The sequence below is a fragment of the Pyrus communis genome, chromosome 15, assembly GCF_963583255.1.
Source record: "Pyrus communis chromosome 15, drPyrComm1.1, whole genome shotgun sequence".
Lineage (NCBI taxonomy): Eukaryota > Viridiplantae > Streptophyta > Magnoliopsida > Rosales > Rosaceae > Pyrus > Pyrus communis.
Window position 1 is genome coordinate 16,029,207 of NC_084817.1, and position 144,179 is coordinate 16,173,385.

Genomic DNA, 144,179 nt, shown 5'->3' on the forward strand with positions numbered 1-144,179 from the left:
AGCATTTCATCAAGAGTGATGGTTGATATGTGGCTCAAGTATATGAGAAATCCAGATGTAAAATTTACCAAGTGAAACTTCGTATTATTTGTATTGGTTTAATTATTTTTTAGTAATTTATTTGCAATAATAATACATACAAGGAGTAAAGATTAAGGAAGTGCAAATAGTTATAACTTTGAGAGTGACAGACTGTAACACGTACAAATAGTTAAGTTTGATGCACTTGTAGCAATTATCAGAGAGATGGATCAAATGCTCACTTTCAAGAACACCGATATTGTCCCTAACTTGGTAGTTATCACTTGCACAATCTGTCAGATATGAGGTTTTATTTCAAAAGGTTTCGGTATTAGTTGAAAGGAGGCAAGTAATTTGTGAGGCAAGTTATTTGTCCTTCATTGTGATTGAACACTGAATAGCAAAGATAATGGAACCTTTGTAGCATAAGTTGACTTTTGAAAACCCTAATTCAGTAAGATATAGTGCACTTTCCTTGGTGGGCGTGATTGGAGGAACCGTAAGCACCATATTAAGGGTGTCCTTGCTTTCACAAAACACACGTTCTATTCCGAGCAAACCGTATTATTGCTAGAACAGTTATGCTTGTTGAAAGTAGAAGACTCCTTAGCCATTCGCATGAACCATGTCTTTCGTATTTTACAGATAAATAAACTATAATTGGTTTATTGTAAATTTTAGTTTATCAAATCTGTAATCCTAATGTCTTGTTGTTATTTCTATGTTTTAAGAAATATCACATCCACCACCACAAGCCCACCACTAGGGAAACTTTTGAAAACCTACAATGTGGTCCTAACTCTAAAACAAAGATCAATGGTCCATTGCTTTGAGCAAGCCATAAAATTGGGACGAATTGAACCAACGGAGGAGACAAGTGAAGAAATTTGGCCTAGTCCTTATTGCCAGGTACATCACATGGATGATGACTTGCACATGGGAGGAATAGCTAAGACTCAATAACAACATTTTTAATTCATCATTAAGAACATGTTTATTAAAGCATACTTAATTAGTTTAGTTCCACGACAATTGAAAATATTAGTGATAAATCTTCAATGACTCAAAACTACCAAAAAACAATTAGTCAGATACAATAACAATTCAATCGAGAAGTTTTTCTCTTCAAAAGATATTTCTATTTTTTTTCTCTTTAACTAATTTATCCATCGGTAATGGAGATCACATTGGTTGGAATGTAGGCCAATATGTCTCTAGCTTGTGTTTCAATGACGAGTAAGGCGGTCAAGCTACTTGCACCTGATCGTTTAGCTCAAAGACTCAAAATTCCAACTTGAGTTTCACAATGGCCTTGTAGCTCAAAGACTCTTACGAAAGTTTACTCTTGCAATTCCTGTATACTCTTGGACCCGAAGTCCTGTGATCAATTCCACCTCCATTAATATTGCTTGTACAAAAAAAAACAACTTCCATCTTGAGTTCTTTATTGGAGGGAACAAGATGACACTAAGGCATCAAGACAAGTATTCGACAAGTTCCAGATGCAGAAGAATGGGCCCTCTGCTCCATTGTTTCCCACTTTGTGAACCTAACATGGGTCTTGCTTTACAAAATGTTTGGTAATGGGAGCTGAACTTTTACAAAATTAAATTTCATCTTTTTCTATAACAGTGTGAAACCAAAGCACCAAGATCCCTCCTTTTACAGCCTGTACTCCTTTGAAGAAATGAAAGAAAACCAAAAGAAAAAAGAAGCCCCAAAGAGTTGAAGTCCAGATAACAATAGCACTTTCTTAGGGTTTTTGACTTTATGGATTGGAGCTTCTACCCACAAATGAGCACGGTGGATGAAAAGACTTGTGTCACTTTCTGCACAAACAAACCCCCTTTATTCCATGGCCCCTCTCCTCTTTGTCAGGTTTCTTATCCAACCCTTCCTTACCTTGACTCCCTCCGCCTTGTTGCCGACATGACACACACTGCCCTTGTTCGACCTCTTCCATCTGATGAGCTGGGCCAAGTGACCAATCCTCTTCCGCCAACTGAGCGGGATGTGGGATTTCCCGTGCTCTATCACGCTCTTGCTATCCTTTGCCTCCTTTGTTTCCTTGGCTTCCTTGCTCAGGTTGTGATTCCAGGACATGTTGCAATGATCTAGAGAGACCTTAGACACTTTGTTCTTTTCCCATGAGGCCACTCCATTGTCTTCAAACTTGATTGATATGAATGAGTCTGCAAAAGCAATTGACATTGCGAATAAGTGACCATGGTTGCCAAGAAAATTCACAGACATGCACATTTTTTACAATCCTTTTCAGTGGTGAGAAAACCCCCATTGACCGACTATCTCGTTGAGTTGGGGGCCTTAGGACAAAAACCCCCCATTGACCGACTATCTCGTTGAGTTGGGGGCCTTAGGACAAAAACCCCCCATTGACCGACTATCTCGTTGATTTCGGGGCCTTAGGACAAACCCCAAATACGAGCAATCATACGCAACCACACGGTACTCTCATCATTTTCAGTTAAGGCTCCAAGGGTTGATGACCAAATAAAAGCAAATGTAATTCAATCAAAAGAACGTAATTAACACAAATTTAAGGTTTGGAGTTAATTATATATGGTTTCATTCAAAATGGGCTAATGATCATGATATTAACTTATGAGAATATAAGCAAACAGAATATGTTAGTCAAATGTAGCAACTGTGTTTTCATCCCCTCCAAACTTTACTTTCATTATTATTATTATCATCAGTTGGTTGGGATGGATGGAGAGAGGGTTGAGTGAAAGCAAAGAGAAAGGATTGATCAAGAGAGGAAAACGATTGTTAGTTAGAAACTTAGAACTAAAACATAAGGTGATGTAAAATGATCATCCTACCTTTTGGCTTTTGCCCTTTAATATATTATATATCAATTTAATTAAGTTGCTTATAATAATGGAAGTATGGGGATTGTTTAAAATATTTCTAAAGAGGGATGTTTTCCAATACCAATATAGATTTGGAGGACTAGTGGTGACCCTCACTTATTTTTCAAGTGAATCAAATGTAAATGCACAAAATCTAATAAAGGTGTCACTTAGTATTTCAGTCTAGTGATATTCCTCTTCATTTGTAAGTGAGAGGTCTTAGGTTCAATTCTCACCAATGGTGGATTTGAACCACATTATTGCTAGCCCATTTTGAAGCTAAGTCACCCCTCCTTAGCGTAGATAATATCGTTTGTTAAAAAAAATTCTCATAAATATAACATCCATTTAATTCAAAAAAAAATAAAAAAAATGCAACTTGGTTCAAAAGGATGAAGCTTTTTTAGGTAATTGTCAAACTGATCTGCATGTAGTTTTTTAATAACAGTTTCTTCACAAAATTGGAAACAATTCCTAATTAAATTAAATTGATTAGACAATTCCATGAACCCCAAAAACAGAAAAAGATGCTTCTTCATGAACAAATCCCTAAACCCTAAGTCATTTTTTGCAATCTTTCACCAGGATTTTCTTTTTCATGCTGTCATTGGTCTTGAAAACTTGGAAACCCCATATACTTCAGGTATAGTAAATGAAATCTTGCTTCCTAAATCTGCCATTTTATTTAAACTTTGACCATAATTTTGTCATTATTACCCAAAAAGCAATTAATTACGCAACATATTCAACCAGACCCACGACAAACAAAGAAACAAATACACACATACAACATCAAAGCACAATGCTTGGCCGTCAACATTGTTTATATCACCACAAACCCCTAATTTTTACCACTAAAAGCTGGAAAAAGTGAAAAAGATATAAAATTTAGCACTCACCCACTAGAAAAATAACTTACCTTCTTGGCTGGTGGAAGCCTCTTGATCTAAGCCGTCGTCTGGTTTCCCCTGCCGATTGAGGAGAGAGCTGAAAGCAAAGATCTTGGGGAGGCTAATGGGTACCTTCTTGTGCATACCATTTGGGTTTTTATGGGCACTGCCGCCTCCGACGGAGGAGATATGGTGGCGGTGGTGGTGGTGGCCTTTTTTGGAAGCCAAGATTAGAAGCCTCTCGGTCAGGCAGAGGGAGCAGACCCCCACAACAAGCTCTTTGGGGTGGAAATAGCAAAAGGAGGTGTCTTCTTTGTACCCATTCATGTTAGAATTAGGGTTTGAGGGAGTTAATGAGAAAGGTGGAAAAAGAAGGGGAAAAACCGAAAAAGTGAGAAAAATTTGTGACTTGGAAAGAAAGAAAAGGTTGTGTCTTCTGTGTTGTGTTGTCTTGTGTTTTTCTGTGTTTGTGGGAGAAGTGTGGGAGAAGTGTGAGAGAAGAATAACTGTTTGTGCGTGTAATGTGTGTGTAGGAAGGCATTTATACTCTGGAAAATTTTTAGATTAACGGAGGTGATCACGGGGTTGGCCCACAAATCAATTTTGGCCAATATAATACTTGGAATTGAATGTATGCTGCAGACCATCTCTAACGTTTGAGTTAAAATTTAAAATTTAGATTTTAAACTCCAATGATTGGGCCTAAAATAAGTTTTGCATTAAAACCTAAAGTTTGGACAAATTTAACCCATAATTTAGGTCAGGGTTAAAAGGCTGACCAACCAAAATTTAGGTTTTAAACTAATCCAATCCTTCTTCAATTGTTGGGTCTAAAATAAGTTTTGGGTTAAAACTTAAAATTTTGGCAATTTTAAATTTTAAAATGCATTAAATTCAACGGCTGAGATTGAATATGGTCAAATCTGACATTAAAAGAAAGATCTAACGGCCCAAAATTGAGCTAAAACAATTAAAAATATATTTAAATCAAAATTCACCCCAAAACTCTATAAATATATGTTTCATGGGATCGGTTTAGTGATTTTTTAATTTTTTCGGAATCTAAATATTTTAGGTTAAAATACTCATAAAAATACATTATGATAATCCACATAAATTTTATTTGATAAAGTTACTGAAAAAATAAAAAATAAAAAATAAAAATAAAAATTTAGCCTAAATTTATTTTTTAATAATCTCAGGTAACCCATAGCTATTAGATCAGAGAAAAATAAAAATTATGGTTAAAACCTATTTTGAGTTATAAATTTTAGGTTTTAACATTGGACTGATAAATTGGAGTTTGAATATTATGATTTGGTTATTTAATTGAAACGAGAAAAGTCATGAATTGGGAAAAAAATAAAAATGGAATGAACTAATATGTTTTCTTAAAAAGAGTACGATATTTCATTCGTTGAAAAAAGAACATTCCACAAATATATTATGAAGAACTCGACTCCATAAGAATCCTTGCAAACTAAATATGAAATATTATAATAAAACATCACGAATAATTAGATATGATGAGATTCACTTGATATTTCAATAAATTTTCATAAATAAACCAAATCAAATACAATCTAATAAGCTCTAGTTAGATTGGGTTGGATTTACGCTACTAATTTCACAACCTCAAATTGTGAAATTCACATCTCAAACCCCAAAAGGTCTATTGGATTCCTAACCAACCATGTCTACGTGCAATTTATTGCTTTTAAGTAGATAATCTATTGTCACTTAATATTACAGTTTAGTAGTATTTTTTTTCATTATATGAAGTTTAGCCTACTCCATTCCCTTTAATGTAAATAATATCATTTGTTTAAAAAAAATATATATATATATAATATTCTATGCAGGTGATCCTCTACTATGGTAGTGGAGAGAAATGTTGACATTGAACCACGACGCCTTAATTTAACATCTAATCTAACAAATTTATCGTTTGACCCAAAAAAAAAAAAAAGTAAAGTTGAACAAAGTTTTGGATTGGATGCTTCCTTTTTTTCACAATTCAATTACTAAAGCTAAAATCTCTAGCAAAAGCATTTTGAATTAGTCTTGTTGCAGAGATAGACCCGTTCTCCTCCCAAGAGGAAAAAGAAAAAGTATGGAGGAGTGGTGTCAACTGAACTGAGAGCCCACACGTTGAGTTGATTAGTATGATATATTTATGGCTAATCTTCCTAAACCAAAAGTGGAAGACTAAATGCCTAGAATTTGACAAACCAAACCCCGAAAGCCTATCGAAAACGCTTGGATTGGGGATGCGGTGTTGGTCACTGCCGTGTGACTTTTAAGTCAAAAAGTGCGACTCCCACTTGATTTCTTTCCCAACTTTATAAAGGCATAGATAAGATGTAAGCTAAAGTCGTGAGATTGCAATTGCAAAAGTAGGTTTTTATAGGTAGTTTGTTGGTGCTCAAGGAAAAGTTACAAAATGAAGAAATTTCTGCGTGCGACAATTATATCAGGTATATACTATTCGACTCATTTGTAAAGAAATGAGTTGTTTTGTATTTTAAATAGAGTAACTACTGATTTCTCTCTTGAATTTTCATTTAACTTTTTAATTAGAAACTTAAGGACTTGAACTTTTCTTTTTGTCGATTTCCGACCTAATGTTAGCTTTTCACATATTCCATCCAAATTAACATTAACGCTTATCACGTGGACACCATGTGACTCCTTTGAGGACAAAAACGTCACTTCACTAGACCTTCAAACACAGAAACTATAGAATCACATAGATTTGCCTAGGTCAATATTTTAGAAATCTAAGGTTTTCGATTATTTTAAAGAACAAAGCGACCTAACTATCCTCACATGTTGTGCACATGCTTCCATTTAACAGAAATTTGGATAGAATAAATGAAAACCAAACAGCAGGGGAAATCGGCCAAAAAAATTAGTTTCCTTAATTTTCCAATTGAAAAGTTTATGAGGGAAATTGAAAGCTAAAGTAAAAGTTGAGGGAGAAATCGGCAATTTACTCTTTTAAGTATCACTTGATTCTATACACATATTGTATGAATTTCAATCCAAAATCCCACTCTTTTATGAGTAAGTTGAACAGTTCACTTAATTTGACCACCGGACACAAGAACTTCTCAACAAGATCACCTAGCTGTTTTTTCGTCATATCACATCTTGGAAGAAAGCTACGGTGTGGGTGCATAACCTTTCTCCAAGAAGATTGTTTTCACTACAAATGTGTAGTCAAGGCCTTGATATTCCAAATTTCCTTGGAAAGCTATGAGGATTATGTGAAAAAATGGACTCGTTTTTTCTCTCTGTGAAGATTTTCCGGGACAATTATGCAAATCCCTATCTCCAAAACCTCTCATTCATGCCTCGTTTTCTACAAATTGGTCTACATTTTTCGTGTATCAAGATATAGGTCACTCGACAGTTGCTAACAAGATCGACAAGAGGGTTGGAAGACATAAGAAAAATCAATACCTCCTTAATTTAATATGTCTTGTGACGTTTTATTATCTGAACTTTTTTTTTTTTGAAAAAGATTAGCAAGTGATTTCGTTACGGCAGTCTATTTTTTCGGATAGTGAAAAGACTCATAGAGACATTTCAGCATCTTCCTAACCACCATTATGTGATTCAGGGAGGCTGAAATGCTTCTTTGAATTTTAATTTGTGCCAATATTATCATTTCTAGTCCCTTTTTAATAAAATAAATAAATTATAAAATTATAAAATAAAAAATAAAAAATAAAAAATCTTTTAAGTTTGCTCCCTCAAAACTTTTAATTCGTGCCAATAATATCGCTTCCCCCAACACCTTCCGGTTAGGTTGGTCAATTTTTCTATCAAGTAAAGCGTTATTTGTGGCCATTTGGTACAATGAAAGCTTTTAAATTTGTTGTTGATGTGTAAGTTATCCTCTTTATTTTTCTCAATCTCAAATTATCATAATCTTAAACATTTACTATTCTACCTTGTAAATGTATCATTTTGTTGACAGAATTGACCGTTGGGGGTATGTGTCTATATATATATATATATATATTTTTTTTTTTTTAATGTAGAATTAAAGTGACCAGTAGGTGGCTTCACCACAATAGTCCCCACTTCTAGGGGCCGGAAAGACTCACAGATGCATGCACTGAAAGTTTAAGAGGATTGAAACCCAAATTGAAACTTTTTGCAAACCGAAATAAGATCCAAAGTTGAAGAGCATTGCTAAACTTTTTTTTCTTTTGGTTAAAGATTATTGAAAGGGAAAGTGAATGAAGCATAAAGTTAAAAGGATTGAAAGTTGATGGAAACAAACTAACTAACTAATGGAGCACATGGGGTAAGTGGCCCTTTACCATAATGGTTCGAACCTTGTTGGCTCTCTAATTTAACATCTAATCTACTAAATCTATCGTTTGACCAAAAAAAAAAAAAAAAAAAAGCGAACCTCGTTGGCTCCCTAATTTAACATCTAATCTAATAAATATATCATTTGACCAAAAAAAACAGAGGAGCACATGGGAATGCTTCTAGTTGGGCTGCCTCAACTCTCCAAGTCAGGTTCATAGCATTGCGCGTGGAGAATGGACCAGACCAGATATTTCCCTTCTCCCTTTCTTGACCAGACCAGATAAGTCCCTTTCCAAGCTGAAAATTTCATTTCCAAACCCTACCTTTACTTTTCTTATATACCAATAATGAAATGAAACATTTTAAGGTCCATGAATTGGAAAGTGAATACACTATATCTTCTCAACGCTATCGTGTTATTTCTAACCAAAAGAACGAATTGAGTTCGTATAGGCATTTTAGACGCTGCTATTGAAATAGTCCTTCTAGCTATATTTTTTGCTACTCTGTTCATTTTATAAAGTATTCTACCGGGTTTAACAATAGTAGCCCAATACTCCAGAGATCCTTTCTCCGAACCCATAGGTGTTTATGTAGGTCTTATAGTAACAAGTTTGTCTGGAAATATGCGTACCCATATTTTCCACCGTTGTGTGCATTTCATGTCATTGCTCACCTCCCTGCTTCTATTTTTCTAGCTGTGATCCGAGATGGTTCAAGCGCTTGAAGAGCATATCTACCAAAGCAATTACAATTACTTCAATAAGATATTGCTTTCATTATTCCCCTGTGTTGTTTACAAAATCTAGTACGACGTCACGTGTTTTAAACTTTACATGGCATCACATGTTTCAAATTTGACATTGTTGTTTCAAAAAGTCATCGTACAGGAATTAACCATTGGATTTTATTTAGTGGTTCAATGTATACCCAATTTTTATCTCTGGACACCCTAAAATTGTTGGCAAAAAGCTATGGAGACCCATTGCACTAAGAAATTTGAGAAACAACGACTTTACTTCTTTTATTGTAAGCTAAGGCATCACTCTAGGTGGTTGGAAAATGATTGTCTGCAAACCTGCCGATTTGAAGGTGGGAGAAGCGCCGGTCACCATTAGTACGGTGACGAGTCAAAAAATGATAAGAGAGCGGATAAAGGATATGGGTGGTTGTGCACCGATGAAAGAGAGGGCAGGGCGACTGAGAGAGAGTTGGGTGGTGCTGCAACTGCAACACGATTTAGCTCCAACACTTAACCCATTCATTTTTTTTTTTTTTTTTTTTTTTTTATACCTAACAATTATTCCCTAAAACTTAGTTGCGTGGTTTTGTAACTTAAACAATAGGATACAATGATCATTAAAATAAGAAAAATATGTGGGCTGTCCAAAGAAAAGAAATGAGTATACAAAGAACCAATGATAAAATTACACTAAATGGTGGCCTAAATACCATAATACGTAATAATTGAGTATCAACCATGGGACCAACTGTGGTACTAAGTGATTGTCAAATTCTTCGAAACCTAAATTTTGCCACAAAAAAAAAAGTGTGGACAAGACGAACGAAAAATACAGGTTAAAAAAACAACTTAAATAAAAAAAAATACAGAGAGGATGGTGGTATTCTAAAAAATTGGTATCTTGAATTAGGGGGTTGGGCACGAACCAGGTCGGGCCCAATTTTGAAAGGACCAGACCAGACTTGGGTTTAAAAAAAATAGGCCAGACTGGGACGGGTACAACAAATTTTAATACAGGAATCGGACCTAACCCAACCCATTTGAAACGGATTGAGTCCAAAGTCCTCCTTTTTTTTTTTGGGGGGGGGGGGGGGGGAACTGAATTTTTACAGTAGCACAACTACACAAATTCTCAGAATACAGATTTTACAGTTTGCACAACACATCCAAACATTACAAAGTCCAACATCTAAGTACATAGATTAACATTACATCCAAAATAACAACATTACATTGTCCAACATTGTTCGATACATTAAATCCAAAACATTCAAAATAACATCCGAGACATCTAAAGATCAAATCAACATACAAAATAACATCCGAGAGTCCGAAACATCCAAATTCCGAAGTCCAAAATCAAATAATCCAAAATAACATAAACATGACCTCCACAATAAATTCCAAATTAACATCCGAAATCATATCCAACGTCCAAGTTCCAACAATATTCCTCATTGAATCTATAAGGAAAAATAGAATATAAACATGACATTTTTAACATTCAATATCATATTATCCTAATTGAATCATTGAAATTTAAAGTTTATTCATTTGAGATATTAGCACAATTCCTTTTCTTTTATTCTTTCGAGTTGTTTGAGGAGCTTCAATTTCAAGAACCCATGGTGAGAGGGTTGAACTTGTAGATATAGTATTTGTTTTTCTTCTTTTATATTCTACAACAAAGAACAAAAGAAGCATGTTAATTGTAAATGAATAGAAGACAACCATTAATATAAACCAAACTATACAATACAAAATAATTACCTTCTTCACACTCTTGATAAAATTCAAGCTCGGCCAGATTTGCTTCATACTCAATGTTGCTAATTTTTTCACTTCTTAACCAGTTTTGGAGGCATATCAATGACTCCACTATTTGAGAAAGGAGAGATGATCTAAAGGGATCAATTACTCTCTTTCCTTATGGCCTTCTACTTGGCTTTGAGATAATGCAAATCCAACTTCCGTAAAATCGTCTGCAGGAACAAATAAAATATACCAAGAGATCTAGTTAGGATCACCTGCTAAATTTGAACGATATTTTTATGAAGACTTAAACTTTAATAAGAAAATGCAGAATTCGATCAATCCCAGATTGAGACTTATATGCTACTTAGATCCATCTGACTAAATATTCCTAGACGTGAACCTATGAAACAGATATGATCTAAGCAAACCCTATCAACAACAATATTCTACAACAATGTAAAAAAAAAAAAAAAAAAAAAAAAAAAAAAACTTATAGATAAGAATTAGCTCAAGAACTACAGTCCAATTCAAATCGAAAACCCACATCAGAATTACATACATACCAATAGATCAAACTACAAACACACAAGAAATTATGCAAAATATGGGAAGGACTAGGTTTAGATTTGGCAGGTTTTTAAGCATCAATTAACATTAGAGGTTAAAGAATTCACTTGAACTAGCGACGACGATGAACTGTTGGTGGTCACGACAGTGATGATGTCGTCGGGGAGGAGAGAAAGAGAATCGAGAAGATGGGTGGTGTGGGTGCCTGGGTTCTCTAAGTCTGAGATGTCGTCGAGGAGAACAATTGAGAAAATCAACCGTCGTGGTGGTGGCCACGGCCCAGACTCACGACGGCGGTGATGTCAGGGTGGTGGAGGAGATGGCTGATGGGTAGTGACGGACTGTGGGTGGAACTGTGGAAGGAGGGGATGACACACACGAGAGACGAAGAGTTGAGGACTCGAGTCTGTAATCAAAGAGCAGACTAGGGTAAAAACTAACAGTGAATATTGGATGGTATGTTACTTTTTAATCTAGTCCGTCCATTGCAATTACAAACAGGCCGGTCCAGGGCCCCCTTTTTCTATACATTTGGAATCAGCCCGGCCTGGCTCGCCCTGTTTCCTCTATTAAAAATTTGAAACCGACTCATACCCATCCCGAACCTTGATTACCCATCCCAACACGCGATTCATATACTCGTTTGCCCACCCCTACCTTGAATCGTCTTTGTTTCAATGTTGTAAATCAAAGAAACGAAAAAACCTTGAAATAACAAATCTATCGTTTGACAAAAAAAAAAAAAAACAAAACAACCTCGAAATAACCAATAAAAAAATCTGACCACTTTGCTTCAGTAGCTAACATAATTACACTAATATCCTCATTCCTCTTATTGCTTGGAAAGTAGCTTAATACAAGTAAACTCTACGAATTTTCCCTAACACTAATCCTTTGGCTTGCATTAAACCTCCCAAGGCCACAAATAAAATGGAGAAACGAAATCTGGTGGTTCCATCGATTTATCACGAAGCGTATAACTTGGAGAGGTCTTCTGAGAACGCCTTCCTAATGACATCTCTCTTGAGCTTCAGGGCTGCAGTGACCAGGCCGGTTTCTGGAGTCCATGGTTCCGAAAGCAACTTGATTTTGGCAGGGATCTCAAACTTCTCCAAACGCGCATTCTTTGCTTCCTGTTAATTGGTGAAGCATAAATATTTGAATCAGAACAAAGCAGAACAGATGGCACCAAGCATGTTCAAATAGATTGCACTAAGGGCTGGTTTGGTATTGCTGTGCTTTGAAAAAAAGCTACTTCTGCTGTGCTGTGAGAATAAGCAGCTGTGAAATAAAGCAGCACTGTTTGGTAAACTTTTTTGTAAAAGTGCTTTTGAAAAAAAAAGCAGTATTAGAGTGTTTGGTAAACTTTTATGTAAAACAGATGTGAAAAAAAGCCGGTTTTTCAAAGCTGGGTTTTGCAGCTTCTTGTTTTTGGCTTTTTTTCACCCAAAACTGTGAAAAAAAGCTGAAGCTGAGTGTTTACCAAACACAAAAACAGCTCCCAGCTTTTTTTGGTAGCAGCTTTTTTCAGAATCACCTCAATACCAAACCAGGTCTAAGTTTCAAGTTACAGAAATTTATCCAGAAGATGTACGTACCTTTACAAGTGATGCTTGCACTTCTTTTATGGCTTCTGATTTCGAACACAAGTCTGCAAAATCAGTAAAAGCGATTCCTTGCTTTGAAGCCCAATCTTCCACTGTGACTTGAGAAGCCACCACCAGAGCCACACAGTAACTATGAAAAGGATCAGCGTGCAACATGATGTTGTCGATGTAGGGGCAAACTGAAAGAGCAGCCTCAACCTGTAAAGGAAACATTAGTCTCCGAGGAAAACCTAACAAAAAGTTGCATTCATCTAGCAACACTCGTACCTTTCCTAAGGAGACATACTCCCCATGCTGAAGTTTGACTATATCCTTCTTACGGTCAATTATCTCAAGACAACCATCAGCATGAAATCGCCCTATGTCACCCGTATAGAACCACCTCATTCCCTTCTCATCGACCTTTTCACAATAAGACCCAAAAAAAAAAAAAAAAAACAAAAATTCCCCTAAGTGACTGAAATGAACAATTGTTTTGGTGAGTAGCCGCAATAAAAAAGAATGGTATGAAATATCCGAAAGTCTACCTTGTATGACTCTCTTGTTTTTTCTTCATTTTTGAAATAACCAAGTGTAACATTTGGGCCACCAATGACTATCTCTCCACGAGGCATTGGGGTATCGGTTTTCAGGTATCCTCCTTCAGCCCAATCAATTAACTGGATACAGAAGATAAAATATTGTAAAATGATTCAAGTAAATATCATCTTCATGCCTTGGAAACAGAGTACAATGCTCTTAAGCAATTTGCCCTTAACAGATACAAAAAACAGACAATTCAATCCAGAAATGCACAAATGAACACCTCCATCTATAAGTCATGAATCATGATAAGGATTTCATACAAGTTTCTTTCTTTCATGTTTCTTTTTAAAGAAGAAGTTGATATTATGAATCAGAAAACATGTAAATAAAAACCCACTGTCATCTCTTACCTTTATAAATGAGCAAGGAAGCGGAGCTCCAACTCGACCTACAGAAGTATCATCAAACTCTGAGAATGTCCCACCAGCGCAAGTTTCAGTGAGGCCATACCCTTGGCCAATTGGAGAACTGTCAATAAAGAGATATGATGAGAATAGAGCAAAAGAAAACAGAAACACAAATAAATTTGTTGCTTTACAAGAATGGAATAATGAGTTATCACACAACCCTGAATTTTAACATTCTTAGGAACTTCTTATTAATATACAAGTTGAGTTCTTCCATAAGCATTACTGTCTAAACTTTATTTACTGAGGAGAAAGAAATAGGGTATCATAATCCTTTTAGAACACTGAATTTGTCCTGCTGGTAATCTTTGACTTTGAATTCATAAACTTTATAGGATTGGAAAAACACTCGAGGTGAAATAAGAGTTGGCCAACTTAAAGAAGATGAGCAGTTAAAAGTACTAAGACCATGTAAACCCAAAGCAAACTTTCATGAACTATTAAAATCACTCGAAAAAGTAGCAACATCACAGGATAAGGTCATGATTCACAATATCCTATGCTGTAGCTGTTAAAAGTACTAAAATCATACTAACCCAATGCAAATGTTGATGAATCTTTGAGTATCACCCGAGAGAGGGGCACCACCAGAAAGGATAAAACGAACGTGACCTCCTAGAACTGCACGGACCTTTCTAAACACAAGAAGGTCCCACAGAAACTTTTCCAGGCCCCAAGCTCCAAACCAACTGCCATTCACAGAAGACAACCTACGAGCATATGCCAAGTGAAACAATCTCTTGGCTAGTCCACCCTTTGCATTTACCTGAAGCATCATGAAGATACAGTGTTGATAAAATTGGCATAATGTGCATTTGTATATGCATCTGCTCATGTAATTTTGCATATATATTATATGCACAAGAAGTTTCAAAACCTTATTGAGCACTCCATCTCGAACACGGTCAAGAATTGCAGGGACAGCTGTCAATACGGTTGGTGCAAGCGCAGTTGCATCCCCCCTTGTTCCTCTTTTTATTTTACTTGATGTATCAATAAGGGTCAATGGAGACCCATACCCTATGGAACTTCCAACAGCAACCATGACGTTCTTCAAGATAGATAGTAAAACTTGTTAATCAAGTACCAGAAATATATATAAGAACATAACAACGCAGCTAGTGAACGTTATTAACAAAAAAACTATCAAAGGATCACTGTAGCCATGCAATCTAGCCAGCTAACATATTCTCCATACCTCCGCTGCTAATTCAAGGATATGAGCGAGGGGAAGATATGCCAGATAAACATCCTTGCTTCCAAGGCCAGGAACAATAGTCATGACGGCAGAAACTACAGCTAGCACATTAGCATGTGTCATCATTACACCCTGTAAAAAGTGAAGATGAAGGTTAATTAATGGAGGTTGTTGATTGGATGAATGCCTATACTTGCATTAGATGCCAACTCAAAATAAGCATACAAAAAGTAAAAAAGAACAGCACAGAATAGAGTATAATACAAAATTTTCCATATATCTGAGGAAATTATGTAAGGAAATGTAATGCAACAAGTGCCTATTCTATTTACACATACGACATAAATTGATAATATTTAATTGAACACAACCATCTAGTGTTCACCACCCTGTACCCTAACTCCATAAGGCAATGCTCACATTAGCAAATTGCAATGCTTTTACTAAATAATTCCATCCATATTGATACACATGATATCCTTGTTCTGAAAATGTGAAGGAGATGGATGCTACAAAGCGACTTTCAACCATATCTTAGTATTTAACTCAAGACTATATTAATAAGAAGAAATTTATCAAATGAAAAGAAAAAGAGTATGGTAGTAGTGACATTTATAATGCTGCAGCAGTTTAATACCGATAGAAACTAGAAATGTGCATTATAAAAATGTCACAACCAAGCATCCTTGTCTTCTGAAAACTTTAACAGGGTAACAAAAGCACTTTTCAAGGGTTGTTTCAAAACCAAAACTCAATATATATCAACTGTTGACAATGTGAAGGTAAAAGGAAAAAGAGTAGCAATATTGACCCAAACATCGCACAAACTCCTAAGTCAACAATCAACAATTAAGTAACCAATTAGAAGGACTACCATGTCTGAAAGTGCAAGGAAAAAAAGGCAGAAACCAAAATAACAATATATAATAGAAGCTTTAAACCTTGGGTAATCCAGTGCTTCCACTTGTATACATAATGACGGCAATATCTGCTGGAAGAGGTAAATCAGGATCAACAGGGTTTTCTCGGCCAAGTTTCTCGACATCATCAAATGAAGTGATTTGCCATCGACTTTCAACAGATGAGGCACTAGACGGGATCTCGTCATCCAGACATATGATTCGCTTTACTGTGTCTAGTTGTCCACTTATGTGTAGAAGTTTTTTCAGTTCTTTTTGCCCACAAATCACAGTTGTAACTTCCGTCTGGAGAAAAATAAAATGAAAATTATGTTGGTTATGTAGTAGAACAAAAACTTTGAGGACAAATGACAAACAAACCCTAATGTAGAACTAACATGTCAACACCATCCATGCATTTATTTTCTCTATTTTTTTCTTCTTTCAAACACAGAGAAACCTGACACCAGAAAGCATCTCCAGTCATTGAAAAGCTTCCCAACTAGGTTGCAACATTTTGGATGAGCTATATGTAAGTCACACTATGAAATTAGAAATATATTGCTTGTGCTTAATACGCTGTTTAAAAATTAAAATCACTAAATAAGTAAATAAACATACATGCCTCTAATCAACAAAAAAAAAATGGTACAGAAAGCAGCCTATTCTGCATAGCATACTCTGCCAAACAACAGGAATGTGTGTGCGAGTCTAAGAGAGAGAGAAACAGAGATAGATATATAATTAATAAACATGTATATGTATATATACAGAGAGAGGGAGAGAGGGGGAGAGAGAGAGAGAGAGAGAGAACCTCATTTAGTGAGTGACATAGAGCCTCCTCCCCAAGAGATGCGTATATGGTAACAACAGTGACATTGCGCCTAAAACAACCCTGATATAAGAAAACATAATCAGGAAAAAGAAATTTGTGCATAAATTCAACCGCTTTATCATTGCTTACAAACAAAGCCTTAAAACTCTAATTAAGCTATAGATTATACAAATTAAAATCACATCATATGTGCAAAAAAAATCATGCTATCAGGAAGTTCAAGGTGAAGCAATAAATGAATCTCATGAATGTCAGAAGAATGATTAATTGTATGTAAGAAGAGCATGTCAGACATAATTTTATGTAAGAAGAGCAGGTAAGTCACGCACCTGCAATGCGATAAACCACTCTTCTCTAGTGTCAGCAAAGATTGCCACTCTCTCCTCCCTTTGATGCCCGAGTTGAGCTAAACCGGAAGCAAAGTTGCATACAACTTCAAATGCCTGTCCATATGTTAGCCATTCGTACTCCCCCAAATGAAGCTTCTCGAAGGATCTTCCGTCCTTTGATACTTCAACCTCCCTTGCAATCAATGCTCGGGTTCCAAGAAGGCATTTATCCTGGAACCGCTTGGATGACTGCTCGAAAAGCTCTGCAAGAGTTGTAACAGTTTCCCATAGTGTTTGAACTGGGGCAGTATACCGATGGTTTCGGATTGCATACCCGGGTTCCCCACCAACATCAACGGGCACACCCCGTTGCTTCGCTTTCTTCGATTTCTGAACTATTATAGTTAGTAACAGAGGAATAAACGCACCAACAATGTAAGGACCCATCTTTTCCCAAATGAATATCCAAATTTCAATCCTGAAAATTTAATAAAATTCAGTCACATTTTATTCAATCACAATTACACTAAAAAAACTTAAAAAATAAAGAAATTTAAACCGTTTTGATTATTCCAAATTTTAATAATTTGCTCACATTTATTCTTCATTTTTCAAATTTATAACATTCTTGCTACATTGTAAGCAAAGCATGTCATGAACTGAAGCACAAAAGCAGTGGAACGAAAGAACAAAACTACTACGAATCACACATTGCAACAACACATAACAGAGAAGCATAAACCCCAAAGAAAAAGCATAAAAACAACTTTTGAGGAAAGCAGATTCACCGTGTTAATTGCGCTTTGGAGTACCTTGTTGTTCAAGCCAAAGCCCCAGAAACCGAATTCGACCTTCAACTCATCGGCATTGCAAGAAATGCGAGCAATTAGAGAGCGAAGAGCTGAAGAACTGTGATCGAAACGAGGTCGTTTAGTAGCAGTGAGGGAGGGAAGGCTGAGAGGCGGAGAGATCGAGAGGAAGGGGAGTTGAAGTCTCAGACTTTTCAGACCGACTGAAATAGTCTCTGAAGACTGAACTGGAGTTTTATTTTGTTTTTTTCTGTTAGGTTATCGGTGCGGATCGAGTTAATATGGACCGTACGATGTGGGTATTTGTACGACCAGATATGGTGCTTGCGGCCCATGTGGGTTTGAATGAAGGCGCTCTATGCCCCACTCTTTTGTCTTCTATTTACCCTCTAAATTGGCTCTTTTGTATTTCTAGTTCCGTCAAATCACAATTTGATATAACCACATCAAATGGATCAGTGGTCAGGACGCGGATTGTGGCTCTCCAATAAACAAAAAAATATGGGAAGTTTCAAATTCGATGCTCCAAGTTGGTGAGTCTGTTTGAATGTAGCCACGAGCAGGATGAAATTCTCCATAGCCTCTCCAAATCCGGAAGGAAAAAAATTTAAAATAACAAGAGAAATTGTTACACACAAGTTAAATTATGATTAATAAGAATGTAAGAATGGCTCTTTTCAAGTTGTCTCCCTTTTTATAAGATGACATTTAAACTATCTTAATTAATAGGAAATGAAACTGAATTAGGGCAGAATGAGACAAACATGCTAATTTAATAAACAAATCTAACTCACATCTTCGCCTTCTATTTTACTATTAAAAAAGAAGAACCAGAACATTGCATTGTTTATAAGTAAGAATTCATTCCTCCCAAGCCCTAATTTTGAATTACAGCCTAACTGGTACTAAATTAAAATAGTGTTGAGTTTTACATCGTCTATGAAGAAGAATCAAAGAAGAATGATTCCTTACGGGTAAGATGACAGGCGTTTTCGTCAAAGGAGGAGAAAAAAACATTTTTGGGAGGAAAAAACAAAAAAGTTGTTATTGATTGAATGAGTGTACATTGGTCTACCCACGTGGTGCAACATGAAAGAAGAGGATAAGAAGCAGGATGGTGATGCTAGGCCACCAAATCAGTTAGGTCTAGAATTAGTTATTAATTTTGAAAAGCACTCAACTGATTGGAGAAAAACTTCGGTGTAAGCCATGCATACACCCTTGTCACAAGAGGGATGGGAACGAAGTGCATACAACCCCGATATGGCAGGAGTATGTCATGAAATTATCATGTGATAAGATAGATAAACCAACGAATCAAAATGTATACAATGTGAGTCATGTGAAGAGAATAAGATATGAACAAATGTGCATGCAACGGGGAAGATAAGTTTTGTCCCCAACTTTTTGTACATTTCCCTACCAAAATAATCATTGCCAAATTACCAAACTACGTTTTGAATCATTAATTGAAATGACAAAGGTGTGTTAATACTCCAGTTTGGTCTCATTTCCCAAGGTTTCGATGCCGTCCCTAAACACATGCCGATAGCAATATTGCTTTAAAATTTTCCGTCTAGCATCGTTTAGGTTTCGCTTAGGCGTTAGGAGTTTGGTCACTGTCTCAATTAGTCCTTAGGCAAGAAAATATGCCTAGACCCCCTTAGGTATCTATCTAGCCCGCCTAAATCCGTCTAGACACCCGCTTAAATCGTGACTCTTACTTAGACAGAAAATCAATTAACTTTCATTTTAGATTTTATTTGTTCAATGGAATGTAAGAGACTTGTTAAATACCTCAATGGACACTTATTATACGCTTTCCAATATATTCTAATAATTTATGTTATTTTATTTTGCAATTTATGTAAACAATTATGTGTTTTTTAAGTATCAGTACACTTATTTATACGCCTAAGCTCCGCCTAGCCCGCCACCCAACTAGCGCCCATCATCTTTTAGAACCTTAGCAATGATACAAAAAGAAAAGATGTGAGAATTTATACAGTTCCAACATGTTGTAGGTTTTTAGCTTGGTCTTGGCCTTTCACTCGTAGTATCTTGTGAATTTCCATGGGACGTAGCTCCTCCGGAAAAACATTTCCTTCACTGATCTCAAAACTCCGGATAGATCCTCAGGTATTTGCCCACCAAAATTCAAATTGGCGTTACTCCAATCCGTATTCTCGGTTCATCAGACCCATCGGTGCTGCTATTATCTCCTCGGCTATCTTGAGAATGTTGTCCTCGGTATGCGTTTGTAGCCACGTTCATGAACATATTGGCAAATTCTGCAAGAAGAGCACATGTATGGTCATAGAACCAAATAGAGGTGGTGCAGCCAAGGTTTGAAAAGACATTAGGCACTAGTTGGGCAGCAAGTTAGGGACTAACGCCTAATGCCTAGGCCATAATTGGATTGCCACCAGTTATCTCATTTCAAGTTTTGTCCTCCCTTTTAATAAGATGATATTTTAAACTATCTTGATTAATAGGAAGTGAAATTGAGTGGGGTGAACATGCTACTCACATCTTAAGAGCATTTCCACCTCAAAAAGTGTCTCGGGCAATAGTCAATTCAATTCACTCGTGTGAATGGTAACTGTCTGTAATGAATGTTAACTATCTAAATGCATCTCTACCCTGAATAGCCCAAACAATTTGTATTAAAATATTATTATTTATTATAAAATAATAAAACATAATTTTATTTTAAATTTATGATAATAATAAAATATTGCTTGAAAGTATTTGAAATACTGAAATTTGGTGTAGTGGAAAAACATGATTAGGAATTTATAGTTATATTTTTAATTAATTTAAAAAAAAATAAAACTGAATTAATAGAATTGTCATCTTGCATCACATGGCCTAGAGATTGGGCTAAGCAATTGTTGATTGGGGGATTAACTAGGCTCCCTTGGAGCCCATTGGATGTAATGGGCTGGAGACCAATTTTGGAGGGGGAAGAGGGGATTATGCCACGACCCCTAGGGGATGCACGGTGGTAGAACTGCTTTAATAGCATAGATGTAAGTCCCTTTAGTTATTCCAAAAATACGGTGACATGATTCATATCCACATGAACCAAACTTTTTTTTTTTTTAATTATTATTATTAAGAGAAGAGTTCAAAATTATTAGAATTATTTAAAAGAAGTGAAGTTTTGAACTCTGAACACATAGATAGAAACTTAACATCTTATAAACTAAATCATAAGTTGTCGTATGCAACACCAAACAACAATCGTGTATCTATAATCCTATCCATTGTATTACAAGCACTTGGTATTGGACACTTTAATTGCTATGTCACAAACAATAGTTTTGTTTTTTTTTTTTACAAATTAAGAAATTCACATTCAGCTCTTTTATTTATTTATTTATTTTTAACATATAAAATGAAATAGTTAGTATAAAAAATGGTCATGCATATATAAACGGTAAGGTTAATTATACAAATTATTTCACAACTTAATAAACCAAAACAAGAAAATGAGTTTTCTAATGACTCATGGATTTTAAGTTGGTTTTGGTTTATTGAGTTGTCAAATATTTTAAGTCTTTGGATCTAAATTAATATAATATTGTGGCTAATATGCATTTGATTTATACAAGTCCTCAAAATAAGGACCTTGATTGCCCTTATCTTGGCCATTAATGCAAATTTTGTTTTTTTAATAAACGATATTATCTACACTAAGTGAGAGGAGGTAGGCTTAGCCTCACAATGGGCTAAGAATAATGTGGTCCAAATTTGTCTCTGGCAAAAATTGAACCTAAGACCTCTCACTTACAAGTATAAAAAAATATCACTAGACCGTAGTGCTAAATGGTTGACCGTTAATGCAAATTAAATGTCTCATTCCCACTACAATGAATCAACCTATGCAAAAGATGACTTGTTTATCTGAAAAATAGATGATCATTCTTAGAAGGATCTTCGAGCAATTCACTCCACCATTTATCGGCTTTTTATAATGAAATGATATTTTTGTTTGGTGGAAGTGTCGATTTAGTCATTGAACTATCATCTTAGTGAAAATTGGGTTTTTGAATTATTTTTTCGGTAAAATAAGTCTCTAAATTCATAAAAAATTGCTAATTTTATTCGTACTATTATATTCAAAGCTATTTTATCCAATTTTTTGTCAACTTAAGTTACTTGACATACTTTAGAGTGTAATACCATTCTTTTCTCGCCTATAAGCCTTTAACATTTCATATAGGTTGCAAATCTAACGTTTAATTTACCATCTAAAGTGAACTCTATATACTATTTATATACGTTAAATTACAAATCTACTCTCCCATGTGTGTCATGTGCAAGTATGTGACTTAAATTGATGTAAAATTGAATATAGTATTTTTAAATCTAATATTAGAGATGTAATTGACTGATTTAAAGACCTAATTTTTACTCAGATGATAATTCAGATTAAATAGATAATTTACCCTTTTTGTTTTGAAACAAGTCTCTTACTTCATCTGGAGTTGGAGCAATTTATAAAAAAGGGAAGTTTTGGTTATCCAATTTTGCCATCCACCACATTTTGTCATTCCACCTCCACCATCTTTGTAAGCAAAGTAACAACACCATGTATAATCTACATATTTGCCATCAAATTTAGCTAGGAATGCTTTAATTTTCAGTTAAAAAGATTCTATAAGTGATACTTCTAAGGCCTAGTTTTGTATTGTTTTTTTTTTTAACCAAAAGCTGCTTCATTTTAAAGTTAAGCAGTAAAAAAAATGTTTGGTAAAAAATAAATATCCTTCTTATTTTAATAGTAATAGCCTCCAGACAACAACTTTTAAAAATAGCATGTAGGTTGTTTTAATAAAAAGCGGAGTTGCATCTTTAATGAATATTTTTAATTCATATCTTTCTAAACACATTTTATCCTTGGAAGTGACCACCACCACCTACCACTACAAACCCTAACCTCTTACACCACCATCACCATTACCACCACCACGACCACCACCATAACCATACCTGTCACCACTATCACTACAATCACAATTGTCAACTGCCACCACCATTGTTAACAGCACCGCCACCACCATCATTCTTAAACACAAATGCCACCACTGCCACACAACCACAATTGCCACCATCCCCATTGCCACCGCCCCTGCCACCATTGTTACTTATGCAGCCCAACCATCACACCTCTTTAACACCGCCACCATTTTTGTCACTATATATAGGGTTGGTTCGGGTCAAGATCCCGAATCGAAACCCTAACCCGAATCCCAAACCAAAACATTTCGGGATGGGATTTTATATCCCAAAACCGAACCAAAACTATTCATTTCCCGAAATTCAGGATTCCCGAAAGTGTTTCGGGATTTTCGGGAAACTTCGGGATTGGGCCTTGAAGCCCAAAATGTTGGGCTTTTTAAACTTTTTACAATTTTAAGCTCTTTAACAAGTAAACCCCCCTCCCCCCAATTTTTCAAGAAAAAAAAAAAAGCTAACAATTGCAGGCTTGCAACCCACTGCCCACACTGCCCACCTGTTTCAGTTTCACAATCACATAAATAAATTTAATTCAATCAAAGTTCACCACAATTTCATCTCATAATTTCAATTTTCATACCAAGCAAGCAACAACTAATAAGTTAAGCTTAAGTTCACAATTGTCTACCAAACTCGTTAATTAAAAGTGCATGTAACCAAAATCAAATAAGTTAAGTTTTACAAACCAAACTTCCGAATGAATTTAGAATAAGTTACAAACCAAAAGCAAAACATAGGTTATAAGCAAAAAAGTGCAAGCAACCAAAATGAAGCTTAAGTAAGTTCATTCCTTTTCGCCCGTTCAGCCCCTTCCTCTTGTTGATGAATGACCCGTTTCCGTTGATGGTGGACCCCTTCCTCTTATTGATAATTGAACCCTCCTTTGTGTTGGTGCAGATGCTCTTGAAATGGGTGGTCACAGAGGTAGTGATGGGCGGCATTGAACTTTGAGGTGGTGGAGGAGATGGCATTTCACAATAATATATCACAACCACAGTTCAGCATATATATAATATTCATATATCTCATATACTGATCAAACACACACACACATATATATATATATATATCACAACCATAAACTGACAGAGTGCACATTCCATAAACTGATCCATAAACACATGTATATCAAACAAATGCAATAGGAAACTAACATGCTGCAAAGTTGGCAATAAGAGAATAGGCTAAATAGCTACGGCGTGCTTTGATGAAAATGCTTTGATAAAACATTAACAAATACAGTAGGAACTCACACTTGCTCTTAGATATTAGTTTCATTATATGATTGCCTATTATTATGCATGAAAAACAATAGTTCTTGTATGACACTGAAGATGTATGTTGGTTTTTTCTTTTGAAAAAGAGTTTAAAGTGGTTTTTTGGTTTTTTTTTCTTTTAAAAATAAGATTTCAAAGTGGTTTTCTAGTGTTCAAACTTCAAACGGATTGAGAAATAACTTGTTTGTCATAAGAATAAAACTATTTTAGTTATAGTTTGGAATGAAATAACTCAATAAGCATGCAAAGCATAGTCAAATTTATGAAAAGGATATCCGATAGTTTCACAACCATTTATGCGAAACTGATTTTCCATATGTTGAGATAAATTTGGGTTTAAGGGTACTTAAAAACAGCGAGTACATAAAATAAAACAATATATGATGCAACTTTTATGGCAAAGCCTTGTATTTACCCACCCTAATTCGAAACCCAGTCTTCAAACCCTCACACATTCGACAAAACCCCATTGAAAATCAAGTTAGTCAACATGAAATTTGACCCTAAATGTGACAGCCCATCCCGGACTTTTCATAGTAAGAGTGAAATGACGGTTTTGCCCCTAATGGATAATTGTTGTTTGTGTGGTTGTTTTGGGTTTTGGTTGGTTACATCCCAGCCACACATCCATCATCATCATCACCCCTCTCCCCTATTCCCTCTGCCCTATCCCGAGTCTCTCTCTCTCCCTTTCCTATTCTTTTTGTATGGACGACACCCAAAACCATTGAAACCTTCACAGATCGAGGAAACAAATTACATATTCGTGCTCGTGAGGTCCTTAGGAGTTCAACCATACCCATTCAGGTAAGGATACCTTCGTTTTCACGTCGAACTCGGGATCCTCCGATTTGGTCACTGTTCATACACACGTTAATTCTTGTGTTTTTGGGAATTTCAAGCTTGTAAGAAGCTTGGTGAGGTCCTTATGAGGCTCGGAGTGGTTCGTTTGAAGGTTTTGGACGTTGGGATCGTGAGTTACAAGTTTGGCCGGAGTTGGTGGTGTTTTCCTGACGAGATTCCATGGGTTTTAGTGCTTGAAAGTGGTATGGATTTGTTCCTCTTGTTGTAAGCTTCATTTTGGTACCAATTTTGTGAAATTTGGTTGAAAAACGAAGAAGATACAAAGTTTTAAAAATTTCCCGGTTTTCTGGCGCCGGAGTTTGGCCGGAGAAGGTGACGGAATATTCCTAACGGCGTTAACAGCATCAGTTAGATTTAAACTGATGGAATATTCCTAACGGCGTTAACGGCATCAGTTAGATTTAATGGAATATTCCTGACAGCGTTAACTGACGCCGTCGGTGTGCCAGGCACGTGCCTGCGCGTGAGCAGCGCGTGTGGCCGTGCTTTGGCCGGCTCGTGGGGGCGCATGCGACGTCGGAAAATTTTTCTAAAAATATGGGGATGTTCCTGAGGTTGAGTAAATCACGTTGGTGTATTCATACACCCCATTTGAGCTTTGTATGAGAAGTTATTTCGTATAGTTGGTTATGTACTTTAAAATTAACATTTTTATAGTTGTTTCGCATATAGGTGAGACTTATCCCGAGGACGAGTGTGGTCACTCAAGGCAAGGGGGTTACGACCCTTCTACATATCAGTGAGTGGGCTTTTGGTTTTCCGTATATACCTATATACTTATGTTTTTCCCAGAAAATGAATTGAAACGTTTCTACGTTTATATGCCATGCATTATGTTTGCCGTTTGTTTATGCTTTATTAGTAGTGTGTATATATATATATATATATATATATATATGTATGTATGTTGGTGCTGCGGACGCACAGGTAAGTGCCAGGTAGGTTATGGTTTATGTTTATGTTCAGTAGTGATTTGATATGCATAGAGAGCTCATAACCTGCACCCCGGGTGTTAGTGTTCCCGCCCAGAGTTAGGCACAGTCTTTCACCCGCACCACACGCTCATCTTGGATCCAAGTTAGGTGCACAGTCCTGTCGTACAGACCACTTTAGGTGGTTCCGACTCGTAGGTGACCCGCGATTATTCGCCCAGCCTTCACGTGATCGTAACACTTGAGCGTACTTAGTATACACGCAGTCCTGTCGTACAGACCACTTTAGGTGGTTCCGACTCGTGTGCAGGTATAGTTAGTGAGATGGAGATTTGAGCTCTAGTTTTAGCCGTACAAATCACGTTAGGTGACTCCGGCTGACAGATTTCATGGCATTGTTTGGCATTACCTGAGAACTTGCATTTTATTTAGAGGCATTTGACATGGCATATTTCCGAGCTTGACTTGTATATATGTATATTCTATTTTCAGGGAAGTATACAGGTTTTACAACGAGGGGTTAGAACTTTGTTTATGAAATGGTTTTTGAAAAGCTTTGTTTTTGCCTACTCACGCTTTCTGTTTTGCACCTTTCCAGGTTCTAGTTGGCTAGCACTTGTGGTGGCTCCCCAGAGGATTTTCCCGGCATATCTGACAGATTATCACCAGTGTAGGACCACCTTTGGGTGTGTTTATGTAGCGTTGTTTCTCCCGGACTGCATTAGGTCTTCCGTGCTCTGAACTTTGTTTTTCACACTTATGCTTGCACATGTATGTTATTACCTTGTGTATAGCTGGGTTTTTATTTATTTGTACTTTTATTTTTATTATTTTATTTGCTTCCGCACTGTGCACATGGTTACGTCACTTCCACGTGACGACCAACATGCCCTGATCTCAATCGAGGTGTGTCACTAAACACTAAAGAACAAAACCTCAGTGAAAATCAGAAACCCTTACCTGGGTTTTGGGACTCGATTAGTGTTGGATTCGCGTCTTCCTGCATCTGCATCTCTGTGTGTGTGGCCGGCTGGATAAGCGTCATTGAAGTGGACGTAAAACGGAAGGAGCGGCGTGAGTCGATGGAGGAGCGGAACGGCGGGAGCACAAGCAGCTTCAGGAGATTGAGTGTGAGACTGTGAGAGTGAGCGACTAAGAGACCACAAATGACCTAACTCCATGGACGGTTGGATTAGATCTTAACCAATCCAACAGTCCAAGTAATTTCTAATTATAAATTAAAAATAAATAAATATATATAATATTTGGTTTGGTTCAGGATTACCAAACGCTTTCAAAGCTGTGGCCGAATCCCAAACCGAAACTTTCGGGACGGGTTCGATTTCGGGTACCGAATTTTTCAGGAAATTCGGTTCGAGCATTTTTCGATCAAATTTCGGGACGAGTTCGGGACTGTTTGGGAAAAAATTCCACCCCTAATTATATACAATAAATTATTTTTATTGACATTTACCAAACGCTATAACACTGTTTTTCATAGTCACAACAATTTAAAAATACAATTTTATCAAACGCTTAACTGCTTTATTTTGCAGTTGATTTTTCTTAAAGCACAACAGAAGTCTCTTTTTTTTTTTGTTTTTTTTTTTTTTAAGCATAGCAACTATACATAGTGTCTGTTGTGAAATTGATGACATATGTGCAGTGAAATATAAAATAAATAAGACATAATATTTATGAGGTTCGACAAGTATGCCTACGTCCTTGGAGTTAGTAGCGATAGTGTCATTATCATACTAAAATTACAAAGTAATGGAAACAATACATTATATCTCTTTTATAGCAATTGTGAGATGTGCTTAGAGGGTTTGATAGAAACCCCTAAAATTATGGTGCACCTCCACCCTCTTTTCTTAACTTTGTCTATGCACGATAGTGCCACCCACCTTTACAACTGTACTAATTTCTTCAGGACCAACCTTACTCACTAAGTTGAGAACAGAAAATACGATTCAAAATAGTCACGCTAGCTTATGCTAAACTTCTGAATTCAACTTAATAATTCCAAACCATTCAATTGGTTTTGGATTAATTGTATTGAATACGGTTAGAGATAAGGCTTGAATGATGGTGCTTTGTCTAGGCTCAATGACAAAACCATGCGCAGAACTTAGGCGCATATGTGAGCAATAAATATCTTATCTCGAATATAAAAGATAAATTAAATTGAATGTGACCACTAATACTAACTCAAATGTACCGCATCTTATTTGACCTGGAAAGTTAAATGAGTTTTGGCGAGAGTACTACTAAGACGAGTGACTTGCGTGAGAAGTCCTCGCATGCTTTCCTTTGTTTTGTGTAAACACATGCCCCACTCGCATGAACACATTACATTACTCTTTTTTACAAATAAAAAATTAAATAAATATAAATAATGAATCAACGTACGTAAAAACGAAAAACTTATGCACATTTTTCAAATTGTTATTGCCAAGTGAATAACAATGGATACAAGATTTCCATTAACAAGCCAAGTATTCAACGTTGCAGAAACTTCAATGAAACTCTCTTTGGTTTGAACTTTGAACATTTTTGGCCTTATTGATAAATGACCTACAGAAAAATATCACTAGGTCTTGGTCTTGTAATAAGACAAGTGAAAGCTGAGTCGGATTGTGTGACGAAATTTTGTACCATCATGCAATTAGTCCAACCACCATAATTAATTAAATCCTAATGACAGTAACCCATAATTAACATGGGAGGAATTAGCAATGAAATGAAGCTAACCACAACAAGTGGCTTAATGATAAGGGTGCGGATTGTGGTTGCCCAATAAACAAAAAAATGTTGGAGGTCCTGGTTTTGATGCTCCGAGCTGGTAAATCTGCTTAACTGTAATCACGAGCATAGTGAAATTTCTCAAAAAAGGTGGATAATCCACCAGTTGTCCTCAAAAAAAATTAATAAAAATAAATAAAATAAATAAATAAATAAATAAAGGGGTGAATGAAATGAAGCCCTTATGCAACTATAAATGCAATGGCACCAGTGCCTAGCTAGGATAAGCAGCTCCTTAACAATGGAAGAAATCAATCCATCATACATTCTATCAGAAGGATACAGGCCTAAACACGTAATCACCGAAGGCGAAGGAATCCCGTTGATCGATCTCACTCCGATAACCAACCGAGAAATGTCGGCCGGCTCTAACAATAAGGCAGTGGAAGAGCTTGCCGCTGAGATAGGGGACGCTTGCAGGACATGGGGGTTCTTCACGGTGATCAACCATGGTGTGCCTTCGGATATTCGGAGAAGAATTATGGAGGCGTCGAGGAAGTTCTTTGCGCTGCCGCTGGAGGAGAAGAAGAAGGTGAGCAGAGAGGCTCATAGCACAGCAGGGTTTCATAACGATGAGCATAGCAAAGACTTCAAGGACTGGAAAGAAGTTTATGATTTTTATGTAAATGATGGGATGCTAATGCCGGCCTCCCATGAACCCGATGACCCCGAAATTGTTCCATGGTACACTCCGTGGCCCGAGAACCTATCCGAGTTCAGGTAAATGTCCCTTACAAAATACTAAAGTTATGTAAATTATTGACAATCTGACAACATAACATGCCATGTAGGGAAACATGCGAAGAATATGGTCGAGCATGTGAGAAGTTGTTTTTCAATCTGCTGGAACTGGTAAGCCTCAGCTTAGGCTTACCTCCTAAGAGGTTGCATGGATACTTCGAGAATCAGGCAAGCTTTGCCCGGCTCAACTACTACGCTCCGTGCCCCAAACCGGACCTTGTTCTTGGCACCGGTGGACATAAGGACCCCAGCGCTCTTACCGTCCTTGCTCAAGAAGATATCGAAGGCCTCGATGTGCTGCGAAAATCAGACGGAGCGTGGGTTCGCGTCAAGCCTGTCCCGGATTCCTTTGTCATCAACGTTGGTGACGTTCTTCAGGTACTACATCTCTTGAGCAAATGTTCATCCTGTTAACATTATTCGATTAAAAACTTTGGTTTCTTGGCAGGTATGGAGCAATGATCTTTACGAAAGCGTCGAGCATCGAGCCATGGTGAACGCAGAAACAGAGAGGTATTCGATCCCCATATTTTTTCACCCGTCTCACGACGTAACAATGAAGCCGTTGGATGAATTGGTCGACGAAAGAAGCCCGGCAAAGTATCCAGAATACAAGGCAGGGAAGTGGTTGAATCTGAGGATGTTTAACAATTACAAGAAACATGGCTTCTATATGCGGATGACTGACTACAAGATTGCTGCTTAGCCGACGGATTTCTAATCCAACGGCTTATACTATGCATGATTCTCCAACTTCTAGTACGGATTATATGGTAAAATAAAATAAAAAGTTTGTAAAACTATACTGTTTATTTTACGAGTAACGGGTCACCGAGAAACCGTAGAACGTTGTAGTTTTACGTATTTAGGAACTGAATCGTAGCTATTGAGCTCAGAAAGTTTGATACTGTGACAATGTCGTATGTAAACAAGAGCACACATTGCAAAAGAGATGCAGGCAGCGAACTAGGATGCTATACATCAGAATTAGCCCTTCGATCTGATGGCATTTCCAAGCGTGAATAAAATGACACGGACATTGTCTTAAATTATCATTCTACTTCTGAAAAGTACAAATATGTATGAGAATCTGTTCTTGCCTCTCAATTAGCATTAGAAGAACACATACTCGTTTCTACGTACTAAAGAGTTTCATTAGCAAGATGACTCGTAGATACGTATTTACGCATTCAAACTGTTCCGATGTTGCTTGCTTGTTGAGGAAGAATATATACAACACTGACATCTAGAGTGATTACTTACAACGGCAAGGGGTGCAAACTCTGGGATGACCTGCGGGAACTTTCTGCCGGACTGAAAGCACCAGAGATTCCTTGGAGTGATCTGCCCCCGACCTCCCAACTAGACTGATTTTTAAGTTAGAGATGTTGCTGTTTTCAAGCACTCAAGTGCAGGGGGCTGCAAAGAAACAACGATACTGCAAAGAAATTATTCGACTTGATATGTCAATGTATAAGAGCAAAATGTAATGATAACAACGAAAATACAATGCAAGCCTTGCAGCATCCTCATTTGCATTAGTAACTTCTGATGCCGATGTGTCCACAGAGGCTTTTTTCCCAACCCTTTGTTTCTGCTACATCCAAAACTACAGAGTTAGCATAACATCATTGGAACAGGGCAAAGAATTCAGGGTGCAACTTTCACAATTCACAAGTACACACTGCACGCACAAAAAGATACAATAATTTTCACGCCGTAGTTGAATGTTGTCAAATGGTATTTAGACTCCTGGGTAGCATGCATTGGAAACTCTAATGAATGATGCGTCGGATAAGTATGAAACCAGCTAAAATATACATCCACAATAAATTAGTATATGATGAACGTAGTACACAAATCCATTCCAAGCTTGCGTCTCATAAGAATGCATCCTTTAAAGAAACAACATAGATTGTTACTCACTATCAACGTTGCATCAAAACTGTGGGTGTGGTGATGGTTGAACAAGAGGTAGTTCCAACGTTTATAGAAAACTAAAACATATATCTAGTTTATGACTAAAACTAACTACATGGAGGCGGAAATGATATTTTCATCCAAGTCCACTTAAGATTTCAGCGATACAGCCACTTTTTGAGGGAATGGTATAACCAGTTAAAATTGTAAATGTCAAACAATATAAACTGAAGTTGAAATTAACAAGCTGATAAAGCATTCATAGTATTTCACTCTTACCCTTTCCTCCAGTGAAACGTCACTTGATAGTTTCCCAGCTCTCACTTTCCAAGCATACTAATTGAACGCCCCAGCTACTATCACATGTGATCTGCCAATATGATGGGAAATTAATCACAATAATTCAGATCAAGCAGTACGGAGATGGTTTTGATAAATACACAACGTATCCAGCTTACAATGCATTAAAGATGAAACAAAGGCAACGAAATTTAATCTCTAAAAACTTTCCACATAGTTTACTGTATCATTGAAATAGTTGTTTAAAAATGGAAATAAAAAATATAGTCATATTTAGTCACCTTGTACGTATTGTTTCGAATATTATAACCATCCACTGTACCTGAATAAAAACTGGAAAAGAAAAACAAATATTGTTATAAACAAGGGCTAAAACAATGCCGAAAATCATCTCCCAACTGGGGGAATGCTCACCATTTATCTACTGGAGACAAAAATTTGATCCTTTGCCCAATCAATTCCTCATCCTTCTTACTAATTTCCTACATAATTAATTATAATATAAAAAATGTAATACAATTTCAAGTGTACTCTCAGAAAGAGCTTATTCTTACTTTCAAGCTGCAAGGGCCCTTTAGCTTCGTTCTGGGGTGATTGGAATGTTCCACATTAATGTTTCTTTTCACATTAACATTTTCCATCAATGGAATGGTATTTTTTTTCAAATTCTGGACTGAGACATTTGATCCACCGATTGTAACTACAGAATCACAAGATGAATGTATTTCTGTTTCCAAAGTAATCTCAGATTTTTTGGATACACGATTCTGGTAATCATTATCAGAATCACTTGGCGAGAGATCTCGTTTTCTCCTACGTCCTTCAGTACTGGTGCCTTGTTTCTCAGCCTTCCGGGGTTCAGCTCCCCCATCATTGGACAAATTAACTATCTTGGAAGATGTTAGGATAAGTTTGTCGTCCTTGAAAACACCAGATTGTGTGCTATCCTCTTGACACTTACGCCCACGTCTAGGAAGAGCACTGGCAGGCTGAAACGTGAAGAAAGAGTTTCCAACAAAATGTTTATAGGAAGAAAATATCATTAAGAAAATCATAGGGGCAATATAACTAAAGCTGTAAAGGAAAACTGGAGATACATACCAAAGAGATATTTGATTCAAATATGTCAACTACTCTTTTGAAGTACTCATCAAAACATGATTGATTGAGGCATCTTGAATTGGACTGCACAGAACAGATAATAAAAAGGTGAAATGATGTAGAACATTTAACTAGAAATTTTTCTTCCAGCCAAAAGATAAAGAAAAGAATATCAAATCTTATCGAAAACTGCTCATCACTTTTATTAGAGATACTTACTTTATATAAGGATGATGGTAGAAAAACTTTCCCAGGAGCATGTGATGCGGAGATGCCATTATGATTTGTTAAAGTCACAAAAGAGTTCCCAATTTCTGCCAGAATATGCAGCTTCTGCATAACAAGAAAAACCTCCTTTCCTTAATTATAAAACATAAACATAAAGTGAGAGGAGAAAAGATCTTCTGAAGGAAAACTCTTACACCAGTTAGTTCAACGTCTATAGCATTCTCAGCTCTCTTAATAGCACGGAAAATGCAAATCAAATACAAGACAGAATCCTTGGTAATATCCAGAGCACCAGCGGCATTACTGGCATTGACTAAAGCCTGCAATAAAACTAACAGTGGACTGCAAAGAGAAACATAATCCAAAGTGTGTCAGCATAGCTGCATTCATATTCAGTACTAGGCAATCTTCAATGTGATTATCTGGATATATTTACATACCTGCAAAACTGAGCATATGCGTTTTCATCTTGACAATCGTCAGGTGGGAAACCTGTATCATAAGCAAGAATATGGATTAAGAACACCACTATGTATGCTGGAAAATCAGTGTTTAATCCTTCTTGGACTCCAGAGATTTGACGCATTTGAGCTTCTCTACTGTAATCCTTGACAAATTCTGCAATATATTTTGACGACTAAATTGAATGGTATCAGAATACATTTACTTGCTCAAGCATACAAAAATAACTCATAGATACAGCATATTTAGCATACATCATCCTGCAGATCCTTGAGGCAATCTGAGGTGGCCATTGCGAAAGCACTTGCATATCTGCAAGGTATGGCATGCTCCTTCAGTAATTTGTGTGTTTTTATCAAGAAGTGATCTTCTCACCAATGGTGAGTCATCCTGAAATGTGTAAGAAGGAAAAGAAAAATGTCCGTGAACATATAATTAGTGGCAATTCAAGAGTGACAATGAAATCAAATCTGAAGAAACTGAAGAGTATATAAATAGTATGTGATGCAAGTCAACTAACTGGATTAAGCATTACTGGTGATTGATATCAGATGCATAACACGCTTACTGCAGTGTTCTCATGCCATCTATTTAATAAATTTTATAAAGTGCATTTCTTTTACCATTTGTCAATCAGTCTATAAATGGGACAGCTCACTAGAAAAATCAGTGAATATTATTAAGTTAGCTAAAGACACGTTTATACTTTAGCAATAAACCATCATGAGCTCCAGGGACCAAAACCTCAAATTCCATCAGGATTCAGGAATATGTTTTCATTAGCTTTACCGGAAATGAAGTTCGAACAAGAAGTCCACCGGAATAACAGGTAACCAAGAAAAATGAAGGACTACACTAGGATGCACAAACCAGAACCAAACATAAATATCTTTGCCCTTAAAATTGTAAAGTGAAAGATCTCTGGAGAAATATGGAAATCCCATCTTTGAGCAAGCTGGAGAACAGACTTTGCAGCAGCTATAATCTAATACAAGCCTTATCACTTTCATTGCAATAGAAATAAGGTAAACCAAATGAGTGGTGTTCGTAATTCACTGAACACAGATCTTAAAAGCACAAAAAAAAAAAAAAACAAAAAAAAAAAAAGAAGCAGAAAATTGTAGCCTTTTTATTCAGTTGTGTGTTGCTCAGAATTGCCGTTCACAATAATGAGCATCAGTCACAGACTCACAATAAAAGCCTAAACAAACAGTTGAGAATCTCATTTCTGAATGTGAATTTAAAAACTTACGTCAAAGTTTCAAAGCATCCCTCTTCCCATATTAGCAGAAATCTGGAAGAAAAAGAATTGTAACAATAAACTCAACCACTAATGCAGTCATGCTTATGAAAACAAAACCACATGTTTGACTGGTTCATTCAAGCACCACAGAGATTCTAGTCAAAAGCTGAGACGATATCCAAACACATGTGTTTAAAAAAATTAAAAAAAAACTGAGCGCACGGCAGAGATATGTAATTAAATGAGTTCGTTAATTTGACCTTCAATTCACTTGAGCCAGAACGAAGAATTAAACCCATATAAAAGTTAAGGACAAGCTCATACAGTTTAAAACTTTCTATTTGATGACGGAATCTGAAATCATACCCTGAGGTGATACCCTCTGCAGTTTCTCCCTTTTGCAGCATTGTTGACAAAATGCCACAGAGCTCATTAATTTGCCATTTAGTGTTGTCCTCGAGCTCATTAATTTGCTGTTTGGTGTGAGTTCCCCGGTGTGGAAAGAAACTCTTGACAAGTGTTTTCAGGCCATATATCTGCAAAATAAATGGTTAGAGAAATCAATGGAACTATCTGTAAGAAATGAACAATTTCAATACAAGTTATTCTCTAAGTTACATAATCATCTTCGGTGATTTTGGACCCCTTGGTGGGTTGATCCTTGCATAGACACAGAATCGACCACTTCTTTCACATGAGCCCCTAACAACACTTCTAATTCATTAACCTAAATGATACATACAGGCTACGTATCATAATTCCTGCAAACTATAACAGTGCCAAAAATTCTAAACAGAAAAGGTATCCACTCTGTCAACCAAATCTTTTAGTAACGTAATGACATACTTTCTCCTCCTCCATGGTAAACAGTTCAGCAAAAATTTAAATTGGTTAATTCCATACAGAAATTAAGGAAATTTTTCAAGAAGATCAGCTCAATTTAACACTGAATTGTCAACTATTTCATCAAATCCCACTCACAGCACAACTCAACTCAAGTTTTTTTCATATACAAAAATGTAATATAAAAAAACTTTTTCTAGTGTTCATTGCATATAATTTTGTCTTCTTCTCACACAAATTTTTTTGTTTAAACATATAGCATTGCAAATTAATTCATGTATTTCAACCTGTTTATCAATAATAGAGTACATTAGCAGGAATCAAGAAGGGAAAGTCAAGGCACATACTCCCTGTAAACTAGAGAGAAAATCCAAACTTTGATGGTAAACACCATTAACAGCTGAACAAAATACTAATACTTTAACTGAAAAACTGTTACCATTCAGAACCCACCTTTAATTTGCAAGAATCACTAGACCAAGACACATAATCGAAAGAGTCTACATAATCTGAAGATTTCACCTACACAAAAGAAGTTCACATATTTTACAACCAATTCTCAACGAGGACTTGAAGCAAATAAATATTCAACATAGATCCTCGTTTAGGGAAAATAAAATATCTATATCCAAAACCTACTACATTCTGGCATCAACAAAGTCCAAATAGAGTGAGTTCATATTTATCTCACAGTTGATGTCAATTACTTGGAAAATATTTTGATATATATAAGAGATGATCTCTCCAACTTGGCTTTGGAATGTTGAAATAGAATGCTGTGCAAGACACCCCAAGGACTGTAACAGTGTTGGCATGTTCTGCCCAATTAGTAGAGAATCCACAAGTTCCTAGACATAATGAACAAAGTTGATTCAGTATGGATAACTCAGCATTATTTGAGTATGCATGCAAACTATGACATTCTGAAATTCTCAGATGTACAGCAAACAAAGAGGTAGTTCACTAATATATCCATATATAACCCATTGTCAGACTTGGGTCTCTTGTGAGGGTGAACTTGAACAACAATAAGACTTTAAATAGAATGAAAATGTATACGGCACATAAACACACACACACACAAACAACACAGATGCATGTGGATATAACAAATGGTAACCCAATACAGCTAACAACTTATTAGGAGGCAAATGAACGCCATAAAGTGTATGTGATTTAGAAATATAAATAGATTATCTATAGAACCTAGTTTATGTAAAGCTGAAACAATATTTTAAAGGGCGAAGGTGTAGGCGTGGCGTTTCATGGATAGCCCCGCCTAGGCTAAAGCCTTGAGGAGTGAGGCGAAGCCTTATGGGACCTAAATAATTGGGGGACTGCTGTGGGTTTTAAAAATAAAAGTAAAAATAGACTTGGCCAAAACAGCGTCATTTTGGGCCAAGTCATTTAAAAAAAATTAAAGACTTGGCCGAACTGACGTTGTTTTGGGCCAAGTCTTTAAACAAAATAATAATAATTTCCTCTTCTTCGCGGTCCTCTTTCTCTTGAAGAGGCCGCCGCACAATGCAACCCTAAACCCAGACGACAGAGCCTTCGACTTCAATTTACCCAGACGACAGAGCCATTCGACTTCAATTTCAGGTCACTGATGGATCGCCAGCCACCCACCTTCAGGCTCGCCTCAGCCGCCTAGGAGCGCCTCGACCACACTTGGGCGAGTTTTCGCCTACTCCCATTGAGCAAAGGCATTACCACTCCCGCCCCGCCTCCAAAGCCGCCTAGGTGCGCCTCAGGGAGTGTTTTTTAAAACACTGAGCTGAAAGATACTTAACAATAAATATGGATAAACGAACCTAAAACTCCAAACTCAAGCTAAGCATACCTTACATAGATCTTGGAAAATGAATTGCTTCGAATTATCAATTAAAGCAGCAATTGCTGAAACAGCATATTTTGACTGAACACGAGTCCCCTCCAGACAAACCCTCTCCATAAAGCGGTGGATTTCACTTCAAAGGAAGAAGAAAAAGTTAAAGCCACTCTCTAAACATTTAGAAGAAAAAATAAATAAAAAAATAAAGGTTTAGATTTGAAGGCTTTATATTTAAATTTAACAAAAGGAACGGAGAGGAAAGGAATCTATTTCTCATTTAACTGATGCCAAAGGAATATACAATGTATAAGCAAATAACAAAAGTAAAATGCCCAAATATCATAGCATGTACATTAAAGGTTGGGGTATTTTAACAATTTGACCAGTTACTCCTGTCACGTATAAGGAATAGTTACGCACGCACATTAGAAAAACTGACAAACAATTCTGACAAAGACAATGTACATGGTGCCCATGGATTGTGTGCACCATGTACAAGCTCTTTTTAATATATATTTAACAAAAACAATTCTGACAAAGAAAAAGCATCCAAAATTGAATGACTGACCAAATTAACATCAGAAATAATAAGATAAACGAGGAGACCCTTCACAATACAGTCTCCAATGGAAAATAAAACTCATCCTGCTAAAAAAAATGCATAAGAATCAGAGAGATTGCAGAGATTACCTGAGTTTAACTGATATGTGAGGGCCTGCTTTAGCTAATAGCCTAATACTTCAATCAACTTATCATTAATTGGGTCGCTCTCATTTAATAACTTCTGAAATTGCACTTCTGAACCTCTCAGGAGAGTTGGGAAAAAGCTGGTCATTGCCTGAACCAGAAAACAATTGAAAGACAATTTCAAACAGTGAAGAGACAAATATTCCCTAGATACTTACTAGTTGGTCACACATCCAAACTTATTTACTCCTAGTCTTATCTTATATAAAACATAGATACAAGGTCCCTTCCAAAAAAAAAAACATAGATACAAGGTCCACCTCCATAAAAATAAAAAATAAAAAAGGGTAAACGCTAGTTATATACACAAAAAAACAAAAAAATAATACCTCATCCACTTATGGAAACTAACTTATTCTCTCAAGCTTTATCCCATCGGCAATGCACGAAGCCAATTTGGGCCATTATAAGTTAGATGAAAAGCCAACATACTACCAAATGACAGCATCAGGTGAACTCAAACTCATTCAAAAACCTGGCGCTCGTAAATCATAAAACTTAGTTCAGTCCTTGAGATTCATCGATGCCAGAAATGCTATATGTGCTTGCCAAATTGTTTCTAGACGACCACCACAACAGTAATTCATGGCCATTGCTTAAATTTAGATGCTACATGTTTTTGTGCTCGCCAACCCTTCATGGCCATTCTCTTGGCTGGTTAGCTTTGTCTTTTTTATCACATAAACTCAATCTAACTTAAACATTCACATTCAAAAGTTTTACTCTTCTGCTGAAGAAAGTATTATTCAAATCCTCTAGGCAAAAAAAGCTTCTTACCAGCTGAAGTCTGACAGAAGCAGCCTCCTAGTGCCTCTTTCCGGGACTGTTGCTAGATAGATCATCTAGAATACAGCAAACATGCTCTGCACTGAATATATTGTAAGAGCATTTCGAGGTGAGTGTCCATAGAAACTCAAAATTCTGATGTTTCCCCCCAATCATATTCAGAAATTTGTCCTGATAAGAAGACAATAAGTAAATAACACAAATTTTTAACAAAGGAAAAAATAAAAGTAAACTATTATAATTTTGTTACAATCAAATTTCTTAATCAATAATCATATAAAAGAAAAATCACCAATAAAATGCAAGACCATCTTTTGACACCACCACATTAGTAACCAAGTTGAAATCCAACTTGCCTTCCCACAATACAAAATAACTCCCATCAAAATTACAAGGAGTCAAATCATCGATTCAAGCAAACAAAAAGTTGATCCCACTTGACCTAATTTAATTCCAACCATGACTTCTCTAGTATAGAAAGACTATAAGCGGAAATTGTCTTAAAGAAATGGTCTTCGTGCAATTGTAGTTACACCAGAGAGTTCCATAATGTGTTTCTGGTTTTCCGGAGAAGTTTTGAACGACTCCTCCATATTCCTATATTTGCATTGATTAAACAAAAAGCAAGTTAAAAGTTAAACCTTATAAATGACAAGCACTGTTTGCAAGTTGCCCCAACTCCACAAAAACTACCAATATAGGACGCCATATATGATCCTATTCAACCGTTTTTGCCCTCCCCATATCATGAAACACTTTTAAAAAGGCAAGGTTCATTGAACTTAAAGCTCTAGCCTTCAACAACATTGACAACTGAGATAGACAACAAATGCCATAAAGAACCTATATTAGGAATTAATTTCTCTACCTCTTTTGAGCAGTGAAACCATACTCTTTAATGAACCATAACTTAATATAGGATCTATACAACTAAAGTTTATATGAGGAAACCTGCATGTTATCTTTGCAATGTAAATCAACCAGATCCAAATTAATGAGCTAAGGATATACAATAAGAAATAATTAGCTTAAATTCTATGTTTACCGCATAAGACATGAAAATATCATATATATATATATATATATATATATATTATTTGCAACAAAGAAAGACATACATGTGGGTTCCATACAAAGTACTATATGCACACACATAAGTACGTGCATGTACCCGACAAACATACACATGCGGAAGTGCTCAAAGAGGAAGAAGGGCATTCATGGGATCATTTAATTAAAAGTAAAGGTACAATAGACGCACTCTGCTGGTCCGGGCATCTTTAAATTGCACTGCATCCAATAACAGAGCAAGCGAATTAAAATTGTTATTATCTTTCATTTGGTTCAATTTTCCAAAGCGCTCTTCCGCTCTTGAAGGGTCTGCAAAGGAGACTGCCATTTTTGGGAACTGAACTTTGTATCACTTCTGCATCTCTTCCGAATTATTCCCCTGCAACATAATGTCAACTGCTTCAATTACTCAAAACTAATCAAGTATAGCCAAGAAGTAAAGAACTGCCATCCAGTTGCCTGTACAGACCATCATAACTTACACAACTTTCTTCAACGTGTAAATAAATTTAAAAAAAAATGAAATATAAAGAAAACATAGAGCACCCTGATAAGCTAAAAAATATAAGGTTTATATACAAAGTCTATTACACAGCATTAGTCACAGGCACAATGGTGTATGCTGAATGCTTTGAAAATTGCTGTTGAAAGATATCTCAAAGGAAGCTTAACATCTACTAGTTATTGAATTTTCCAGGAAAGAAAAATTTCAAGATAATGCTAAGCCACATTTTGGGCTCTAGAAGCAGTCACAGGTGAGTGATGCCTAATTGAACACTAGGGCATATTTTCATTACTAAAAATACCGAAATCAAGTCAAAACAGGAAATGAGGAAAAAAATCTTCCACATGGTGAACCAATACTCATAAAAAGGAGGGAAGCAATCACTTTTGGATTTTAGTAAGAATCCAGCCTCAAGCAGTGTATATTCGCATAAAGGGGCTTTGGTCTACTCTAAAGTCATAATAGTGATTAACAAATTAAAATTTTCCAGACATCAGTTAAGCATGCATTTCCAAGAACATAAATTAGCTCAACAAGACAAGGCTTCCCTATAATGGACAGTGCAATATGTATTCACATTTCAGTAGGTATATAAAATTCATCCTTAGCAAGTGTGAGTTTCAAGTACTCTACCTTCTCTTTCTTTCGATTGGCCAAATAAGTCCGCATCTCATTTTGCAACCTATAAAACATTTGTACGTTGTAAAGAACAGATCATTCACATTAACTGCAGCAAGAGTGAGTTAGTGATAATACCTTTGTTTCTGAAATAAAATAGAGTTCAAAGCCTTTGTATGAAGCAGGGTGAAAAGAGAAAACAAGTGGATCCAGTGCCTTGTAATTTCCTCAACTGAAGGAACAGCTGGAAATAGATCTTCTGCAAGCACAAGCTCCATATTTTGGGACATAAAGTCAAACAATAAGAAAAATGATAATAGTCAAATACCACCTTTTAAAGCATTGGTTTATTTTAAAAAGACAGAGCATGTGAGAAAACAAACCTGAAATCCATACAATCTTTATCAAAGCATAGCATCAATATTTTACATGGAATCTGTTCAAAGTGGTCACTTATCGTCATGCTACCTTCAAAGCATTTGTTATAATAATCTCGATATACTTCCATCAACTTCTGTAGAGCTTTCTTTCTAATAGTTATCTGCAAATAAAACAAGCAATTATAAATACAAGACAGCATGTGTAACTTAGCAAACTGAAACTTTTTTCTGTAGAAATACCGTCTTGTCCCGAAGTCTTTCAGTGGTCTGAGATATTATTTTGGGAGGAAAGCATCTCATATTAGACATGGCAAGATCACAGGCAACAACCACTGCTTGTGTTCTCACTCTATCACCAAAATCTAGAAGTCGACTTTCAAGGGCAGCTGTTTAAAGCAACAAACTAGTATAAGTAAGATCCCGAGAATTACATAATCAGAAGTCATATAGGAAACAGAAAATGTTCCATAACTTACGGAGAACTTCTTGTGATTCTGCCCCAGAGGGATTGGTCATGTAACAAACTTTAGCACATTGTAAAGCACTAACCCTAACGTCCGCAGATTTATCAGAGATTTTTCAAAAACTCAATGAAGAGGTCATGATACCTTTGTGCAATATGGTGATCAGGCAGTGTGAAAAGTATTCCAATCAAATTAACAGCTTTTAGTCGCACATCAACCTGATCAGTCTATAGAAAAATAATCGGAGTCAGGTGATATTTATTGATTGCTTTTAAAGCACAAGTCAGGACCATAAGAGAACTATGAAGGAAGAGAAGAAAAGATCCTATGCCAAGAGATGAAATGATTAAATCAAAACAAAATGAACTAAGACATGAAGACATACCAATAACTATTGAGTCAAATTTGGAATGACAGCAAGAAGTATCTGAGGAGCACACCCAAAAATTTTAAAAATGATATCATGGTTAAATTCTTTGAGCTCACTCCCATCAGCATCTCCATCCAAAATACAAGATGTCAGAAACCCACAAACAAAGGACTTAAGTTTGTCTGCGCACGTTTGAATCACAGAAACTGCAAGCTGGGAAGAAGCACAGTCTGCATTCTGTAAAACATAATATAAGAAACAGAATAATATTTAATAGTTAATTGAGGTAAATATTGATATCGAGCATGAGCAGATAAGAAGCACTAAATCTTTACACTTTATTTGTTTAATCAAAAGATGTTGTGTTGTAAAACTAATTTAAAATGTAAAACAGTCTACATGAAAATGGGCATTTTCAACACAATTTCCTTTTGTTTGGCTGTGACTGCAAAATGCCCATTTCATCCCAAATTCCTTATTAAAACAAACATTTTTGTCCAAAAGGTAACAAGAGGCATTCCAAACAGTATACAAAAATCTCACATTCACTTGTAGTCAATATTCCTCTTTTCCTGTCAGGTTGGAGACCCAAATTAGAAATTAATCCATGATCTCACAAGCAACTAGTACATGAAGAAACAGATTCAATATGATCCCAGTTTTTCTACTATAATACCAGAACATAATGCATAGGACATTTTCCCTATGACCAACAACCAAATTATGATAAGCGGAATGCAACATTTTAACTACCATGCCACCACAATCCCACTTACTATATATCAGTGAAAGTAAATAAACATGGGTTGGAAAAAGCTCATATTGTAACAAGCATTGCTTTGCCAACCGTTCTACTTAACAATAGTGAACATTGTTTTGATACCAAAAACATGTAGGACTAGTATATCATGTAAATAAATGTTTCTATAAACCATTTTAAGCATACATTATCAAACACTTGCCATTAACTCCGTCACAAGATTGCATAGAACCATATCCAAAAGTGGCTGAGAAGCTTCCTTGTTTAGTATATAAACCATTATAGACAAAATATCATTTATCAAACTCTGCTGATGGTGTTGCCTACAGGGAAAAAATGCAAGGGATTATAATTGATGTCATCATAGTTAAGCCACCAAACTTACATACATTAAAACATAACAAATTGCACTTAACAGATTCAGAGACACTCTAATCTCAGATGCTTATAACTTGGTAAAACATAAACGTAGAGCATGTTCTAGCCATCTAAGGACATCTCCAACCGAAGGAGGGCCAGAGAGCTCGTTTTAGCCCTATAGCCCTCCAAGAAATTAATATTTTAATGAACAATGTCAGGCCATATTTCTTACCATCTCCAACCGAGGGGCCAAAGGGCCATAGGCCAAACATAGCCCTGTGACAAAAAACCATCTCCAACCGAGGGGGCCAAAGGGCCATAGGGCCAAACATAATTTATTATTTTAATTTAAAAACTACAACTTAAATTAAAAACTACAACTTAAATTTAAAACCTAAAACTTAAATTTAAAAACTACAACAACTTAAATTTAAAGTCTATAATCATCATCATCATCATCCACCATTGTAGGATTATAGTCGGAGAACTCCCCCTCACACTATCTTCTAAGACCCATCTATAAGCCTTGCAAAGAGCTTCATCTTCTTTTCGGGTCCAAACCCTACCTTTCATTGCAGATGTGGCCTTTTGAAAATTATTGAAAAAGTTGAAGGAAAGGTTATTGGAAGAGGTAAGAAAATAGAATGAAGTAAGATAGTATGGAATGGTAAAATTATGTGAGAAATGGTGTAGGAATGGCTTAGGTATTTATAGGAAAAAAATGGGAATTTTACAAAAAAATTTGGTCGAAAAAAAATAAATTCAAATCCAACGGCTAACTAACGTTAGCTAGCCGTTGGTTTCAAATAATTGGGCCAGCCCGGGGCTAGCTGGCCGGCTCCTTTGGGTCAGCTAGTTGGCCTGATTCCTCTTTTTGGCCCGGTGGGGCCCATGAGCCCTTTGGCCTAGTCCTCGGTTGAAGACAGTTTTCGTGTCATTTCAGGTTATTTTCGGCCCAATTATTACTTTTCGAATCAGGCCAACCGGCTGACCCAAAGTAGCCGTTGGTTTCAAATATTTGGGCCGGCTCGGGGCTGGCTGGCTCCTTCAGATCGGTTGGAGATGGCCTAAGTTACAGGCAGTTATTACTTTTCTTTATTCCATGAAAGTGGAAATCTAATCGTAGAATGTAATAAGCACTGATTCCTCCAGAATTATCAATTACGAAGAACCCAAACATAAAAGAGTAGCATGGAAAGTCAAAACTAGGAATTACCTCACAACAGAGAAGAATATATTGAACATTTCGAGATCTAGATCATTGCAGTTAATATCCAACATGATCACACAACATTTACATCGTGCAACAGTCTCTACTATTTTAGCCCTCCTCGAGAAGAGCGGGCTTTCCATGTCAGCTAGCTTCACGAACATGCTGATAATGAGTTTTAAAATGTTCTAAACAAAAGAAGAGTGTAAGCATCTTGCAAATGAAGAGTACACATTCAAATCAGACATGCGCAAATGCACACATACCCTTAGATATTTGTCGGCGAAAGGAGGTTCGGGTGCCATAGCCCGAAACATTTCAGTGACACAAATGGCCACTAGAAGCCTGACATCCTTATGCTGAAGCAAGCTATGCACAATAACTTCTCTCAGGGGCTCCAACTTCCTAGAAGCTTCAGCCGAAGATGCCTGTTCTAACTGTGACAATGCACTCGCAGCTTGCTGTGAAACGAAGCATACAAATTACAAAACAAGCAAAGCCCCAACGATCAACTCAAATCGCTAGGGCGACGAAATGAACAAACTCAAATACAAAACTCCACATTAAACAAAAACCCGCAATTCCAATTCAAACATGGAATTATATAAACTATTCGAACACAAAAAATTGCTTACTCGGAGCGATTTGACGATGGAGTCCTTGTTTGGGCGGTTTGGCAGCGGAGGAGGGTGCCGATTTCGGAGACGAGCTGCAGCGCGGACTCAGCCATTGGGGCAGTGAATCGGAGAGAAACCCTAACTCAGAGACGGGTGTTTTGGCAGTGGTGCAGCGGACGGGCATTCGATCAGAGGCGGAAACCGCGATCGCAGGTCTCGGGGAGGACAAGAGCTTGACGAGTGTGACGAAAGAGTGAGGGGACTTCCGGACGTTTGAGTGGAGGGGGGCTTTAATTGCTGAGAGGCTCCCGCCTTTGGGGCGCGTTGAGCAAACGCGCCTGTTGTGGGAGTGGTAAGGAAAATGGAGGTTTGTTGAGTGTGGATATTTTACCCGCCAAATAAAATGTGGCCTTTTGGAGTCAAAACCTACCCATGTCTGGGGCTATTTGGGGTTATTAATACCCACCTTTGTCGTCTTTTTCATTTTGCCGTAAGTTGCCACTTAGTAATATAGTTTAATGTGATATTCTTCTTTACTTGAGGTTTGAGATTCAAATTTCGTGTATAACTAATTCAATACTAAATTAAATTATTCACCCATTTTACTGTAAAGTATATTGTCATACTAAAATAATAATAATAATAATTTTGCCATAAGTTTTTTAAATTATTCTATATTTTTTAATTACTAATGATATTATTATTTCACTATTTATTGACAATTTATAGCATACGCAATCAATTTCTTGTTAATCATTACTGAAAGCTTGATAAGTCACATAAAAAATTAGGACATTTTGGTACCATCTGAATTAGTAAAACCAAATCTAATTCTAAGCTAAATGCTATTTTTTAGGTTTTATTCCCTCCTCCCAAACCCAACCCATGTTAAATGTGTGGACTAAAAGCTAAAAACTAAAAGCCAAAAGCCAAATTCTCCCTAGGATTTAGCCCAGAAAATGGTGTGGACATCACCAGCGGGACCCCACCCACATGGACATGTTTCCCATAATTTATCAAATTCAACAACTGAGATCGAATATAATCAAATCTAACGATAAAAAAAAATATAACGGCCCAAATTTAAATCCATCGGCAAAAATAATTAAAAAAATTATTTAACTCAAAATTCATCCAAATTTAGTTATTTTTCAATATTTATCGGAATTTAAATATTTTTAGGTTAAAATATTCATAAAATTAAATTATGATAGTGTACATAATTTTTTTTTTAAATTACTTTAAAAGAAAAAATTAGCCTAAATTTATTCTTTAATAATTTCAGACTAAAAAATTTAGGCCAGAAGGATTGGAGTAGAAAAGCTGTTTCTGGGCTAAAATCTAAATTTTCTAGGCTAAAAATTTTAGGTTTTAGCCTAAGGGTTGGAGATGGTCTAAGTATGTGCACAATTTCCATCCAGACTTTTTATTTTAGCAATATACCACCCAAACTTTAAATTTGGTGCAAATCTACAACCTGCATCCAAGTTTTTGTTAAATAATTTTAAGAGCGCCCACAGTTCTTTTTTATAAAATTCCTATATTCTCCTTGTATTAGAAAATCTATAAAAATTTAAAATTTAAAAAAAAAAAAAAAGCTAAAATGATCATGAAGTGCTAGCAACATTTGCATTAACTTTTGCATTTGGACCTTTTCGCTCCTTCAAATGACACTTGCCTAATGCTGCCATTATTTCAGTGGAGAAAGAGAGAGAGTGGGAGAGGACTGGGGAGGGACTGGGTTGGGCAGGGATAGTTATGGTTAGGTTGGGTATTGTTTTATGTGTGAATAAAATGATACGTATAGTTTTAAGGAGTGAATTAGTTTAAATGCTGCTAGCATTCCTATCACATTCCGACCTGGGGCGAATCATTTTCCAGACCTACTCTACCACCGTAGCATAATATTGTCCGCTTTGAGCTTACCATTCCCTCACGGTTTTGTTTTTGAGAACTCACGAGCAACTTCCCAGTGGGTCACCCATCATGGGATTGCTCTAGCCCCCTTCTCGCTTAACTTCGGAGTTCCTACGGAACCCAAAGCCAGTGAACTCCCAAAAAGTCTCATGCTAGGTAGGGATGGAAATATACATATAAGGATCACTCCCTAGGCGATGTGGGATCTTACAATCCACCTCTCTTAAGGCCCCGACGTCCTCGCCGGCACACCACGGTCAGGGTTAGGCTCTGATACCAATTGTCACATCCCCGCCCGGGGCAGATCATTTCCCCGGCCCACTCCACCACCGTAGCATAATATTGTCCGCTTTGGGCTTACAATTCCCTCACGGTTTTGTTTTTGGGAACTCACGAACAACTTCCCAGTGGGTCACCCAGCATGGGATTGTTCTAGCCCCCTTCTCGCTTAACTTCGGAGTTCCTACGGAACCCGAAGCCAGTGAGCTCCCAAAAGACCTCGTGCTAGGTAGGGATGAGAATATACATATAAGGATCACTCCCCTGGGCGATGTGAGATCTTACAACTCCCCTTTCAAAATTCCCCATAGGTAATTTCATGGTGGTAAACAAATTGTGGAGGAAGAGTCTAAGGGTTGGGAGTTGGTGTGGGGATTTAATTTCTTAATTTGTTATTGAATTTTTTCAGCTTTTAAATTTTCTTTTCTTCTAACCAATATAGATCAAATTTACTAAATCATCCTCATATTAGTTCATGTGCTTGGTATCATGACAAGTTAACGACAAAATGGATATTAACTGACCTAGGTGGTAGATTCCTACCAAATATAAAGTTTGGATGGTATATTGCCGAAATAAAAAGTCTAGCTGATAATTGCGCACACAACTACAAGAAAGATAACTTAAGTTTAACTTATGATAATTGCGTGCACAACTACAAAACAATTTGAGTTTAACTTGCAAAAAATTTTAACATGACGAACAAAATGCACTACTAGATGTAGAGCTGATTTCAACAGCTTGATTGATCCATTATGTTCCAAATTAATTGATGTAGTTAGATTGTTTTTTTGTTATTATTATTATAAGATGTCATTGCCAATGTAGTTGGTTTCATGTTTTTGTCTTCTCATATATATTTAGATTTTAATAAATTTTGAACAATATATTAATATCATAAACAATTTTTTCAACATTTAGTTTTAGTTTGGAAAAAAAAAACATTAGTTTTAGTTTACAATTACTTCTATTATAAACCTATTAGCCAATTAAAATGGTCAAAACCCAGGCGAATAAAATGAAGGGGCGTTCTATTCACATATCATTTTTTACTTTTAATACATTCCTTATTAATTTTTATCATTTGAAATTCTTTAATTCATCTGATCCGATAGGATAAAATTAAAAAAATATATATGTGTGAAGTAAAAAGAAGTGTGTAAATATCATATTCTAAAATGAAAAATGAAAAAAAGAAAAGGAAATAAATAAATAAATGGAAAAACATATATTTTCACCCTGATCTCTTAGAGCAGTTCCACCGGGGAACCTTTAGGCTGGCACCCAGCGAAATTATTGGTCAGGCACCCAACCAATCCACTCCAGCCGAGCAGATAAGTTGGCACCCAGCCCAAGCTGGTCTATAGGCCGGCTTAGAATGTGCTGAGCCCTTGCCCTGCCTACATGACGCCAGGCGATATTGTCACGCCTCCCTCTACCCGAATTTGATTCCCTGGGTGTGGAGCACCTCTTTGGCAAGCTCCGGCGAGGAGACAACGAAGAAGCAGGGAGTTCAGAAAGAAGAAGAAGAAGCAGGGAATCTAGAGAGAAGACGAAGAAGGGAAGAAGAAGAAGGGCAGCGGCGCCAGCAATGTGATTCTCGACCCCGAGCTCAACAGCAGCGGCGGCACTGGCGGCGTCGAGGCCGAGTCCCAGAAGCTCCCTTCCTCCAAGTACAAAGGCGTGGTCCCGCAACCCAACGGATGCTGGGGTGCCCAGATTTACGAGAAGCACCAGCGCGTCTGGCTAGGTACCTTCAACAAAGAGGACGAGGCCGCCAAGGCCTATGACATTGCTGCACAACGCTTTCGTGGCCGCGACGCCATCACCAACTTTAAGCCCTCATCTGTCGAAAAACTATGCTTGACCGCACAGTTGGAAAATCAGGGAAGAAAGTGGGAAAAGTGGGAAGAAGAAGAAGTCAGAAATTTAAAATTAAATTATTATTTTATAATAAAAATAATAATATTTTAATAAAATGGACTAGGTTATTTTTTTTTAAGGGTGAAGATATTTGGCCTATGACCTATTACTGTTCATTATGATATATTTCTGTTTACTTGAGTGGATAAATGTGCTTGGTTGGTGGTGCAAAGTGAGTGGAACTGTTCTTAAGCCAACCCCACAAATCTCTCGTCATCCCCAAACCCCCAATTCATACCATACCACAACACCGTCTGTTCCTCCATCCCGCCATCCCGCCATCATCAGTCTCACTCTCGCACTCTCCCTCCTCGCCATTCGCACGCGCACTCGCCTTTCCTTCTCCTCCAATCCCCCGTTCAACTCACACAGGTTTCTATCTCACGCTTTCCATTTTTTCCCTCCAACTGAGAAATTGGGAGAAGGGTTTTGATGAAATCACATTGGGTTTTTAAATGAAATTTTTTTTTTCCTTTCAGTTACTTGCTGTGCACATAATATAGGTTGTATTGAATTGAATATTTATTTTAAGTGGGAACATTGTTGCCCTGATGATTGCGCATTCGGATTCGCGGTTTTTTGTTCTGCATTTGAACGTGGTTGTAGGTTTTGTATTGAATTTTTGGTCAAGTAAATTTAGAGTTGTAGTATGTGCATTTGCTGATCATGTTTCTTGGTGTGAAATTTTTGTGTCTTTCTCTAACAATCTCATGGATTACGCAGTTACTTGGCAGAAAAGAGGTTGCATAAAATGGAGCATCAAATCGTCAACCAGAGTTCTTCGAATGAGGTATGAGTGTGTGTGTGTGTGTTTTTTATGATTGTATCAATGTTAAGAAATGTGAAATTTGCTTGGTTAGTCACCCATTTGTTTCTTCATTGTCCGGTAGCTTTACGCCTATGTTGGAAACTATTTAGGGAGTTAGGATCAGTTGACCCTAGTGTGATTCACTTCGTATTCCTCCTCCTACATATACACACAGTGTACACTACCTTCCTCTCATCGTCCTCCTCCTCGCTGTCTAACCAATTTCTGCAACTTTTTTCTCTATTTGTTTTTGTATATTTCTGAAGATTGATTTTTATTTTATTTAATTGGTTTTTTTGTTGTTGTGTAAATGTTGATTAATAAATGGAAAAATGAAGGCAGGGATTGTGTGTATCGGTGTAGTGCCAGAATCAGTGCACTCTGATCCGAAAGAGTTCCCTGCAACATGAAATCCAAAGGGGAAGGTGGGCAGTTGTACTTCATCCACCTGTTGAAATTTCAACTATTATCTTCCCCATATTCCATTGTTTTATTTCTGCCATTTTCTGGGTCATTTGGTTCGAATGAAACAGTTTCATCTTTGAGGACAAAGATGCTAGATGCAGGGAGGATATGTGGGATAAAGTTCGACTATGCTCTTCTCATTGGGCTTCGGTTACTAAAGAATTTAAAGACGTGTCTTTCTCTTGTATTTTGTTTGATTGGAAGGCATCAGTTATCTAATTCTGTGCTGCTCTCTTCCTTTCCCCATTGTATATCTTTTTCTTCTGATATTAAAATGATATCGTTTCTATTAAAAAAAAAAAAATAGTAAGGGAAATTGAAACATTTCTAATAATTTTTTTTTTTCACCAGGAATACAGCTCTGCTGGGGGCAGTGGTGCTTGCTCAGAACGTGTGATCGACTTCACTGGTGAATTCACAACAAATGAGGTTTGTCCTATTTAAATTTTGGCTTGTGACTTATGATTGAGAAGTTGGATTAGAGATAATGTATATTTGCACTGTGTAGATTTTTAAGAGTAGAGACGAATTGGTGGAGTGGGCTCGCGAGCGAGGACATAGTATTGGTTTGGTGATTATTATCAAGAACTCGGATACAGGAGGGGTTGGTAGTAAGAAACCCCGAATAAAATTGGGCTGTGAAAGGGGTGGCATTTACAAAAGGAGGATTGATGAGAGTGTCCAGAAGAAAAGGCGTAAAAGGAGTGGTACAAAAAAGTGTGGATGCCCATTTCTACTGAAGGGTGTAAGCTTGGGTGATGACGATGAGTGGAAATTGGAGGTTATATGTGGAGTTCACAACCACCATGCTGAAAAGAGCAATGCGAGGAGGTTATCTGAAGAGGAGAAAGCAGTGTTGGTAGATATGTCCAAGAGTTCAGCCAAACCCAAAGACATATTACGCACTATTCAAAAGAATGATGGACTCAACATCAATGAAACAATGAAAACAATTTATAATGTCAGACAACGGTTGAAGTTGAAAGAGAATGCTGTGAGATCACAGATGCATGTATTGCTAAATAAGTTATCCGATCACAAATATATTGAGTGGCATAGGAGCTCAGATGACAATAGTGTGGTGAAAGATCTGTTTTGGACTCACCCTGCTAGTGTAGATGTCTTACGTGCATTCCCCCATGTCCTAATCATGGATTGCATAAGTGAGACGTATTATTTTCCCCTTTTAGAGATCATAGGGGTGACTTGTACTAATATAACCTTTTCAGCTGCATTTGCTTACCTTGATGCTAAGAATGAAGACAATTACATATGGGCTTTGAGTAGATTGAGGGCTGTGTTGGATGAACATTGTCTTCCTACAGTTATTGTCATGGACAAAGACTTGCCTCTCATGAGTGCCGTCCATAGTATTTTTCCAAGTGCCCGACATTTGTTGTGTAAATTACATATCAGCAAACATGTGTTGGCAAAGTGTAAGGACATGTTTGAGGGTAAAGATCAGTTGGATAAGTTCATGATGAGTTGGAATATGTTGGTGTTATCGGAGACAGGGCACGAGTATGAAAGCCGTCTGCGCGAGCTTGATTATTATTTTGGTAGATATCCACATGCACTTGAATATGTGAAGAACACTTGGTTAAACGAGTATAAAGAGAGGTTTGTGTCTGTATGGACAGATACATGTATGCATTATGGCCACGCGACGTCAAATAGGTAAATTTGTTAAGCTTATTTGTTTTCGTATGGAAGTCATTATATACTACTAACTATTTTGTATGGCAGGGTGGAAGGCGCAAGTGCAAAACTGAAAAAACTACTTGGCAACAGCCGAGGTAGTTTTGAAATGTCTTGGGAAAGGATTCACTCCTTGTTAGAGTTGCAACATGAAGACATCAAGGTATCACTTGAGAAGTGTTTGGCCGTCGTCCAACACAATTTCATGCATGATGAATTGAAGGAGTTGCGAGGTTTTGTATCCACATTTGCTTTGAGCACAATTGTTTGTGAGTCGAAGAAAGCCAATTTGGTGGGGGTGGATTATTTGTCATGTGGTTGCACCATTCGACGCACACATGGATTGCCCTGTGTGCATGAGATTGCAAAGTATAGACAAACTCGTCGCCCCATTCCTCTTTATTGTGTTGATCCTTATTGGAAGAAATTGGATTTGTTGTACTCCCCAAAGTTTAGTGACCACGCAACTCACGTAATTACAAAAATGTATAGGATCTTAAAGCGGTGGATGGATAGCGATGAGGATGGCAGGGTAGATATTAGTACAAAGTTGGAGGAGATTCTGAATATGGACTCAATTACCAAGACTACCGAGCAGCCAAGTAGAATTGGCACTACCACTCATTGCAATCTTTCTACCTTTGAGTTGGCCTTGTCCTGTCAAGTAAGTCATTCACCAGCTGACAGGGTTGCCGCAGTCACTACCACTTCCCACTCAGAGAAAACAACGAGGCATCCACCCAAGATGAAGGTATGTATGAACATCATTGACTTTTATTCACTATGTAGTGATGTAAGGTATTTTGTCGATACTTGAAAGTTGAAACTAGTATATTTATGAATATTGCTGTGCAGGCGCTCAGGATGTCTCCTCTCACTTCTTCTACGCTGAAAGAGCAGTTTCCTACTGCTTTGAAGCCATATATTTCCTCCATTAGGGATTTTACAGGTGATGGTAATTGTGGTTATCGAGTTATAGCTGGATTGATGGGTTTTGGTGATGATTCTTGGAGCAAGGTACGCAGAGAATTGTTGAATGAGTTGTGTTCTCATCAAACACAATATGAGAACCTTTTCGGTAGACATGATAGGGTTGACGAGCTTATGCATGCACTCTCATTCTTTGAGGATTCCCCACCATATGATAGGTGCTTGACCATGCCTGATATGGGACACATTATCGCATCATGCTATAATGTAGTTGTGATCTATTTATCCATGTCATTATGTCTCACATTTTTGCCAACGAGGACTGTGGCATTGCCCTTGTTAGAGCGCCGACATATTGCCATTGGTTCAGTCAGTGACGACCACTTTGTTCAGGTATTGTACTTGGCTTGAATACCTTAATTACCATATATGCTTTGATGTGCTTCGTGGAGGTGATTGCCCATTCCTAACAGTTGGTGTGTCATGTTCTCCATAGGTTTATATGTTTCCAGGGCATCCAATGCCACCTGTTTCGGAATGTTGGCACCGAGTTTGCCTACCAGGTACTGATGGTTGGCAAATCCCATACGCTGAACGTATTCTACGATTTAGACAGACTTTTGGTTCGGATGTAGCTACTCAAGAGATGCAGTCGCTCAATAACTGTTGACATGATCTGATCGATATTCTTTTTGGTCAGCGGTTGACACTCAATTTTTCATTGGTTGCTAATACGTAGTTACAACACTCTGTGAATAGTTATAAGATTGTACAGTGTTCAAGTTTTTCCTTTTTCCGAGCCTGTGCTTGTGCATTTTTTTCTTTTTCTTTACAAAGCAGGGTAACATTTCCCTTTGTTTTGCCCTTCATTCAAGAAGTTTTTATTGGCATGCAAATGGATGTTTACCCCCCTCCCCTCTCCCCAACCCAAACAAATATTATCTATCATCTTTTTAACCTTTTGTTTCCACTGATCTGAACCGGTTTAAAGTGATCTGTTTAATTTTTGGGAGCTGCTATTGGCATTCAAAAAAATTAATTAATGTCAACTAGAGACCATGGTTATCAAACGTTCTCTTAATATGCTTTTTTGTTCTAGATTATAGTGGTTTAAGACGCCCCTTGTAACACCCCATACCAAATATTGTTAATATGTTAATTATAATATTTGGAGATAGTGATAAACTGATATTACTGCATATTAAGCCTATGATCGAAATTGGCTAACTCGAGACCAAAGTGATGTATTATGCAAATCTCATAGACCATTTTGGCTTAAAAGCTTTTAAAGGTGTACATGGACCAAAATGCTCTTAAATGTTTCTTGATAATTATGAGTTGGTAACATTATTCGATATACTTCTCGGGAGGTCGGATGTATTTGCAGAATTGGAAAATAAAGTTATACTATATTTGTGCAAGGCCATGAGTTAATTGTTGGAAACGCTAGTTTTTAATTCTGTAGGGGGTGCCAGGAAATGAGGTGGCAAGACGCTAGTAGTTAGTATTTAATGTAAGAAAATAGATTTATACATCCATCAAATAAACGGATTCATAGAGGTCTGACATTGTAATAAATTCATAAATTTATCTATGGAAGTATAATGTTTTAAAGATGAGGTAATGTTTTAAAATTGAGGTATAATATTGTCATGTCACTCAAATTTGAGAATGTAAAATGATTTTTTTTTTTTTTAAAATATCATAATAATTTTTAGAGTAAATTACATTTTCATACCTCAGGTTTGGGCCCTATTTCAATTCTTTACAATATCTTTAAAACATTTCACTTTCATACCTTAAGTACTATTTTATTTCAAAATAATACATCCGTTACATTTTCCATCCATGGATCCGTTAAGTGTTGATTTGGCTGCCAAATGTGTGCCACGTGGCAAAAAAAATCATTAAAATTTTTGTTTTTTAAAACCTGAATTTTCTCAAAAAAATAAAAACCATTATCCCTTCCCCCCAGCGACCCACATCCCCGAAGAACCCAAAAACATGAAGAAGAAGAAGAAGAGGGAGGAAAAAAAACCCAAACCCATTTCCCCACCTGTAAGAAGAAGAGGGAAAAAAATAAAAATAAATGCAACACCACAACCCCCCCCCCCCCCCAACACCAGTCGCAACAAGAGGAAGAGGAGGAGGAAGAGGAGGAGGAAGGAGGAAGAAAAGAAAAAAAAAAAAATCGCAACCTAGTTCGTCCCCCAACCCCCCCCCACCCCCCGCCCGCACGTCGGCGACCCAGCAACCAACCTCCCCTCCTCCCAGCGACCCCCCCTAGAGACCAACCTCCCCTCCCCGCTAGGGACCCCGCGACCCACCTCCCTTGCATAGATATACCTAATCTCGGGTGGTTTTGTGGTAGATTCATCTTGGGGAGTTTGAGATGGGGATGAGTTTGGGATGGATTTGTGGTAGATCCACCTAATCTCGGGTGGGATTTTTGAGGGTGGGTGATGGGGGATGGAAGAGAGGGGTGGTTTGGGTGGGATTTTGGCGTGGGTGATGATGGATGGGAGAAGGGGATAGGTTTTTTTTTTTTTTTTTTTTTTTTTTTTTTTTTTTTTTTAATTCAAGTTTTAAAAAAAAATTTTAATTTTTTTTGCCACGTGGCGCACATTTGGCAGCCACGTGGCATATATGTGGCAGCCACGTCAGCACTTAACGTATACATGGATGGAAAATGTAACGGATGTATTATTTTGAAATAAAATAGTACTTAAGGTATGAAAGTGAAATGTTTTGAATATGTTGTAAGGAATTGAAATAGGCTATAAACCTGAGATATGAAAATGTAATTTACCCTATTTTTTAATATCATTTCATACACATGCAATTTCAACAGAGATAAGTGGGCTCAAATCACATCACTTCCACCTCTAAAAAGTCCATGGGCAATAGGCAATTTAATCCCTAAGTAAACATTAACTATCTAAGTGCATCTCTACTTCTAAGCTGAATAGCCAGACTATTGGAATAAAAATATTATTATTTTTTTATAATATAATAACAGACAATTTTATTTTTAATTTTGATTAATGATAAAAGATTGGTTGAAAATATTGAAATGTGGTGTAAACTAGATGCTTACAAATATATATATATATATATATATATATATATATATAAATTATTTATCGTTTTCTATATTTTTACTAGCCGATGAGCACATACTTTGTGTGCGTAAACAATTTCATTTCATTTATTTTTTATTTTTTATTAAGGAGTGATTAGTTTTTAAAATTTTAAAAAGAGTATGAAAATTTGATGGTGAGACAATTTCTCTTAATAAGTACATATTTTATCTTAATATTACATAATTACTATTTTGTCCTCCTTATGTAAATATTGTGTATCAAAAGTGAGAATAAAATGGCAAAAATAGGGATATGATTGTCATTTTTTCAAAAGATTTAAATTACTACTTTGCTTTGCCCTCTTTATGTAAATATTGTGTATAAAAAGTGAGGGCAAAATAGGAAAAAGGGTAAAGATACAAAATTACTATTTTGCCCTCATGATGTAAGTATTGTGTATCAAAATTGAGGTCAAAATTGGAAAAAAGTGGCAAAAAGTTGACAAGCTCTTAATAATAGTACTAACATTTGCCTACACACTTTGTGTGTATGAACACATTTTTTTAGAAAAATGAGAAGAAAAGAAGAAGAGAGAGAGAGAGAGAACCTGGGGGGAGTGAGAGGTTTTTGTTTTGATTTTTTTTTTTAAATATTAGAGATATTTTAACATTATCTGTAGGTGAGGCTTCAATAAAAAACAGTAAAATTTGGATCTATGAAATTACATTATTACCCATCATTTTTTTGTGTTATAGAAGACTAAGTTGTATTTTCACCGTTTTTTGGTTGGCAACGAGGGTTTCATTAATTAATAGATATAGATAAGTTTTGCATTTTTAATTAATTTTTTATAATTTTTAATTATGACTGATGTCATCCTTATGTCATATGGCTTAGGGGCTAGCCAATCGATTTTTGCTTGGATGAGCAATTGGGCTTAGGGTGGGAAAACAGGCCCTGGACTCGTGGGGCGGGGACTAGCGGTTTAGGACTGGATCGGGATGGTTCCATGTATTTTAGCCGAACTCGATATTAAATTATTGTCCATTGTGCGACTTAGCAGAACTTCTTCCTCTAGTATAAAAATATCAATGTTAAAAAAAAAAAAAAAAAAAAAAAAGGCCGGGTCTTTTATCATTTTCACTTTCTCCGTTACTCAATCTCTCTCTTAAACTGAATCTCCACAGCTCAGTCCTCCCTCTCGAATTTCGATAGCTGAGCTCCCTCCCTCAACTCCTCTGAAGTCGACTCCGACCACCACCACCAGCTCCTCCCAACTCCGACCACCACCTGACGGTCAATCTCACTAAAGGTATTCAATTTTAGGGATTAGGATTGAAAAATAAATTAGGGTTTTGTAGATGTAGGGTTCTTGATTTGCTGCTTGTGTATGAGTTTGGAATTTGGTTTGCTGCTAGTGTATGTATGAATTTCGAATATTTAGATTTTGTTCTATTGCTGACGTTCAACTCAGCAGGCGTCGACTCGTACGCTCTGTGGTTCCGGAAATGGAGTTGGCGAACAAGGTGGTGAGCGCTGCCACGAGAGCGGTGAGCAACAACACGGTGATAAACGTGGCCCTGGTGGGTGCGTTCGTTGCACTAAGCGTAAGGTCGGTGAAGCAGCAAAACGACATCGAATCGCTGGAGGCGGAGAAGGCGTCGCTCATCAAGTCGAACAAGGCGGCGAAGCAGACCTTGTGGGACTGGAAGCAGCAGCTCTTCGCGGATGCCGCCTCCACCGACTCCGCCCTGGTTCCGCTTTCCAGGCTCAAAGCCATCTACGGCGAAGCCCCAGTCTCACAAATTGGTAATTTCACTCACTCTCACTCTCACTTACTTTGATTTTGCGTTTGTTTCTAGGGGTTAGAAAATTTAGGGTTTGATAATTGGGAAACTGACCGAAAGGCAGATTTGCCAAATCTCAATTTATGAAATGATCATAATCAAATAACAACGATGCATCGATCAAATATTGATGACATTGTAGTATCGATAAAATCCCCAAAAGTGATCATTTTCGCAATTGAGATTTGTATTTTCAACATTTCAGTCAATTTCTGTTGATTATTTGTGGGTATGTTCTGATTTATCGAGTAATATTGCTTTAGGTGAGGTTGTGAAGGAGGAATCAAAATCTGCTGCCCCCAAATTTGTGGTCTGATGAGGTTTGAGTTTTTTACAATTTTGGGACATTTGGGTTTCTGATTAAATGTGTCAATGTTCATAGATTTTTCTCAATCTTAGAGGCTTAGATGGATTGTAGACCAAAAAGTGAGAGAGTCGGATGAACTGATTCTGAATTTTTAAGTTGTAGTTGAAAGGGCTGTTTGGTTTTGCAAATTACAATGCTACAATGCACAAGAAACTCAATATTTTCTTTCGATTCCAAGCAATTGCAGCCTAGTCAAATGTCTTGCTTTCATTTGATGATTGAGAATTTGGACCGCTTGTGTTCAAGTGTCGTGCCATGGAACTGTCGGTAACTTTCTTGTTTTTGCAAATTGCAATGCACAAGAAACTCAATGTTTTCTTTCGTTTCCAAGCAATTGCAGCTGAGTTAAATGTCATGCTCTCATTTGATGATTGAGATTTTGGACCGCTTGTGTTCAAGTGTGGTGCCATGGAACTGTGAGTAACTTTCTCTTGCCGGACTTACGCTACCAACAAATGTTTATGTTGATGTCTAACAATTTAGGGGATGAATGTGGTGTTTTCATGAGAAGATGAAGGGGCTAAATTCAAGTTTGCAACCCAGCTGATCACATTGTTTTGTTATTTTGTACTCACTTGATCAATATTTTCTTCATTATTTAGGGGAAATTTTAAGAATCAAGCTTCTGTGGTGTGTAATTAGAGATGCGAAAGACACCTGCATTCACATTTTGGCCTAAACTTGCTCCCCAAGTACTTTGTTATTGTTTTAGTTCGTCTTACTAATCCTATTAACAACTTATTACTTGTTGCAAAGTGAGATTGTGAACAAGCATCTAACGTTCGGCCACATTTAGTTGTTAAGATTGGATTATATTGGATAACTTGCCAGATCAAGATAGGTTGAAGTAGTGGTATTCTTCTTGTATGTGAGAGGTCTTTAGTTCCGAATCTCGGATATGGAGAGTTCGCAACCACTTTATTCTCTTATAGTTATTCCAGTGTGTATATATATTTTGTTGTATAAAATAATTAGATAGATTGGTCTCAAAAGGAAATTTATCTTTGAAAGGCATCGTTTGGTATTGTTTTTTTTTTTTTTTTTTTTTTTTTTTTTAGTTTTTGTGTTTCACAAAAATTGATTCACTTTAAAGTTAAGTAATAAAAAAGTGTTTGATGAAAATAAAATACACTGCTCATTTAAAAACAATGACCTCTATGCAACAGCTTTTAAAAGTAGCTTGTAGATTGCTTTTGAAAATTGTTTTAATAAGAGAGCTGTTCGACCCACTCCACAACCATATTTTCCCGACCAATTTTTAGTGAAAAATTTAATGGCACATTTGACCTTGTGTAATATGACTTATAAAGCCCTAATAAAATTATCCTAGTCTGTTTTTTATAGCCAAAAGAAAAATAATAATTAGAGAAGACGAAGAGAACGCATGGCTTTCTTCAAATTGGAAGAAAAGTTGGAATAAAAATAAGAAGAAAAGGGAGGAGCCCAACCATCCGTTTCAGAAAACACACTTTCCTCTTAATCGGTTTTTTATCAAAATTTCAAAATTTTGTTTTCGAACTTCTGTTTCGAATTCAAATGTCGCTATTGAGATTTGTTAGGGGAAAGATTTTCGGAAATCCAGCAAATTCTTCGTCGACATCAATGACGAATGAGATGAGGAGGAAGATTGAGATTATTTTTTGCATAGTCTTGGGCGTTGTGAGGTGAACATTGTCGCATGCGTCAAGGGAGGCTGTCAACAAGCAGATGGTGCTCAAGGGCGAATTCACGATGAACGGTAAATGGGGTGCCGTCAAATTCTCAAGTCTATTATGAATTGGAAGGTCATGTTTGGTCGACCTGAGACGAACAAGATCGAACATCGGCTTGTGAGATTGGGCTTAACGTTGGATGCTCAGGTTTTTTGGTTTGAAAAACCTTCCGATGTAATTTCTAGCTTTCTACTTTAAGATAGTATTACTATTTAATTTAGAGATGTGGGACCTCCTTTTTCCTTTCTTCCGGATTGAAATTTCTGCAAGATTTTTATCGAGGCACATTATTAGCTCCCTATCCTCTTTGATTGTACGTTTTCTTTCTTATCTAATGAATATTGTACTTCATTTCAAATTCTAACTTTAAACTTTTGGAAGATAGTTAAATTGATTTGAGGACAATTTAGGAATATTGGTGAGTGAAAAAAGAGTGTTCTAATTTTTTTTATGAGGGGTGAGAATATAAGATGGAGTGTAGGGTTGCGGGGTGGGTTTAATAGCTGTTAAGTGGAGTTGAGTATAATGAATATTTCTAATTTCTGTAATACACTCGTTGGTTTTAAAAAATAACATTGTTTAACCTTCTACACTCATTTCATCTCTTGGAGAGTAAAGTGACAACCACCACTTAGCACTACAAACACTAACCTTACACCATTACTGCCAGTACCACCATCATTGTTGCTACAATCACCACCACCACCACCATAATGATAATTGCCACCACTATTGTTGTCGCCTTCACCGCCATCATAACCACAGCCGCCACTATTGTTACCACGACTACAACTACCACTACTGTCGATGCCGTTACCCCTACCACCATTGTTACCTTTACACCCCAACCACCACACTCCACTATAGGTACCACCACACTCCACTATAGGTACCACCATTATATCCCCACTTTTGTCATTGCCATCACCGTTGCCACCATCATCACTAGTGCCCCCGCCACCACCACCATTGCCATCTCCACCACCCCCACTATAATGTCCCTTTTTATCATTATATACATTTATATCATTTTACATATAAATTTCTCAAAGCTTTTATACTGTTTTTCAGACCATCTTTAAAATGCAGTTTATCAAAAGCTAAACTTCTTTTTTTATTTTTTTATATTTTTAATAAAGTTCAAAAGCAATTAAAAAAAAACGCAGTAATTTCAAACTGGCGATAAGTGTTATCCCAACATAATTTTAGTATTGGAAGGGAAACGTAACCAAATGCATAAAATTTGACACCAAATGCTCACAAGTTGATAAAAAGCAAACCATATATATTTGGCAACATGTGGTTCATAATTCGATACAAACATTTGCTGTTTATTAGGAACATGGTAAATACTATATCGGAAGTTGTGGAAGGTAAATAGAGTGACTAGTCAGCAAAATGGTAGGTCACTCACTTAAATATGTAACAGCATTTTCTAGCATGGATTTGAATCTCATTCGGATTCAAATTATGGGGATCTTAGGGATCCTCACATCTTAGTCATTCATCGTGCATTGTGCGGTCATAAATCATTTGATTTTCTATATTTAAAATTAAACACAAATAATACCTAACGAAAACTGGCCGCACGATGTACAATGAACGATTAGGATATGGAAATTCCTAGAATCCCCACAAAGTGGATCCAGAGAGGATCCTCTTCCATCTAGCATATTGGTGTATTTATGATATTTATAACATAGATACATTGTACGATGATGGTCAGAATAAGGCTGAAATGCCTTTGTAAATCTTTTAGGTTTCCAAAACAATGGATTGCTATGGCAAAGCCACTAACTGATTTTTTTTTTTTTAAAAAAAAAAAAGATAAAAAAAAGAAAAAGAAAAGATACATAGTATGATTAAATATTACTAAAATTATGAATCGAACATATAAAAGCTACCTACACAATGTTTCACTTGAAATAGATTGTGTCACTGTTTTGACCAAAATCACCTATTATGATGTTTTTTTATTTATAATTATTGTTTTTGTGTTGATCACTTGAGTATTATGTTCGGAATTAAACTTTCTTCCCAAAACCTAACATTTCTGAAAAAATTGGAGTGAGAGTGGTGGCGCCACCCTTCTACCCATTTTCACGCAGCAGCTTGATCCCTGTGCCACCACCCAATCCGACACCCACATCTCCTGCACTTAGGGGTGGACATAAAAACTGTGGAACAACCAAACCGAATAGGACTGAGACAAAATAAATCGGAAAATTTGTGTTAACAAAAAAAAGTCAACGTAAGTTCAAGAACCGAACTGAAATATTTAGATCGGCTCCAGTTCCAGTTTTTATGTTGGCAGAACCGCTCAGAATAGAACCAAAACATGATTATAAATAATTAATTAAATTTAATAGTTGTATGCATGTGTCATTAAATGAGTGATAAAAACCAAATTGGTTTCACCTAGTCCGACTACACGGGAGCATTTCTCAATTAGGTTTTTTACTTTCACGGTTCACCTATTGAGATAAGGCACATATTTAAAAAAGATTAGATCAATTTCCCTCATAGATCTCCAAATTTGACATTCTGGTTTCAATTTCATATTTTTAGGTGAAATAATCTTAGATGTTGAGTTACTTCCTGCTTTTTTCTTTCCCTTTTTCCTGGGCCTTTGTTTTAATCTCTTGGTAAGTCCCTTTTGGACTTAAATTATGCATTTATGCTAACATTCTTATAGCACAGTAAATGTATTTTATGTGTGGATGTATATTTGTATTTTGAATCTATATATGTACATTTGAATTGTGTTTCTTTTTTTGTTACCTTGGAATCAAGGACATTTGCATTTTGCTTTAGTATCTAAAAATGATTTGTTTTGCCACTCAGTACTTCAGTTTAATGATATTCCTCTTTATTTGGAATCTTAGGTTCGAATCTTATGGATGACGAATTCGATACCAAATCAGGCCATCTATTGTGTGGCTTTGCCGAACTCTCTCACTTCTTAATATAAAAATATCAATGTACTAAAAAAATGATTTATTTTGTTTTAACTTTATATAACCATTTTAGAAGTCATATTTGAATTCAAGCAAGCAATAAAAAAAAAAAAAAAAAAAAAAAAAAAGGAAAACCAAGTTGAATTCCATTTTGATTTGATATTTAAATGATTATTATGTCCTGTAAACAGGTATTAACCAAGCCGAAATCGATGTAAATCGAATCGTATAGTTTTAATAATAAATTTAAAAAATTTCATTGAATCAAACCATTCAACACCCCCACATTCCTAGGAGGATCCTCGTCAGATTCTTTTTGTGAGGATTCTGAAGATTTTCTAATCATATCCATTCATCGTACATCATGCGATCATAAATTATTGTAAATTTTTTATTTAAAATTAAATATAAACAGTATCTGATCAAAATTAATCGCACAATATACAATGAACATATATGATTGAAGGATTTACGAGGATCCTCTCTTGACATTCGACCCAACACCTCCTATTCGACACAATTTCCCATATTCGATCCAACTCCAGTTTCTCTCCCGCCCACACCCACCATAGAGCGGCGCCACACCTCCGGAACTCAAAAACCCTAAAACCCTCAAAAGCTTCTCTTCCGTCGTATACCCTCAGACCACCATTAATCTACGAGCAGCCCCGTCGGCGAATGGGGTTGCTTCTCCGTCCTCCACTTGCACAGCGGCTTGGTCTGGCTGCCTTCAAGCAACCTCGTCTTTCTTCCGTACCTTGCTCCTTCCTCCAGGTATCTCTCTCTAGAAACCTGCTGTAGAATTTAAATTCCAAATGATTTAATTTGGATTTTGATTTTGTTGGTGTTTTATGCCCAGAGAGGAAGAAGACATTGGACAAATTGTGCCGGTAATTTTCGCATTGATTCGGTAGGAAATTTTAGAGCTTGTTATGTGTAGAAACATTGATGATGGTGTGTGTTGATGGCAGCTGAATGTGATGGACTGTTGGATTATGATGAGAATGACGATGCCAAAGCAAGGGAGAAAGATGCTGCATTGAGTTCGGCTCTCTCACGGCTTTCCGGTGATTTTTGCCGGGAGTCTATGATGTCAATGCAGCGGTTTTCTCGATCAAGACGTCCGCCTGTCATCTCCACTGGCTCCTTGAAGCTTGATCTAGCTCTTGGGATTGGAGGATTACCCAAGGTAATTAAATCATCGACTACTCATTACTTTTTGATGGACATTGCTATTACTTACCGTGTATGCCCTGTTGATGGTAGGACGAAAAGTGCTGGTAGTTACTAATAACTTAAAATAGGTGCATTGAATTCATTTGTATTTCAATTTTAGCTGCAAATCGAGGAAATAGTGTCAATTGTAAAACCCTAGTGAGAGATGTGCATTGCCATCTGCAGGGAAGAATCGTTGAAATTTACGGGCAAGAAGCATCTGGGAAGACCACGCTTGCACTTCACATCATCAAGGAGGCTCAAAAGCTTGGAGGTGTGTATCATCTCATTCTTTGTATTGGAAATGTCATTTTGCTCATCTTTGTTGAAACTCTGATCAGCTACTGTATATAGAGTAAATTATCTTATCTTGTTATTTTCCATTGTGTTTGTGTATATATAATATTATATAACTCAAAGAAAAAAAATTGCCCCCCAATACACGAAGGTACACACAGATGGAAGCTAGGAAGCTATCTTCTTATAGATGGAAAACTGAAATTTTTGTATGGTTGAACACGAGGCGAAATAGGAACTGATATCTAGTGATTTAGGCATGAGAGGGTAATAAAGTATAATTGGTGGACTGTGTTCTCAAGGTCCTAAAAGTTTCTACCCCTATGTTCCCTCCATAGACATGCAACCTATTCAATGAGTGATGGCCTTCAATTATATTGTTCTATATTGTATATTTCAAGTCTGTTATTATATTTGCTTAACTTGACTGTCCCTTTGTCAGGACTTTGTGCATTTCTTGATATAGAGAATGCCATGGAATGTTCACTTGCAGAATCTATGGGTATAAACACCAAAAACCTTCTCTTTTCGCGTCCCGATTCTGCTGAGAATATGCTATGTGCTGTTGACACTCTGACTAAAAGTGGTTCTTTGGATGTGATTGTGGTTGATAGTGTAAGTGATTGATACTCTGACTAAAGATACATCTACCTGTTTTTCAACACTAATCTTTATTTTATTGACCTTTAACGCCAATCTTTAAGTGCAGCAAATATTTCTACAGATATCCTGACATGTCTACACTTATATGTATGCTATCATTTCTGTTTGAAGAACCCTCTGTCATTTCTAAGTTATGCTATCAAGTCATACAGGAACGGTGACACTTTCAGACTGTTGTATTTTAAATTTCAGAATCTAAGAAAGTTACCTCTTATACAATTAGATAGACCTGGGAACCAAAATGCAGTGTGACTAACTAATGAAATATATAAACTGAGATCAGTTCAGTGTTGAATGAAACTCTTAGAGAGTTCATTATTGGACCTGTATTTCCTTTTCTTTGGTTAATTAATTTATGCTGCTGTGCTGTCATAGATGTAGATAATCACTATTAATCATTTTAAAGTCTTTTGAGGATATAAAAGCTATCAATTTAATATTTGGCATGTTTTGATATTTCAGGTCGCTGCCCTGGTCCCCCAGTGCGAACTTGATGCTGAAATTGATGGTGAATACCGAGATGCACAATCAAGAATCATAACCCAAGCATTACGAAAAATACATTCTTCATTATCCCATTCTCGTACCCTTATTGTTTTTATTAACCAGGTTATCACCACTGTACTTAAAAACATTATAACCTATTAATTGTCTGTTCAAAATTGCATCTTAAAAGCTGCAGAAGGAGAAATAATATTTACTATGTAACATTTCTTATGTATCCAGATTAGATCAAGTCCAAAGTCAGGGAAAGAATTTGGACCTACGGATGAGGTTACTTGTGGTGGAAATGCCTTGAAATTCTACGCGGCAGTGCGGTTGAGACTTAAAAGGATACAGTTGCTTCAGACTGAGGAAAAGGTAAATCCTTTATTAGTTTAATAATGACATGAAAAAAATTATTGATGTTATGCTGCGGCTGATGCTACTTAATGCTTCATGCTGTTTTGCTGTTGGTCTCTTTGGATGAGCCATATTGCTGTTGGGCAATATATTGGTCTTATTTGTTTTTTGTTTTTTGTTTTTGTTTATAATTTTATTATTATCATATCAAAAGTGAAAATATGGTCATATTTGTTAAGATTACCTAAAAGTTGTCCAAAAAACGACAGTTTCTTTGATGTTCTGAGCAGTGGGAGTACTCAATAAGAGTATCACCTGTTATTGTTTGGTAAATGAAACAATAACTAATTGAGTAGGAAAACTGACAGAAAGGTAAATATATTCTTAAAAGTTAAAGAGCTAAATCAAAGAACAATAAGTAGAATGGTATAGAACTGCAAAGAGAAAGCAATAGAATAAAAAATCGCTTCTGCAGTTGATGTATTTTTCCATGAATTTCGGTGGCTGCAATCTCTTGTCCTTGCCTGAAAACTGAGTGCTAAGAGAAGAGAGCGTGACGTCCTTGACAAGTGAATGTGCATTAGAGCCACTAGTAGTGCTTTTCGCTTCACAGTTATGTGAACTTATTAAACCACTATGTTTATTGTGGTGTTAGGTTGATCTAGTTAGAATATGGCAGTTCTCTTCTTTATCGATGTGAACTTATCAAAGTCCATATTGTTTTTAGGTTACAGGTCTTGGGATTTCTGTGCAAGTTGTGAAAAATAAATTAGCACCTGCAATGAAGAAGGCCGATCTGGGGATACAGTTTGGGAGAGGCTTAAGCTGTGAATCAGAGGTATTGCAGTTGGCTTGTGAACACGGGGTCATTGCCAAAGAAGGAAGCAACTACCTCATAGGGCAAAAGGTTTTTAGTAATGAACGTGCAGCTGAACAGTGTCTGGCAAAAAACGATGCGCTTTTTGATGAGGTAGTAACGATCTTAAGGAAAATACTGTTTGAAAGATAGAGTACCTAGACGACACTGACTGAACGAACATCTGTCAAATGTGAGGTGTAAAATGGTGGAGTGATCTAGTCCCGTGTCATGATGCTACCTGAAGGTTTGGGATGACATTCCGGTTTAGGATGCAGCTAGCATTTCTGTCAAAAATTTGACGGAGGCTAAGTGCGAGTTCCGAGTTAGAAAAAATGGAAGATTTCACCGTTATTCAACGCCTCAAGGTTATCGTATGTAAAATTGTCGGAGCTGTTCCGTGGTTTGTGTAGTAACAAATCCACGACACTGTCGACTTTCACTTGTATATAGAACCTTGATTACGAGTTATATTTATATCTCCCATGCCTTATGAGAAACGTGTCTCATATGATATCACACTTTGTATGTCTCGTAACAGAATTTTTGATAGAATTGTGATGGAATGACAACATTAATTTGCGACACCTATTTTCAGGTGTTACATTAATTGATTATCAATTTCAGGAATCATTTTGATACGGTGAGTCAATTTCAAGGATTATTTGTGATATAAACCCTTGAATTTTTATGTACTATTTTATTATAGATAGAATGGAAATTCGTAACAAAAGTGAGGGATATTGAAGAGTGGAGTAAGAATAGTGGGGAGAGATGTAGAGAAGGTACAAGGTAGAGAATGAAAACTTGAAAAAACCAAAGACTGTTCTATGTTGTTCACCTTCGAAATTTTGGTTTTATTCATTTGTTCCCGAGCCTAGTAGCATATGCTTATAACTAAGCAAGGCGCTTTAATAGTAAGGATACACAACCACATGGTATTATGTGCCAAGAATATGAGGACACGTGTTAATTCTTTTTTTCACATGTTTTTGCATCATTGGCACATGAGGCAGTCGTGACAGTGTACCTGTATCATGCAAACTACTTTTTGTTGCATGAGGTGGTTGAGTCTAGCTAGTCTTAAGCCTACGTGGCACTCTCAACCTATCATGGATATATAGGTAGTGAAAAAAAATTGAGACTTTACCATAAAATTAGTTGACAATATGAAAATTAGACGAATTACTTATAAGCACATGCAAGGTCCATTCTTGCTCATATATGGGATTCCTACTCTCAACAGTTAGCAAATAACAAATAATTTGAAATATGATTCCCATTCTCGTTTATTTTTTCTCGTCATCCGCCACTTTTCTTTGCCCCTCCTTTTTCCCATGGATTTACTTCATACGTCAAGCAACCAAAAGAAAAACTAAAATTAAAATGGTTATCAAACCATCCCTAAAAGTATGCCCTTAACTACCAAATGATTTTTCATTTTGAGAAAGCTAGACACGAAAGAAACTTATCTTTTCTTAGTAATTCATATTTTACCATTTAGTTGTAAGTTATCCAACCGAATGCATCAAGTGTGCCCAGTACAAATCGGGCATTCGTCTATTTTCTAATACGAAGATTAATATACCACGTGACACTATCCAACTACCATGCACAAAACAATTCTTTCTCACATGGTAGTTATATATGGAATCATCCTACCAAGGTGCGGTAGCCCCATATCCACTCTAGAAGGCAGACTGCGGCATGAGAACCTCCAATATATTTCCCATCTCGTGGTTCTTATCAAGAAACGTGTGGCGAGTTTTCAAGCCTAACACGTGGAGGATGACATGGAGCATGTGTGGGCTTCATACATAACAACTCGTTCTGATACTATGAAGAGAGTTGAGGTTCCAACATAAAACCAATTGGCAATATGAGGAGTAACCCAACTACTTGTAAGCACATGCAAAGTCTATCCTCTCGTCAATGTGAAATTCATTCTCAAAAAATCCATTACGGAGGCCAGCACCGGAGTGATCATTTGTAATGCAAAGGCCGGGGTATTTGATTGGTGGAAAGTTCAATTCAGTTTTCCGATCTTCGTCATGAGAAGTGGAAGCAGAAGCTGTTCGAGAAGCATTTCACCTGACTAAAGAACATGGAGTTAAAGGCGATAGTCATCGAGAGCGACTCCAAAGTTGTGATTGACGCCAAAGAGACTTTCCATTAGGGGTATTTATCCAGTCGTTGAGGAAATTTGGTGGCAATCTAGTTCTTTTTATCAAGGACAATATTGTAAATGAATTTAGGGTTTCGGATTTGTGCCATATTTATCCAGTCGTTGAGGAAATTTGGCAGCAATCTAGTTCATTTTATTAAGGGCAATATTGTAAATGAGTCCGTTAAACATAAGACTTCGAGATTATTATTATTTTTTTTTGGAGAAATTTTTAAGTTTATTTATTTATTTTGGTTATGTTAGTTTTGATTAGTTAGAGTGGCTGTTACTGCAATATATACACAAATGTAATCTTATTTTCAAATAAATCAATGAAATCATATTTTTTTTTTAATATGGTACCACCTGCCATTGTCTAAAGACCGTCCAACTCATTCTTCCCTCCCTCTCTTGTTCAAATCTTCATCTTCTTCGTCTGGATCTTCATCTGCAATGGAGGATTCGTACAAATTTCAATCAATGAAATGATCAAAATCAAATTACAAAATGTTGATGAAATATTCACGAAGTATTTACAAAATCACAGGAAATGACCATTTCAGTAGCATTGAAATTGTGTTTTAATTATTTCAACCAAATTCCCATGATCATTTATGGGGTAATGTTTTGATTTATTGGGCAATTACTTAGAGCACCTCCAGCGTGGGCATTAGCCCTGTGGACAGGCTGCTCCATCAACCCAATCGCCTGCTAAAGTGATTCCAGCCCATTTGGGCTATTGGGCTGAGGGGGAGCCCGAGGGACAGCTCAGGCACAAACCCAAGGCCCGAGCACCTAAGGGGAGAGTGATGCAAGACTGACGTCAGCCACGTTATAAAAAAAATTGCATCAATCGCATGGCTAACAAGTGTGTGTGGGGGTGCATCACCGACAAGGTTTGCAGGCGATGGGGCCCGTGCTGGACATGCTGTCTATAGTCGTTGCTGAGTGCAATATGGCACCCTCTCAGCCGTTGGATTTCAATGGCTCTTTTTTCTGGACCATTTTATTTCCAATGGTAAATTTTTTTTTTTCGAAACTCCCCCAACGGTTAGATGATGTGGCACAATCTGAACCGTTTGATTCTAGATCAACGGTCTGCGTTTTTCAGCTTTAAAAATTTAAAAAAAAGAAAAAAAAATGATATGTTACCGTTATGCCACGTGTCACAATCTGGAAGGTTGGATTTCAAATTTTCTGTAATCCAACAGTAGAAATTAATTAAGTTAATAAAATTACATAAACACATCAAATAAAAAAAGAAACCACACTAAATGAACTTAAAAAACACACCAAATAAAAAAAAATATACTAAATGAACTTAAAAAACACACCAAACAAACTAAGAGCATTCTTGTTCCACCAAAAATTGTACTTTCGAATAATAACACGTGGCGTAATGAGACTAGTTAAAAATGCTATCTAAAATTACAAATAAAATTGTTTTTTATTATTTTATAAAATAAAAAATACTAATATTTTATTACTTATTGCCATGACTATTCAGTTTGGGGGTGGAGATGTAAAAGACAATTACTGTTTATTAAAGACAGTTACGATTCAGTGGAGGGGATTCAATTGCCAATTGCCATGAGAAGCCCTTACACACTGGAATTGCTCTTAGGTGAGGGTGTGAAGGCGGAATCAAAATCTGTTGCCTCCAAACTTGTGGTCTAATTAGGTTTGCGTTTTTTTATTCTTCCCAATTTTTGTGACGTTAGGTTCATCATTAAGAATTTGGACCACATGTTTAGGTAAAAGCTAAACTAATCAATAATTCAAATCCATGTATTTTGGTAAGAGAACACTCCTAATTAAAATATTGTGTTAAGGCTAGTGGTTTTAACACCATTTTTAGCCTCTGCATTCCTTATGTGATTACACAAAAAAATTGAGGAAAGCTTACTAATAAACATAAAAGTTAGGTTTCATACTTCTATAAATCCAAATCAACCATTAATGTATCAATTTAACGTATAAACTTTGTAAAATATCTACTCTTAATGAAAATTTGCAAAATACAATGAAACGTTGATAGAAACGTTGATAGTACGATATAAGTTTTTACGTTTGTACGTACTTTATATTTGTACATGAAACCATTTAATAGCATGGTATACGTTTTTAATTACAAAATCCAAAGTTGAGAGAATTGTTTTTACTGCCTTTCAAGTTGAACAATGTTGAGATATTGACTAGCAACTATAAGGAATTTTATAATTGAAAATACACTGACGAAATTTCCATCAAAATATCTCTAAAATCTCCCAAATTGGGTAGATATTGGACCAAGGTATCAAAATTTTACCGAAATCCTCAATATTGCTGAAATATCTTTGAAATTTCGTAGAAATCTTGTTAAAATGTTTAGATTCTTGTCTTGAGTTCAAGTGATTAAACGTGTTTATCCGTAAACTCGAGATTTTGCGTTCAAATGTCTCTTCCTCAATGCCCCGTGTATAAAAATGAAAATGGAAGATTCCCAAAGCTTCAATAATTGAAAAAGGATCATCATAGATAGTGCTTAGAACATAGTTTCCTAGGGTTGGCACAATTAAAGTTTTGACATTTGTAAATGGACAGCGACATTAATAAGGCTGGTTTTCTCACCAACAACAAACAAATAATAAGCAGGGGATGAACAAGTTAATTATCATAATCTTGAGTCATTTTCTACACTTGATCAACCTTTGCTTTATTAAATAGGAGAAATTTCAAGAAATATGCTTCAGTGGTGTAAGATTTCAGATGTGAAAGAGACCTTCATTTTGGCATGAACTTATCACGAGTGGTTTAGATGAATTTACAGTAGATCATTCCATTGTCTGTCAATTAAGTAAATTTACTAAAACTCAACTAAATCATAACAATAACGCAAATTAACAGCATGATATGTAAATTCCAAGAGGAGCTTGTGAACAAGCATGTACCGTTGGTTTGGCTTTTTTGGCACTTATTCCTTTGATATGGGAAATCGCCAATAGAGGAAAGAGCAAAAGGAAATGAATTATATGAAAGGTGATTGGATTCTGTTTTGTTCTTGGGAAATTGTCATGGCACTCCAAAATTAGCTTCTCATTGTCGATGGAATACCACCGCATGGTACATTGTTCAGCTCTTATTTCTTAAAGTATAAGTGGTCTATTATTAATATAAGCTTATTTTGAAATGCCAAAAAACATCTCACATGGTAATTATGGGCTCGTTTGATAGTGTTTTTAACATAACTAAAAATGTTGTTGGTTAATTTTTTTTTGAAACTAATTCTTAGTAAAAATTCAAGTGAATACTAGAAAAGCACTTTAAGTGATTTCTGTAAGAAGCACATATCTGATGTTACTGGTACTAAGCACTTAAAGTGTTTTTGGACACAAAACAATTTATTCAAAAGCGCTTTCAATCATTTTAAAAGCACTTCCAAATGAGCTCTATATATGTCCTACATTATTTGTTTCGTTGCTTGGAAAACAGTAAAGTGCCCAAAGTTTTTAGGTTTGAAAACCAGCAAATGTAGAGAACTTTCAGGGCTCTAAGACAAAGTGCATAGCTGGTTGAGTTCTAGTACTATGTATGCGTTATATATGAAGTGTGGAAAATTAGCACATAAATTAACAAGTTGCTTTCGTTGCCACCTTCAAGAGGCTGCCATCAAATCTGCAACTCTATGGATGGTGGGGTTTGGTCGCTGCGCACCAGGAGAGTCATGTAGCCTCTTCTATACATCTAAGTAAGCTATATACGACAGGAGTTGTTTATTGGAATTTCAAAAAAGTTTTTACGCACTATTTCTAGTAGCATATCATTTTTTTTTAAGAAAAAAGAAAAGAAATTTGATTGATTAGTAATAGGGGTGTGATATCCACACATCATTTTTTACTTCTTACACATCATTTTTAATTTTCGGCCGTCAGATTGGATGAATTGAAGAATATCAAATGATAGAATTTAACAAGAGGTATGTGAGAAGTAAAAAAGAATGTGTGAATAACACACCATTAGTAATATCTAATGATCATAAAGTGAATATGAAGCAGGAAGTCCAAACGCTCTGATTTTGAACTCACACGTGAACGATTTGGCTCTATCGAATACTTTTAGTTTAAGGTGATCGCACCTTTCAAACGGGTGACTAATGAGATTTTTCTTGGTTGAAAGAAAAAATTGCAACGTTTTACTTTCTCTTCTTCGTACTTAAAAATCAATTTTGCTTATTATTTTATCACAGTTTCTAATTTATTCGCAAGTTTGTAGTTTCTAATTTAGTCTAAAAATAACACTATTCTTTAAATAATTAACAAAGCTAAACCTTGACGTTGATTGAGCTAAATTTGTGCCTACATAAACAAACCACAAGTGATATGCATTTGATAGAATTGCATTGCACCCCAAGAGCTGATTATATTACGAAGCTGTATGATGTACGTTTGTAAATGTGTGATTCATATCAGTACTACGGTTTAACAATATTTTTCTTTACTTGTAAATGAAAAGACTTGGGTTCGAATTTAGTAGATAGCAAATTCGATTCCAAATTAAGTTGCATATTGTGTAACATTCCACGTTGTCTATGGGAGCGGATCTTATAAGCCTTATATGTATATTTCCATCTCTACCTAGCACGAGGCTTTTTGGGAGCCCACTAGCTCGAGTTCCATTGGAACTTCAAAATTAAGCGAGTTCGCGCGATAGCAATCCCATGATGGGTGATCCACTGAGAAATTCTCGTCTGAGTTCTCAGAAACAAAACCGTGAGGGCGTGGTCAGGGCTCAAAACGGACAATATCGTGCTACGGTGAAGTCGAACCCAGGATGTAATGGGGGTCCAGACCAGAATGTGACATATTGTGTAGCTTACTCGAATTTCTCTTTTTTTAGTGTAAAATATATTTTTGTACTAAAAAAAAAAGTGTGATCCACATCATGTGGCGCAAAAGCTTGCAAAAAATCTGAATAGTTGACAAGTAAGCTTCTGGAATACCAACTGTATACTTCATTAATTTCTCAAATATTAACGGGGAAAATCCTCGCATGTCCACTTATGGTTATGCTTATAATTGTCGTAACAGAAAAATATTTTAAAAAAGTGTATCATTGGATTTGCATGCACGAAAGGGGAGGTGAATCTTGTCCTTTAGAAGCCAAAAGAAGTGTGGCTTTTGTCGTTTAGAAGGGAAAAAAAAGGGGCAATGGGTCGTCCGCTTAGAGAATACCTTGCAGAATATTATTTTTGTGCCAATTAAAATTGGGATGTGCTACCCTTTTTTATTTCTCACACTTTTGGTTAATTTCTATTTTTTGATTTTTTTCAATCCATCCGATCTGACTGCCGAAAATTAAAAGGGTGTGTGAGAAGCAAAAAAAGGTGTATGTGTCACATCCCAACCTGAGGTCCACCACATCCCGAGCCCGCTCCACTACCGTAGCATGATATTGTCCGTTTTGGGCCCCGACCACGCCCTCACGGTTTTGTTTCTGGGAACTCACACGAGAACTTCCCGGTGGGTCACCCACCATGGGAGTGCTCTCACGCGCTACTCACTTAACTTTGGATAACTTTGGAGTTCCCATGGAACTTGAAACTAGTGAGCTCCCAAAAAGCCTCGTGCTAGGTAGAGATAGGAATATACATATAAGGATCACTCCCTTGGACGATGTGAGATCTTACAGTATGGATATTATACCCGCTTAAACTTTGGTTTACTCTGCTGCTTGTACTATGATCTACTTGTATTTATTTTCGTTTATAAGTGAATGATTTTAAGGTTGACTCTCATAAAAATGAATTTGATACCAATTATTTTTTGTGAAAATAGTGTTACTTAGCACAATCATCCAACGTTTTTTTATTTTTTATTTTTGATAGGAAACGATAGTGTATTTCATTAATCAACACGAACCATTACAAGGGTGTCATTGGGTACATAACTTCAGTGACCAATAAATTGATCTGAAGTGAATTACACAAATAGAAAAATAAGAGGAAACCCCTAAACGACAACCACAAGAGTTATCATACAACCGTCAAGCGCACAAGAGCTACTAGTACAAATCTGTTACAATAAACGATAGCAGTAACAGAGAAATACAGACAACCACGACGGACATTGCTGAAAAACAAGGCCACAAAAAATCCTCACGAAAAAGCAAGATCACATCAAGTCATTGTTTTGTTGGCAAACGAGACTACCAAAACGCATCGCACAAAGGCGAAGACCAATTTGACCAAAACAAACAGCGACACCACGGTGCACCAAGGCGAGTGGACAACGAGACAACACCGGAAAATGGTCTGTTGTACACCTCGGTAGTTAACAAAATATTCCGAGAAGGAAGCCACAAGGCAGCACCTTCCGATGGAATGATGTGCCACTCCTGATAAAGACCACATCACAGATTTGGATAGCCCCATCAGCAAGTTGAACCAAGGTAATTGGCTGCACAACGAGAAGCCAGATCTGGAAAAGCCTAGGTGATGCAACCCTAGCAAAAGCACGACCCAGACGGAGCAAACAGAGGGTGGGCGCAGGAGGCGGTGCATCCAAATCAAGAGGAGGAAACATCACATCATTGGCAAAGAAGTGGCTTTCAAGCTCCGAATCAAACCTAAATCAATAGAATAACTTGAAAAGGGCAAAGCTCGGATATGGGAAAGAGACCCGAAATCACGGGACAGCCGTGCAAAAGATGGGGGAGAAGAAGAACAGGGATGGAGCAAGCTAAAAGAGGCAGAAGGGGAGGGTTGGCCCAGTGAAAGAGAGAAAAGAAATGGAAAGAACAGAGGCGTGAGGGATGGGGGACACGAGGAGGGGGAGTGTAACATCTCACATCGCTCAGGGGAGTGATCCTTAAATGTATATTTCCATCTCTACCTAGCACGAGGCCTTTTGGGAGCTCAATGGCTTTGGGTTCTGTAGGAACTCCGAAGTTAAGCGAGAAGGGGGTTAGAGCAATCCTATGATGGGTGACCCACTGGGAAGTTGCTTGTAAGTTCCCAAAAATAAAACCGTGAGGGAATAGTAAGCCCAAAGCGGACAATATCGTGCTACGGTGGTGGAGCGGGCCCGAGAAGTGGTCCCCCCCGGGGCCGAGATGTGACAATTTGGTATCAGAGCCTAACCCTGGCCGTGGTGTGTCGATGAGGACGTCGAGTCCTTAAAGGGGGTGGATTGTAACATCCCACATCGCTTAGGGGAGTGATCATTAAATGTATATTCTCATCTCTACCTAGCACGAGGCTTTTTGGGAACTCATTGGTTTCGGGTTAAATTGTCACATCCCGGCCCGGGGGGGACCACTTCCCGGGCCCGCTCCACCACTGTAGCATGATATTGTTAGCTTTGGGCTTACCATTCCCTCAAGGTTTTGTTTTTGGGAACTCATGAGCAACTTCTCAGTAGGTCACCCATCATGGGATTGCTCTAGCCCTCTTCTCACTTAACTTCGAAGTTCCTACGGAACTCTTGTTTCTGTATACTGATCACACTGAAAAATCTCTTCCATTTCAAAACCCTTGTTTCTTTTTTCAAGGTAAATTTCTGACCCATCACAATATAATTACCAAAGAGGAGACCCATTACAAAACCGTAAATTTTAATAATTTTTTTTTATCATAAACCAAGTGCATAAAATCTGGCACCAAGTTCAAACAGAATATCTTGATTCGAATGTTCATAATTTGATACAAAGCATATTTTGATTAGATGTAGTTCATTAATATTGATACAATTATTTGGTGTCAATCATAAACCTTGTATAAACGAAATGAGTTTAGTTTAGGGTATATATAAGTATATAGTTCAATTCATTTTTATATGACAAAATTATGACGTAATGTGATAAATAAATTTATACCTAAAAACATGCATGAAGTATGATTTATTAAAAAGACTGACATAGTGATAACATAATGTCCTAGACAGTCTAACCCTCAACCTTCTAATGAGATCCAACCTTGATTAAATCATGTAAAATTTAGAGAAAATCGGTTCAAAGTTACACCCTTCTTGTTTTATGCAATGAAGATTTTTTTTTTCTTTCTAAAAGATAAATTATTAACCCCCCAACCCCCTTTCTTCTTCGATTCTTGTTGACAGGGACATGGAACCAATTAACCATATTTTCCCATCACACTCATTTGATGGAAAATACGTACTGACATGTAACTCATAACATAAGCAACAACTTCTTCTGTTGCCATTCCAGTCATGTTACATAAGAAATTAAGAATTGACATTTCGGTTAAAAAAATATTAGTGCTGTCTTTTTTTACCGTTATTGTTGATTTGAACATTTGAACATCTCTTCTAGAGATATTGTTAGCGACGATCTAAGAAAATTTTTGGTATACTTCCTATCATTTATAGGGAGCTTATTTAATTTGAAACTAAAATGGTGTTTTGGTGAAAACAAAAACAAAAAAGAAGAGGATCCTCTCTCCAGATCCACTTTGTAGGGATTTTAGGGATCCCCATATCCTAACCGTTCATCGTACATCGTGTGGTCAGTTTTTGTCAAGTATTATTTGTGTTTAATTTTAAATAAAAAAGTTGGATTGATTTCTGACCACACGATGTACGATGAATGGTTAAGATGTGAGGATCCCTAAGATCTTCATAATTTGGTTTCGAATGGGATCCAAATCCAAACAAAAAGGGCTCAATACAATTTTATTATTATTATTATTATTTTCTAACTCACTTCAATGACAAATTTAGTATCAAATTATTAAGGACTGATTGGTTGACTTAACATGACCTCCACCCCATTGATATCCTTGTTTAAATAAAAACATTCTCTATCATTACACTTAGGCATAATTAACTTGGTACGTTAGTAGTTCATAATTAATTGGAATCATACACACCATCCACACGAATTAAACCCAAAACTTCTTATTTACAGACGAAATTTATTTTCAATGAACCGTAGTATTAAGTTGCCATAACTAATTTTTATTAAAATATTGTAATTTGATCAACTAATATAATCTCCACACCTTTAAGAATTCAAAAATACTAATCTTACTATCTAGTTGTGGCATAAATTTTTTAAAAATTGCCTTAAAAGTGAAACAATGTAAGGGTCGACGATGGTTTTGTGACAACATAAGTAGACATTAATTATTAATTAATCTTTATTCAAGGACAATGAAGAATAACACCACTCAGTTATTCAATACTTTTATGATAGTAAAAGAAACTGTTCGTGTCTTTAACCATATGATAAGAAGCTTCCAATGTTTTCGCGAGCAGCCCCAAATGTTTCAATCAAACCAAACAAGTCCAAGCCCTAATAATCTATCAAAAGAAACTCTAGAGTATGTTCAATATCGCATGAAGTTACTAATGGTTGAACGACAATGTTAATACTTTTGAACAACATTGTTGTATAACATAATGTCGTCAACACTTTGAGTAAATTTGGTAACACCAGGTAATTTTGTGATCGTTTAAACGAGTAGTTTTTTTTTTTTTTTTTAATTATTTTAATTTTGTTTTAAGTTGTCATACGTCAATAATACAAATATATATATATATATATATATATATATATATATGTAAGTTTGTATTTATATGATATTGGTACGAAAATGCCTTAATAACGTTGAACCCTTTTTATGCAAGTTTCTTCAAAATGTTTGACAATACTTGAGTAGTGAGTGAGTGAGTGCGGGAGTGGGGCTTGGCACGCTTCACGCTTCGGCCTATACAAGAAACTAAAATAAAAAGAAAAATGTTACAAATTTTATAAGATCATGTCTAACCCTTGAGTTTTAATTTAGAAACAGTTTTCCGTTTCAACTATTTTGAGTTAAATTTTTAGCCTACAATTATTAAAGAATGAATTTATGATAATTTTTTTTAAAGTAACTTAAAAAAAAATTTATATAGGCTATCCTAATTTAATTTTATGAATGTATTAACCTAAAAATATTTAGAATCCAATAAATATTGAAAAATCACTAAATCAACACCATAAAACTCGTGTAACACTATAAAAAAATATGAAACACATGAAAGAAATATTTTTTTTAATTACTTTAGCCTTTAGATTTAAATTTGGACCGTTATATATATTTTTTACCATTGCATTTGATCATATTAGATCATAGCCGTTGTATTCAATGAGTTTATAAATATAAACTTAAAAAGAAATACACATATATGATGAATCAGCCGATTAACTCAAAGAAAAATTCTGGCATAAATTTATCGCAAAAATGAATTTTGGATTAAAACTTATATTTAGCTTAAGGTTTAGAGTAGAGAGAGAGAGAGAGAGAGAGAGAGAGAGAGAGAGAGAGAGAGAGTCATAGCATGTCCATGGCGTGAGAGTTCAAACGTTTTAGGAACACCAACGTAACGAATTAAAAACAGAAGGACAAATCACATGGGACTAAACACACAACACACACACACAAGCGAGAGAGAGAGGGCAGCTTAACCTCAACAATTTCTCACACCCGTTACGCTAATTAGGGTTCTTAATTCCCCGATCCCCCATCTCTCCATAGCTCCCATAACTCTGTTTTCCCTCTGTTCTGCAACAAAACCCATCGGGGTCGGTTTTGTTTCTGGAAATTGTAAGGTGGGTGCGTTTGTGATCTGGATCTCTTTTAATTGAGTGATCTGGGTCTGAGATGGAGGAGTCTTGGCTGTGCCAGTGGAGCGTCATTAGATCTCTCCTCGCAATTCTTCAATGGTGGGGTTTCAATGTCACCGTGATTGTCATGAACAAGTGGATCTTTCAGGTCTCTGCTCTTTTGCCTTTCCCAGATTTTCTTGATTTCGATTTGTACCTTTTCATTTGTAGATTTTGTGAACTGGGTTTGCTTAATTTTCCTCAGCTGATACCTTAATTTCTTAATTTTTTGCAAGGGTTATTGGTTTTGATATAATTATGGACATATGTATTGGGTTTTGCATTTTATGAATTTAGCTGAATTTTACCGTTCTCTTTCGATTTTTGCTCTGTTATAATTCTAATTTATTGATATGGTTAAATTATGGAAAATGTGATCCCGATTTATTGGAATTTCATGAGCAGTATTAGAAGAAATATGGACCCCATTGTGAGGGCTGGAGTTGGTTGGTTTTTATTTAGATAATTGCTATGAATAATAGCAATAGTAAGCCACAGGCACTCGAATGAATCCCAAAAGTTTGGGCGAGACATCCATTGAGTGTTTCATTTGTTTATTTTTAACTTAATGTGAACAGCACTTAGTTATATTTTTCTTCAACAACTACGGAATTGCCATACTACCATGTGATCTGCCATGGCCGTCTGCCACAAATAACATAATACTATGAGATTTACCTTGGGTTTGGTTGCAAGTTTTTAGGAGAGAGGAAGGTTCTCCTAAAAGATGTAATTCTAATCATTAACGCGTTATTGGCAGGAAAATTCAGTTTAGCGGGGTTGAATTCGTGGCTTGTTCTTCTGCCTATTTTTGTATGGCTAGATGATTTGAGTTTGTTACATAGGAGAAAAATAGATATTTTGTGAATGGAATAACTAGTGACTTTCTTTATGATTAGGAAGTTTGTTTGGTTCTGGTGAATCCTTAATTTGCACCCGGACTTGATTGATAAATAATGTAATTTTCCCAAAGGAAAAGAAGATCGTCAATGGTGTCACCATACAGTTTGTCTTTTTAAGTTGTTGACTTGTTGTATAACATTTGATTGCTGGTTTACCATAATTTATTTGATTGTTTAGCTTTTGCACTAATCACTCAAAATTTTGAACTAATAACAACCTAATTCTTTTAAGTTTTTAGAGAAATTATTCAGTGGTCTGGGAGCAATACACCTTACTCTGACATCAGTTGTTCCCCACAGTGGGCACAATCCATAATCTGTCTGAAGCAGATTACTTTCATAATTCCACACCAGTCTTATGAGTTTGCATGGTGGCCATCATGGTGTCCCTAATTTTGAAGTGTTTTTGTTTTATGCAGAAACTGGATTTTAAGTTTCCCCTAACGGTGTCATGCATTCATTTCATATGCTCGGCCATTGGAGCATACATTGTAATCAAGGTTTTGAAACTTAAACCACTAATAACAGTTGACCCTGAAGATCGCTGGAGAAGAATATTTCCCATGTCATTTGTGTTCTGTATTAACATAGTGTTGGGCAATGTGAGCTTACGTTACATTCCAGTTTCCTTTATGCAGACCATAAAGTCGTTCACTCCTGCAACCACAGGTGAGCTCCAGAAGATTTCTAACAGTGTATAAAATTGACACCACCTTTAAAATGTTATACTGTGGTGTGGCTTCAACTGACCTCAAAGGTTTCTAACAGTTGTTTTGCAGTGGCTGGTCTGGAGAAAGTACTTTGATTGGAGAATTTGGTGTTCTTTGATACCCATTGTTGGAGGAATTCTACTTACCTCTGCTACAGAGCTTAGTTTCAATATGTTTGGATTTTGTGCTGCCTTATTTGGTTGTCTCGCTACTTCCACAAAGACCATCCTCGCAGAATCTCTTTTGCATGGATACAAATTTGACAGGTAGTATTTTTGTGTTTGCTGCCTTTAGATTGTTACCGTTACCTTCTTCTTGAAGTTTTTGTCAATTATGCTTACTTTATTTTTGTAGTTGTGATAATTTATTATATGCGTGATGTCTTGTGCACAAATATGAAATATGTTGTTTAAACTTTTTGATTCACTGTTATTACACTTTCATTCTCATACTTCACGAGCCTAAGTTGAAGATATAAATTTGCAATCAGGTTCTGTACCAAACCTTCCAAAATCAGCGTGTTGAAAAACCCCACTATAAAGATGATCTCCAAACCTCCATAATGGCAGCTCTAATTGATATGATATCCTGCTGAATACTGCATTTTCTCATTTTATTGGATTATTGAATAATTAAATCTTAAAATAAGAAGAATCTTGGTTGAATGAGTATAAGAATTTATGACACAAAATGCTCCTTTGCATTTTTATGAAAGTGGTTCATATTATATGTGCGATCCATGCAATTCTTACAAGGCAATTAGCGTGATTGAGCATTTGGAAATGTTCTGAATATAAAAAGCAATTTTTATGGTGATGTGCCCTTAATGATGTAAAACTGCTGAGCAGTCTTGGAATTTTCTATAGGCTTATAGTCTTAGAACTGTTTGGATTGCCTTGTCATCCATGTGATGAATATGTGGGATTGAGTCCTTCTTCAGTGCAAACAACCCTTTTGTTGTTTTGTTTGTACCTTGTAGGAAATTAGCGCATTAACATCAGCCATTTCTTTTCATTCCATATTTTAAAATCCTTAACCCTGACATCTTTTTTGTTATACTGATTTTCCTGCCTTGGAATTCCGACATGTGGGTTATGACGTTAACGGTCTTCATTTTCATTGTGTTTGCTTGTTTTTCCACTCAAGTCAAGGAGGCTGTGTGTTTGAAACAGTTCTACTTTTATGTGTGCTCATTTTTTCACAGCTTCATGATTTATGCTGACATACTGTTATTCATTTTTTGGGTATACAATATAGCATAAACACGGTGTACTACATGGCACCTTTTGCGACCATGATCTTGGCAGTACCTGCAATGCTACTCGAAGGTAATGGGGTTATTGAATGGCTTCATACCCATCAGACTCTTGTTCCATCCCTCGTCATCATTTTCAGCTCCGGGGTACTGGCGTTTTGTCTCAACTTCTCCATATTTTACGTGATTCATTCTACAACTGCCGTAACATTCAACGTTGCCGGAAACCTCAAGGTAATTATAAAGCATAATCACTTGCCTTGTAATACTCATTCTGTTATATTTATACTATCCATCTTTGTGGCCAACTTGTGAAAGTCATGTCCAGTATATGATACGCGTTGGACATATTTTTAGCTCCGGCTGCTAGTGCTTTTACTTATGAACCATATCTTTCAACTTCTTGATCATATTTATAATTTTACGTTTTGTTCGGGGCTGGATTGTCCCTAGTAGCTTTATTTTGGTCAATCTAGTTATAACCCTTTTAGGCCATATCAAATACCTTGTCAATACATTCTGATACTAGGTTTTTTCGTTCGTTCTTTTTTTTCTTTCAGGTTGCTGTTGCCGTCCTTGTTTCATGGATGATATTCAAAAACCCAATTCCAGCTTTGAACGCCGTTGGTTGTGGAATAACGCTTTTGGGATGTACATTCTATGGGTACGTGAGGCATCTGATCTCCCAGCAGCTGCCTGGAACTCCTCGAACGCCGCGGACTCCACGGGGTCGTATGGAGCTGCTTCCCCTCGTAAATGATAAATTAGATGACAAGGTCTAGTGGTTCAGGCCACGTGATTGAGATTGCTGGGAGCCGGAAAATGATTTATAGGAAACTTCAGAACACAAAGAACTTACCATTCACTTCTAGTATATGTAATTCTGTTTCATTTCACTTGAATTTTTTTTAATATATGGTTTTTTTTTTTTTACCACAACCGCCGCCACCCCGGTTCAAAATGATTTCGTGTTTAGATTGATAAAATGCAACTGGAATAAAGTAGTGTTACAGTTATAATGCTATATGTTATATATAGTTTGTGATAAGTAATGGTATTCATATGTTCTATAAATTTTTTTTGGTATTTTAACCAAAATGGTCCTTGAGATTTGGCTTATTTACTTTGGTTCATGAGATTTGAAATCTATAGAAGTTGTTTTTGAGTTTGTCCGCTATTAATTAATTTGGTTCTTTTGTGAAAAATTTCTGTTAAATAAGAATCAAAATGATAAAAAAAAACCTTTAATTAATAAACAACGGGCTAAAATGATTTTACCAAAATTAAAGGTATTTTTGTAATTTTATCCTTATTTAATGGAATTTCTTTTACGAAAAAAATAAAATGATGGATGATGGACAAACACAGGTACGAATTCTATCAATTATAAATCTCAATGACCAAAGTGAGGAGTTATGACAATGTCGGGTATTATTTTGCATAAAAAAAAACCAATTTTTCTAAAACAGGAGTAATAACAAAAAGCAAATACAAAAATCAAAACAACCCACCAAACGAACTACGCATGGGTGAAATCTCAGACTAACACCCCAACTCCAACACAAGAAAATTATGGACTAGAACTAAACGTTACGTCTTTGAGATTCGATGGCAACGATTCCGACTAACATTATGATAACAAACACTGTAACTACCACCACACTGGAATTTCACTGATTTGAAATCGCGTTCAGCCTTGAGGAGTTGATCCTCTTAACTCTTTATAAGTATCGGTTTGTCGCGAAACTAAGCACACAATGATGGTGTTTGGGTTAATATTTAAATATTGGGCTTGGATGAAGTAAGCCCAAGGATGTTAAAATTAAATGAAGACTTGGCCGAAGCCCAGCATCAAGCCCAAAAGCAAACTGAAGCCTTCTCAGCCAAAGCACAAGCCACATGTTTATGATGGAAGTGACAAGTGATGAAGACCAACCTACTATCAGCCAAAAAACACTTTCTAAGTGGCACTACAAGTCAAAAGCTGATGATTCACTACCCTCCAAGAGCTTTTGGGCAAAAGCAATGCCTTGACCCTTAGGCCAAATCACCTATAAAAGGAAAAAGAGACAACAGAGACAAGGACACTCAATCAATCAAACAAACAAGCATACAAACTCTGCTCTCAAGCCAGTTTGTACTCTTCAAGCTTGAAATCAACTCAGATTTAGTCTTTTTAGCAATAGTTTCTTTACAAAAACTATCTTTTGTCTAGTATAAAAGCTCTGCTACCTCCTTTAGTGTTGTAGCATTGATTCCCTCGTGGAAACTTGTTTAGCATCCATCCGTTTTAGCATACAACCCCTGTAAACTCAAAGAGAAGTGGATGCAAGAGATTCAACCTTGCCAAACAACATGAAATCTTGCTCGAGTTTCTTTGTTTGTTCTCTAAATTAGTAGATCTATTACTTAATGCACTATTCAACATGTATTTAAGTCATTTTCACCTGTTTTTCCATTTTAAGAGTCCCATTTGCATCTGGATCTGGTTAACTTAATAGATCTGTTTTCATTAAAAGTAACTTGGAATCAAACAAATGACTTAAAGGGCTTTGGAATCCTTCCATTTGAATACACAAGATCATGAACTAAAAGTCCTTGGTTGCAAGGCAAGAAAGAGAACTTAAGGCAGACTTAACCTATCTGCGACAATCCTTTGATTACAAGAAGTTTAAGTAACTTGGGGCGCAAATAATCAACTTAAAACACACTTGTTCTATATCTGCTATAATGAGATAGCAGTGGCATACCTAAGCATTTAGTTAGTTTTGATTGCGAGCGTCAATACCTACACCTAAGGCCCCACAAAGGCACATTTCAAAACTAACTTCAATCTCTTATTGCAGCACATAAGACAAGCAAAAGCCTGACTACCAAACATACACATCCAAAGTGCCAATTCCTTGGGGAGTTGTGCTGAGGTCTAGAGACCTTATCCAAAGAAATGTTTGCCCGAACATAGTTTTGGCACACCTGGTGAGATTCGAATTAGTCTTGTATGCCAAGAAGGAAGAGGAATGAGTGAACCTTCAAGTGGAACACAAAATACCCACCACCCCAGTGTCTACCAAGATCAGAAATGACAGATCATCCAGAAGATTTCCCTTCCCTATGAGGACCAGCTGTTATGTAAAACTCGACTTCATCTGAGAAGTCGGGAGGAAATGTGACCAATGAAGACTTACAAGCCATCATGGTGCAAGTGTTGAAAAGTATGGAGAAGATCTCTCTAGAGACCAGATAAGAAGTGAGCAGACTCTGTTCCTTAACAACAAATTTGCAAAGAAGACTAGATATGGAGTATTTTACTCCAAAAGACAGTTATGCTAAAGAGATGATGAAAGAGGCAAGCCCTGAGAAGGAACTAGCTATTCCCCTATTTCCCTTACTTGAGGAAGGGAATGAAAGAGGAAAGAGTAAATGAGAAAGTAGGGCATGCGTCTAGCCAGCCAATATTAGAAGAAATCCTAGAGACAGAGTTGCCCGACCCACTACTATCCCTACTAGATACTAGAGGGTAGGCCAAGCAAGACAAGAAGAAATACGGAATGAACCAACAAGTTGGAGAATCTAGTGGAAAAGCTGTGTTCATAACTGCAGGCAAACCTATTCCTTATAGTCCATCACCACTGGCTAATAAGGGGGGATGAGCAAGATGGAGATAGCCCGAACCAAAGAAGGAGACTTTCTCAGGTAATGAGCATAGCCCAAAGTGGGAACCTCCTTACACCCCACATAATAATACAACCAACCAACAACTTAAAGTTGAGTTAGTCGAGTTGAGAAGAATGGTGGTCCAGAATGCTCAACCCAAGGCCCGTCCGCTGTTTAGGATCACCTACCAGAAGCCTTACCCCGAGTATATTGATGAGCAGAATCCTTTTCTCCTCAACTTCAAGATGCATGCGTTTCCAACTTTTAGTGGAGAAGATGACGGTGTGTCCTCTAGAGATTACATCTTCAAGTTTTCCAATTACTGTGTGGCATTTGAAGACAATCCTAACTATAAGTTAAGATTGTTTGGGAACTCATTGATTGGCCTAGTGTCTCAATGGTATTCTTTATTGCCCCTCAATTCTATTGCTAACTGGGGGTAAATGGAGATGGCTTTTCATGAACAGTTTTATAGGGTGGAGCCTGAGATGACTATCAATGATCTAGTTAAGGTGAAGCAATATGATCATGATTCCACAGAGGACTTCATGATGAGATTTAGGAGGACAAGAATGAGGTTCTAATTTCCTATCAACCATGCCCAACTTATATCTATTGCTGAGAAGGCATTGAGGCTGCCTTTGATAAAGAAGCTTTATGATGTACAATTCAATGAGTTGCAATAGCTGGTAATCGTTGCCATAAAGTATGAGAAGCTGTTGATTGAAGAACAACAAGTGAAGCACTCATCCAATGTTCTTCATTTCTACAAAAATAAAGTTGCAATAAACAACAATTAACTAAGTGTCATGTGGGATGAGTCTATGCTAAGAAAACCTACAGATGGGCTATTGTAAAAGTGCCTAGGCCAAGAAGAATCAATGAGAGTGATAGCTGAAGTACATGAAGGAATCTGCGAAGCACATCAAGCTGGAACTAAGATGAGGTGGTTGCTAAGAAGATATGGCCACTTTTGGCCCGACATGGAGAAGGACTGCAAGGCCTATGCCTGAGGATGTGAGGAGTGTCAAAGACATGGACCTCTCCAACATGTGCCTTCAGTACCCTTGAACCCTGTGGTCAAGCTTTGGCCCTTCAGAGGATGTGCTATGGATTTCATTGGGCAAATTTACCCAACTTCTAGCAAGGGACACACATTTATAATTGTGGCAACATATTACTTTACCAAGTGGGTAGAGGCTTCAGCCGCAAAAGCCTATCATTTCAACTGCTGCCAAAAAGTTCATTGAAACCAAGATCTTACATATGTATGGGGTGCCCGAGACAATTGTTACAGACCGTGGGCCATCTTTTATTTCAAAAGAAGTAGAGGAATTTACAAGTAAGTTCAAGATAAAGATAATCCAGTCCAGTCTTTACTACCCCCCAAAAGGATGAGAAGTTGGGAGACACTTTGTGGGCTTACAGAACCTCCAAGAGGGCAGGAACTAGAACTACTTAACCTTTGAGCAAGATCCTGTACTCATTATAAAGATTAATGTGAGTTCTGTTAGGATCCAAAACTAGTTTGGGCTACACAGTGAAGAGTACATTCAAGCTATATTTCAAGAGGCTAAAGATTTAGATGTAGCCCGAATTGAAGCTCTAAATAAAATTCAAGAAGGGAAGAGAGTTGTTGCCCGAGCTTATAACAACAAGGTGAAGTGGAAAACCTTCAAAGAAGGGGAATTAGTGTGGAAAGCGATTTTGCCCTTGGGAGCTTAAGTTAGAGGCTTTGGGAAATGGAGTCCCACTTGGAAAGCCCCATTCACTATCAACAAGGCACTAGATAAGTGAGGATATTACTTGATAGATTTAGAAGGAAACTTGCAAAGACATCTAATTAATGCTAACTTGCAAAGACATCCAATTAATGCTAAGTTTTTGAAGAAATATCATCCAACTTTATGGGATACAAGAGATTGTTATATTGAGGGGAGTTAAGCAGATCAAGAAAAAAAAAGAAGTTAGGGAAGTAAGACAAGTAAAAGTGAAGGAGGAAGCTATTTCATTTCATAAGAGGAGAGGTTACAATGACCCTAGCCTAACAAATTTACATCTTCACCCAAAGTGATTATTTTTGAAAAATAAGTTTGCATAATTGTAAAGATTCTGGTGGGCTCGGCTAAAATAGTACTATTATTGGCAAGTTGTGACTCAACATCCTCTAGCTCTAAGTTCTCTCTCTTCACCTCTTCAATTTGATGATGAAGTTTACTGAGACGACTTGTTTGTTCAGCATTCAACACAGCCAGTTGCTTCTCTAATTTCTAGATTTCAGAAGTCACAACCTTGATCTTATCTTCTGTGGGTGAACCTTCATCCACCAATTTTTGTATATGAGTTGAAGTTCTGGTTTGTTTCTCCTTGAAGCATCTCACTTGATTGGCTTGCCTATCATCCCACTGGTGCTGATCCTTTAGAGCTATCAAATTCTCAAAATAAGAGAGGAATAACTCACATTGAACCTTTGATAATTGATTAGCCTTGTGCAATTCTGTAATGGCCTTCTCTACATCGTGGAGAGCCTTGAGACTTAAGGAAGCTGAGAAGTCCCTTCTAGCCCACTCTTGGAAGATCCACCCGTTGATCATGAAAGCCTTAAGACTCGGATGGATGTTTTGAAGACTTTAGCCTTGTCTTAAGTTGCCCGAACTCTTTAAAAAGCTCGAGCAATGATGCTGTCGCTGAGATGGGTGCAAGGGGTAGGGGCATCTCTCCATCTCCTTTAGAGGTTGCAGCAATGGGAGCAGTCTTAGCAGGAGGAGAAGCCCGAGAAGTAGAGGCAACAACAATCTTGCTTGGTTCTTAGGTCGCTGAATTGGAATTCCATTAACCCCAAAAGCCAAGGGAGGCCTTGGGAGAGCTGCTTTATGCACCAGAGGCGGAGGAGATTAGTCCAAGCCTTCTCCAAGACTCTGTTACAAACCAAGAAAAACAAGTTAAGAAGAAACTCTACAATTCAGATTAAAGAAAGGCGAGATAAGAAAAGTTAATATACATGGGTTGAGCTGGAAGCCTTGGAAGAAGGTGGATGAGTTGTTGCCTGCAAGGGCTGAGGAGGGTCAACCCTGCTCATTGAAGAAGAATGAGGAATGAAGGCCGAGCTCTCACCAGAGGCCTGTAAACATCAAGAAAAGACAAGTGTCAGCAAACCAACTTATGTAGAAAAGAAAAATAGAAGTGGAAAAACTTCCATACTTGAGCAGGACCCTGAATAGGAAGATGAGACACCTCTGTGGTTGCTGTTGCCTGAGAAGAAGTAGGCAGATTGGCCTGAGCAGCAGCGTGAGAAGCCCTCGGGCTAATCACCTCTAAGACCACAGGGATCTCAGGGACTATGGGCTCCCTGAATGAAGTGGTTGGTGGATGATTGGTCTTTTGTGTTGGGGATGACTAGAAAAGCAAAGAAAAGTATAAGTATAAATAAAGAGAGATAACTTTAATCATAAAAAGATTCAAGTTAAGGATGCTCACCGAGTTACTTTCATCCTCCACATAATGCCACATCTCCCCAGTCTTTGGATTGAATTGGGAAGTTGAAGTCATTAGCAACGCTGGTGGGGAAGTCAAGGGAGTAGGATCAGGGCTTTGCCCGACTGAGGAAGTTGATGCCCCAACCTTTACCTAAAAAGAAGAATAAAAAAATTAGTCAGCATTAGTTTATCAGATGTTGGATGATTACAAGCTTAGTTAAAGGAAGATAGAAGTAAGCATACCTTTTTGGGTTTAGCCTGAGAGGGGGAAGCATGCACTGATTGGGTAGAAGGAGAAGAAGGCTCGGGCTATGATAAGCTCATATTTATATATATTTTATATCAAATTCACTTGTCTTTTCTTAGTTAGTTCCTTATATTTTTGAGTTATTTACTTTGTTTTTGTGTTTTGTAGGATTTGTCAAGCAAAGAAAAGAAAAATAGCACAAGTGGAATTTTAAGTAACAAATTCGTCAAAACTGCCTGTGCACGTCAGCTGACTTTGGAAACAAGTTGCGGACAACTCAGAATGAATTAAAGAATGAGCCTTATATGCTTGGAAAGCTACGGATGTCTATTTTCTGGAGCATTTCACGGATTGTTAATATCATTTTTCTAGAAGAAGTTATGGTCGTTTTAACACTGAAAGGTTCCCAAGAGGCTGAGCAGTTTGTAACTGACAAGAAAGCATTGAAAGCAATAAATCCAATAAAACTAGCAGCCAAAACTGATGCAATCAAGAACAAACCAGCTGACACCTATTCAAATAATAGAGGAAATGGAATTAAAGATGAGGATTAAGAGGGAGTTATTGGCATAAAGGCTACCCAAGGAGTTACAATTGTTTCACCATTTCCTCTCACTTATTGTCATCACTAAATTGCTATTAGTGGGTGAGTTAAGGAGAAGAAAATGATGTAGCAAGAATTGGTTTAAAAGTAGTGTTGGGGAAGGAAGGAAAGAGAGGGGAAACCTTAGTCGATTTTTTTCGGTTCTATTTTCTCAAACTCATGTCTACCTTTTGTTTTAACTTAGGGATTGTGTAACTAAATTTTTAGTAGTTAGGGGCTGTTTGAAGCCCCGAATATGATTGCAAGTTTGTTATGACATTTCGTTTGAATTACTTTTATGAATGGATGAAAATTGGTTCACTATTTGTCTCATTGATGAATTCTTTATGTGTTTTCTACGGATGCATACTTAGTAAGCATATCTAGGATTCTAATGCTATGAATATGTGTGTGCCTGCCCTTGTTGAATGAGGACCTACATATGTTCTAGAGTAGTACTTGTTAATTGCGATTAACATGTGAACCAATTTCTAGGATAAGTAAGACAATGCCAGTACTTACGATGCCTTGTGATGACTCAAACTCTTTTCGTTCTTAATGATTTCTACTTGTTAAATCTATGAACACGCCATTCTAGATTGCATGCTAGGGACTAAGTTAAGTTGAAAACGCCATTCTCTTAACATACTACATAAGAAAGAGTAATACGTTGAGTTCTAACATTGAGCCAACTTGAGCATCTTCATCCAGAAATAAAAGGAATTTGAATTAAACATAACATGTTTGTATGATTATTTGGTGGTGGATAACAATTCCCCTAACTCGTTTTTCTTAATTTGTGAACTACTTAAAAATCTGTCTCTGTCTTGTTTTTGTTCGATTTAATTTAAATATCAAATCAACTCCAAAAATCCCAAATATTTGTGTGAGTATAGCTTTGTGTGTCTAGTATATTCATATAAAATTTCGTAGACTTTAGATAAGTGCAAGTCGGTTTAATAATTATTTTTCGGTGGCTGGTCAGTAGGGACAACAGCCCAGTTTTTGTGACATTTTAAGTAGTTAGATAAAACAATCTTCTGCGGAAAAGACCCTTATTTTCATATGCTACAATTGATAAATCTTATTGTTAATAAGGAAAATTAATAGGACATTTGTGTGCTACTTTGTGGTGTGCTTTTAATCCAATCAGGCTACGTGGTTCTTTCACCTCTAGTGTCCTATTTCAAAGCATAAGACATGAGTCAGTACAAATATAAAGGGAAGAAATTGTGACTAACAACTGAGGACTTAAAGGGTGCAGGCTATACCTCAAACTCCTCAATGATTGCATCAAGGAAATGCTTGTATTTCTGATACATCTCTGCATCCAATGGCTCATCCCTTGAGGCAAAAGTAGGCTTCTTTGTTGCTTGAGGCGCTAATGACAAAATAAAAGAGAAAATATTAAATCATAATTTAGGAGAATTTGAAATTGCAACTAAACAGGAAAAATGAGATAGTTTACTAGAAGCCTTCTGTTTTTTCTACTCGCCTCAGCTAAAGAAGCAGAAGACTTAGAAGATTTAGAGGCTTTGGAGGATTGACCCCTAGTTATTTTCTTCGTGAGGGTTGCCCGCGGACTTGGTATGGAGAGTTGAGTTTGAGGTTGCTCTTCGGGCTCGGACTCTAAAGATTCCATTACTGTTGCCCGAGTCTCCACTACAGGCTCAGCTTCACCCTCAGATTCTCCAAACAACTCTGAGAGGTCTTTAGCATCGCTAGCAGTGCGATCGGAACCAATACCTTGTTTCGTAGCTTCTTCTTCTAGCCTGATGTCCACCATTTCGGTATTGCCTTGGGCTACATGTTCAAACAACTAAGAGAAGGGTTAATGGAGGACAGATCATAAAAGAATCATAAAAAAAAAAATTGACAAAAGATACATATTAGAAAGAGCTGGTTCTTCTGATAAATCATCTCCTTCTAGCCTTCAAGCTCATTCGGCTTAGGATAAAACTTGATTGTGAGTTGCCCAAAGAGGCGGTTATGAGACTCCCTGAGGTCTCCTCCATACTTATTCGACCATTTGGTTTCCTAACAAATGGAGAAGGTTGAAGTACATTCAAAGTTGAGAATTACGGGTTTTCGGGCAATCTTGCTCATGACTTCAAGACTGTGTTGGGCAACCCAAAATGTGACTTCTTGTGGAGAGCAAAGACGGTAGGAGGAGCCACATTGCATAGAGTAAAAAAAAAGAGATTGGAATGGCTTGCCTGAAGCCTAGCTGCCTGTTGCAGAAGTTTGGATGGTAAACCTCCAGCCAGCGTTCATAACGGCTGCTCCTTACACCTCAGGCCAGGTCTCTTGCTTGAATGCAACTTATGAACCTCTCATTACAGAAGGCACCGACGTCATCCCTAAAGGAATCTTGGAAGGTTTGGTCTAAAAACCAAGGGTATCTTCTTAGTACTGAAGCTTCCTACTCGAAGTCTGCCTGAGTGCGGCAAGTTCTGAAGAAGAACAGGCAGACGAATGTAGAATGGTTGGTGGGAGAAGCCTCAACCAAGATTTGGGCAGGAGTAACACCCTTAGGGAACTTTAGATTTGATGCTTGAAGCTTGGGGAAATACCATTGCAACCACAACTGGATTATCCAGGTTGGCCTGTTAAAGTTGGTTTCAAATGGTTCACCCTTAGTTATTTCGAAGAGAAGATGGAAAAGATGACGGAGAAGGAAAGAGCCCATGGACACATCATCAAAGTGATGGAAAACTTCCACCAAAGGGATCCACTCGGCCTTTACTTATTTGGATTTGTTGGGGAAGATGTGCTTGTTAAGCCAATACAGAAGAAAGTACATGTGCTCTTGATCTCTGTTGGCGTTAGATGAGAATGGGCAAAAGTTCTTCTTAACAAATGTGTTAAAACCCGTGAATGAAGTACTATAGCTTTTAAAAGTGGAAGAGTTGTACTCCAGTCGAGTCATGAGATCAGAAGTGGTCGAGCTCTCAGCAGTCGGGCGAGAAAAGGGAGACCAGTCGTGGGTAACATCCATAACTCTGCCCAAAGGCCTTAGTCCAAAAACTTGAGCCATGTTGAGGATGGTTGGGGACATGTGACCCATCATGAAATCGAAAGTGTTGGTCCTTGAATTCCAGAAGAGAAGAGTTGTGGTCAACAACTTGGGGCTTGGCAATCATGGTGGTCTTGGAAAGCATTATGAGCTCGTATATGTCGTTGTTCATCCACTTCTTCATGTAGATGAGCTCGAGCTTGTTTATCCATTGTGTCCAGCCCTCATGTTTCATTAAAAGGAAGCCTCTTCGATGGTTTGACCACTTAAAAGCCGAAATACTAGCCTCAGCCAAATATGGGTTGGGAGTGAACCAATTAGCCTTGGGCATATTGTTCTCTACTGTAATTGGGACCTGAGAAGTCTATGCAGGTCCCAGGGAGTGCACTCCCTCTTCCTCGAAGAAAAGATAAGTATTTAGTCCAGCCCGAGGGCGATGAAGGCCATTGAGCAAACGACACATAGTGGTAATGCCTTCGCCAGATTCACAGGAAAATTGGGCATCTTTGGGTTCCATTGGATGATTTTGAAAAGAGAATGAGAAGAAAATTGGGACTATGAGCAATAATTGAGAGAACAAGAGAGTTTTGGGAGATTCGGAGAATCTGAAGACTCTGGAAATTCGAAGGATGAGGATTTCAACTACAATAAACACATGTTGTTTGAATGCAATGGTCTTAAAAACATCCTTTTTTGTCGCATGATTTTAGCATTCCTTTTATGGGATAATTAAGAATGATTTTCGCATTCCTTTCCTTTTTTGTCTCTTTGGTCTCCTTTTTCTTTAGCATTTGGTTCAAGTTCAGAACTCTCCGTCCAACCATCGCTGTAGGCTCAAAGTTGCTTTGTGTTTAGATTGATTAAGGGCTCGTTTGTATGTGCTTTTAAAATGATTGAAAGCGCTTTTTGAGAAATTGTTTTTGGGTTCCAAAAGCACTTTAACTGCTTTCTACAAGAAGCACCAGTTATGTGTTTCTTCCAGGAAATATTTAAATATTTTTTTTCAGAATTTACTTGCATTTTTACTAAGGATTGTTTCCAAAAACATTTTCACCAAAAACGTTTTCAGTAATTTTAAAAGCACATCCAAACGAGTTTTAAATATATTGAATAAAATGCAACTGGAATAAAGTAATGTTATAGTTGTATTGCCATATGTTATATAGACGTTGTGATAATGTTATTGATATATTAAATTTGATCGGACTTGTCTAAGACCAAGAAACAACCTTAAACAGATGAAACAACAAAACCAAAAACTAAAAGCAAATACAAACGAAACAAAACCTAAAGCCTAAGACAAAAACCCCAACACAAGGCCCCATTTTTTCCTCTTTTCGAATGGTAAATATTTCTCAGAACATGGAGTGTGAAAAATTATGGACTAGAACTTGTTATATTCAACCAATCCAACTAACATTATGATAACAAACACTGCAACTGCCGCCAAAACCGTATTATTTGAGCAAGCCTTGAAACGAGTTTCAGCTGCGAGGAGTAAAGCCTCTAAGTCTTTGTATGTAATGGGTTTGTCGAGAGACTGAGCACGACGGATCACTTCATTCTTATAGTGACGGCTGACATTTTCCATGATCACATCAATGATCTCGGTCCCAGGAACAGGAGAACCTACTTACTTTAGTTTGTGGGCAATAGCATTGACGCGAGAAAGAAATTCAGCAATCGACCCGTCCACATTAGTAGTACGACGAAGATCACTGCGGAGCGGCGATATGTGTTTCTGATTGGCCAAGGAAAACTGTTCTTCCAAAATTAGCCAAGTTTTTCGAGCTGTACGGTCCTGGTGAGTGATGGAGCCAGGGCCGGCCCAGGAGCAGTGCAAGCTGGGCGACCATCCAGGGTTCTAAAAAATTAGGGCACTAAAATTATTAGAGTGGTGTATTCAAATATGTGAGTATCAGTTTTTTAAATTTGGTTAAATGAAAAAGAAATTTAACTAAAATTAGTGGCTTTCATTATTTAAAATTAATGAGGAGGTCTTGGGCTTTAAACACCATGTGTGGTTATATCTAAAAGTTTGACCATAAGAAGTGGTGCTTTATTTTGTTTAAAATTAACTAGGAGGTCTCTAGCTTGAAACACTATGTGTGTTTTTTAATTTCCAACTTTACAAATTTCTTTTCATAAGAGTTTAAATTTATGACATTTGGCTAAATTTTCAAGAGGTTTAGTCAGAAGCAATGGTTTTGTTGCTTAAAATTAACGAGATTTCCTGGGTTCAAAATGCTATGTGCATGTTTATTGTTTTCAATTTTTACGAATTTCTGTTTGGTTGTTAATTTCTTTTTAATTACTAGCTAGTAGCTATGTGGGTTGCAGTTTTAAATATTCGTTCCAATTCAAGTCTAACCTTCAACAAAGAGTAATGTGTAGACCAAATCTACAAATCATATGATGTGTCACCACTAGGTTTAATTTAGTGTTCGTTCATTGCTTATATATATATATAAATTAAAGACTAGAAAATATCATTAACTTTTTAGTCCCATATTGACAAGGTTAGTAATTAAGAAAAAATAAATAACGATTTATATAAAAACACTTTAAAAGTTCAGATAGAAAGTAAACAAAACTCATCATTTATATACTTGTAATCCCTTTTTTGGTTCCCTTCCCTTGATACAAATTAAATTAGTTTTTTGGTGTTTTTAAATTATTGAGTCTGAAGTGGTTTTCTAAGTACAATTTTATCGAAATCTTGCATGTGAAAATAAATAATTTTCTTATATGAAGTTAGAACACATTTTTTGACGTCGCTCCGGACCTACAAAATCTCAAGGCCGGCCCTGGACGGAGCCAAGCACATAAGCGCTTAAGGAGCCATTGATCAAGGAGAGAGCAAGCTGGCCCTTTTGGTCCCAATCTTCAAACTCGGGGTTGACAGTGTCCTCGGTTTTGTTTCCATCATCGTCGCTGGAGAGAAACTGAGGTGGATATGGAGAAGAACCATCCACAAAAGACATGAGTTTGTGAATCTTAAGCACGGGAACAATTTAGGCCAACCAAACAGGGTAATTCTTGCAGTTGAGTTCGACGTTGATAACGCGAGAGACGTTGGGAACACAAGCAGCGGTAGAAGAGGAGGTCACCATTGGAAAAATAAGTACAAAACAGAAGAATAAAGTTTGAATATCAACTCGATGAAATTGAGTGAGCGTAGAAATATGAGTCATTGTATTGATGTGTTGAAAATATTACAATCTATATATAGGGTTATAGACTTACAGTAATCCTTATTTAGGTCGAAATATTACCTTAAGTACAATTGAAAATTACATTCACATATTACATGCTACAATCACGGAGATAATATTGAATTAATTAAGGATAATCTAATAGTGACTCGTGCATCTCGTATAAATACTAAAAGAAATATAAAACATGTTTCGGGGCAGATATTTTTTGGTTGAAGAAATATCCAACAGATTCTCAGAATAACGTTGCAAATCAAAATAATTAGTGCAGCCGGTGGGGGGAATCGGATTTACTTGTAAGCCAAGTGAATCCTACAAATTGGGTCACGCCGGGAGAAGGATGAAGACCTTCCAATAATGGTTCAAATTTATGCATTTAATTATTTCGTAGGAAAAATAAAATAGTTAATTAAATTAATTAAGTAGTAAAGTTACCATTTAGTATATCCATTGGTTAGATTAACTAATAATTTTTTTTTGGGTCCAACGATAGATTTTGTTAGATTAATTAATTGACAATATCTTTAATTGTCATCTCTCATCCAATGTCCCACACCATACTTTCGTAAAAAAAGAGAAATTTTTTCTTTTGTGCAACTAAACTACAAAGTAAATTCTTTTTGTTGAGAGAGGAGTATTACCCTTTAACAACGGCGCGAGTTTGAACTCCGTCGGTCCCCTAATTAATCTAACATCTGATCCAACAAATCTATCATTTAACCACAAAAAAAAAAAAAAAAAAAAAAAAAATCTTTTTGTTGATGTTTCCAATATTGAATTGGTGTGATATGATATGATATGCTTTAGGTAATTGAACTTCTTGCTGGCTCGGCTTAGCTCATTTTCATTGAGTTTAACTTTTAATCTTGATCCTGACCAATGATAATTGAAAATGACGGTGGGTTTGAATGAGCAACTTTGACCTCGTGTCCTGAATCCAATTTGTTTGTTTTTGAAACAAAAGTGTACTAGGTAATTTAGTTATTTTGATGCTAAAAATTGTGAGGACCTTGATTCAACATAAAGTTTGGTATAGTACCTTAGTAAGGGTGCTTCGGTCACTAAGTAATGGTGATATATAAAGAGATAGGGATATAGAAGTAGACACGAAATGTATATGGTTTACCTTAAGTTGGGCTACGTCTACAGAATTAGAGGAGTTGTCATTATGGGATGTTTACATAATATAAGGGTTTAAGCATAATTAGAGGACTTAGTGTGAATTATGGGTCCTAAGATTCCAGATATCTTAATTGTGGGAGATAGTCTCATTTTATAATCATTTTGGTCATCTCTAACCAAATGGGCTAAATATAGTCTCATCTATGTTTATAGCCTAGCAAAAAATTGTTTTTTTAATGAACAAGCCATATTTATATATTATCTTCAATGTAAGGAGCTAAATATAACCCCTGAATAATTTATCAGTATTAATTTTATTGGTTAAAGTTACATAAAATATGCATACATACATCAACATCCTCATCTTGAACTGAGGAGAGAAGGAGGACTAGGAAGAGTAGAGAGAACGAGCGGAAGATAAGAGATACAAAGAAGAAATTCGGAAAGAAAGAAGAGAAAGACGGGAAAAACAAAACCGGGCTTGCTATGTTTGGCAAGCCTGATGGCCTTTGGTCAGCCCGATGTTGATTAGGATTTAGCTAGTTTGTTAGAGACGGTTTTTTGTTAGCTTTCTTTGCCCATTTTTTAGATTTGAACTTTTAGTCTTCTTCACTAGAGATGGCCTTACAGGTGAGTGATAGGAGCATATTTATGCGCCTTAGTTAGCTAGTTCTTATGCATTTTTGTTATGTTTTCTTAGTTAAAGTAGTCTTTTAAGCTACTTTCATGTGTTTTCAGGTTTAAAGGACATATTACATGAAATGATGCAATTTGGAGCTTTTGGAGCAAAACTGAGCTGGAATGTGGTGTATGCAAATGGAGCACGAGGAATGGACGAGGTTGAAGGTCGAAGGAGCTTAAGAAATGAAGAAATGAAAGTGAAGAGCAAAGAAGTCAGAATTGGCAACCAAAGTTTCTAATTTTGGAAGTTTCTATTCTTGGAGGTTTCCATTGTCGTGAGTTTCTATTCTTGGCTTTGGGCTTTTAGATGACCTAAACCCTAACTCCTTTTGGACCCTAAGCCCATGCCGCACCTAAACCCTAATCCTAGCCCACTTAATCAGCCGCACCCTAGGGCCTAATCATTTAATTTCTGCCAAGTTAAACCCTAATCCATCTACCCTAAGCCCATGCCGCACCTAATGTTCTAGAAACCCTATTTTCTGGTGGATTTCCAACCCTTGCCGCACCCAAACCCTAGCCCATTTGTCTAACCTGATTTCTTTAGGGTTTGGCTGCCTATATATATATGTTTTACCACCTTGCCGCGAGGAGAACCCTCAACACAACTCAGAAATTCGTCAAAATATATTCAGCCCCCTTGCCGCAGCCTTCCACCACCAATCTGCCATATTTTCACACTTTGCCGCAACCCCCATGTCCCTTAAACACTACCATATCATTCCTTACCCACTCATCCATCTAAATAACCCCTAGAACCTGTCCTAGTTCTTGTGCCGCAGACAAGAGGAGGAGAAAAAGCTTGGGACGTTCATGCCATTCTATTGAGGATTGTTGGAACGTTTTAGGTGTTGTCTTTCTGTTGAATCCCATGTTTAATTTTGATATTCTTTGTGTTGTGAGTATGAGGAACTAAACCCCCTTGGTTAGGGGGGAATTCGAAACCATGTACATGCTTGCAATATGATTTGATTACATTCAGTTGTTATTTCATAAGTTGTGGATTCAATTCGTTCATCTATTTGATTGATAACTTATTTGTGTATGTTGATTGAGAGTGCACGCTTAGTTTTCATGCATGAATATGATGCTAGATTATGAGGGAGTTTCACCTAATAGTTACAATCTTATAATCACAAGTAGTGAAGGTCGCTTGAAAACGATCGCGTTGAATGAATTCTTAGCATAAGTTTCATGCAATTCATAGTAACGAATGCTTCGTCAATGCTTATGTTTTTCATAGAACTTAATGATTCTTGCTTGTATCTCTATTATGCAATTCATGTAGGGAACTTGTAGGGAATGTTTTAGGTTGTTGTATGCAATCATCCAACTTAATAACTTGTGGAAAAACTGAGGGTTAATTAGTGCAATTCACGGTTAATCTGGGGTGTTGAGTATTTATAATTTATTGGAAGAACAACTGAAAATCGTTTTGTTTGCAAGTGTGACATGTGTGGAGAAGAACCTCCTAACTAGCCTTTTATCCAACCTTTTTATCCAAAAACATTCTACAATCTGTTTAGTTTAAAGTTTCTGTCTTATGTTGAATTTTCGTCCAAAACAAATCCCCCTTTAATTTGAAGTCTTAGATTAGTTAGAAAGTGTTTTGATTTGTGTTTCTAAGTATTTAGATTCAAGTTTTCACCCAATTTCGTCCAAATTAGTGTAGGTGCTCAAAACTGCCCAGAAAGTGGTTTTTAGGCAGTTTTGAGTCTTCTAGTTGCTGTTTTGGGTTTTAGGTTTGTTTAAGTGTTTTAACTTTTAGTTTTGCATTCTTTGAGTCGAGTTTAGTGTTTTAAACTTTGTTTTTGAGTTTTTAAGTCAGTTACCAAGTGTTTAGCAATCCCTCCTAATCCCCGGTCTAGAACGATCCCTACTTGCATCTTTACTACAATTGTCACAAGAGGGTTTTAATTTGTGTGCTTAATTATTTCGCATCAAATTTTTGGCGCCGTTGCCGGGGATTAGCAACTTTGCTAATCCCTTGGATTGTTATTTTCGTTTTTCTTATTAGATCAGATTCTTATGTTATTTTGTTTCTTGTTTTAGGTACTTGTTTATGACTCGGAGTTCTAATCCGGTTCACGAACATATTTTAGACTTTGACGACGATTTTGAGCGTGAGTTGAGACGTAAGAGGAAGAACCCGGAACCTAGTGAATCAAGTGCAAGTTCCGAGTCCGTCTCTGAATTTGAAAAAGAGGAGGAGGAAGCCACGGCAGGGATATTTGAAGAAGTCCAAGGCATGGCGGTGGACAACCGTACACTCAAGGAGCTTGCAGCTTCGGGATTGGGTAATGCCGCACCCTTGTGCATTCAATACCCCACGGCTGCCCAAGATAAGACGGATGAGTTTGAATTAAAGTCAAGTTTGCTTCATCATATTCCTAAATACCATGGCTTGTCCATGGAAGATCCTAACAAACATTTGAAAGAATTTGAAGTAGTTTGCTCTAGTATGACTCCCGTCACTGTTGACGGAAATATCTTGAAGATGAAGGCTTTTCCATTCTCTTTGATGGATAAAGCCAAAGATTGGTTATATGAGTTAGCTCCCGGCACTGTCACTTCTTGGGAGAGTATGAAGAGAGCATATTTGGAGAAGTTCTTTCCAACTTCTCGCATCATCCTCCTACGCAAAAAGATAAGCGGAATCCAGCAAGAAGAAGGTGAGTCTTTTCCTACGTATTATGAACGATTTAAATCACTTGTTGCTTCTTGTCCACAGCATCAGATGAAGGAGGAGTTGCTCTTGCAATATTTCTACGAGGGTCTCCTACCTCTAGAACGTCAAATGCTTGATGCTTCGGCGGGGGGAGCATTGGTGGACAAGACACCCAGGGATGCCAAGGTCTTGATCGCTAACCGAGCATTGAACGCTCAACAATACGAAGGCGTTGGACAGAGGAGTACCCCACGGCAACACCAAGTCAATGAGGTAAGTGCCATAACTGAACTTCAAAATCAAATGGCTAACCTTACTATGTTGATTTCTCAGGTGGTGGAAGGTCCAAAAGTTAAAACCGTAGCTTCTTGTGGCGTATGCTCCATGCAAGGACACCCTACGGACAAGTGCCCACAATTAATCGAGAATGGAGGGTGGGAGACACTCAATGCCGTGGGATATGGCAACCAATACCAATCACGTGGTGATCCGTTCTCTAATACTTACAATCCCGGTTGGCGTGATCATCCGAATTTCAAATGGCGAGACCCCCAACAAGGTCAACAACAAAGCGGATTTAGGCAACAACCCCCGGGTTTCTATCAAAAACCATTGGCACCACCACAAGCCCAAGCACAACCTGCCCAAAGCAATGTAGGTAATTCAAGTGATAATGATAAGATTTTTCAATTACTTACTACTTTGACGCAGGAAGTCCAAACTCAAAACAAAGAGAGGCAAATCCAAGACAAGAGGGTGGACAACTTGGAGAAGCAAGTGGGACAGATTGCCGAGTTCATAGGGCAATTTCGTGAGCAAGGAAGGTTGCCTAGCTCAACGGTGGTCAATCCGAAAGGTGGATTCGAATCTGCAAAAGCTATGCATTTGCGAAGTGGAAAGCAAGTCGGATCTGACCTCAAACCATCCAAATCACGTTCCAACGAGGAGGACGAGTTGAGAATTGAAGAGGAGGAGCAAAGGCCACTCACGGCCAAGGTGGAACCAAATGTGCCGCAAGTTCCAAGTGATCCTAAACCGTCCAATTCACCCCATAAAGGTAAAAACGTGTCAAGTTCAGTTCCTACTAATGCTTTTCCTTTGAATGTTCCTTTTCCTAGTAGATTTAAGCAAACAAAAAAAGAGGAAGCGGAAAAGGACATTCTCGAGACGTTTCGCAAAGTTCAAGTCAACATACCTTTGTTAGATGCAATCAAGCAAGTTCCGAGGTATGCTAAGTTCTTGAAGGAGTTGTGTACCACTAGGAAGAGGATGTCGACTATGGAAGTGGTAAAGGTAGGTGAAAATGTGTCCGCCATCTTGCAACGCAAACTACCTCCCAAATGCAAGGATCCAGGTAGCTTTACCATTCCTTGTGTCATTGGGAATACTAGATTTGAATCTGCCATGCTTGATTTAGGTGCTTCTATAAATGTTATGCCATATTCCATTTATGCATCTATGAACTTAGGAGCATTGAAAAATGATGGGGTAATAATACAATTGGCCGATAGATCTAACGCCTATCCAAAGGGAGTTTTGGAAGATGTTCTTGTGCAGGTTAATCATTTGGTCTTCCCGGCGGATTTCTATGTCCTCGAAATGGATGAATCGGACCATGCTCCTTTGCTGCCCATTCTACTTGGAAGGCCATTCATGAAGACGGCCCGGACGAAGATTGACGTGTATAGTGGAACTTTGTCCATGGAATTCGATGGGGAAGTTGTTAATTTTAATCTTTCTGATTCCATTAAATACCCTAGTGAGGACCATTCATGCTTTTCTATTGATATAATTGACTCTTTGGCGCAGGGATATCTCGACGATTTGAATGACGATGCACTTGAAAAAGTCATTACACGAGGCATGAAACTCAAAACAAAGGAGGAAGAGTGCATGCATGCCCACGACATACAAGAGTCATCCCATGCCGTGCCCCCTAGTGAGGAATTACTTGAAGTTGTGGCTGCCCTTGAGTCCTCACCTAAGCTTGATGGTAAGTATATTAACCGTGAGTCCATTCCCATTTCGACTAACAAATTGCTTCCATCTATAGTTCAGGCACCTACCCTTGATCTCAAACCATTACCGGGTCATTTGAAGTACATTTTCTTGGGAGAAAATGAGACATTACCGGCCATCATTTCTTCATCACTCACGGCACAAGAAGAGGAGAAACTAGTGCGTGTTTTGAAGGAATTCAAATCTGCCCTAGGTTGGACATTGGCCGATATCAAAGGTATTAGTCCCACCACATGCATGCATCATATATTTCTTGAGGAGGGGGCCAAACCAACTAGAGAGGCTCAACGCCGTCTTAACCCTCCGATGATGGAAGTTGTGAAGAAGGAGATAATCAAGCTGTTAGATTGTGGAGTTATCTATCCTATCTCGGATAGTAAGTGGGTTTCGCCTATCCAATGCGTGCCGAAGAAATCTGGAGTGACGGTTGTGGAGAACGCAGAGAATGAGCTAGTGCCCACTCGAGTCCAAACCGGTTGGCGCGTATGCACTGATTATAGGAAGATAAACGCCACCACGAGGAAGGACCACTTCCCATTGCCGTTCCTAGATCAAATGTTGGAAAGGTTAGCGGGTCATTCATTTTATTGTTTTCTTGATGGATATTCTGGTTATAATCAAATTGTTATTGCCCCGGATGATCAAGAAAAGACTACTTTTACATGCCCCTTTGGTACATTTGCTTATCGTCGCATGCCATTTGGGTTATGTAACGCACCTGCTACATTTCAAAGATGCATGATGAGCATATTTTCAGATTATGTTGAGAAAATTATTGAGGTTTTTATGGATGATTTCAGTGTGTTTGGTAATTCATTTGATGGTTGTTTAAGTAATCTTAGTTTGATTTTGAACCGTTGTGTTGAAACAAATCTTGTGCTTAATTGGGAAAAATGTCACTTCATGGTTAAACAAGGTATTGTTTTAGGACATATTATTTCTGAAAAAGGCATTGAAGTAGATAAATCTAAGGTAGACCTTGTTCGTCACTTACCCGCTCCAACTTCGGTTAGAGAGGTTCGTTCGTTTCTTGGTCACGCAGGTTTTTATAGGCGGTTCATAAAGGATTTCTTGAAGATTGCACAGCCACTATGTCGATTGCTGCAAAAAGAGGTGGCGTTTGAGTTTGATGATGCATGTTCCACGGCATTCAAGCACCTCAAGGAGGCTCTCACGTCGGCTCCCATTATCACACCTCCAGATTGGAGCCTTCCATTCGAGTTGATGTGCGATGCTTCGGACTATGCGATTGGTGCTGTTTTGGGGCAGCGAAAGGACAAACAACCTCATGTTATTTATTATGCTTCTAGAACATTAAATGATGCTCAATTAAATTACTCAACAACTGAAAAAGAATTACTTGTTGTGGTATTTGCATTAGATAAGTTTCGGTCATATTTACTTGGGACTAAAGTTATTATTTTTACTGATCATGCAGCTCTCAAGTATTTGCTTACAAAAAAAGAGGCCAAGCCTAGACTAATTCGATGGCTATTGCTCCTACAAGAGTTTGACATTGAGATTCGGGATAAGAAGGGCGTGGAGAATGTGGTGGCTGACCACCTAAGCCGCATGGTGCATAATGAGGAGTCCCTACCCATTGCAGAGACATTCCCCGATGAACAATTGCTGTCCATAAAGGTTAGTACACCGTGGTATGCTGATATAGTTAATTTTTTGGTGTCAAAACGTATTCCAAGTGAGTTCAATAGGCACCAACGTGACAAACTTAGGCATGATGCACGGTTTTATGTGTGGGATGATCCATACTTATGGAAATTTTGTCCCGATCAGATTATACGTCGTTGTGTGCATGATTCTGAATGTCATTCAATTTTGAGTTTTTGTCATACATATGCATGTGGAGGGCACTTTGGCACACAACGCACGGCCCTCTAAGTGTTACAATGTGGATTTTATTGGCCTAGTATTTTTAAGGATGCTAGAACGTTTTGCTTAACATGTGATAAATGCCAAAGAATGGGTGGAATTAGTGCAAAGGACCAAATGCCGCAGGTTTCTATCCTAAATGTTGAAATTTTTGATGTTTGGGGTATTGATTTTATGGGTCCCTTCCCTTCATCGTATGGTTTCATGTATATTTTGCTTGCGGTTGATTATGTGTCAAAATGGGTGGAAGCCAAGGCCACTCGGACTAATGATTCTAAAGTGGTTGCAGATTTTATTAGAACTAACATTTTTGCAAGGTTTGGAATGCCACGAGTGATCATTAGTGATGGAGGGTCACACTTTTGCAATCGGACCATTGAAGCATTATTGAGGAAATACCATGTCACCCATAAGGTTTCTACACCTTATCATCCTCAAACGAATGGCCAAGCCGAGGTTTCCAACCGAGAGATCAAGCAAATACTTGAGAAGACCATTGGGCCAACAAGGAAGGATTGGAGCTTACGGTTAGATGATGCACTTTGGGCGTATCGTACGGCGTACAAAACCCCCATTGGGATGTCCCCCTTTCGACTTGTCTATGGCAAGGCGTGCCATCTTCCCGTTGAATTGGAGCACAAAGCACTTTGGGCCATCAAGAAGTTTAACATGAACCTCGATGAAGCGGGAAGTCAAAGGAGATGGCAATTAAATGAGCTTGATGAGATAAGGCACGAGGCGTACGATAATGCAAGCATTTACAAGCAAAAGACCAAAGCTTTCCATGATAACATGATCCGTGGGAAATCATTCTCAATTGGGCAGAAAGTGTTATTGTTCAATTCCCGATTACGTTTGTTTCCCGGTAAGTTACGTTCTAAGTGGATTGGACCATTTGTTATTACTAATGTTTTTGTTCATGGTGCAGTCCAAATCCAAAGCTTGAAAACGGGACATGAATTCAAGGTGAACGGGCATCGTTTGAAGCCCTATTATGACACCTTTGTGGAGCATGCCGTGGATGACATACCCTTGGAAGCCGTGGGCCCTAGTAAGGAGTGAATGAGGTCTTCGTCCGGCTGTACGACGTAAAAGCAAGCGCTACTTGGGAGGCAACCCATGCATTCAACAAAGGAAGACCTAGAAAGCACTCCAATTCCAGATTTGCGTTCCTAAACCCTTCTCTTTGTTGATTCTTTCTAATCTGCCTATTTAGTTGTTTTACTTGCTGTTTGTGTGGTTCTTTGTGTGATTCTATGCTTAAAACATTGAGGACAATGTTTGATTTAAGTGTGGGGGGGGTAACTAAGTGTTTTTCATGCAAATTCGTGGGATTTTATCACCCATTATTTCAAAACTTGTTCCTTGCTGTTTTTAAGTGTTTTTAAGCAGTTTTGGTGTGTTTTAGTATGTTTTGAAGTAAAAATCCGAAAATCAAAGAAAAATTTGAAAAATTTGTTTTAAAAAAACCCAAAAAAGAGTTATTTTTGTGTGTTTGTTTGTGTCTTAGGGTACCTTCCAACACAATGATGAGGATTTGGTTTTTAAATACATGGCTGTTAAAGAGAGTGATTAACATGGATGAAAGTTTGATTTACTCTATGTTTAAGCTTGGTTGTGGTTATAACTTATGACTTCACATGTAATCAAAAAGAAGAAAAAAATTAGTTTTTGTAACATGCTTGAAGGAAGGAACTCAAACTAATGCTACAACCTTGTGAGATTTGAGCCTAAACGTTTATTTGGAGAGTTAAAATCTGTGCATTCTTGGTTTCTAAAGTCGTTGCATGATCTCATTTTTCTTTGCTTGGTTACTACTTAGAAGGCGTTTCATCATTTAGTTCCAAATACTAGAACTCATGCCAATTTCATTCAAAACATGTTATTGAATTGCATAACACATATTCAAGATGAAGTTAGTAGTGACCACCATAGCCAAATTGCCATATTTCCCTATTTCATTTGTTTGTAGGATTTAACCCCGTTGAGCCTTGTGTAGCCTACTTTCTTTGTTAACCCACAATTATCCTCACCTAGCCTAGAGTAGGACCACCCATACCTTTGTTCTTGAAGCATAGTAAAAGCATAACTCAAAGATGAATTCCTTTTGATCATTGCATTGTAGAAAACAAGTGTGGGGGAAGGATTCTTGATACATGGGTGTGCCAAAGTCTTGAATGAGGCACGGCAAAGAAGAAAAAAAAAAAAAAAAAAAAAAAAAAAGAGAAAAAGTTGAAAAGTTGAGAAAAAGAGTTCCAAAGTATTGTTTGTTGAAGAAAGGGTCCAAAACAATGAATTCGGCCCTAAGGAGTTGTCTAAATCTTTCCCTTGTGTTTTAAAGTTAATTTCTGCAATCTAAGTGAATTCTAAGTCTCAATTTCATTGTTTTGCTTACTATTGCTTGAAGAACGTTTGTTTTCCCTATCCTCTCTTTGTTAACCAACACCCCAAGCCCCATTACAACCCTAAACTTCTATCTTGAGTGTTATGTGTGTCAATTTGTGGAGTTTGAATTTGGTATGAGCATATGGTGTCACTGGTTCTCGCATCTAAGTAGTAGCATTCCATTCATGAGATCATATCTAAACATGCTTCTTAACTCTAGAAATTGCATTCGTTGTGAAACATATATGTGAGCATTCGTTTTCATATCTACATCAATCTTCTCACATATGACTAGTATAGGGTGTGGAGTTAGAAAATCTGAGTGAAAATAGAGTGTCTATCTTGTAAGGAATTGAGGGAATTCTTTAAGGCATGTTACTACATTCAAAGCATTGTTTTAATTGATTACTTGTGAACAAGTGAGAAGTGGCTTTAATTAAGTATGTGCTTGTGTAAAGAGGACTCAAATCTGTGGGGATAATGATCTTTAACATGTCATGTGCATTGGAAATCCCTGAGGCAAACGTTGGAAGGTTTAGGTTTTGTTTTGGTTAGTTGTTTCATTTTGTTTTCTTTCTTTTGTTTGTTTTGCTCGAGGACTAGCAAAAGCTAAGTGTGGGGGAATTTGATAGGAGCATATTTATGCGCCTTAGTTAGCTAGTTCTTATGCATTTTTGTTATGTTTTCTTAGTTAAAGTAGTCTTTTAAGCTACTTTCATGTGTTTTCAGGTTTAAAGGACATATTACATGAAATGATGCAATTTGGAGCTTTTGGAGCAAAACTGAGCTGGAATGTGGTGTATGCAAATGGAGCACGAGGAATGGACGAGGTTGAAGGTCGAAGGAGCTTAAGAAATGAAGAAATGAAAGTGAAGAGCAAAGAAGTCAGAATTGGCAACCAAAGTTTCTAATTTTGGAAGTTTCTATTCTTGGAGGTTTCCATTGTCGTGAGTTTCTATTCTTGGCTTTGGGCTTTTAGATGACCTAAACCCTAACTCCTTTTGGACCCTAAGCCCATGCCGCACCTAAACCCTAATCCTAGCCCACTTAATCAGCCGCACCCTAGGGCCTAATCATTTAATTTCTGCCAAGTTAAACCCTAATCCATCTACCCTAAGCCCATGCCGCACCTAATGTTCTAGAAACCCTATTTTCTGGTGGATTTCCAACCCTTGCCGCACCCAAACCCTAGCCCATTTGTCTAACCTGATTTCTTTAGGGTTTGGCTGCCTATATATATATGTTTTACCACCTTGCCGCGAGGAGAACCCTCAACACAACTCAGAAATTCGTCAAAATATATTCAGCCCCCTTGCCGCAGCCTTCCACCACCAATCTGCCATATTTTCACACTTTGCCGCAACCCCCATGTCCCTTAAACACTACCATATCATTCCTTACCCACTCATCCATCTAAATAACCCCTAGAACCTGTCCTAGTTCTTGTGCCGCAGACAAGAGGAGGAGAAAAAGCTTGGGACGTTCATGCCATTCTATTGAGGATTGTTGGAACGTTTTAGGTGTTGTCTTTCTGTTGAATCCCATGTTTAATTTTGATATTCTTTGTGTTGTGAGTATGAGGAACTAAACCCCCTTGGTTAGGGGGGAATTCGAAACCATGTACATGCTTGCAATATGATTTGATTACATTCAGTTGTTATTTCATAAGTTGTGGATTCAATTCGTTCATCTATTTGATTGATAACTTATTTGTGTATGTTGATTGAGAGTGCACGCTTAGTTTTCATGCATGAATATGATGCTAGATTATGAGGGAGTTTCACCTAATAGTTACAATCTTATAATCACAAGTAGTGAAGGTCGCTTGAAAACGATCGCGTTGAATGAATTCTTAGCATAAGTTTCACGCAATTCATAGTAACGAATGCTTCGTCAATGCTTATGTTTTTCATAGAACTTAATGATTCTTGCTTGTATCTCTATTATGCAATTCATGTAGGGAACTTGTAGGGAATGTTTTAGGTTGTTGTATGCAATCATCCAACTTAATAACTTGTGGAAAAACTGAGGGTTAATTAGTGCAATTCACGGTTAATCTGGGGTGTTGAGTATTTATAATTTATTGGAAGAACAACTGAAAATCGTTTTGTTTGCAAGTGTGACATGTGTGGAGAAGAACCTCCTAACTAGCCTTTTATCCAACCTTTTTATCCAAAAACATTCTACAATCTGTTTAGTTTAAAGTTTCTGTCTTATGTTGAATTTTCGTCCAAAACAAATCCCCCTTTAATTTGAAGTCTTAGATTAGTTAGAAAGTGTTTTGATTTGTGTTTCTAAGTATTTAGATTCAAGTTTTCACCCAATTTCGTCCAAATTAGTGTAGGTGCTCAAAACTGCCCAGAAAGTGGTTTTTAGGCAGTTTTGAGTCTTCTAGTTGCTGTTTTGGGTTTTAGGTTTGTTTAAGTGTTTTAACTTTTAGTTTTGCATACTTTGAGTCGAGTTTAGTGTTTTAAACTTTGTTTTTGAGTTTTTAAGTCAGTTACCAAGTGTTTAGCAATCCCTCCTAATCCCCGGTCTAGAACGATCCCTACTTGCATCTTTACTACAATTGTCACAAGAGGGTTTTAATTTGTGTGCTTAATTATTTCGCATCAGTGAGGAGAGTCCCCCATTCTTATATGTTGTCGATGTGGGACTCTAGAAACATCGTTGTAAGTAGTATTGCCACCTGTCCTTGAGCAAGTGGGCTTCAAGTTGGAGGAATGGAGAGCTGACTTGTTTGAGGTTGGTTTGTGTGCTTTGCGAGAGTGCCTCAGTAAGAATCTTTTGGAGGATTACTGAGGTTTCCTGGTTGACAAGTAGTCGGTGGTTTCAGAGTATAAGTTGCTGGTACAAACAAGTTATATTTATCATTTTTAAAAACTATAAATCATTTGCAAATTGAATACCAAAAAACCCTAAACTCTATTAAAATTAAACTCAATTGGTTAAAATGTTCTTTGAGATTAAAATAACTTATCACTTTGATCTCTGCCAATGAAAATTGATTGAAGTGGTTTTTGAGTTTGTCCACTGTAAATCATTTTGGTCAATAAGTGAAAAATCTGTCCATTTCTTTGTTACATTATCATGTAAACGACCATGTGATTATCTTTTTAAGACTATTTTTGTCAAATACCCAAAGTGTAGGCACGCGAGCTGGTTGGATGTCACGTGCTTCACTCTTTCTCCAAAGTCCGCAGAGTTCAGAAGAAAAAAGAAGTGTTGGATCAAAATCATCCGATTAGATTTGCTGAGTGTAAGTGTTCAAATTCTAGGCTAGGAGTTGCCTGATTTTTAAATTTTAATTTCTATTAATTTCCGCCGGAGCTGTGGGTTGGCGTTTTTCTGAAATTTGAGATGGGAATCTAAAATGCTTCCTTCCAAATTTCCAATTCCATTAGTGCTTGAAAATTTGAGATGGGTTTTGGCTTTTTCTTGATTTTGGCAGATTAAATTTGAAGTTTAAAGGTATAGGTCTATAATTTGCTGCGAATTAATGTTGTTAATGGATAGATAATATTGCTGCAGATTGATTGCTCATTTATTTGTTTTTATAAAATTCAGAGTTTCTGGGTGGGTAAGATTAGGCCAGTTTATTTGATTTAGGGTTTAGGGTTGATTGCCGGCCGCAGTCACGAGATGCTTCAGGTGCTAATATTTATATCAAGAGGAACAAAAATACTACTATAATTTGAATATATGTACATAGTAATTTAATGCTATTCAATTGTTCATACAACTTGTGTTTCCAAACCCAATAGAGAATTCAATAAATTTGATGCTGTTCATTTCGATTGTGTAATTGTTACGAAGAGATATTTGACAAGGATCGTAGAATTTAATTAAATAGTGTCATGAATTCACTTCAAACATTATCTTCTTTTGAGTTTAACCTTTCATAGCTTTTCAGGGTTTTTTGTGGAATTGATGAATTTTCTCGTGTCACTACCATAGTTTTTTCTTTCTTGAGATTAGATTACCAGTTAACCAAATAATATTCTGCAGAAAAAACATAGCTTAAATTGCTAATATTCTTTTGCTTTTTAAATTTAAGGTGCAAAATTTTTTGTTTCTTTCAAATGAATTTTTATTGAGTAACTCCTGCGTTTGTATGTCAAGATCAATGACATATAGAGGGCGTGGATGCGGTGGATTTTCAGTGGGGGCGGTTTTGGCTTTGCTAAGCAAGGGCCTTTTGTGCTTTTTCCTGTGAGTTTTTGTTGCTGCAGTTTTGGCAAATTTTACATAAGTTTTGGAACTTTGCTAGGTTTCCATGAATTAGAAAAAGACATTAGCCCGGCTGTGTTCCTACTTTCTGACTTTGCTAGGTTTCCATGAATTAGAAAAAGACACTTACGGCTGTGTTCCTACTTTCCGTATTTAACGTCGAAATTTTACTTTGCAGGACATTGATTTGCGTATTCCCAAAGGTATATCTGATGTAGAGAAAAAACACACTCTTACTGAGGAAGAAAACTTAATCAATCAAACTTGCAAGTTTCAAAATATTTGGAAAGGCTTTCCTTATTATCTTGAGCAGAGCCCTTTGAATGTTTAGCATGTTGTGGTTTAATTTTCATTATTTTTGTTTATTATCAGTACAAGTGGTCGTGGAATAAGCAATCTATGTTTAATTTGCATATTCGATCTGTTTTTCCCTTTCTTTTTCTCTATAAAATATGAATCCTAGCCGTTATTTTGACGGAATAAATCGTTGATTATGCACTTTTGAGTGCTTTTACCAATGTTGTTGAGGAGTACCATTCCCATAGTCAATATGTGAGACTAATTTTACTCCACTTAACACATTTGGAGAGCGAAATTTGACATGGAAGGCCGTATTGGCCGAACCCCCTTGTATATTTGGTTTACTTTGTGAATAATTGATTTTGTTCTTGGATTTAAGATTGGTGTTTGGATGTCATGATTATTCTCGAATACGAGTTAATTAACGAAAATTACTACATGTGACTAATACAATTAACTTATGCTTAGGTATGTTTTATGGGGAAGTTAGCAGTCTGGTTCTATGCTAACTTCATACCAAATCATCCTCTGACAACCTTTCAAGCTTATCCAACCTAATTGTGGGGGCATTGCACTGCCCTATATTGGCCAATGGTACTAATTTTACCATAAAGGGAAGCCTCATACTTACTTCGTTCTGGAAGAACGACTTTTTGAGCTTTAAGGATATTTGAGAGCATTATTACCATATTGAAACCAATGTTGAAAATGGAGTAAAATTCATTTGCATATTACCATATTGCACTTCTTACAAATAAAGCCAGAAGCGTATTCTAGAGAAGATGGAACGCTTAACGAGTGGATTACACCCATTTAGGCCCACTATATGACCAATTAAAAGCCCGAGATGGAATTTTTGCTATGGATATACGTTTGGGATATCTAGGATGATCTGTGATGAGCCGTTATGGGCATCCTCTTACTAAAAGTAAAGACATCATACCTAGAAGCATATCATGCCTTAACACCCTCCATTTTTCTACAAAAGAGTCAAGGGGACATTTGTGGACTGATTCAACCACCCCGCGGACCATTTAGATACCTTACGATATTGATTGATGCTTCTACATGTTGGCCACACATGTGGCTGTTGTCCATAAGTTGCCTTCTCTACACTGGTGGCTTAGATAAACAAACTCAAGGCTCACCACCCTGATTATCTGATCAAATCTATTCGATTGGATAAGTTGAAGAATTTACATTGAATACTTTCGATGGATATTGCATGTCGGTTGGGTTTTGACGTTGAACATCTAGTACTCCATGTTCATAACTAGAACGACCTAGCAAAAGCATTCATTAAATGCCTTCAAATGATTGCACGATCGATTGCTCATACGTACCAAGTTCTCGATCTCCGTTTAGGGCCATGCAATATTGCAAGCAACCATGTTGGTCTGCCTGAGGCCCGTCATGACCCAACCTTATAAAGCGTATGTTAGTTGGTTATCAGATACGAACCTAACATATTGCATTTGTGCGTCTTTGGTTGTGAGGTCTATATGCCATTTGTGTCGCCTTTACGAACAAATAAAATGGGTCCTCAGAGAAGGATGGAAATCTATGTTGGTTATGATTCTCCTTCTAATATTCGTTACTTAGAACCTTTTTGACAGACGATCTCTTTACCACTCGTTTTGCGGATTGTCACTTTTATGAGACAGTCTCCATGCCATTAGTGGGAGATAAGAACGTCAATGTTCCTAAAGAACAACGCGAATTATCGTGGATGTCCCCATTATGTCTCATCTCGATCCCAATCTAGATTGTCAGAGTATAACTAGGCGCTTCCTCCAATCTAGCAAAAGTGACGAGATCACATATACCATCTACAAATGTGCCTGCAAAGATTAATGTACCAAATGTATGACGGACCTTCGTCCCCGAAAGTAGGAACGCCATTATTGTGGCCGACCTTCGTACATTGGTTGCTAGCCAATTAATCTGTCCTACTCCAGAAGCATGGTAGATCACTCGGTTCAAGGATTCACTTTTCCAAAAGTGGAGGAATGTGGCACAAACGAATCTGCCCCTCAATCGCTGTCTCAATCCTTTCCATCTCATGAGATTAAATTCAGATTACTCCCGAGACTTGAAGTTCTTGATCCAGTATACTAATTTGGATGAGATATGAAATTGGAATAAGATTATCATAAATGATATTTCATTTATATGATAACTACCGACATAAATGAAAAGCGACAATAATGAACCGCGTTCCATTGATTAGTGTCAACGTAAAACTGATTGGTCAACTAGAAGATTTAATTGATGACAAATGAGATGAATGAAATAGTGCAATATGACGCCTTATGGCGAGGTTTCTTTCATGAACCATGTAATTGATTGCAGAATTACAAACATGGTTGTAGTATCTCTGGGATCCTGATACGAAACCTACATGGAGTTTTCAAAGGACTTACATGTACTGATTCAAATAGTTCTAGACCACAAGAACATTTTCTCGGTTCTCAAAAGGCTTTCACTTTGCAGATGCAGAACTATCCGGACGGATGTGGTATACATGTCCAACTGAATATTTGATCAATTAGGGATATATGCCCTTGCATGTACAAAATCCAAAATTGCTAGAGTTAGAAAATTAACTCGCACCTCAAGTCGGATTTTAAGATGAATGATCTTGGGAAAACTCAACATTACCTTGACCTGAAGTTTCGAGCTAGTTCTAATGGTATTCTTGTCCACCAGTCGAACTAGACCTAGAAGGTGTTACGTATTGGAACGTGAGGCAACCATATCTAAGTACATTGGCGTTTGTTGTACTTAGCTCAGTGCACTAGATCAGACATCTTATGTGTTGATAATTTTTTGGCATAAAGCAGCACTGCGTTTACATGCCACTATCAAATTTGGTGTTAAAGACATTTTTCTGTTACTACGAATTTGGGCTTATCTATCCCTATGCATCTCAGAATAGACCACACCCCCTTGATCTTCAGAATGATGCCTACCTTGTGGGATTAGCTGAATCAAATCATCTATCTGACCGCACAAGGTACGTTCCTGAATGTTTATGTCTTTACCTTTAAGGAACACCGCAATATCTTGGAGGTTACTAGATAGACTTTTAGTTGTGAAACCTTTGAATCGTTCCAAGACTTATTGTATCTCATCACGTGAAAGATATGGTCGAGAACTCTTGTTAAGCATATTCGAACTCCCTACGATTTTCATACATCGTTAAGTCCCAATAACGATCCATGAAGACAATGCCGTATGTATTGACCAGATCATGATACATCCCAACAAGTAAACACCAAGTATATTGTGTCTATATCAGCATGAGCATTAGAAGATTGAAGTTAAGCAGTCCGATCCCAGACAAACTTGTCGACCTCTACACGATGTCACTGCCGAAGTCTACCTTCCAAAAGCTTGTTCGAGGAATTGGTTTGCGTAACTTTCTCACTTGCGATGCTTGTAGTTTCATTTGGAAGTAATGTCAAACTCAGGGGGAGTATCCAAAAGTATACTCACTTGACCTTAATGTATTCTTTTTCCTTACGCTTAGGAGCATTTTTCCCACTAGGTTTTTGCTACCTGACTAGGTTTTGATGAAACACCCATCTTGGGTTGGTCATACCCTTGTGTATGTTCTACTTGCGTCCCGAGGACGTATAGTTTTGACTTAATGCAACTTCTCACTTTTCTTCTTTGACTATGGGCTTTTGTCATAGTGAAGTTTTGTGAGTCTTACCACCCATGCATTCTTCCGTTTGTTTTGAGACTCGCATTCGTTACTTGTTCCGACTAGGCGAGACGACTTCATCAATTGCTTCTACATTTGCTTGAAGATCTGATGCGCCATCTACTTTTGTTTTAATATTTAAAAAATATTAAATAATTTTTTTTAGTTTTTAATAATATTTTATTATTATTTTTTTTAATAAAAAGTGAGTCCTGAATTAAGCCACGTCAGCATTTAACTGAGAAATTAACGCCAAGCTAACGGAATGTATAACATTGACACAAATTCGTAAGATGAGGTATGCCATTGTTAATTTTAAAAGATAAGATATGAAAGTGTCGTGACACTAATAGTTGAGATAGTTTTTTGTACTTTACCTTGTGTTCTAATACATAGTGATTATGTAAATCCTAAGTAAAGATAAATTAGGAATTTTTTAGGATCTAGAAGATCTTTTCTAATAGATTTTGTATTACTTAGAGAGCAAGTTTCCTTCTTCCTTTTTACTATAAATAAAGGCTTCTTCCTTATTACTATAAATAAAAGAAGAAGGACTTGGAAATTAATAGACAATTTCTCAAGTCTATTCTCCATCCTCTTTCTCTCCATGCCACACCCCTCAATTAAATATAGGCCACACCACTCATATTAATTAGTAGAAAAATAATTATGAGAATGTTAAATATAAAAGAATGGTAAAATATTAAATTTAAGACTTGTCACGTGATGAGTTTTAAATGAATTGTAGTACCATTCAACAAAATTCAGTAACAAGCCAAACCCCGCATAAATTTTTCTAGCAATATGTTGTTAGCTAAACATAAATAGACTTTAGATCTCGTTGAAATGTAAGATAAAAAGCTTTTTAAATAATTAATTTGATTGCCGTTAACTCAGAAATGGAGATTGAATGCAATTGCACTTGATAAAGTCTCAGTACACCATCGTCAACTCTTACCCTAATTATACTTACTTAATAGTTAATACAGAGAGAAAGACGATCTAGTTAGTAAATAGTTAGATGGAGATAATTACAAAGCTAATCTACAATCTTAATTACTTATTAGGCACTAATCCTTAGTCCTTTCTTATTAAGCCAAGAGCCAGAAATCCTTCTGCCATCTGGTGTTGATAAGGTAGCCACTCACTCCTTTGCTCTGCTTCCTCACTCCAATTGTCAAACACTCTGCATTGTTTATGCAATGCTCCACTAACAACTCTCTGCTGCTGCTGCTTCCAAATAAGCTGCATAAATCAAAATTAGCAATCTCTCAGAATTCCGAAAAATCAAACTGCAAGACAATGATTTGGTTTGATTCAGTTTCACTCGGCGGATTTAGATAAAACCTAATAATAATCCGAGATACGTTACACAGTAATCAGTTTTTGAGTAAAACCGATCCAAACCAGACCTTGCCCTAATACGGGTTTTTGCAAGAAGGGATTAGTGAAATAGAACCCACCAGCTGATGAGGGGAGATGGCTTCTTCTGACCAAGCACTAGCACTGAAACCTCAAGCTTCTTGACCTGGCTTATAATTGTGGCCAGTCTTGGACCTTGGATCACAAGAGCTTCCACTTCCACCTAAATATTATTTTGTCCCAAAAATAATAAACAAATAATTAATAATATAAACACATGACTAAATAAATGTTGAGTGACACAACAGAAATTATGTCCCCTCTCTTTTTTTTTCTGGGAAAAATAAGGGCAAAAGCAACTGAAAAGCCCGTCACTCTTCCCTTCTCGCACTGAAAAAAAGAAAAAGATAATTTTGAGAGTGAAATTGCCACTGGAAAAAGCAAAATATTAAGAAAGCAATTTAGCCTTTTCATCTAGCTAGCTCTTGGGATCCATCTAACACAACGAAAACACTCTCAGCCTCTTCTAGTAGGATCTATCAAACAAAGCAAAATATTAAGAAAACAATTTAGCTTTTCCATCAAGCTAGCTCTCTTTTACTTCTCTTATTCGAGCGATATTCTAATATAATTTACAATCTAAACTACGAGAAAGACGACTGGAATGTACCTCAGGCTTGCAAGCCTTGCAGAGGGAGCTAAGGGAGTTGGCAAGGCATGGTGAGGAGGAAAAGTCGTGGCAAGAAGGGATGATGTGGAGGAGAGTGAGCAAATCACCCCTGTTGGCAACGTGAGTGAGGGCCCACATCATGGCATGCTTGGAATGTGATGAGTCATCCACCACCACCATCACTCTCTTCTTCGTTTCAAATCCACCGCCGCCACCACCATTGTTGTTGCCATACATGCTTTGAAGCCCTTCCATATGCTGAAAGCTTCCTCCTTTTCCCTCAGACCGCCCAACTCCGCCACTGAAAGACTTGTTATTTCCACCACCACCCCCACCTCCACCCCACCTCCTTGATTTTGATTTCCAAGCCTCCCTTCCACTTAACTCCCTCAAACATGCGCTTGGTTTTGGCATTTTCTCTTACCCTTTTGCCAAAATGTGCTTAAATGCTAAGTCAGAGTTTGGAGAGAGAGAGAGAGAGATTATGTGAGTATGTGGAGAGAGTATGTGCGGTTGGTTGAGAGTTTCTGGGTTATTATAATGAGAGAAAACGAGGGTGAGGCGTGAGAGAGAGAGAGAGAGAGAGAGGGGAACGGTGTTAAAATCTGATGATGCAAAGACATGATTTTTTTTATGTTTGTGCAGGTAAAGTGTCACGGGGATGACTGGTTGGTTGTGACTTTACTCTGCAGAGATGTAAAACAATCACCAGAGTTTTGTTTTCTTTTAGATATTTGATGATGGAAGGCAGGATCTTTGTACCATCTCTCCGGAAAGATATTATTCAGATTCTACTGCCCTATTTTTCTTCTCTCTTATCATGATCTGCATGTTATGATGAATAAAGTGGATTAGATCTTCGGAATCTGTATGTTATGATGAATGAAGTGGATTAGATAATCATTTTCGGATATCTTCCTCCAAAATTACTAATCAAGTAATTTGGATTTTTACAATTTGATCCAACGGAAAAAAATAAAGAAATTAGTAAAAACTTTAAAAAATTATAATAATTTTTTACCATTAGATCAAATTTCAATAATCTGAATTACTTGATCCGTGAGTTTTGAATGAATAGATCCGGAAATGATCTTTTTTCTAGATTTTCTTTTTATAACAGCATTATTCTACATTATTTTAACTAAAACCGGGAAACTTACTTGCAACAGAATATATTGCATCTCATTGCAACAATTTTTGAGTACTTACAAGCATTCAGTGTCGGACACATCTTTGATTTGGATTTCATCCAGCAGTTATCGACCACCGAGTTTAAACAATTGGATCAAAATCTACCATTAAATATGCGTTGGCACTTAGTGCATACTAAAGAAAAACCAATTCTACCATGATTAAAGAGATGAGAGAGGATCATTGCCAGATTCTCCAATCATATTCATTCATCATGTATTGTGCGACTAGTTTTCGTTAGGTACTGTTTATATTCAATTTTAAATAAAAAAAAATTTACAATGATTTCTAACCGCACGATCAGTGGTGAAAACATGAATTGTCGGGAGGAGGGGCGAAATTTAAAAGCGTAAAAGATTAAAAAAAATATAGACAACCAAATCATTTTAAATAATAGACAATATTAATTTCGTTCATAATCTATCAATACAAGTAAATTTCAATTATTATCAATGAAGTTTCATGTCATGAAAACGCGGTTGTACCTATGTAAAAAATTTGAGGTCACCATAAGTCCGAGGTCTTGAAGATCAAACATGGTATAGTACCCATGTAAAAAAAATCACAATGATTAGTCATTAATTATATATCTTTAGGCATGACACTGCAACCATCTTGTAATGCATTGTTACCTTCCACTGAATTTCTTTACCAAAAAAATTTCACTTTCAATTGACACTCTAATCCCTAATATAGCAAATATATTCTGAATGATTCATAACACAAAAGCTTATATTTGTACAACGTTTATGCTTGGTGTACAAGTAAGAATCTCATCCTATATAGATACAATCAGAATCAAGTTACAATATTAATTCATATCCTTAGGAGTTATAGTTGATTTTGAGAGGACTCCTTTTGTAACACCCAAGTCTTTCACCCATATTTTATAGGATAGTCAATTTTCATCGAAAACCTTTGCCACTTAGCGTAGAAAATTACAAATGAAATATAAAATTTCATATTTTCTCATGGTTTAAATAAAAATGATGTCTTGTAAATTTCTATTTGATTTTACGTTAACTTTTTTATATTTATTTTCTTATAGTTTCCTTTCTAGATGAGACCAGAATAAAAAATTGATTATCTTCTTTCAAAGTACAAATCGTGGGGTGCATGAATTTCATTAGATGGTCCCCACAATCCCACACCTCAATTTCTAATTGGCACCGCACTTTCCCACAAACCGCACTGTTTTATTTATTTTTTTCAAACCCCAAGTCCAATCGGCGTCGTTTGGTTTGGGTATTTTAAGAAAAAATTAAAACGCAGATTCCGTAAAGCCAGAACCAAACCAGCAGCGCATCACCGCATCACACAATCAGAACCAAACCCATCCCAGATTTCGGCAGCCTGGATGTTTAAAACAAAAAAACAAAATAGCTCTGCTGCGTAGCAGCAGTGGGCCGAACTAGTTGGTTTTTCTGCAAGGGGAGGGGTTGAACCAGCGCTCTAGTTGTATTTTCTGCCAAGGGGAGAGGCGGCTGCCACTTCTCGCCCTCACGTGACTTCGCTACTGCGGACAATATACGATAAACGGATATAATTTGAGCATCCAAGATTCTCATTCTAAAGATATGACAAAAGAGAAGTGCAATAAAACATACACTCGCTTACATTTATTTATTTATTTATTTTTTGTTTATTTATTTATTTTTTTAAGTTCTATTGCAACCAATAAATAGTCCAAGTGATGTCTCCGTTTCAATGAATAATTTGACAGGTATTTAAAAAGTTCATTGATCATCTAATAAATATTTCTCATGTGACGTCTCTAATTACTTGAGAGTATCTGTTTGGGCCCAAAATTACACAATCAGCTCGAGCGATCGATGCCGTTGAGTGAGTGAAGTTCTAACCGTTAGATAACTTAATCAGGATAATTTTTGGTTATTATTAGGGAATAATATTGTGATTTTTTTAGTCATGATAATATCCCTTAATAATATGTTAAATTATTATGACTTGGTTTGATCTTAAAATCTGGCTGGTTTGATTTGTATTCCAAGGCCTTACAAATTTTCTTCCATGTGCGATGCATATGCGTGTGGGTGAGGGACTTTACATGCAATTCGTGCTTGCGTGGAGTGATCAACACAAAGACACTTAAAAGGGATTATCATGTTCTGCATGGATGAAGTTGGAACTTGACCAAGCAAAGAGTTGGTGATGATTATCATCGAAAAGTGGCAATCATGGTGCCGTTTGAAATGAGGTATAAGTTGAAATGACATGGTCTCTCTTGGGGCATGCGAAAGATAGAGGTGGAAAGAATAAAATAATATTCTTTTGTTTTCCTATATGGTCAAAACAACAATATACATTGAATGTTGCCAATAATCTAGTCAAAACAAGATTGCATCAGGATAAATCTTTGAAAGCCGAATTTGATGGAAGGTCAGGTTCTCAAGATGACAACAGGTTTTGATTGATGTGATAAGGTGTGGGGTTAGCAACAAATAAAGACTCAGAGTCACAGTGCAATTGGGATTGGTTTCCACGGCTTGAGCATACCGGTCTTTATAAATACCAGAGTCGCAGACAACATTAAGGACCTAGAATTCAAAACACAACTGCCATGCACAAAACCTCTCAAACATCTTGAGATTTTTTATTTTCTTTTTCCCGCCGACACATCTTCAGTTTGTATACACAGCACTGTGAAGGTAACCGACGAATACCTTTAGTTTGGATAAACAACATTGTTGCCATAGAATCAGCCGACCGAGGAGCACCTTCAGTTTGGATAAACAGCATTGCATCAAGGCCAACTGGTTACTTATCCAAGTCTCGGTCGAGAAGGGTTTCCGAATCTTTATTGACAAGGGTCATCTTATTAGCCTTTTCGGCGAAGTAAGGTGTTACGAGTTAGGACATTCGACGCATTAAACGCCGGGTGATTTTATAATTGGATACTCATAAGTGAGTTTTAGAGTTCGGCATTCTGATGACCAAACCACATTCACCATCAAGACATACATCACCTTTGAAATATAATCTGGTGTCGATTCGACGTGCTTATACTCTCACGAATATAATCACCGTGACCGAATCCGACGCCGACGATTCGTGAACTTCGCAGAACTAGCAGCCTTGTCTTCAGGCTCAAGAACCAGAAGGCCAAGATTTGTTCCTTCCTTGGCCGTAGTCGCAGGATAAAGAAGTCAGCAATGCACTCAACGCAACATCAACAAATTTTACTCCTCGGCTGACAAGTTGGCACACCTCGCATTCAACCGAAGGACGTAGTTAGCTTATTAGTTACTCGGTCTACGCGCCACGTAGACTTTGTAATTTTTAGGGTCAACATTTTGGCACGCCCAGTGGGTCCCAGTGCTAAAACTACGAAGTTCATATGATATATCAAGATTCCAATCTGGTTTAACGTAGCCGATTGTACGAGCGCCTAGAGGAATTGAAAAAACACAATGAGGAACGAAAAAGATCTTTGGAAGTGGAAAAAATTCTTCGTGGTCATATAGAGATTCAAAAGTCATTCGCTTACATGTTGAGAATAAAAGCTCCTGTTACCCTGCAAAAGCAATGGGTAAATGAAGACAGGGCTCAATTTAATACCTGGCTAGATGGAAAATATTTTCCTTACGTTTTCGACTACAAATCGATTCCATTTGAGGAATGGTTGGTTGAAAAGACCCAGGGGCAATTTTCCGCTCCGGCCGTAATCAGACATCAGCCTAAGAAAATTGTTACTTTGGCCGAAGAACAAAGGCCACGTATTTTTTCGATCGAGGCTGAAAGTGTGGTAGGCCTAGAAGAAAATGTTCAAGTTTCTGAGCCAAAAATTGACTCAGAAAATAATTCGTTAGAAAAGTGTTCCAATGACGAACAAGACCAATTCATGGTTTCAGTTGAACAAACCACGCCAATCGATATGATTATTGGTGATAAAGCAGATATGGAGCAATCCCGTTCGGCTCAGTTGTTTGGGTTAAAAGATGAAAATGGCGAAATTATTATGCCTGGGGGGAATAATAATTGTCCAACACATTCGGCGGCCAAAAATGAAAAATATTCCACCGAGTCAAAAATATTTGGAGAAAATTCTTTTCTCGGCCTAGAGCGAAATCAATTTGAGAATTTTGATGTAAAAAGATCTCGGCTCAGAATAAAACATTGTTGGCCTCCTCCACTTTATGATTCGACCACTTTTATTTTCGTTTGCTAAAATATATTTATATATATATGTAAATTATTTTCTTACCCATTCGGCCTCTTAACCGATGCTTTAGAAAATAAAGGGGGCATAAGTGGTATAGTTGGCGATTGAGAAATGGGTATGCTCAGTTTTAAAATTTAGTGCATTCACGGAGGAAAATGTCGCAAGGCACCATCGGTTTTTGGAATTAGCCGAGTGGGACAAAAAGAAAGAATTGACGTTTGTAATCGACCAATAAGCCAAGATCGGTGGAATCGGTCACTCGACCGACATCATCCCAGTTTTGACAAGGTTTGGGATCCTTCATGGGGTAGAGGATGCATAGTTGGAATGCATATGGTAAATATATATTGTTATGCATGGCTTGGTAGGGGAGAATCATCAAGGATGCATGGTTGCAGAAGCTTGCTCAATTAAGTTCTACATGTGGTTCAAGCTTATGCATGAGTGTTCCCAAATTCAAATTTGGCCGAATCAATTTGGCTGAGCTCGGTTAAAATTCAAGCAGGTTCTAATCATCTATACTGTCATGGACCTATTCAGTAGGCCAAACCGTGGGTTTTATGCATGTACCTCGACCTCGACCAAGTAGTCTTCTTTGTCGAGATTGTTAGGACTGTTGTTTCGGCCTTGGAGCAATTTAGACCAAGAGGTGGGTCATTGAATTTATATCATTACCGACGCATCCTCACCGAAGACACCCAGGTAACTCTTGGTTAACTTTTTATCTGGGTCGAAGAAACTTCCAAATGACTCCGGCCTGCTTCCACCAAGCCTCAGTCGAGAAATAATATATATTGAAGAGATGAAGAATAATGGTGACTCAGTCAAAGAATACGTTTATGGCCATGGAAGTTCAGTTTTTCCATTCGGCCAACATACACATTTGGGGGCATTTAGTCACCTGATCGAGACAAAAGGAGCAAAAAGCTACATTATTAATGGCAGGTTATTAAGGAGAACCAGGTTGGGACCCCACAATGAGGTTGAAGGTACCAGACTAATGAGGAATCATGATTGCTTTCAAGTTGTTAGAATACCATTGGAAAGACAACTTTTTTTTTTTTAGGCCGAGCTCGGTCAACTCGTCGAGGTATACTTTCCAAGTTATGCGACTAACTTTTGAGAGACAGGAAACAGGGCCCAAATTTTGAACAACATGCTGCCGAGTGAAATTTTATTCGGCGGTAGATGCTCATTTTTCCTCGATCATATATTTTTCGATGTCACTCGGAAGTACTCAGCGATTAGGGAACGTACGATTACTGGTTCTAATTTTTTCAAACTAATGGTCGTTAAGTGCACATGAGAGTTCTTTGCTTTACCGAATCACTTCATTTTTGGCAATATGGGGGGTTGGTTGACTGCACTAATTTCCTTAACCATTCAGCTTATGAGCCGAAACTCAAGGAAACTGGGGGGCAATGTTTGGGTCCAAAATTACACAATCAGTCCGAGCGATCGATGCAGTTGAGTGAGTGAAGTTCTAACCGTTAAATGACTTAATCAGGATAATTTTTTGTTATTATTAGGGAATAATATTGTGATTTTTTTAGTCATGATAATATCCCTTAATAATATGTTAAATTATTCTGACTTGGTTTGATCTTAAAATCTAGCTGGTTTGATTTGTATTCCAAGGCCTTACAAATTTTCTTCCATGCGTGATGCATATGCATGTGGGTGAGGGACTTTACATGCAATTTGTGTTTGCATGGAGTGATCAGCACAAAGACACTTAAAAGGGATTAGCATGTTCTGCATGGATGAAGTTGGAACTTGACCAAGCAAAGAGTTGGTGATGATTATCATCGAAAAGTGGTAGTCATGGTGCCGTCTGAAATGAGGTATAAGTTGAAATGGACATGGTCTCTCTTGGGGTATGCGAAAGATAGAGGTGGAAAGAATAAAATAATATTATTTTGTTTTCCTATATGGTCAAAACAACAATATACATTGAATGTTGCCAATAATCTAGTCAAAACAAGATTGCATCAGGATAAATCTTTGAAAGCCGAATTTGATGGAAGGTCAGGTTCTCAAGATGACAGCAGGTTTTGATTGATGTGATAAGGTGTGGGGTTAGCAACAGATAAAGACTCAGAGTCACAGTGTAATTGGGATTGGTTTCCATGACTTGAGCATACCGGTCTCTATAAATACCAGAGTTGCTGACAACATCAAGGACCTGCAATTCAACACACAACTGCCCTACGCAAAACCTCTCAAACATCTTGAGATTTTTTATTTTCTTTTTCCCACCGACACATCTTCAGTTTAGATAAACAGCACTGTGAAGGCAACCGGCAAACACCTTCATTTTGGATAAACAGCACTGTTACCGTAGAATCAGCCGACCAAGGAACACCTTCAGTTTGGATAAACAGCACTGCGTCGAGGCCAACTGGTTACCTATCCAAGTCTCGGTCGAGAAGGGTTTCTGAATCTTTATTGACAGAGGTCATCTTATTAGCCTTCTCGGCGAAGTAAGGTGTTACGAGTTACGACATTTGGTGTATTGAATGCCGAGTGATTTTATGATTGGATACTCACAAGTGAGTTTCAGAGTTCGGCATTCTGACGGCTGAACCACATTCACCATCAAGACATACATTACCTTTGAATACTTGTGTCCATATAGTCTGGTGTCGATTAGATGTACTTATACTCTCACGAATATAAACACCGTGACCGAATCCGACGCCGACGATTCGTAAACTTCGCAGAACTAGCAGCCTTGTCTTCAGGCTCGAGAACCAGAAGGTCTAGATTTGTTCCTTCCTAGGCCGCAGTCGCAGGATAAAGAAGTCAGCAATGCACTCAACGCAACATCAACAAGTTTTACTCCTCAACCGAGCTCGGCTGACGAGTTGGCACACCCCGCATTCAACCGAAGGACATAGCTAGCTTATTAGTTACTCGGTCTGCGCGCCACGTAGGATTTGTAATTTTTAGGATCAACAGTATCTCTCAGCTTCATTAAATGGGTAGGGTTAAGGAACTAACTATATATATGTTAAGGAAACTAACAACAGATCTATCGTACATATTATGTCATGCAAAGGTTGCATATGGTATACACTACTGGTCCAAGTTTAGAATAGACTTGTCCAGGCCCTTGAATTGTGTTTTCAGCACCATTTTCTTGTGTTTACTTTTTATGTGATCTTTCGTAAGGTTTTGGGGTTCCTGGATGATGCCTAATCAGCCTTCATATGAATTATATATATATATATATATATATATATATATATTAAGCTTACGTACTTATTACAAATGAGAGAGACGAAGTGAAATATACACGTGGGTGTGGCATGGTAACTATTTTAAGGGAATGAGGATCTTGTCCGGATCTTCTTTGTGAGAATTCAGAGAATCTTTTAATTGTGTTCATTCGTCGTAAATTGTGTGGTCAGTTTTCCTCAGGTACTATTTGTATTCAATTTTAAATATAAAATTTAAATAGATTTTTGACCGCACGATATACGATGAATGAACATGATTAGAGAATCTCCGGGATCCTCACAAAGAGGATCCGAAAATGATCCTCATTCATATTAAGGGAGCATTTTTGCTTATCACTATAAATTATGATGTATGCTCATCACCAGATTTATTGCCGTTAGATGAGTTTAAATTTTGAGATTCGTGTAGTGAATAGGTACAAATCTTAAAACTTAAACTCATCTAACGGTTATAAATAGGGTGGTGAACATTACCACCATTTGAGGGTAATGAACAAAAATGCAGTTATATTTTAATGAGTACAGGAGACTAGTACTAGTCCACTGGACATATTTAAGGCCATCTCCAATCAAGGGGGCAATGTTTAGCCCCTGTCCAGATTATAACCCTACAAGAAATAATTTTTTAATGAAGAGTGTCAGTCCATATTTATATACCATCTCCAACCGAATGTGGTTAGTTTTAGCCCCCTCAATAATTTATTATTTTAAGTTTGTTCTTTAATTTTATTGGTTAATTGAATTAAACTACTATATTAAAATAAGTTTTTCGGACATATTTTGAGTGCCACTTGTCGCTAAATGAATAAACTTCCGGATTTCTTATTCTTTAGTTAAAGATGTGGCCGTTTGAAAAAATATTGAAAAATTTAAATTTAAATTATTAGAAGATATAAGAGAGTGGTGTTTATGAAAATGTGTAATGTTTTAGGAGACGTCATTATTTAGAAGAATATTTTACATAGAATAAGTTTATAATTACGATGACGCCGATTTAATAAAATAATGTCATGTTTTTTGTGACGACCCGTCCCAATTTATTATATAATTTTCTCCCAAAGTGTGTAAAGTGACAAATATACCCTTGTTGGCTTAGTGACATGGATGTACATAAGCAGTTTTAAATTATTATTTCTGCCGTCATAATTAAATCGTACTTGATGTCACAAATGCGTTGACGCAAGTTAGGCCCGAATCAGAGTCGTAATGAAAAAGTTACAATTATTTGAATACGTTAATGGGTAAATAGCATTGTATTTTTCCTTGGATGTTGACCCTTATGTGCATCCCTTACCCAATTATTTTAGTTCCCATGTTCTTGAGCCCAATCAGATATGTGGCCCTATTGTTTTTCTGCCCAATCACGTACGCACACACACATACACTCTCATTCTCTCTCCTTCTCGACTCTTCTCCCTTCTTCTTCCTTTGCATCGTGACACACCCATACCCAAACCCATCAAAACCTCACAAATTGAATGTGAGCTTTACATCATCGTGTTCCCTGTGGCCTCACGATCCTAGTGATACCATTTGATCACCAAACGGACGTTAGGAACTCGAAAACTAGAAGCTCAGGCGAGGAGCCAAGTTTACTCTGACGTGATCCTGGCAAGGTTAAGGAGTTTTAGGACTTGGAAAGTTATCCACTCAGCTTCCCTAACACTTTGGAGTAGTTTTGGAGTGGAGTAGATGTCGAAATAGGCAAGTTCAAGAGGGTGCAGAGTTGGTCGAATTTTCCAAGGAATTTTCCGATTGTTTTTCATTGGATTTTGGTAGGTATGAACGTGTTCTACTCTTCAAGACCTTCAAATCCGTATAAATTTCATGTAATTTGGTTAAGAATTGAAGTAGATATAAGCTTTTGAAAATTTTCCAGAAATTGGCGAGTGCAGACGGTGGACGGCGGAGATCGACGAGTGACCGGAGAAGAAGATGGTATATTCCATTAACTTTAACGGAATATTCTAACGGCGTTAGGTAGCACCGTTACCATTTAACGGAATATTTTGCCTATTTTCACAGAATATTCCTAACACCGTTAGGGTTTCTGTCAATGTGCTGTGCATGTACCTATACGTGGCCGGTGCGTGAGGGCACGTCTGGTGTTCAAAAATCTTTCTGAAAATTTATGTGGGTTTGTATCGTCGAGTAAATCACGTTCGTATATTCAAACCTTTCATTTGAGTAAGCTATGAGAAGTTAATCCTAGATTTTGTATATGTGCCAATTAATTAATGTAAAAATAGTTGTATCGCATATAGGTGAGACGTACCCTGAGGACGAGCTTGGACAAGCCAGATTAGGTGGCTATGATCCTGCTACTTATCAGTGAGTGGGCATTTGTTTTCTATATATATATATATATATATATATATATATATAGACACACACACACACACACATATGCTTTACAGGTTCCAGAAAACGTTTTAAAATGAATTATGCCTTGAAAGCCATGTCAAGTATGCATGATATTTATACACATTGCATTGTTATGAATTCAATTACATTGAATGATGTTGTGGAGGCCCAGATCCAAGTGAGTTAGTATATGGTTGAGTTGGTTGCCTTACATTGGTATGCATAAATGCCTTTAAAGCTCATCATTGTTGCACCCCGGTGTTAGTGCTCTAGCCCCGCGCCAGGGCACAGTCCTTCACGTGATTGTTCACCTCCTGTACAACACGCTCACCTTGGATCCAAGTCTAGTGCTAGCCTGTCGTATAGCCCACAATAGGTGGTTTCGACTCGTAGGTGACCCGCGATTTATTGCACAGCCTTCACGTGATCGTAGCACTTGAGCGCACATATTTACAACTAGCCTTGTCGTACATGTCACATTAGGTGACTTCGACTCGTATGCTAGCCTAGGTTGATGAACTATAGGTCCAGTCGTATAGGTCACATTAAGTGACTCTGACTAACATGTTATTTTATATTGATTCTACACCTGGCTTACATGTTTTAGTGCTGAAACGTTATGACATGGCATATTTTGGTTTTCACTACCCTTGTGCATTGTTTTTACATATATACGTAGTATTGTTTTCTGGGAACTATACAGGTTTTACAGTGAGGGATTATTATGTTTAGAAAGATAACTATTTTTTCAAAAGCTTTGTTTTTCCCACTCACCCCTTTGTTTTGTGCCCCTCCAGGTCTTAGGTAGTTGTTCCTATCTATGGCTCACGAGGACTATCTGGCGGTTTAACGTTTCCATAAATAAATGTAGGGATCTTCTCCCTATTTGTATAATTAGTACTTGTTCAGTTTGATTGCACTATTGGATTGCCTATGCTCTGAATACTTGTATTTGGTTTTTGGTCACTTCCACACACTTATATATATTATCTCTAGTTTAAATAAGTTTAGGTTTGTTTTATTTATTTATTTATTCACATATTCTTGTTACTATCACTTCTGTTGTGCACTAGGCTACGTCACCCTTACGTGACGGCCAGCATGCCTCGACTCAGGTCAGGGTATGCCATTTTTCATCGCATAATACTGTATTAATAGATCAGAAAGTCATTTTGCGATAAACTTGTTTTATATCAGTTACTCTCCGTTTTAATAGACTACACTATACGACGGTATGGCCCGCCATACAAGTAGTTCCTACTTTTGTTATAAAAGAAATGTGATAAGGTCTTTTTAAATATTATCTTCATCGCAGTAGGGTTTGATGCGATTAAAAATCTTCCAGAGGAGAAATTTTGTTTGCCAACTCTCACTACTTCCCCTGCCACCACATCCCAGTAATTTTGATAATAACTGCCCGTAAACCCGTTAGGCCCGGAGTTTTGTCCTCCGTTGTCACTCGATGTTCCACACATCTCAAAATTTCTTCCATTGATCGAATGAGCTGTCCAAAGTACCCCCACTGCTGTCTGTTTAACCAAAGCTTGGTCCTCCGTCCATTCGTCATTAGAATTTTCTAGTCCTCTAATCTTATTTTGTCTCTGTCGCATTACCGTTTTCGAGTGGAAAAATCTTGTGTTCTTATCTCCTTCTTGCAACATGCACTCTAGACTTTGTTTTCCAAATTCCTCTTCCTCGCTTATGGCACCACGAAGCCCTAGTTTTTCTTACGAATTACCTCCTATAAAAAGTCCGAGCATTGATATTCCACATGCATCTCATCTTGTAACTCAATTAATTATAAACATTCATCTATACATTTAAAAGTCTTAGCTTCAATTCTTCCCTCTTACTAGACCTAACAATTTCTTACACTATCTGTTAACACGACACGATAACTAATTGGGTTGTTATGGGTCACACGATAAGAATCCGTTAATAACGGGTCCTTAACAGGTTTACACGAGGGTAACATGTGAGTAATCCATTTCGCCATGTTAAGGAAAATGTTATTTTGATGATTTTAATTTTTTTTTAAACTAATAAAAAGACTTACTATAAAATACAGTAGTCACAGTGTATATCTATGAATTGTATATCAAATATATATATTATTGTATTATTATTCTACACAAATTTAAAAAATTTAAATTTTATTTGTTTATTTATTTAGTTTTATAGTATACTATACGACATACCCCGACCCCAATCGAAGCATGTTGGCCATCACGAGAGGATGACGTAGCCATGTGCACTGTGCGGAAGTGAACGTGATATGAAAATACGGATAAACAAAAACTAACTAATTTACACTAGACTAGCATATAAGTACGAGTCTAAATGTTTAGAGTAAAGGACCTACCTTGGATCCAAGGTGAGCATGTGGTGCGGGAGGTGAACGATCACGTGAAGGCTAGACCCTATCCTCGGGCGGAGCACTAACATTGGGCTATAGGATATAAATCACTAAAAGCAACTCATCATAATCATACACATTGCCATCTCAACTATCACTATATACTCACCTGAAGCTTACCTGAGCATCCATGGCGTCGAGCAGTAATATGCACATCTATATTATAGCACATACTAATATGTAATGCATAAGACATGGTATTTAAAACGTAAAAACCATTTAAACAATTTCTGGGAAACATAAGGCATACATATGTATATATATAAAACCAAAAAGCCCACTCACTGGTATGTAGCTGGGTCGTAACCCCCAAGTCTTGCCTGTTTGCGCTCGTCCTCTGGAAATGTCTCAGCTATATGTGAAAAAACTATTTTAATTTTATTTTAAAGCACATAGCCATCACTATGAAGTAAGGCTCAATTGGGGTGTTTGAATATACCATCGTGGCCTACCCAATACCACGAGCATCCCCATATTTTTAGAATAATTTTCTAACGTCCCACGCGACTTTACGCGCCAGTCAAGGCACAGCCACACGCACCGTCCATGCGCATGCACGTGCTTGGCACAATGACGGTAACCCTAACGCCGTTAGGGAATATTACGTTAAAAAATAGAATATTCCGTTAAATATACATGACGCTGTTAAGAATATTCCATCAAAGTTGACAGAATACGCTCTGTCTTCTCCGGTGGTTCACCGAAATCTGTCGCCGATCGGCGCTGCATGATAGTAGAATACTTATGCGACTTAGTTAGCTTGTTTTCTTGCATTTACATAGTTAGTTTCCATTTATTATAGTGTTTAAGCTATTTTCGTGTGTTTGTAGGTCCTAATGGCAAAGTTGGCAAGAAAGTGCATTTTAGAGTTATTTGGAGCTATTTGGAGCAGTTTTGGGCATGGAATGGATAACTTGCATATGCAGCAAGGTGGATGGATGAATTTGAAGATCAAGAGAGGCTAGGAATGTGCTTAATATCTAGAGAAACAAATTTGGAAGCATTGAAGATAAGGAATCAACTACAAAGAAGGAACATTATCCAAACAAACCTTATCTTATCCAACCTTATCTTATCTTATCCTATCCTAATCTTTTCCTACCTTAATTCCAGCTACAAAGAGGACTTTTTTTTTTCACATTTAATCACCTAAATATCAGGTTCTAGAAGCCCTATTTTCGTGCCCTAAGTTTATGCCACATGTAACCCTTCTAGAAGTTCTAGAATCTACCACAAGGACCATTCCTTGTTCTCCCTGGAATTTGATTGAAAGTGTCCTTATTCTTTGGTGATTTGGAGTCCTAATTCCTCTCATTTTTAGCCCAATTTCGTGCCTTCCCTTTACCCTATAAATACATGATGCCGCATCACTCATAAACACCACCCTCTACCACAATTTCACACCACACCATCCACCACACCTCAAGAGCCTAAATTCAAAAAATCGCCATTTTGTTGCAATAAGGAAGGAAGGAAGAGCCACCTGGAGTGTTTCTAGGTGTATTCTATCTTTGTTTTCAATGTTTAAGTTTAATTATCTTTGTTTTGCAAACATGAGGAGCTAAACTTGTTTTAGCTAGAAGAGACTTTGAAACCATGATTATATTTGCAATATGAATTGATTACTTTAAGTTGTGATTTCATAAATCATGAATACAATTTACTTAACTGTTTGATTAAGAACTTATTCTTGTGTGTTAATTAAGAAGGCCCGCTTAGTTTGCATGCATGAATTTGATGCTAAAATATAAGGGAGTTTCACCTAATCGTTATGAACTTATATTCATAAGTAGTGGAGTTTGCTAGTCACAATCGTGTTAAGTAAATTCCTGGCAAGAGTATCATGCTTTTAATAGTTACGAATGTCTTGTCAATGCTTATGATTTTCACAAAGTTTAATGATCTTTGATTGTATCTCTATTATGCTGTTCATGTAGGGAACTATTGAAGAATAATTTGGTTGCCGATGCGTATTCCATCCAATTCAATGACTTAAGGAAAATCTGAGGGTTAATTAGTGCTGTTCAGGGTTAATCTAGGGTGTTGAGATTCCTGGTTTATTGGAAAATCAACTGGAAATCGATTTGTATGCAAGTGTGTCATGTGTGGAGACGGACCCTTTAACTAGCTTATCACCCATCCATTCACCCCAATTTCGTGCAACTTAGTTTAGAGTCTTTAATTTACTTGTTTTTACTTTAAATTCGTCAAAAACTCAATCCCTTTTACTTTGTTGTGTCAAATTAGTTAGAATATGTTTTAATTTGTTTCTTTTAGTGTTTTGAGTCAACATAAGTTGGAATTCGTCCAAATTACTCCTTAGGTCCCATTTTGAGTCAATTTAACTTAGTTTGTGTTTTGAGTCTATTTAGCTTAATTTGAGTCATAAGAGTCTAGTTTAGTGATTTAGAGTTTAAATTGAGTAGATTAGCATCGCTTCTAATCTCCGGCCTAAAACGATCCCTACTTTCATATAGTACAATCATAGGGTTTTAATTTGAGTGTTAGAATATTTCACATCACTGCACTTGCCAGTTTCTGGAAAAACCTTTAAATCTCAATATCTTCGTCGTTTCAACACTAAATTTCACGAATTTTATATCAAATTGAAGCCTTGAACGAGAAGAGTACGTTCTTATCTATTTGGGGGTCCTAAATTCGACGGAAAATGACTAGAAAAATCCTTGAAAAACCGGATACTCTTGCAAACCCATTACCAAGCTTATTTCGACATCCAAACTTAACCAAAATTAGTCTAACATGTTGGATAAGTTGAGTAGTTACCTTACTAAACCTTGAAACTAAGTGAAACACCCTCGATCATGTCGGAGCTAATTTCACTCCTCACCAAAGCTCGGGTATCCCGTGTTACCGTCAGTTGCTCTTTCAACTATAAGTATGGATAGGCTTGTGGAGTCAAGAGGAAGATGATGGTGACTAAGTTAGAGACGATCTGTGAGATTTTGGAAGAATTTGAGAGCTGTGAGTTTGAGTGTACGGAGAGAAAGAGTTCGAGAAAGAGGGAGAAGCAGATGGTTGCATGTGTGTGTGTGTGTGAGCCACAGGATAGGCCAAAATAAAATAACCAAGGCCCTGATTGGGCCATGAAGTTTAGGGCAAAAGAAAATCAATCTAAAACAAACCCAAATTATAATTGGGTCCAAATTTGTGGGAGATATGACGGTTGGTCAATTCCTTTGGCCCGATTACACAATTGTATTACAACATTTCAAGGGCAACATCATCATTTCCACGCTATCGATGAGAAAATATATAATAATTCAGGATGAGTCGTCACACTATAGGCAAATAGTGAAATTAAAAATTTATAGAATACATGAAAAATAAAAATATTAAGTAATTTAAAAAATTCCAAACACAATAAAAATTATAATAATTAATGTGACATCCCACATCGTCCAGGGGAGTGATCCTTAAATGTATATTCCCATCTCTACTTAGCACGAGGCCTTTTGGGAGCTCACTGGCTTCGGGTTCCATGGGAACTCCGAAGTTAAGCGAGAAGGAGGCTAGAGCAATCCCATGATGGGTGACCCACTGGGAAGTTGCTCGTGAGTTCCCAAAAACAAGATCGTGAGGGAATGGTAAGCCCAAAGCGGACAATATCGTGCTACGGTGGTGGAGTCGGGCCGGGGAAGTGGTCCCGCCCGGGCCGGGATGTGACAATTTGGTATCAGAGCTTAACCCTGGCCGCATGTGTGCCGACGAGAACGTCGGGCCCCTAAGGGGGGTAGATTGTTATATTCCCATCTCTACTTAGCACGAGGCCTTTTGGGAGCTCACTAGCTTCGGGTTCCATGGGAACTCCGAAGTTAAGTGAGAAGGAGGCTAGAGCAATCCCATGATGGGTGACCCACTGGGAAGTTGCTCGTGAGTTCCCAAAAACAAAACCGTGAGAGAATGGTAAGCCCAAAGCGAACAATATCGTGCTACGGTAGTGGAGTCGGGCCCGGGAAGTGGTCCCGCCCGGGCCGGGATGTGACAATTTGGTATCAGAGCTTAACCCTGGCCGCATGTGTGCCGACGAGGACGTCGGGCCCTTAAGGGGGGTGGATTGTTATATTCCCATCTCTACTTAGCACGAGGCCTTTTGAGAGCTCACTAGCTTCGGGTGCCATAGGATCTCTGAAGTTAAGCGAGAAGGGGGCTAGAGCAATCCCATGATGGGTGACCCACTGGGAAGTTGCTCATGAGTTCCCGAAAATAAAACCGTGAGGGAATGGTAAGCCCAAAGCGGACAATATCGTGCTACGGTGGTGGAGCGGGCCTGGGAAGTGATCCACCCCGTGCCGGGATGTGACAATTAATTTACAAGTGCAAAAAATGTGAAAAAAATAGGCAAATGCTCGTGATCCTGTACGCTTTGAGGATGGGTACATCGCTGTTTGAATTTTTAGAACCATACAAACTCTCATGAATAGTATTTTTAAGAGAGTTCAACATAAATAAAATACATAATCATTAATGTACAAGTTTGAAAAATGTGAAAACATATATAAACGCTCGTGATTGCATCATCAACATTGAAAAGCAACTCCCTTTATTTTGCATATTCTTAAACATTTGGTATTTTGTAGTAATGTACTAATGTGTTTTTATTGGGCTCTTATTTTGGAGTACGTAATACTTAAAAGACAAATGATTTTATTTTATTTTTATTTTTTATATATTTATGTTCCAGTGTGATATGCATATATACTAATTTAGTATTATGTTTTCCATTTTACTAGGTTCAAATTATATTTTTCATTTTCATTATTTATTGATTTAAAAATATTTTCTCAATGAGTATAGGATCAGGTCATATTATTTGATAATATTAAATAATATTAACTGATCAATTTTGGATCGGGTCAAATTACCCGTTTACTTTAACGAGTGTTACCCGACACAATCTGTTAAAGTATTGAACATGTTACGAAAATGATATGAACATGAAAAACATGACGCGAATGCCAGTCTATTTCATACTATCACTTATATAACAAAAAAGGAAAATACAACTTTACACAACAAGGAACTAGTCAGGCCTTAATCCTATTGTTCACTTGGTCATGGACCTTGTCACTTGTGCCCGACACATTATTATTGGGGCTGTCAAAAGGGGTGGAAAAGTAGAGTTAAACCACCTAAAAGTAGAGTGTAGGATGCGACTACATTGGGATAAAATGCATTCATCTATGCATTTATATCTAAATAAATATTGATGCATTGTATTATAATTAATTATGGGTTTGGCTATTGGGGTTCCGCCTTTTCATCTTATATTTACTTGTAAGCCTAGATGGCTAGGCAGTTTTTTTGAATGTGAAAGAAAGCAAGAGTTTTATTCTCTTCCCTTCTATCAACTTGGGCATTCCATAGGAATCAACAAGGCATAGATTTCCTTTGTTCTTGGCTATTCTTTTCTATGAGAATCAACAAGACTTAAGGGTTACTGTATTTTAGAGCTTGTTTCCTTTTCCCCTATATTATCCGCTGCATCAGTTGGCATCGGAGGCAGGTTCCATCATGCCACCAAGAAGGGGACGTGGTGGAAGGGGTCTGGGACTGGGAACCAACCATGATGATGTGTACGAGAGATACGATATTGGGAAATTAGCATAACAGGTTGAGGGACTTACGCAACAAATGGAGACTTTGCTTGCTCGACAACGGGACGAAGAAGAGGACTATGATGAGAACATAAATCCTTTCGGTAAAGAAGGTGAGAGGGAAGTCTTGAGACCAATTGAGGGTTTTGATACTAGGCGTTGGGAGTTGAGATTTGGGATTGACAATTGACATTCTTGAATTCCACAAAAGCATTCAGCCTAAAGAGTTCCTAGATTGGTTTAATTCTGTGGAGGAGGTTATGGAGTTCAAGGATGTCCATGAGAGTAAGGGGTATCCCTTGTAGCAATCAGATTACGTGGTTGTGCTTCAAATTGGTGGCAATAATTAAAAATGACTAGATCACGACAAGGAAAGAAAAAGATTGGAACTTGAGAGAAAATGAAGAAACATATGTGCACAACTTTCCTGCCACCCAATTACTCAAAGCTAGTATACCAACAGATCCAACACTTAAGGCAAGGAAGTCGAACGGTGACTGAATATACCATTGAGTTCTATCAACTAATAACTCGAAGTGATATTGTTAAGACAGAGGAGCAGATGGTGTCACAGCATATTGGGGGCCTCGACATTCAATTTCAAGATACTTTGAATTTATTTGATCCTTTTTCTGTGGCTGAAGCACATTAGGGAGTCTTGCAAATAGAAAAACAAATGAGTCAAAAGGCAAATAATGGCGGCACGTAGTTTGCAAGTGGTTCTAATAATCAGGGAGGTGTGAGAAATTCAGCCCTTAGTCGTTTGCAAGCTCCATAAGTTCACAACACAAGGACAAACTCAAATACAACTCCAGGTAGAGCGCTGACTGTGGGTCCTGAATGCGGTGGTAATCCTTGTTTTAATTGTGGGGAATATAGGCATCAAATGGCTGTTTGCACAAAGGGACGAAAAACTAGCAAATGATTGTTTTACAAAGGGTGAAAGTGCTCGATTCACAAAATATTACGATTTAGAACAAGCTCCAGTTTATTATGAATATGTTCAAGGTGATGCTGCCATTGAGGAGTTTGTGACTGGGGATGATGGCCAGTTACTTGTGGTGCGAATAACATGTTTCACACCTCGGGGAACTGATGATGATGATGGATGGCTCCAACATAACATATTTCAGTCGATATGTACCATCGGTGGGAAGGTTTGTAGGTTGGTGATTGATTTTGGAAGCTGGGAAAATGTTATTTCTGAATAAGCAATGAACAAGTTGTGCCTCGAAACGCATTAACATCCTCGACCATATAAGCTTTCTTGGTTGGAAAAGGTTAATGAGGTAACAGTTTCAAAGCGAGCTTTTGTACCTTTCTCTATTGGCACCAACTATAAAGATAAAGTGTGGTGAGATGTTGTGCCAATGGATGTTTGCCATATTCTTTTGGGAAGACCTTAGGAATTTGACAGACGCGTGATGCACAACAGATGGAAAAACACCTATAACCTTTATGTTTAATGATATCAAAACCACCCTTTTGCCTACTATAGAATAGGTTACAAAGCCCTCTCAAAGCAAAGGGTCGACTACATTGTTAACCATGGCAAAGTTCATATAAGAGGCGCAAGAAATGGGAGTTGTTTATTTGTTGGTTGGTAAGGATTGTTTTAGTGATATGTCAACAATTCCTATGCATGTACAAGTGCTACTTGAGGAGTTTCAGGATGACTTTCCTAAGGAGTTGGATGCGGGGTTGCCACCATTGCGTAACATTCAACACCAAATTGATTTAGTGCCTGGTGTCACTTTGCCAAACAGACCACATTATCAGATGAGTCCCAAAGAGCATGAGGAGTTGCGATGTCAAGTAGAGGAATTGTTGAAGAAAGGACACATTTGAGATAGTCTTAGCCCTTGTGTTGTCCCGACATTGCATACACTAAAAGCAGATCATACTTCGCGTATGTGTACAGATAGTAGAGCCATTAATAAAATCATGGTACATTATTGCTTTCCCATCTCTCGTTTGGATGACTTATTAGATCAACTGAGTGGTGCTACAATTTTTAGTAAGTTGGATCTGAAGAGCGGTTACCACCAAATCCTGATCAGGGAGGGAGACGAGTGGAAGATAGCATTCAAAACCCATGAGGGTTTGTATGAGTGGCTGGTTATGCCTTTTGGCCTCTCCAATACACTGAGTACATTCATGAGGCTGAAGCATCTCCAACATCTGAAAGAAGTCTTAAAGGTAGTCCGGAAATAATAATTTTATGCAGCAGCAAAGAAGTGCTCCCTTATGATGGATAAGGTTCTATTTCTTGGGTTTGTTGTGTTAAAACACGGGATTTTTGTGGATGAATCCAAGGTTGTAGCAATTAAAGATTTGCCACTACCATAAAATTTGCATGATGTTTGAAGCTTTCATGGATTAGTCTCTTTCTGTAGATGCTTTATTCATAGCTTTAGTGCTATCATTGCTCCTATAACAGATTGTATGAAGATTGGAAAATTTAAATCGAGGAAGCTATGGCCGCTTTTCACAATATCAAAGAGAAACATATCAGTGCACTAGTTCTCATTTTGCTTGATTTTAGCAAGCCATTTGAGTTGCATTGTGATGCATCCAAAGTGGGTATTTGGGCTGTGTTGAGCCAAGAGGAACGACCTGTAGCATTTTACAGTGAAAAGTTCAATGGGTCGAAAATGAACTACAACACATATGATGTGGAATTTTATGCTGTTGTTCAAGCCCTTAACCGTTGGAGTTCTTGTTTGGGACATAATGAGTTTATTTTGTATTCTGATCACGAGGCTCTAAAGCACATCAATTCACAAGACAAACTCTATGCTAAACATGCTAAGTGGGCATCCTATCTACATTAGTTTACTTTCGATATAAAGCACAATTCAGGAGCCATGAACCAACTAGTAGATGCTCTCAGTAGAAGGGCAAATTTTCTCACAACCATGAGAAACCAGGTGTTGGGTTTTGATTATTTACGAGATTCAATATTTGTTGACCCATATTTTGGACCTATCTTGCACGATGTAACATCTGTCCTATGTTTCGATTTTCTAATACATGATGGTTTTCTATTCAAGGGGAATTAGTTATGCATTCCATAGTCTAGCTTGCATTTGAAGATTATTAGTGAATTGCACAATGAGGGGCATATGGGGAGAGACAAGACATTTCAACTAGTGTCATATTCTTATTTCTGGCCATCTATGTGACGCAAAATCACTAAATTTGTTGAGAATTGCAGCTGTGTCAATTATGTGTCAATTATATAAGGGTGCTGCAACGAATATGGGGTTGTATATGCCACTGCCCATTCCTAACTAGCCATGGGTCGACATCAGTATGGACTTTGTTTTGGGACTTCCTCGTACTTAATGGGGTATGGACTTTATTTATGTGTTCGTCAATCGTTTTTAAAAAATGGCACATTTTATTCCCTGCCAAAAGACAACAGATACTGCTAAAGTGGCTCAATTATTTTTTCGCGAGGTGTACCGTCTCCATGGATTGCATCTATTGTATTTGACAAGGTGATGCAAGATTTATACACACAAAAATTAAACCCTATTTGTGACAATTGTAGTAATGATGTAAGTAGGGATCGTTCTAACCGGGGATTAACTAGGGGTGCTAATCTACTTTGAATTGACTCAAAAACACAAAAAACTAAACTTAAAGACTCTTAACAAAACTACTATGACTCAAAACAGATTTGAATGACTAAGACTCAACAAAATATGGGGGGATTGTGTTTGGACGAGATTAAATTAAATGGACAGATTATAATTAAAACAGATTGTAAAACAAAATGTGATGAATCAATGGATGATGGAATAGCTAAAGGGTTCTTCTCCACACATGTTACACTTGCATACAAGATGATTTTCAGTTGGTCTTTCGATAAATTATGAAACTCAACACCCCGGGTTAATTAGGTCCGCTTAAATTAACGGTCAAGTTCTCCATAAGTTAATGAATTGGATGGGTTTGCGCAACGCAATTCACAACATTCTCCAAAAGTCCTTTACGTGAAAAACACAATAAAGATACAATCAAAGATCATTAAGCATCATGAAAACTATAAGTGTTGACGAGGCCTTCGTTACTATGATGAGCATGAAACTAGTGCCAAGAATTCATTTAACGCGATTGTTTATAAGCAACCTCCACTACTTGTGAATATAAGTTCATAACTATTAGGTGAAACTCACTTATATTCTAGCGTCATATTCATGCATGAAAATTAAGCGTGCACTCTCAATAAACATACATAAATAAGTTATCAATCAAACGGTTAAACAAATTGAATCCACAACTTATGAAATTCCAACCAAAGGTAATCAATTCATATTGCAAGCATAAACATGATTTCGAATCACCCCCTAGCTAAAGGGGTTTTAGTTCCTCATACGTACAAGACAAAGAGAATTGAAATTAAACATTAAATTCAAAGGAAAAGAAACACCTAAACATTCCAACAACTCAAACTTGAATTGTATAAACGTTTAGGCCCTCTTCTCTTCCTCTTTGTTGCGGCACAAGATCTAAGGATAGTGTTTTAGAGGGATGGGGAGTGTGTATGAAGGTTGGATGGTGGCTGAAATTTATGGAGATGGCTGCAGAGAATGGAAGGCACGGCATAGAATGGATGTTTTGTGATTGTGTGTTGTTGGTGTGTGAATGGGAAATTTCTGTGGTGAATGGAATTGATGATACACGGCACAAAGGGACTCTTTGGTGAATTTCTGAATATGGAAGAGTGAATGCATTGCATGGTTTTATAGGGAGAGAAAGGGGTGAATGTGCATGTGGCTGCAAGGTGTGAATGATTATGGGTGCATGTGGCTTAAAGGGGGAATGCTAGGTTGGAAATGCATGTGGCTGCAATGAAGGAAAGCTGGAATGGTGTGTGGTTGGCACGGCAAAGTTGGAGAATGAATGTGTGATGGTGTGATTGAATGATTAAAGTGCATGTGGGTGGAAATGCATGTGGAATGGCTGATTGTTTATGATGATGTGCACGGCAAGGTTGGAGAAAAGGGATAAATGGCTGAATGTGGTGCAATGATGAAGGAATAATGTCTTGGTGGCTGAAATGATGAAGTGGGATGGCTGAAATGTGTTGATATGCACGGCAAATGGATGTTTGGTGTTGGAAATGAATGTGAAAGCATGTGAATTAAAGCTAGGGTGAATGATGATGAATGCATGTGGATTAAAGAGTGAATGGTGGAAGTGAATGTGCTGAAATGATGGAATGGGGCTGCAAGGTTAAAGGGCTAGGGTTTAAGTGCATAGAATGGGCCTAAAATAGGGTAGTTTGCATGGCAAGGGAAGGGGAGAAGGGATAAGCCACGGCAAATGATTGATGTTATTGGGCTAGGGCCATTGTTTTGTGTCCTAAAGTGCCTCAATTTCGTCCAACACCTTGGCTCCAAACATAAGCTATCCATCTTTAGCCCAAAAGTGCTCCAAAATGCTCCAAAATGCACTTCTTTGCTCCTTAAGCCCTTAGAACCTGAAAACACACAAAAGAAGCATAAAGGACTAAAATAACTAAAGAAACATAACATAAATGCACGAGAACAAGCCATTTAAGTCGCATGAATATGCTCCTATCAAATTCCCCCACACTTAGCTTTTGCTAGTCCTCGAGCAAAACAGAAAAACAAAACAAAACGAAACGAACAAAACAAACCAAAGACAATCTTAAACCTTCCAACGTTGCCTCAAGGATTTCCAATGCACATGACATGTTAAAAATCATCATTCCCACAGATTTTGGTTATCTTTACACTTAAGTACATACTTAATCATGGTCACCACATACTAGTTCACAATTAAGCATTTAAAACCATGTTTTGAATGTCGTAACATGCCTTAGAGAATTTGCTCAATTCCTTACAAGATATGCACTCAATTTTCACTCAGATTTTCCAACTACACACCCTAATCTAGTTACATGTGAGAAGATTGATGTAAACATGAAAATAAACACTCACATATATGTGTCATAAAGAGAGCAATTTCTGGAGTTAATAAGCATGTTTAGGTATGATCTCATGAATGGAATGCTACTACTTAGATGCGAGAACCAGTGACACCATATGCTCATACCAAGTTCAAACTCCACAAATTGAAACACATAACACTCAAGATTGAAGTCACGGGTTGTAATGGGGCTTGGGGTGTGTGGATAACAAAGAAGGGATATGGAAAACAAAGGTTCTTAAAGAAATAGTGAGCAAAGCACTTGAATCAACTTAGAATTCACTTTTGAATGAAAACTCAACGTTTGAACAAAAAGGGAGAACAAGCTATTTTTCCTTTCTTTCTTTCTTTTCTTTTCTGTTTTTCTTTTTCATATGTTTTTCACAATTTTTTTTTTTTTTTCTTTTGAATCTCAAAACATACATATAAACTTAAGAACAAATATTCCTTCCCCCACACTCATTTTCTTGCATAATGTAACTCAAAAGGAATTCATTTAAGTCATGCTCACTATCTTTTAAGAACAAGGGTGTGGACTGTCCTAAACTAGGCTAGGTGAGGATAATGTGGGTTAACAAAGAATAAAGGCTAAACAAAGCTCAACGGGGTTAAAACTTACAACATATACGAAATATGGGAAGTAAGGCTATTTGGCTATGGTGGCAACTACACAACTTCATCTTGATATATGTTATGCAATTCAATGTCATGCTTTGAATGAAACGGATATAAGTTCTAGCATTTAGTTCTATCATGATACAATTGCATTCTAAGTAGCAACCAAGCAAGGAATAATGAGATCATGCAACAACTTTAGAAAACAAAGAATCACAGATTATAACTCTCCAAAGAAGGTAATGGCTCGAGTCTCACAGTGTTGTAGCGTTTGTTTGAGTTCCTTCCTTCAAGCATGTTACAAAAACGAATTTTTCTTTTATGATTGCATGTGAAGTCATACATTATAACCATAACCAAGCATATACCAAGAGTAAATCAAACTTTTCTCTATGTTTATAACTCTTTTTAACAGTCATGCAATTACAAACCAAATCCTTATCATTGTGTTGGAAGGTACCCTAAGACACAAACACACAAAAACGACTCAAAACACTCTTTTTAGGCTTTTCAAAACATGTTTT

General features: G+C 37.2%; 8 protein-coding genes, 1 long non-coding RNA gene, 1 other non-coding gene and 2 pseudogenes across 12 annotated transcripts; 7 read left to right on the top strand and 5 right to left on the bottom strand.

Moving 5' to 3' along the window:
* The window catches only part of LOC137718787 (protein PLASTID MOVEMENT IMPAIRED 1-like), a 2,920-nt pseudogene extending 2,764 nt beyond the window's left edge, over window positions 1-156 (top strand).
* A 1,160-nt stretch (window positions 157-1,316) lies between these two features.
* Window positions 1,317-4,268, bottom strand: LOC137718388 (uncharacterized). The gene is made up of 2 exons (XM_068457928.1): window positions 3,814-4,268; window positions 1,317-2,213 (listed from the first exon to the last, which is right to left on the bottom strand). The coding sequence occupies exons 1-2, from the start codon at window positions 4,109-4,111 to the stop codon at window positions 1,870-1,872; spliced, it is 642 nt and encodes a 213-aa protein (XP_068314029.1). The 5' UTR covers window positions 4,112-4,268; the 3' UTR covers window positions 1,317-1,869.
* A 5,775-nt stretch (window positions 4,269-10,043) lies between these two features.
* LOC137716852 (uncharacterized) lies at window positions 10,044-11,584 on the bottom strand. Its single transcript, XR_011065753.1, has 3 exons — window positions 11,285-11,584; window positions 10,626-10,837; window positions 10,044-10,534 (listed from the first exon to the last, which is right to left on the bottom strand). It is a non-coding gene; the product is annotated as an uncharacterized lncRNA (long non-coding RNA).
* A 331-nt stretch (window positions 11,585-11,915) lies between these two features.
* On the bottom strand, window positions 11,916-18,076 carry LOC137717428 (long chain acyl-CoA synthetase 9, chloroplastic-like). 2 transcript variants are annotated; one of them, XM_068456795.1, is made up of 12 exons: window positions 17,850-18,076; window positions 17,038-17,515; window positions 16,688-16,768; window positions 15,916-16,179; window positions 14,975-15,106; window positions 14,654-14,827; window positions 14,313-14,542; window positions 13,720-13,837; window positions 13,312-13,443; window positions 13,052-13,186; window positions 12,776-12,982; window positions 11,916-12,310 (listed from the first exon to the last, which is right to left on the bottom strand). In XM_068456795.1, the coding sequence occupies exons 2-12, from the start codon at window positions 17,482-17,484 to the stop codon at window positions 12,143-12,145; spliced, it is 2,088 nt and encodes a 695-aa protein (XP_068312896.1). In that variant the 5' UTR covers window positions 17,485-17,515; window positions 17,850-18,076; the 3' UTR covers window positions 11,916-12,142. The 2 variants fall into 2 exon arrangements, with proteins under 2 accessions (XP_068312896.1, XP_068312895.1); XM_068456794.1 differs by having other exon boundaries at window positions 17,826-18,076.
* A 10,874-nt stretch (window positions 18,077-28,950) lies between these two features.
* On the top strand, window positions 28,951-30,733 carry LOC137717706 (protein LATERAL BRANCHING OXIDOREDUCTASE 1-like). The gene is made up of 3 exons (XM_068457157.1): window positions 28,951-29,469; window positions 29,541-29,868; window positions 29,939-30,733. Exons 1-3 carry the CDS (start codon window positions 28,991-28,993, stop codon window positions 30,194-30,196), a joined length of 1,065 nt encoding a protein of 354 aa, XP_068313258.1. The 5' UTR covers window positions 28,951-28,990; the 3' UTR covers window positions 30,197-30,733.
* Window positions 30,734-30,895: 162 nt separating this feature from the next.
* Window positions 30,896-45,629, bottom strand: LOC137717097 (sister chromatid cohesion protein PDS5 homolog B-like; annotated as a pseudogene).
* A 41-nt stretch (window positions 45,630-45,670) lies between these two features.
* LOC137717098 (uncharacterized) lies at window positions 45,671-54,225 on the top strand. The gene is made up of 10 exons (XM_068456408.1): window positions 45,671-45,676; window positions 49,051-49,425; window positions 49,571-49,800; window positions 50,152-50,218; window positions 51,053-51,130; window positions 51,210-52,378; window positions 52,448-52,768; window positions 52,892-53,150; window positions 53,255-53,722; window positions 53,826-54,225. The coding sequence occupies exons 1-10, from the start codon at window positions 45,671-45,673 to the stop codon at window positions 53,997-53,999; spliced, it is 3,147 nt and encodes a 1,048-aa protein (XP_068312509.1). The 3' UTR covers window positions 54,000-54,225.
* On the top strand, window positions 50,572-50,719 carry LOC137718918 (small nucleolar RNA snoR135). Its single transcript, XR_011065996.1, has one exon. It is a non-coding gene; the product is annotated as a small nucleolar RNA snoR135 (small nucleolar RNA).
* A 3,313-nt stretch (window positions 54,226-57,538) lies between the features above and the next one.
* Window positions 57,539-59,614, top strand: LOC137718536 (uncharacterized). Of its 2 annotated transcripts, none has more exons than XM_068458089.1 (3): window positions 57,539-57,724; window positions 57,887-58,221; window positions 58,523-59,614. In XM_068458089.1, the coding sequence occupies exons 2-3, from the start codon at window positions 57,921-57,923 to the stop codon at window positions 58,573-58,575; spliced, it is 354 nt and encodes a 117-aa protein (XP_068314190.1). In that variant the 5' UTR covers window positions 57,539-57,724; window positions 57,887-57,920; the 3' UTR covers window positions 58,576-59,614. The 2 variants fall into 2 exon arrangements, with proteins under 2 accessions (XP_068314190.1, XP_068314189.1); XM_068458088.1 differs by having other exon boundaries at window positions 57,890-58,221; window positions 58,523-59,613.
* A 4,174-nt stretch (window positions 59,615-63,788) lies between these two features.
* Window positions 63,789-67,790, top strand: LOC137718469 (DNA repair protein recA homolog 2, mitochondrial). Its single transcript, XM_068458025.1, has 8 exons — window positions 63,789-64,069; window positions 64,155-64,185; window positions 64,267-64,484; window positions 64,697-64,784; window positions 65,250-65,422; window positions 65,933-66,079; window positions 66,197-66,331; window positions 67,041-67,790. Exons 1-8 carry the CDS (start codon window positions 63,974-63,976, stop codon window positions 67,320-67,322), a joined length of 1,170 nt encoding a protein of 389 aa, XP_068314126.1. The 5' UTR covers window positions 63,789-63,973; the 3' UTR covers window positions 67,323-67,790.
* An 11,846-nt stretch (window positions 67,791-79,636) lies between these two features.
* LOC137717744 (UDP-galactose transporter 1-like) lies at window positions 79,637-83,876 on the top strand. Its single transcript, XM_068457208.1, has 5 exons — window positions 79,637-80,083; window positions 81,296-81,545; window positions 81,645-81,852; window positions 82,844-83,075; window positions 83,402-83,876. The coding sequence occupies exons 1-5, from the start codon at window positions 79,973-79,975 to the stop codon at window positions 83,621-83,623; spliced, it is 1,023 nt and encodes a 340-aa protein (XP_068313309.1). The 5' UTR covers window positions 79,637-79,972; the 3' UTR covers window positions 83,624-83,876.
* Window positions 83,877-117,019: 33,143 nt separating this feature from the next.
* On the bottom strand, window positions 117,020-118,482 carry LOC137717099 (uncharacterized). Its single transcript, XM_068456409.1, has 3 exons — window positions 118,069-118,482; window positions 117,500-117,621; window positions 117,020-117,281 (listed from the first exon to the last, which is right to left on the bottom strand). Exons 1-3 carry the CDS (start codon window positions 118,480-118,482, stop codon window positions 117,128-117,130), a joined length of 690 nt encoding a protein of 229 aa, XP_068312510.1. The 3' UTR covers window positions 117,020-117,127.
* Window positions 118,483-144,179: the final 25,697 nt, after the last annotated feature.

Bases quoted from the DNA above. Each gene is read 5' to 3' on its own strand.
- LOC137718388 (XM_068457928.1), bottom strand. From the start codon at position 4,111: ATGAATGGGTACAAAGAAGACACCTCCTTTTGCTATTTCCACCCCAAA. The intron at 2,214-3,813 runs GTAAGTTATTTT...TTGCTTTTGCAG, and splicing joins GGCTTCCACCAGCCAAGAAG to ACTCATTCATATCAATCAAG.
- LOC137717428 (XM_068456795.1), bottom strand. From the start codon at position 17,484: ATGGGTCCTTACATTGTTGGTGCGTTTATTCCTCTGTTACTAACTATA. The intron at 16,769-17,037 runs GTGCGTGACTTA...TTCTTATATCAG, and splicing joins AGTGGTTTATCGCATTGCAG to GGTTGTTTTAGGCGCAATGT. The intron at 13,444-13,719 runs GTAAGAGATGAC...TTCTGTATCCAG, and splicing joins TTCCTTGCTCATTTATAAAG to TTAATTGATTGGGCTGAAGG.
- LOC137717706 (XM_068457157.1), top strand. From the start codon at position 28,991: ATGGAAGAAATCAATCCATCATACATTCTATCAGAAGGATACAGGCCT. The intron at 29,470-29,540 runs GTAAATGTCCCT...CATGCCATGTAG, and splicing joins GAGAACCTATCCGAGTTCAG to GGAAACATGCGAAGAATATG. The intron at 29,869-29,938 runs GTACTACATCTC...GTTTCTTGGCAG, and splicing joins ACGTTGGTGACGTTCTTCAG to GTATGGAGCAATGATCTTTA.
- LOC137717098 (XM_068456408.1), top strand. The intron at 52,379-52,447 runs GTAAATTTGTTA...TTTGTATGGCAG, and splicing joins GGCCACGCGACGTCAAATAG to GGTGGAAGGCGCAAGTGCAA. The intron at 52,769-52,891 runs GTATAGACAAAC...AAAAATGTATAG, and splicing joins TGTGTGCATGAGATTGCAAA to GATCTTAAAGCGGTGGATGG.
- LOC137718536 (XM_068458089.1), top strand. From the start codon at position 57,921: ATGGAGTTGGCGAACAAGGTGGTGAGCGCTGCCACGAGAGCGGTGAGC. The intron at 58,222-58,522 runs GTAATTTCACTC...ATATTGCTTTAG, and splicing joins AGCCCCAGTCTCACAAATTG to GTGAGGTTGTGAAGGAGGAA.
- LOC137718469 (XM_068458025.1), top strand. From the start codon at position 63,974: ATGGGGTTGCTTCTCCGTCCTCCACTTGCACAGCGGCTTGGTCTGGCT. The intron at 64,070-64,154 runs GTATCTCTCTCT...TTTTATGCCCAG, and splicing joins TACCTTGCTCCTTCCTCCAG to AGAGGAAGAAGACATTGGAC. The intron at 66,332-67,040 runs GTAAATCCTTTA...TATTGTTTTTAG, and splicing joins TGCTTCAGACTGAGGAAAAG to GTTACAGGTCTTGGGATTTC.
- LOC137717744 (XM_068457208.1), top strand. From the start codon at position 79,973: ATGGAGGAGTCTTGGCTGTGCCAGTGGAGCGTCATTAGATCTCTCCTC. The intron at 81,546-81,644 runs GTGAGCTCCAGA...GGTTTCTAACAG, and splicing joins GTTCACTCCTGCAACCACAG to TTGTTTTGCAGTGGCTGGTC. The intron at 81,853-82,843 runs GTAGTATTTTTG...TATACAATATAG, and splicing joins CATGGATACAAATTTGACAG to CATAAACACGGTGTACTACA.
- LOC137717099 (XM_068456409.1), bottom strand. From the start codon at position 118,482: ATGCCAAAACCAAGCGCATGTTTGAGGGAGTTAAGTGGAAGGGAGGCT. The intron at 117,622-118,068 runs GTACATTCCAGT...AATAATATTTAG, and splicing joins GCAAGGCTTGCAAGCCTGAG to GTGGAAGTGGAAGCTCTTGT. The intron at 117,282-117,499 runs GTGGGTTCTATT...TGATTTATGCAG, and splicing joins CCATCTCCCCTCATCAGCTG to CTTATTTGGAAGCAGCAGCA.